The 124,914-nt window shown below is 40.9% G+C and overlaps 1 protein-coding gene across 1 annotated transcript; it reads right to left on the bottom strand.

The window, feature by feature from the left end:
- Positions 1–10,960: 10,960 nt before the first annotated feature.
- LOC137268879 (uncharacterized) lies at positions 10,961–69,832 on the bottom strand. The gene is made up of 2 exons (XM_067803468.1): positions 69,616–69,832; positions 10,961–12,033 (listed from the first exon to the last, which is right to left on the bottom strand). Exons 1-2 carry the CDS (start codon positions 69,673–69,675, stop codon positions 11,398–11,400), a joined length of 696 nt encoding a protein of 231 aa, XP_067659569.1. The 5' UTR covers positions 69,676–69,832; the 3' UTR covers positions 10,961–11,397.
- Positions 69,833–124,914: the final 55,082 nt, after the last annotated feature.

The raw sequence follows: 124,914 nt of genomic DNA, 5'->3' as shown, positions 1-124,914 counted from the left end.
TGGCATGTGCTTTTAGGGATCTGTCACGTAGTGTTGCCGTTGGTTGGTTGGTTGGTTTATTGTTTAACGCCGTTTGCAGCAATATTTCAACCATATGACGTCAGTCTGTAAGTAATGGAGTCTGGACCAAACACTTTTGGTATTTTGTGTCGAGATCTAGAGCTTTACGTTTCCGTGACAAGCCTTCCATGCTGACTTAAGTTTATTTTATTATCCCCTTGATCCCATGTGAGGAAGCCTGTTTGTTTTCACAAGCTAACTGATGACACGTGAGTGGATTCGGATCAGCTGTTCGTTGTAAACACGTGAATCAACGCGTGCAATAGCACAGAGGGACCTGTCTATTTGTTTGTTGTAACAGATAATTCGTACTATCAGTGTTCGGTATATACGGTAGTTAATTCATAACAATATATAGGAAAGCATGTATATGATACTGCATGATACAGCGATGTGCTGCCAGTGTTCCAGTGTCTCAGTAATATTTGGTTGAGTTTAGAAGGACGTCGCTTTTAGCAATATTCCAGCAATATCACGGCGCGAGACACCATAAACGGGCTTCACACACTGTCCCCATGCTTGGAGTCGAACGCGGCGTGTCAACCGCTTTAACCACAAGGCTACCCCGCCGCCCCCAGTGACTCAGTAGACACTTGAGCTCAACCGTCATGCTTTCATGTTTCATGCTTTTTCATGTACCTTTCACGACCCTGTGTTAACATTGATTCTTTGCTACAAAGTTAAATAATCAAATTTTTATTGTGTTCGTTAATATTCTGGCAATCTGATTGGTTAACCGGGAACATGTCTTTTGATTTCATTTCCCACTGAATCTAAAAATATAAACCACGCCCACCGAACCGGACTACTTTCGGACCTGAGGAATGTCGGGGAATACCGTTACAGAGCGAGGGAATTCCATTGTACTCGCGCGCGATCGGGTACCTTAATGAACTTTGGATAAACATTGAAGTGATACATTGTGGTTAACATAAACAAACAACTCAAAATTATCCGTGAACGTTAATAACGCTGTAACGCCTGGACAAGAGCATGCGCACGATGGAACATCAGTTCATGGCCTCTTTCCACTGGCGCAAATACTGTTGCCACTAACAATCTTAGTGCCACTAACTTCATGCAAAGACGTATATTATACAAGATTATATTAATATACGTCTTTGCTTCATGTCATCGGGCTCACTTTTCAAACTGTGTCTTTAAGGTCGCTGGTAGTAATTTAAATGTTTGAACTTGAAACTTTGCCGTTATCGGAACGCGTCACGTTGTGTTCTTCCGCTCTGATTCGCCACCCGATGTTAGCTTGATTGACCGACAGCTGTTTGGGGGTGCTCTATGCTAGATGGCTAATGGTTTGGTAGGCGTGTCATTTTATGTAAATGAGTCACCTGAGTCATGTCACGCCATTAACGAATAGACCGATCTAGTCCGGGTCGATAAGCCCCGCCCACTTCGTTTCTTGACGTTAGGGGGGACAACCTCTGACTAATAACAATGGTGTCACCGCCATCGAAACGTATGAATGGAGTTGATGACTACTGCTTGTGGTACTTTGGTATCCGTCGTTTGTGAATGATATTTAAAGCGGAAAGTTACACGTATTTTATTTTTGATATATCATAACTGACAGACTGTAATTAGCGAGTGAAAATACTTTACATGCCCGATGAAATATCGTCTCGGCCAGTGGCTGCGTGTAGGAAGTGCATTTTCTTTCGAAATGATTAATCTATCTGGCAATTCAAGTCCGTCTAAGATACTATCAGGGAAGTGAAACTGAAGTATGTTGTTTAGGTTTTTTCCCTCTAAATTCCCATCGTAATTTTGTAATAACCGTGAACACTGCCACATGTTCAAGTTGCAGATCATTTCAAATTTAGTTCAATCATTTATGTGAAATCATGGGTCTATACCTTTGATTAACAAAGCAGAAAACTATTTACATACTAGTAGATGTATCTGGACATAGATCTACCCAGAAGCAAATATTCAGCAGCTAATCGTATCAAGTTTTCAATAAAATTTCAATCTTCAAATTACTACACCATCCTAAAATGACACTAAATATATGGAAATATATTCTTTTAATCATTCTCTTCAATTTATTTTTCTGTGTGTACTTTGTTGTGGAATTCTAATTTACAAACTTCCACAATACTGGACTTCATGAACTGCCAGCGTTTATGTTCAGGTATATAACACCACCATAACACAAAGAAGATCCAAGATACACTCTGCACCTGTACACTGACCCATCTTCCAGAAACAGTAGTAATCTCTGAACAGAGGATCCACAGTTACCAAAACAAAAATAACTAGGTTTCTTCAGAGATAATTACTAACGTACATAAGGTGCAAAGAACACCTCCACGTTTCAAAGGGTTGTGTCAATAAAATTACATTTAGACATCATTGCTTCTTAATGATTCTAGAAATCTTTGTTTTATTATATCTGAGACCATATCTATTTCCTTTTCGGGAATACTTAGAAATGTTACCAAAAACACATTCAAGTTGTTTCAAAATGTGGTAAAAGTCAGAACATAACTTCAGGAAAATATCCTAAAGCATTCGCATCCTGCAAACCAGTGTGCAATTTAATATGAAGCTAATTTTCCACGTAACCATGCACCAATAAACCTTGAACAATTTGTCCATCTTAATAAACAACACTTTGGCTCAGTGATGAAACAGTGGTAACCTCCTCAAAAGATGGTGATTTCTAAGAAGCATTACATCAAATCTGGACTAAATGTATGTTTCAATATTCATTCCAGTTACATGAATAGTCAACTAAGATTTTGTAAGTTATTCTGTTTCAAGACTGAATAATGCCAGACCTGGGTGTGGCCAAAACGTAGCATTTGCTAAGTTAGTGCCAAGCTATTGCTCTGCCATGACATGTCTATAGTGTTGCCTAATTATGCCTGGTTCTGCTTTCAAACCACATGAATCTAATATGTCAGTTAGTTAGGAATTATTGTTTATAATTGGTTATATTATTATTAAGGAAATCTGAAAAGGTAAGAACCGATAAAATCCAAAGAGATAGCATGCAAATACCCCTTAAAATAGTGGTTACAGTGTTCCTGAATTTTAAAAAATGACTCGGATTAACAGATTAATCTGTAGCAATGCTATTTGGACAAATCTGGTTTCAGGTACATCAAAGATCTGAATGAACTTTATTTTGCAAATCCTATTCATATTATGGGAAAATTCCTCATCGCATTCATAATAGGTTTTGGGAGCAAGTACTCTCCTCCTGGTCAACATACCTGAACTGCTGGGATAATGGTGAAAACAGATTCAAGTGAAGAAGAAAAGACAGATTTATGGATGTCAACTTCTTCATTGTGAATGACACGACGTTTCGGGGCGTATGCTTGCTTCTTCATCAGGTGAAACGTCGTGTCATTCACAATAAATAACGTGGCATCCATAAATCCTCCTTTTTAAGTGCATTCCACTTCTAAATGCCCTTCAAAGATTGATGTAGTGAAGAGATAATGCCACAATCTATTTAGTACAACAATGCTACAGAGGAACCCGATATCGCTAGGTAGCGTGTAGATCTATGGTTTATGTTTGACCTAAATAGCGATACTGGGTTCCTGTGCAAAGCAATAACGAGTGAAACAGTTTTATATACGTCAATGACATGAAAAGGTGTAACATAGAGACATAATCGATTATGATGGGAAAATATGTGATTATGATAACTGTGTAAAAAGATTTAATCAGTGTCATCTTTTTCATACAACACCAACTCTCGTATTGAATCCAATTTAGACCCATCCTGCCTTATAACATGTTAACAATAACAACCAACAAAGCTGTTCAGTATTTTATATGAATTTTATTTTGCTTTTTTTTTTTTGCTTTTTTTTTCGCTTTTTTTTCTTGTCTTATTCTCCGTTCCAGTAAATATTTATAGAAATATCGTAATACACAAGTATGAGTGATTCCATTCTAAACTTTCAAGGTAATAGGAAGGAGAGTAGATGTGCAATTATATGTAAAGTTGTTTGTATATGGTTTGTCTAACTAATGACGCGTGTAACTAATGGGAAGATACCCTCTAGCGACTCGATCCCAGATAGATACCACCTCCACCACCCCCTTCTCTCTCTCTCTCTCTCTCTCTTTCCCTCTCTCTCTCTCTCTCTCTCTCTCTCTCTCTCTCTCTCTCTCTCTCTCACGCCGCAACATTGAATCGCACGTAAAATATACAATACATCATATGTCTTTGTGTCTTCAAGATAATGTGATCAAATATTCTCGGTGATTTTTCAAATTGTCATTTCAGAGTTATCAGGTGGCACACGGTTGTAAGACGTACGTTGTGTTTGTTTGATTACTTGATGTTGTTCAATCTATGTTTGTCACCGCAATCCAGCTATTTTCCAGCTACGGAGATGGTATATAACTAATCTAGCCTAGACCAGACAATACAGTGATCAACAGCAGGAGCACCGATCTACGCAACTGGTATCCCAAGTCCCAAGAAATGGAAGTGATTGCCGGGTGAGGATCCAAATTTTCGAGTGATTGATGGATGTCAGCGTACCCCAACGGCAGGAGGCGTTCGTCATGGTATCTATTACTCGGTTATTTACAAGCTGTCATCATCTAACTAGAACAGTGGTGACCGTGCCGTTAAACCGCAAAGGGACAGGCTTTGATTGGTCATTTAACCAGCCTGGTAATTGCAGTGCAAACAGTCCGGTGATGGATGACCCTTCAATGGTGGCAAGCAGTCGCATGACCAACAAATATATCACATCGCCTCGCTGTGTCTGATTGTGTATACTATATTGCAATCAATTCAGATAGTGTGGATTATCTTTATTAGCATATGCAATTATCGGTGTTTTATTCTTTGGTATAGTCATATCGTGACAGTAAATTTTGAACCACGTGACCTGATGTTTGATAACAGAGTGGTGCTCTTCTTCGACGTCTGGCACATTTCCAAGTTCAAAATTCATACAAATTTAATTATTCAACCCTAACCACAGGGGGAAAGCCCCGTCCATGCTTAACCGGAAGTTGTCCGTCCTACCATTTCCTTGATAGGCAGTCGGTCTCGGAAGAAAGCGAGTTGCAGACTTTGCAAGATTTTGATATTTCCAAAAAGTAACTGTTTATGAAATCTACTTGTCTTATAAGTTGAATGGTCATGGATTATGACCCCTGTATCATTGGTCATGACACGGTGTATTTTAATTACATTTGAATCATTTCTTGGAACGTCTCTCGGCGCGATCCAGGAGCGCCGTGAAATCGACCACTTACGGCGTCTTTACATGACTGATTGAAAACATTTCAAGCTTTGTTGATTTTTACGAGTAGCTAAATAGTTAAATAGCTATCTATTACGACTGTCAACAGCTGTGACAGTTAGGCATGGTCGTACACTAGGTCCCGTCTTGTAAAGTCATGACATGGTAAACTACGGCATGCTCACGAACAATGGTTCACAATCTCGACAGAAACAGACAGTGCACTGCCTTTTAATTCGCAAAGGAGCCCCGGTGAGAAGTGAGATACAGTGCCTGAAGAAACCGCGGCATTAGCATTGCAGGAAGGATTTTGAAGAAGGGGAAACAATGTGGTTCAGGGAATATGAGTAAGGCTATTCATCACATCACATTTCACGTCACTCTTATCAGCATTGGGGCGATGGGTGTTGTCTAATCGTTGAAACGTCCGCTCATTTCGCCGAAGACCCGGGTTCGATTCCCCACATGGATGCAATTTGTGGAGCCAATTTCTGATGTCTATAGCCATAGTATTACGGAAATATTCCTCTCAGCTGAGGAAAAGCATAGTCATTCATTCTTATCAATATGTCTTTAAATGGACGAGTATTGTTGCATTCATGGGAAAGTGCCCGCTTGCGTCACAATTAAGAATCTATTATCAGGCGTGCGTGAAACTGATTTTCTTTCTGCGCAGTCACGGTTAAGTAATCTAATTTTGAAAAAAACACGGTAACACATAAAAGTGACGTTAAACCGAACCGAAGCGCACTTGCTTGTTCGCCCATTCTCAAGTCTAATCATCTTTGAAATCCAAGCTGTAGTTTCTACAGTTTCAGTGACACACAACATTAGCCGTCTCTATCTTAAATTACAGGATACTTGCAGATTGATTTTCTCAGACGCAATTCTAAATTTTCTTTCAAATTAAACAAATTTTAGAAATATAATTGAAAGTTGATTTTCAAATGTCAACAGAGACGACGCCAGGGTAAGGCTGAAGTCGAAATCAATAAAATTGGATCTAATTTACGACTAAGTCATGTATCTGTAATTTGATTTAAACTTCCATTGTAACGACTGAGGCAGTGGGAAAGAAATGTCGACTGTCTCAAGATATGGCTTTGGGGAGGAATTGCGATTTAACTAGTGGTTGGAACATAGTGATAATATCGTTCTCTGAATGTGATCGATGAATTCCCAGTACCACATCCTCCTGTTACTAAAGTAAAGATTTCTTATAATATCCTGTAATCTAGACTCATACTCAGAGGTTGAATTCACGACCCAAGCCGAGCTGATCTACCATCGACCCAAACCGGACCCAAGTCGCATTCTTCTCCTTCTCCTTCTCCTTCTCCTCCTTCTCCTTCTTCTGTTCTTCTTCTTCTCCTCCACCTCCTCTTCCTCTTCTTCTTCTACTTCTTCTTCTTCTTCAAACCGCGCTGCCCAAGCTAGTACGACAACCCTCTTTGCCCGACCCATGCTGTCCGTCTAGCCCGTAAATATCTTGTACAATTTCAAGCCGAAATCTGCCTTTTTATTCTTCAACGAAGAACATAGATTTAATTGGCTAGTTTTGTGTGCTTTATCTTCTTCTTCATTACTGATATTAAAAATGTTGTCATGCAATATTATATACTCCGATCAGCATATCTTGGGGCGACTGGGTAGCTTAGTGGTTAAAGCGTTCTTCGTCACACCGAAGCCCCGGGTTCGAAACCCCGCTTGGGTACAAAGTATAAAGCTTATTTCTGGTGAAACTGCCGGAACATTGCTAAAAGTGGCATGAAACCTTACCTACTCGTCCACTCACTTATAGCTGCATGTGGGCGATGTCCTCGCTACAGTGATGTTCGACAGGTTATACTACAGAGATGCGCTAAAGTATGGTCCGATTTTAACACTGCTGATGACATCACTAAAACTAGTTTCATTTTATCTTGCGCTGTATTAGCCACATTATGTGCCAAAACATGAAGACCTATTTTAGACAAGCAGGTGGAAACATTGTACAATCCCTAGTTACATATTTAATGTTTTTAATATGTTCTCTATATGTATACAAGCATACGTATACATATATGAGTGTGGATATATATGCATATGTATGTATGTTGTGCCCTTAAATGTACAATGATTTTAAGTGCACAAAAATCATTAATATTCACGAGTGGGCGGAGCTTATGTGATTACCTCACATTCACGGCACTATATCTCCAGGCGAACTAGTGGAGGGAGTGAAGGAACACGCTTCCTCGTCTGTCGTCGCCTCAGACAATATGACAGCTACAGTACGTATGTATATGTAAACATGAGCATGGGTGCCGTGTATTCAATATAATGTGCTTTATCAAAGTTTTGGAACGCAGCTTCTCGAGCGAGAACAACCACATTTCTGTGGAGTTAAGACCATTGTGCATTTAAGGGCACAATAGGCGTATATGGGGGCGGTGGGATAGCCTAGTGGTTAAAGCGCTCGCTCGTCACGCCGAAACCCGGGTTCGATTCCCCACATGGGTACAATGCGTGAGGCCCATTTTCTGGAGTCTCCCGCCGTGATATCACTGGAATATTGCTAAAAGCGGCGTAAAACCAAACTCACTCACTCACTCACATCCGTATATGTGTTGTTGCGTGCATATGTCTGTGTGTGTGTCTGTCTGACTGACTGTCTGTGTTTTAACGTTGTGCATGGTCTTAACAGAGTCTCTGATAACGCCAAATGAAGTGGCTCATATTTGTTCTGTATATCATGTACTATTGTATGTCAATGGGGTAGGACTCTAATAAATATTCTTCCTGTCTGTCTACAACGCTGCTCGGGTCGAACTGTCGACCTTCCTATTCTCAAGTAGGCGTTCTCTCTACCTGACCACTGCCATCCTTTGTCATTGGGAACAATGAGATGAGTAATGACAAACCAATACTACATGGCCTTAGTTATTAAGGTTCTGCTGTGACAGGGGTGTGTAAATCATTTCATTTTGAAACAGAAGCTAATTTTGGTGAGACATTCCACAATCCAAAAGACATTGCTCCTCAAATTGGAAAATTGATGTGCACATTAAGCCAAGGATTTATTAATGAAGAATTATGTCATTAAAAACCCATTCTTGGCCGAACAACAAAAAAATATTGTGGCACTTACATAGCTCTAGCCTCGTACTGCGCACTAAACGAGGCGTTCAGATTCGATTCTAAATATATTACTGAATTAGGTTGGGCAGAAGGTCGTTGTGTTGTTAATAGAACATCGACCACCTACCATTAGGCAATTATAAAAAAACACTGTTTGAAAATAAATTACCTTAAAAAGAGTTTTCCTGTGTGACAGCAAACGTGATGGACTAAAAGAATGTGAAGAATACCGTATTTCCTCCAGTTATTTTGGCCATTCTGTGCACCGTAGGAGTGCTTTGTGTAGCAAGTGTCAAAGTGTATCAAGTGATCTGGATGAGTTACATAATATCTGTTGCTCATGATATCGACCATTGGATGTGAGTGCGTCTAGTTTTACGCTACTTTTATCACAATTTCAGCATTATCATGTACACCAGAAATGGGCATCATACATGTGGGAATCGAACCCAGATCTTCGGCGTGACGAGCAAACGGTTAAGCCAGTGAGTTACCCCACTGCCCAGTCACTATAGACTAATGGAAACTGTATTATAACATGCAACCGTCCAGTAGACGTGGTGAGCAACAAATAAAATGATTTTGAAATAAGACCCAGGGCAGATTGAACTGATCGTTTTACTTTACATGTTTTTGTTCAATGCCTGAAAGTTTCCTCAGCACGTTTGAAATGTTCATCTAGGTGCTACTTCCGTCCAAGACAATAGACGGGTCTTGAGTGATCAGTAGTTGTCCATCTGTAGTGTTGGCCTGTTGACTTGAAGGTTAACACATAGGGACTGTGGCTGTGTTGTCATGGAGCCATGTGGTGACCTCTTTCTTTCTCCTTGTCTATCCTCTGGGAACTGGAAACAGGGGACCTGAGTCCCATAAAACCGGAGGAAAAAAGAGATCCCAAGCAAGCAACGCTCGTCATTACGATGACTTTCTGCCCAAAGACGCATGTCGGAAAACGGTGTTAAGGGATCGGGTGATATGTCATAGAACTGAATCCACGTTACGTTGGTCTATGCTTATTGTGTCAGCATCTGTTCAGGCTCCATATTGTGTCAGCATCTGTCCAGACCCCTTATTGCGTCAGCATCTGTCCAAGCTCCTTATTGTGTCAGCAACTGTCCTCATTGTGTCAGCATCTGCCTTGACTCCATTATTTACGGACCGTCCCGATATTGCTGTGTCCACTACGAAACCTTGGCTCTTTCAGATGTGGATCGTTTATTCACATGCTGAAGACCTTCATTCTCTTTTATCTATCGTTTTATAAACCTACACTAACCCTGTATCCTGGGTCCGTCGATTACATGCATATCGGTTTCATGATGGTATTACCTTCCCATAAAATAAAGACAAAAGGAAGAGAGGAAGAGTAAAGTTGGTAACTCATTGTACCTGGAAAACAAAGCCACCGTATTCCTGGACGTGAACTTAAGATATTCTTTGAAAAAGATTTTCGAGGCATTCCATTGCGAGTCAGCCAGTTTCTCAGTTCTATTTGCTTGTAAATTATATCAGTGTCAGTGGAATAGGCTGCAGCGTTGACGATGTTTGCCAAGTCAGCTTTGAGACTGGTTTGCAGCTGGTATTCCGAGGATAAGTAGCGTAGCCAATCAGATTCGCGAATGGAAATCAAATGCAGGTAATTTGTCATTGCGAGGGTACATCCTAGTTTGTGAAGGTTTACAGAAATGCGAGTTCATCGGCTTCCTATATCGGCTTCCTGGCCTTTTAGCGACCGCGAACAGAAACATCAATCCTATGGGAGAGCACTTCGATCGCTGTCATCCTTGTTCTGTTGTGACGCCAAGGTCGTACAATGCGATTTGTCCTATTGTCAAATTCCACCAAATAATTATCCTTGCTTGTCAGCATGGCCAGTACTATGGCCATTGATACTTTCATCTGTAAAGAGGGACTACGTGTTAGTGGTCTTCAGGATCAGTGCAAGTCCTGACATTCAATCTCAAAGATGACACGTTGTCTGTGTTATCTGCCAAGGAAATGCCTGCTATCTTGATAAGCACCATGACAAACGAGGTAGCAAACGATCAGGTGGGTTTTGAATAGTACATGATCCTGAACTTCCAAAGGGCGCAAGCATTAAACCTCATACCAATATAAAGTCATTTATAAATTTTATCTCCCTACAACGCAGTCACGCACACAGACACACATAGGCCTGTAAAAATCCCCCAAACCGGGTACTCAAAGGCGACATTGTGGTTGGATCGGAAACCTTGCCTGTCGTGTTCCCAAAAGGTATCAGCCTGTTCTAATTTCTTGGTAACGGTACTTGTAAAATTAAAAATTCCTGGAATGTGCGCGTATTACCATTTTGTACACCCTGAAGGTAGTCCCAACATGTATATCAGAAGATGTTCCCTTATTGATACCGGTTTTGTCTGCTTATTCATGCCACAGAAGACACGAACTTACCATTCTGTGCTAAAGCTTCCTACAATCACTATGTGATATTCGCCTTGTCGTCTCTGATACTGGATTCCGTATCCATTTGCACCAACAACACAACGATCTTATGAAAGTAACACTTTAATAATGATATGGATAGCAACATCGACGATGTATTAACAGGTGAAAGCTACTTAAGCCAAATCCAAGAGAAAATAAAGAAACCCACAGTCACAAAAATGAGCCTTGTCATAGCACCAGTAGTTGAAGTAGCAAGAACAAGATGACGTCATCCAAGAGATGAAGCAGAAGACACCAATGTACCATATTTGCTCATGAGAAAGAATCTGGACTATATCATTCGCAAAATCCTTTAAAAAACGTTGAGAGTCCACTCAGATTCACATTGACTGTCAATACAATGTCCCCAGTGCTGTGATAATGTACATTGTAATCACACTATTGTGCAAGTTTACACAACGTTCATGTTTTCGTTTGAGCTGCATTCGTATGATCTGGGTATGTTACAGCAGAATGTTCTTCAGTATATGATTGTGTCTTGACCTCAACCAATGACATACCTTCCTCCGTTCAGAACCAAGAACTGACGGGCACCATATGGCCTAAAGTTTCTTGAGTTCGAGTTCCCGGTTCTCTGATCATTGCCCCACCCATAGGATCTTTTGGAACTCTCCTCCGGGCCGTAGTGCTCAACGAAGTACTGCCACCCATCCGCAAGACGATCCATCACGTTCTGCACTGCCTCTTCTTCAACATCATCCCGGTCCTCTGGCTCGTAGATGACGCTTTTCTTCCCCCTTAGCAACGCCATCAGGTTGCTAGGATACGCCCACCGATCGTTACTAGGCCTCGGTTCCTCCACCCAGCTTCGCTTGGCACCACGTAATATTGCCATCAGGTTGCTAGGATACCGCCATCTCTGGTTGTCGTATCTGGTGGGCATGTACGAGCTGTAGTAATAGCTGGGCCTCTTCTCTGACTCTGCCCATCTTTTGGAACGAGTGGGCCTGGTTTTTGTGGCGCCATTATTATGATGGAAGTCCCATCCATTTACAAATTTGTCAATGACCTCTCGGAGTCTTGATTCATCTGTTACTTTGTCGTATGACGAAGTCCCAGCGGAATGTTCCGTTCGCTGAACTGAAGCTGCATCTTGATTGGATTTTTCACCATTTTCAGTCTGCAACGAAACAGGTATAAGAAATGTAGGTGCATAACAACTTCATGCAAAGTCGTATACAAAACAAAATGCTCTTGAGCGGACTCTGTTATCCGAAATGCCCACGACCATGACCTTCTGCTAGGAAGGCTTCCGTGAATTTGTTTTAGGCCTGCACCACCTCCGCTATGGCCAGGCAAGGTTATTACCTTAAACTACATATCTTAAGGTCAAGGGCACCGTCTCACACAGCTCTCGTAAGCCTAAGATCTCTTAACTTTTCTCATAGCATTCGTACCCCTTATATTGTAACACAGGAGGTGCGAATTCTACAACAGATGTTACGAGATCTTAGGCTTACGACAGTTTTGTGAAACAGGGCCCTGAGGATGCCATTTGCAAATAAATTCATACCATTTCGGTCCTTATTGGAAATGTTAAGATCATGTGAAGAAATATAATGGTGCTTGGTACTGGACTAGATGATTTGATCATTAATGAAATAACTGCTCTAAATACAAGACACTCACATATCTGAGAATATTGCTCACTGAATATCATCGTACATCGCTTGGGACATGATTTGTATCCGCGTCCAAATGTTCATTGGCCATGAAAGGACGCACTTAATACGTCACGTAAACTAAACGTTGACTAAGACATTTTAGATTAAGCAATTTGATGTGTCTCACCTAACCTAAATACAACAGGGTTATAATACATGTACATTTAATATGAATTTTGCGTCATGAAATTAACTATGTAAATATGAAAACAGACAAAATGTGAATAAAGACAAACTAAATTGAAATCATGTCATTTCACACAAAGGTCAGTATCACATCACAAATTGATCACTAATATGATTACTTCGCGTATCCTGGATCCAGTGTGTATAATTTCGCCAGCAGCATTCCGCTGCGTGTGCATTTTTCATTATCTACAGTATTCCTTTCCGTCCTTTAAGACGACAGGACCGTATTAACAATTTTTTACCACGTCACGGTGCCATAATTTACGTCCGAAAATGTCAACAACATGAAAATGCTGCTAATGGAATGCCAAATGGCGCTCTTTTTATGCTTCAGTTTTACACTCGGGTTCCAATTTCCACTGACTTTATTAATCTAGGCACGAAAAGAAAACACCTTATAATCCCTGGCGTTGATTCCGCAGGGATTTCGATATGCATTTTTAAAATTACTTTGGTAACGGTACTATGTAATCTTTTAACATTTATTATGTCCCCTTTCGTCTTCTCCGCACTTTGGAGAAAGAAAGTGTATCAGTATCGTTTTCAAGCGACGCTTTCGCTTATGTAATGGGTGTTTTTCTCTGATGTGAATAGCTAGATGTCAGCCGTCTCCGTTGTGTTATGGAGACATACAGATATTTGTTGCTATACAGCTTGGAGCGCAGACTTTTACTAGGGCTGTGTTCAGTTGTTCAAAACAACCTTAGCTACGATGAGCCTTAAACATTAAGGTTAGAGTTACGATCACCTTAAGGAAAAGATACGGCCGTTGCACAAAACAACTTTAGGAAAACCTTAACTCAGACTTCAACCTTTGCCGTAACCTTAACTAAGGCTGAACTCTTCAGCGCTGGTGTAATGGAAGCGTCCCTAGTTGCCACGTGAAACAGCGGCCATATTCCATTCCCAGCCTTAGATACGCAAATGTAAAGGTGCGTTGGACCAACCATACTTGTCATCCTTAACTTAAGCTTAAACTTAGTTGTTTCGTGCAGCGGGGGTGCCAACCTTAGTAAATCCGTGGCGTTATCCAGGTGTCATCTGGATCAGAGTCAATTAATTTAGTTTTACACAAAGTGCGCAAGATAGAAAACACGCACGCACGTACAGACATTCATGTTATAATTGCTTTTCGGTTTTGTTTGTTTGCTTTGCGCAGCGCTCAGCAATAATCAAACTATTTATATGGCGGCAGACCGAACGGTCGAGTCTGGACCAGACAACCCAATGATGAACGGCATGCGCCTCGATCTGCGCAATCGGGATACAATGACTTGTGTGAAACAAGCCGCCTTTTGCTTCTCCATTTCAGTGCAATGATTTTAAATCATTTTATTGCGACATGTAAAGTCTGTCAATCTTAGAGTTTTTCATTGTGGGATAACACATTTTCTTCAACAAATAATGGTCAGTTACACGCAGTGTTGATGCATCAGCTTTCCAGGCAAAAAAAACACACTTTAAATTATCTTTAGAATCATGGCTTTAACAAGAATAAGTAATGGCCAGTGACAGATTAAAACGTAATGAAACATAACACCGATGTTTCTTATATTGCGCGATGGGCGCAATAAACATTCCGGTGGTATTCCAACTACTGCCTTCAAAATGTTTTTATTTATATATGTTAAGTTATGACTATGTGGATTTGTAAAACTGTACATTTTTAGGTATTTTTACTATTTTACTTGTAGACGTTAATCATGTAATCTTGCATCAAAATCATGTTTTGTGGGATGGAGAAACCGTTTTGAGATGCCTTGATGAAACTCGGGGTATCCTGATTGTCTTTTACAAATTTTATCCATATATATTTGTAATGGCCAGAAACATAATCTGTTAATAACACGATATATGTACGATAAATGCCTGCGTTGATTAACTTGGAATCAGTTTAGACCAATAGTTTCTGATGTCAACAAGGGACGGTAGCCTAGTGGTTAAAGCGTTCGCTTGTTCGAACCGGGTTCGATTCCACACTTGGATATTATGTGTGAAGTCCATTTCTGGTGTCCTCCGCCGTGATACTGCTGGGATATTGCTAAAGGTAGGTACTGAATACTCAATTTTGAAACCCGTGAAGATCTGGGTTCGAACTGGTCCCTAGTAACCCATGCTTGTGGTAAGAGTCGACTTAAGGTATCGGGAGGTCAGGCTCGCTGGCTTTGTTGACACATATATCATTGTATCCCAGTTGCGAAGTCGATGCTCGTGGTACCGATCACATTATTGTCTGGTCAGGACTCAATTGATTTCACACCGCCTTCATACAGCTGGAATTGTGATGAGTGCGGTGTTGAACAATGACCAAACCAAACCTTAACTTTGATGATTCCTTTGATGGCCTGTCAGGGCTCAAAGTAAAACGATTGCTGTCTCATGGTGCGGATTATATACTCGCCATATAATAAAACGACAGGACTCTTTCCCTCTCCGTGACTAATAACAATTAACATAATCTCATTGGCTCTTCGAACTCCCACAAAGAAGTGTGATACCCTTCCCAGCATAACAATCAAATAGTAAATGTAAACGTTACATAGTTGACAGATTGCGCAAACTACCTCCCGAACCCTAATGCAATTGTGTAATTTGTTCCGGGAGCTCTTGACTGTTGAAGAGCACATGTGGCATTAAATTAATTAAGTTGCTTCCGTCAAGCAAATGAAACTGTTATTATTCATTTAATTGTTATGAAGAAATGACGCTGCATTATTAAATTAATTATCATCACATGCGACGATAGGAGAAATGCATAGTGTTGCTAGGATACACAAGGTGATCGATCAGGTCCCCTAGAACTGATCATGTAACTGAGGGAAGAAAGGGTCTTCAAAAAGGATTCCACGAGTGTACACACTATTACTCCACAAGTGACAGGTCATTTTCCCTATGAATGAGGCCTCTCATAAATTATGTTTGCACTTATCGGCGTCCAATATAGTTCTTGTATTAAGGCAATAAACTGAAACCCAAATCCATCGTAATCAGGCACTAAGTGGCGATGGTTAGATTGGACGTTGTCCCGAGCTTAGCAGAGCAAGCATACTGAAGACATGTCATCGGAAATGAAGTCCATCATTTTGATTAATTTGGTCACCCTGAGAGCAACCAGCACTTCTGCCGGTGACTATCGACAGACGTTCCCCATGAGATCTGGAATAGGGACCATGTTATTGTATTGACACAAGCTGAGCTAGTTTGAAAGTAAATATGCGTGAATACTTAGTCAATAGAATGATTGCTTTTCGAGACATTGCGTTCTCCTGCATATTATTTGCCAATTATATCAGTTGGAGGGCTCAATTAAGTCCGACCGATACAATTAAGATTATCGATTTGTACACATTGTATTGCAATGACGTCGAACAGAACCAATCCCTAAGCTAAACGATATTTGTTAATGCCCTATACGCCTTTAAGCAATAGCAGAATGTACTAAGCGATAATTATCAGGGTAACCTCAGTTAATAGGCTTGATTGCAGGTGACAAAACCTCAATCGAATTATCCAAGGTTCAGAGTTGATGATGAGTGAGTGAGTAGGTTAGACGCCTCTTTTAACTCTGACCCGGATTCATCAAGTCGCATTAGTATAATCTCAACGAAAAGCCTCAGGTGCCACACAGTTCGAAGTTGACCATTTTGAACACTTTTGAAGTTCACCATAAGAACACCGCCAACGTATTTTTCCAGCGGTACTGGGTTCAAGATGCACATAGTTTAATGTCAAGACACTTCCATTGTAACATATGGAACGGTTTGGTAGCCCAGTTAGTAAAGCGTTCGCTCGTCACGTCAGGTCTCGGTTCACAACATGGGAACAATCTTTGAAGCCCATTTCATGAGTCCCCCGCTGTGATATTACTGGAATACTGCTCAAAGCGACGTAAAGCCCAACTCACTGTCACTCATTAAAAATGGAAGAGGACGATTGAAGTTCATTTTTAAACTATATTGTAAAATGTTTAAATCTATACTGTTCACTTAAATACTTTCACGGATAAAGTTGCATTGGTAACTCGAGCGACATGAGAGTCAGCACGTTGTAAAGTGATGCTTAAAAGAACTGCCAGATGCAATTCTTGAAGGACTTTCTACCTATCTCCATGGTGAGTGTGTTGGTATCAACGTCTTTGTAAACAGTGTTCCTGTCATATGACGTCATTTCAGATTGATATTGCCAGTTTACGGCAAACTTAAAAAATTGCCAAGGATCCTTTTGAACCACTGAGCAAATCGCAACGCAATTTAAGGCTGAGCCTCTCGGGATCCCAGAACATGCAGGTGTACATAAGGAAATTTGAAAGTATTGTTGTGTAAGTGTGGGTGTGCGAAACGCGCCTCAATGAGTCATAGCAGAAAGCTTGCTATGGAAATTAATGGGCATGAGCATCAAAGACTAGAGATCTGGGAAATTAATGTGCATAAAAGTGACCGCAAACCATCCAGAAGACTAGCATAACGATATCAAATCAGACACATATTGGACAACGCAGACTCTACTATATTTCCTGAAATATAGCTAACAACCATTCTATGGCAGCGATGATCACGGTGGTCTATTGAAGGAAACTTGAATGTCCTGTTTTGTAAGTGTGGTTGAACGAAATATGGCAATTCTTTGGCTCGCTAGACTGGAAAGTGATTGCTGCAGAAAGTTTGTTCTGGAAACTAGTGGACGCGATCAGGGAAACTATTATGGATAATTACGCAAGCCTTCCACAAGACGAACATACAGTGCTCTAGTGTATTCCCTTACATATGGTTAACAAACATTATATGGCTCAGCACCTCTTGATCCTTAAACAAGTAGTATATGAAGTTGAAAGTCCTGTTCTGCACGTGTGGATGGACGAAATATGGCAGCTGTTTGGCTCACTGGAGCTGGAGATGTGTTGTATTTTTTTTACAAAATCATGGACTTATCCGTACAAATACATTCATTACTCATCCACTCAACCACTGAAATGATTCTCACCAACGGCGGGGTTTACGTTGCTTTATTTACAATATACTGGAAACATTAAATGTTAAGCTAAGTCAAGACCTTGCAGAAGAACATTCTCAGTCATGAAAACAAAATTTCCAATCCGAATTCTAAATATGTTGCTCATTTCTTAAATTTGAAGGTGGTAAATACCTACAGAGTTTTATTCATGTAAATGACACTTGTCCACTATTTTACACTTGTTCACTTGACGGGTATCTATTTTTGGTCCTTGTGTTATAAGAGAGTTCATTCCTAAGCTACGTCAATGCCCGGAAGTATTCTGAGGTGGAACTTGTTCCAACTGTTCAATACTTGTCTCTTTAATGCTGTGGTAGCTGGAGGGTTGATAAGATCGTTGACGTCTCCAAACACCGCTTTTCATGGCCCTAACGTCATTATTTACATATGGCCGTAATGGCGTTTGCCTGACTGCTGCAGAAAAGACAAAATCACCTATTTGTTGTGGTCACACATCAAAAGGAACTGAATGAGAACCTATGAAGCACCATTGTTAAATAACAACTGTCGATACAGGGACAGTCAGTCAGATTGATTTCGCCGCTTTTAGTAATATTTCAGTAATACCCCAGCGGGAACAACAAATGAACTACCCTTCTGAAGAGTCGAACTCGGGTGTTCGATGTGGCGAGCGAACGCTTTAACCTATAGCTACCCTACCAGAGAAACAAGCCAGTAATGGCTAATACGTGATAAGCAACATCTATCTGGGATAATTTCTCATTGTATTAAAACATTGTTCTGTACTTAGGGAAAACGCTTTCAACTTAAAAGGTGGGTTTTTTTAGAAACACGTTTTACTGTCTCATATTCTCCAAACAATAGACAATTACACTATTGTTCACAATTTATCCCCTTTCCACTAAGCACATAACCGACGGTACGCGGTGTGGGTAGCCTAGTGGTTAAAGCGTTTGCTCGTCACGCCGAAGATCCGGGTTCCATTCCCCACCTGGGTACAATGTGTGAGGCCCATTTTCTTTTGTGAACCGCCGTGATATTGCTGAAATATTGCTAAAAGCGGCGTAAAACTAAACTCACTCACTCACAAACCGACGCCAACCTTCCAAAGACTGACGTGTTGGATTAGGAATTAGGTTTACGTAGAGTCAATTGTATTAACTGAACCCAAGACTATAAAATGAGCCATCAAATGACGTAATATCTATCCGCTGAAGCTGACAGAAATGGATCTGTTTCACCAACTATGTGCTCTGGGACTTAGAAGACAACGCAACCTCCTTTAGGTGGAATAAACGTTCAGCTCACAACCAATCCTCTTAGTAGCAATATACTTGTAATTATCATCAGCAATCTTCGTTTGCTGTTGGCTGAAGCCTTGAGGGTATGTGACTGTCACCTCGAGACCACTCTTGTAACACCTCATTAGGTATAGCCACATGTAATAGCGTGTCAATGGTGTTAACGCAGATGGTCAGATTACGTTAATGCTGCCCGTAAGGTGACCACGCGCCATCATGTAGCACTTAGTTTACACTGGTTTTACAACAGGCCGTAAAGAACGATTTAGATCAACGCGCCACCGACTTATGTTGAACTTATTTTCATTAACCACTTGCAAATTACTGAAACACAACGCCAGATAACGACTCTGAATTATCCAGAGAAGGAAAAAAGCGGTAAAAGTGTTACGAATGGTTCGCTGAAAAATCAGTGACGACAAAAATGTATGTGAGGTTTCAACACGTATGGAAACTATCAATTCTTTGAAGTTTCAGTGTAATATTATGTTCGAGAAGTTTGCGAAAAAACATACTTTAAAGTGCAGTTATAACCACTGGTTTGTCGATGGATCAGGTGCCTTTTCAAGTAAGATATGACTTATCTGAAGTATGCTTCGCGAACATTTTTATTCCTACAATTTTTCCTTTGATGTTAGGAACTCTTCGATTAACCTTCGTACAGGTTCGTGTTGACCATCCCAAAATTGATGGTTACACTATGTGATCGATTGTTGTCAACAGCACCATAAACATATCAACAGCCACACATTTAAAATCCAGAATTCAGAAACCTCAAGCCAGAAATACTGATATCCGGACACTGAATCGTTAAACAAACATTATAATGGTCTTGGACGCTGTGACGGTTCATTTGTCGTTACGTGGAGACAATGCTTTGTAATTCCTGTAACTATGTCTCTTTGAATTGTTCCAAGATGATCAAAGTAGCACTGTTAACCCTCGAGGTTGCTTAACATATGATTCACATGCATTGTAAGATAAACACGTCTCTCGTGGCAAGCATGTTGCCAAAACACGTCGCTAATCCCTGCATCTTTGATGCAGTTTGATCGAAGTCATCACTGTAACATGAAGGGACGATGACTTGCTTCAGGAAACCATTACTGTGAGATTTCAGAGACCACAATATTTTTTTATGTTATTGTTGATCTTCCGCAAAGAGGTTTGATTGATGTACGTGGAAAGATATTAGCATTACAACAGAGCTAAATGCCTCCGAAGGACATAGTGTTTATCTCACTTAAACTTTTATTGAACTGTGTCGTTTTACGGCCAGTAGCGTTCTAGTGAAGGAAGTAGACTCAGCTGGGGGCTTTACAGTTTTACATATTACTGATTTCTTTTGCTCATTTTAAAGCAAAATTTACAAATACGTCACATTCGTGGTAAAGTAAAGTGAAGACATGGTTTTAAAATAATTATTGACCGATGTAACGATAACGTTTGGTAAAGCATTTGTACTCCGTGGTGAATGAGGGGTGGTGGGCAGAGGTTAAGGCGTTCGCTCGTCACGCTGTAAAACCGGGTTTGATTCCCTACATCGGCTCAATGTGTGAAGCTCATTTCTTGTGTCCCCCACTGTGATATTGCTGGAATATTGCTAAAAGAGGCTAAAACTCACTCACTCTGGCATATGCATGTTGAGACACCATTGTGACGGTATAAACATACATGCGTATGTTGTGACGCTGTGCTCCGATGCAAACATTGTCATACACGAGTACGTTGTGACGCTGTGCTCCGATGCAAACATCGCTACATTTACACGCGTTGAGTAACTGTGGTCAGTTTTAAAGATTATTCTGTAAGTACATGTTCAGACACCGGGCTCGGATTCAAACATTGTCACACATGTACATACTGAGAAACCATTGCTCCAGAGCAAACGCTCTTATGTATGCACAAGTTGAGACACTGTGCTCCGTTTCAAGAAGGTCTGTCCCTGTACATATTGAGAAACTGTGTTACAGCGCAAACATTATTATACATTTTTTATATACATCATCATGTTGAGATACTTTGTTTTACAGAAATGCCATTATGCTCCAGTGAAACACCTTGACAAAGTACCAGCGTGCTTCAGAGAAAACAGTGTTCTACATATTAAGCCACAGCGCGTGAACCTTGTTCTATAACGAGCGCGACCGTGCGTCAGCGAACTGATAACAGTCCAGCCCTTGGCGTCGAACACCCAAATACACTGCCCAGTGGTCAGTTTTAATGGCACCTCCCACATGTTTCCACTAATACAGTCACTAATGCTTTCTGATAACGATCACAATTGTCGCCAGTCTGAGTACCAACCGTATTTCTATGTGACGTATAATCCTATTTTCCCCATTGCACAAGTATGGCTCGAAGCAAATCATACTTACTCAACGGAAACTGACGCTCTTTGCGTTGTGTCGTGACATTTACCCAATAATTGATCATGGGCTTGTTGAAGTAAATACCACTGTGAGTCTGGTAATTCAGTTGTCATAATTGGCCATGTGTAGTGCCACCATGTACACTTCCCGGCGGAGTCATGTGGAGGACATTCGCTAACGCCATGACAAGTTCTTGTGGGGCAGATATGTTGGAAATTACGAAATGTTACGTCGCATTGACCAATGGCCATTAGGGGACGATGAGGACCCTCGTGGTTAAAGCGTTCGATCGTCACACCAAAGAAATGGGTTCGAATCCCCACATGAGTACAATGTGCGAAGCCCATTTGTGGTGTCCCCCGCCGTGATATTGCTGGAATATTGCTAAAAGTGGCGTTAAAATCACACTCACAGCCAGTCGCTGTGCAGAAATACTAATGCATGTATTGATATACCCCTCGCTCTTCAGAAATACTGACAGAGCATATATGGATGACATGCCTCCCTGCACAGAAATACTGGTGTATATATGACAGAGCATATATGGATGGCATGCCTCCCTGCACAGAAATACTGGTGTATATATGACAGAGCATATATGGATGACATGCCTCCCTGCACAGAAATACTGGTGTATATATTAAGGATATCCCTCGCTGTACAGAAATGCTGATGTATATATTGAGGATATCCCTCGCTGTGAAAAAATACTGGTGTATATATTGAGGATATCCCTCGCTGTGAAAAAATACTGGTGTATATATTGAGGATATCCCTCGCTGTAAAGCGTACTAATGCATATATTGATGATGTCCCTCCCTGTACATAAATTCTATTAGTTACACGGCGTTTTGAAAAGGTGTACGTGACTGTAAGATCCTTGTAAATTCCGTATTTCCTTCGGCACAGCGGAATTTACAAAGGTCTTACAGTCGGCCCAGCCGAAGGAAATACTTAGGGGTGGCTTAGTTTATAATAAACATGATCGAATTTGAGGTACATATTTCTTGCATATTGTCATTGACACAAACAAATAACAAATTATGGCAACAATTTTACTGCTATTATCATACTTATGACTATATACGCTGACTCAGCCCTTTTGGTCAAGGTCAGGGTCATTCGTACAATCCGTGTAGTGTGTCACGTGACAGATTTGACGGGGTGTACAGCAAATCCGCCTACATGGTTTCGTATGCTTTGGCTATTCACCAATCAGAATTCGACAAATATATCTTAAGGGTTATGACAGTGTATATTGTATTGAGGATATTTCTCGCTGTAGAGAAATACTGAGAATATATTACAGATATCCCTTGCTGTACAGATATAATAAGCATATATTGCAGATATCCTTCGTTGTACAGATATACTGAACATATATTACAGATATCCCTCGCTGTACAGAAGCACGTTTGCACTATTTAATTTTGGAACCAGTGAAATAGCTTGTATTCACCTGTTGTACTGGAATGGCACAGACGCAAAGTTTCACTACTTGTTCTTGATTATTAATTGCTGAGTGTTCACATTATACAACTGCACCCTGACCGCGTCTGTGCAATGAATATGATTTGAAATTAAGTTACGTGCACGTATAGCCAATATTCACGTGTTGTTAATACCGAAACCGGGATACCAAGCCAAATTTTTAAATGAACTTGAATGACTAATTTGTGACCCGTACTAATTTTCACCGCGATGCGAGGAAAGAACAAGCACCTAAAGGGAGCCGCTCTAGATCTAGATATCTTCCAGAATACTGTGGCTGCCTCGGTGTCAGGAGTATAAGTGCGATTTCGATAGTGACAGTGAAGTTGAGTCTGACGGATACCAGTTTTGAGAAAATATGGCAGTTGCACCAATCATTTGTCATAAATGTCTCTAAAAGAGCCATTACATTTGACAAATCATCAGAAGACTATTTTACCCTTTCACCTATCACCCATCTGCACATCAGTGAACCGATTGGGCACTTCAAAGACAGTTAACGGCTTCGCAATAAACCCATTGTTGAAAGGAGACATTAAATGTTTAGCAATAACATCAATATTACATTCGACCCAGAATGACACGCCCAAACAAGAAGATCACAATAATATTATGAAAATAGAAGAGGAATGGAATTTGTCATTGTATTGCCCGCCAAATGCTAGAGGACAAACAAAATGCCCCTGCACCCCCTCCCCACAAATATTAAATTAATCAGTGAAATAGTGAACAAGGAGTGAGCAATTCTCAGGCAATATCAAGGCGGGGACACCATAAATAGGCATGACACATTGTTACCTTGTCAATAAGATATAGCAAAGGTTAAGGCGAACACACGAGTGAGTGAGTTTAGTTTTACGTCGCTATTAGCAATTTTCAGGCAATATCAAGGCGGGGGACACAAGAAATAGGCTTCACACATTGTGCCCTTGTCACGCTTATACATGTCATGAACACTCACATTATATCCACAGTGTTTTGATCTCTACGCCAAATGAAATTTAGCTGGACTCCGGTCGTTCTTCAGCAATGAGGTCTTACGTTTCCTTGGCAACCGGAACATCAATCAACTAAGTAAGTGATGAAGACATGTGTATGCGCATTTTGGCCAACGTTGCAGGATGACGCTGGTGCAGTACTGATATATATGAACATAGTGTGGTGTGTGGAGTGAGTGAGTGCGGTTTTATGCCGCTTGTAGCAGTATTCCAGCAATTTTAAGACTTTACACTTTGTACCCATATGAAGAACCGAACCCAGGTATTCGGCGTGACAAGCGAACGCGTTAACCACTTGGCTACCTAATTCCTCCCGACAGCAGTTGAAAGGATGCCTATTTTCTCAGCTTGACGTCGGAGAGTTTGAAAAGCCACAGTCTAGCTCTACCACATATACGCCCTTAGAATGACCATCAAAATCGACTGCTCTCCATGAGTGAATGATATGAGGTAATGTGACAGCGTCTCGTGCCCTGCAGGAAGATTGGATACATTTTCCCCAGGGAGTTGAGAATGAAATCGCCTGCACACTGATTCACCGACCTGGGACTAAGTAATGCAATCTAATTGGAACTCGGCGCTATATAAATAGACTGTTGTTACAAGATCTGCAAGCCTAAAAGACTGTGAACCCATTGGTATTGTTCCATATACATGTATTTATTCAATATTATCTATTAGGGATTCAAGTTGTTCTGTTTATGATTACTTTTATCAGTGAGTGAGATTAGTTTTACGCCGTACTCAGCGTGAGCTTCGATCTGTGCAACTGGGAACTGATGATATGTGTCAACCAAGTCAGCGAGCCTAACCACCCCACCACTTTAGTCGCCTCGTACGCCAAACATGGGTTGCTGAAGATCCATTCTAACCCTGATCTATTTTATCACTAGCAGCAGCAGCAGCAACAACAGCAGCAGCAGCAGCAGCAGCAGCAGTAGTAGTAGTAGTAGTAGTTCTCTAAAGATACCGTAAGTTTCCGGAGGAATTTCCAGGTGTTACCCGAAAAAGAAATGACTTCCAAATCTGACAAACAGAAGATACATCAGAAGTGGCATCCTCTAGGAACCATAATGCTTTCAAGGTTTTATCATGCATTTACTATGGACTCTGTGAAAGTTGTTTCCTTCACGATAAAGACAGTGGTAGGAGGTTATAATTAGGGTAGGAATGTTAAATTTCATTTGAGATTTTATTTTTCACTTGGCAACTAAATAGTACCGTCCCTGGCGATTGCAACGAGCACAGGGACGTTAGAAGTTGATTTGTGGACCCCAGTGACTAAGTGTCGATGAACGCATCATTAAATTCACACAGTGACAATTCTGTTCCACGCAAATGATTCCTAACGGCAGCGTGGGTTGTATACTCCTTGGGGAGTTGAGAATGAAACAATGACGCACACCGATCAATTCTGTGTTAAGCCAAATAAAACTGGACAATTAAAATTATCTTATTTTCAGCGAGACCAATGAGTTGTGACTAAATGGGTGAGTGAGTGAGTTTACTTTTCTGCCGCTTTTAGCATTATTCCAGCAGTATCCCGACCGGTGGACGCCAGAAATGGGCTGTGATTTGATGGTTAATATACGAGTTTGGAGTTGTCGGTCTCTTATATAGGTGAACTATTTCTATGACAACGTCAGGATCCTGCTATTGACAAACAAAACGTCAGAAGAGAAAAGCTAAATTGTAATTCATATGATTATATTTGATTTTCAAACAACAATATCAAATGATATCCGACTGAGCGCCTAACCGAACGCAGGCTGCAACTTGCGACATGTCTAAATACCCCTATGCTGTGCACTGATGAGGAGAAGCTTGGCAGCAGGCAATTTAAACGCCAATGATAAACGTTTACGATTACCGATCCCGCTAAGCGGAAGCGACAAAATTGCTTGATGCCAACACAGACGCATGCTATCCTCTGATTTGAGTTGACCCTGGTGCTGGAGGTGATCACGATACAGACAGACAGCCATTTCTTTCCCCAATCACAACACGCACCAAAATTGAGGTCACTGGGTTGTGCTTTCACTCGACCGAGAAATTAGGTTATTTCTATACGAATATACCTTGAAGTCTAAGGTTAATAGAGATGCCATTTGCATGGTTGTTGAAAAGACGTATTAAATCATTTTGTAGTTAAAGCTCATTGAGGGCGTTGAGGTACCCTTGTGATTAAAGCATTCGCTCGTCACGCCGACTATCCAGCTATCCAGACTATCCGTTGATACAAAATTACCCAAACTTGTCAGTGATCTCGATATTGTTTAGATAATGTCCGACGTTGTAGTGTGTATTTATCAAAGCCATCCGATATTTGACAATATGCAAAAGAACGCATATCTATGCGAAATGGACAAAAGGCATCGTGCCGGGGGGAACATCATTGCCATCACGTCCTGTAACTCAGTCTCACACTGATAATATATGATTGAGTCCATATATACATATTAGAACTGTTGGCTGTAGTATAATACGATAACAAGGAATCCCCAGTGCGATCAGTTTACATTGCTGTGCAATAGCAAATGTGCCGTAGATCTCATCACTTGTGCATCCCTGAGGGAAGGGAACGCGTAGGGCGCGATGTTCGAGCGTATTTATGTCACGTGTAAATGCAGGTGTTATGAAAGAATCGTCCCTGCGACCTCGACCAGAACGCGAACAGTCAGCGTTAAGCCCATAAATTGCGATCGAGGTTGAGGCTGTTTTCAGAATTATTGTATCTTATGGCAAGCAATTTGATAAAGTGCCCTACACCGCTCAATACATAATCAAGGTCTCCCAAAGGTGATTATATCCGCTAAGAGACTTACACCAAACAAAAACAGTTAATGTACAGGACTTCGGCATATTGCTTCGCCTGCAGCGCCATATAGCTTAATGATGTCTTGTTAAGGATATCTTTCCGTCAGAAATGATTCCTTGACAAAAAACTGCAGGAACCAGGACTTAAATGGCTTCATTTTAAGCAACTGTGTTGCACATTGAAAAGCTATAATTTGTCCACAAGTAATTATCTATATTATTTCAAATTGCATATTTTGTTAAGTATTGTCCTTTTAATGTTTGAAAGATTTTGCGCACCGGATTTTTTCGGAAAGACATATATTAGACAGTGACGGGATAAGAAACAGTATTGTACACACGTTTGGCATTCGAGGACATTTCTTTAACCAACTCCGAGCGATACTGTGCAATCTAAAAGAAGTATTAAATCATTTTCATGTAGCACAGGCGGCATGTGAACTGAATAGGAACTCCTTCTACAAAATGTAAAATTCGAATGAATTTAAGTGTTCAAAGCCATTTGATTCCTAAAAAATTACAGTTTCTCGTTAGCATATCTGGCGTCAGAGAATATGTCCATCTGTTGATAGCTTTCACACAGAGTACAAAGATCGGTGTTGGTGAAAATAGTACTGTCACCTTCCAAATTAATTTGGCGGCCATCGAGGGTGAAAACATCCTCGATATCTCCAGGATCTACGTTCCGAAAAGTCTCCACTATACCCTGGATGCATCTACGGCTCAGCCCGATAAATTTATTACCTCCCTTGGCTGGCTTTTTATCCAATCAGGTGTCTACGCTGGGAATTTGAGCGAACCAATCACAACTCACTTTCGCTTTTTAAATTCTCTAACCGATTAAACTTGGCAAACAAACCATGCGTAGGTTCTCTGAAAGTATTAGATGGATTTCTTGCATATGTTTTAAAAAAGGTTTCGGACCTATAAAGTTGCATGTATGATTTCCCCAAACTGCGAGTCGCACGGCGAGCAAACCTTCGCAGTTGCAACTGCTACCTTTGTTGACACTGGCAAATTCGGTTATAACGGCGACCACTCTGATTGGCTACTGTGAGAAAGCGGAGTCAGCAAATGGAGGTAATAAAAATATCGGGCCGACCCGTAGATGCTTCCAGGGTAAAAGTGGAGACTTTTCGGAACGTATACCCTGGAGATATCGAGGATGGGGTGAAAAGAGACAGGACTAGCTCAGTTTTCAGCCAGGTGCAATTTCCGGGTGGAGACATTCTTATCATGCATTCGTAAAACAATTACTGGGATCATTTAACTGGTGTATAGCTCATAGCTCTAATTCAGCGAGGTGAAATTTTTGGGTAGCGTAATTCTTATCCTGCATTTGTAAAACAGTGACTGGGAACATTTAACTAGTGTACAGCTAAGCCAACTATAGTTCCAATTCAGCCAGGTGGAATTTCGGGAGAAATTCTTACCTGTAACTTGTCCTTAGCTTAAGCAATAGAAATAGCTCAAGTTTAGTCAGATCGAATTTCAGAGAGATGTTCTTATCCCCAAACGTATGTTTCTAGAGACATTGAAATGGTCTGTATTGTCAACGTCAAACCTGTTACCAAAGAACATCCACTACAAAAATGACTTGGTTTCCAGAAACCTGGAAACCATCCGTAATGTGGGTAATTGCGGAATCCAGTTGGTTTCCATTCCCTGAAACTCACTAACTGAGTTTCCAGCTAGATTCCATTTTGGAATCTGTGATTTTGGAATTCTGTAAATGGAAACCAAAATGAAACTAAGTTCGGGGGTTTCTTGTTGGTTTCCATATCTGGAATTTGCAATTCTCAGATCTCACTAGATGGAAACCAACATAAAAGCAGAAAATGTAGTTTCATGTTGGTTTCCATTGGGCTGTTTTGAACTAAGTAACATAAAATGGGTAATTGTTTGCCATCCTCACATCCAGTTGGTATCCATTCAGTGAAACTGGGTGACCTAGTTTCCAAATAGAATCCATAATGGATACTCTAAGCGCCGGTGATGGAAACTGACACGAAGCTATGATCATGTGTTGGTTTGCATTCCTGACTGAAACTTAGCTTTCACGGGGTGTTATAATTCAATCTGAATGTGCCTGGGGAAGGAATAGCAGATTCGTATCATTGCTTAGATGAACAAGACAACAAAAGTAAATTGTTGACGCATCATTCGGTGGATATCACAATATTAAATGTGGCTTCAAACTAATGATACAAGAACAAACGATACACTTTTTTCCTTCACATTCTTGTTTATTCGTAATGTAGTGAAGCATCATATTCCAACTACCATGCACACAAACTTCACAATAACCATACTAAACATGCAAATGGTGAAAGGACGAATGGCTATAAGTGGCCTTTGTCCAGCTATGTGCGCGAGGCACACTTATTCTGGTTTCTCTAGATTGGGATGAATGAGGCAAGTCCAGGTTTCGGTTGTCTGCTTTGTCAAATTGAGGATCAGACGCTTTCTTTATCTGAAAAAAAATAATAAAACACTGATATCTATATACAAGAATAAAAGGTGAGTTGACTCTGCATAGGAACATTGCTCAAACTTTTATTATATATTAATTATAACTTATTGGATCATTGAGTTGTGTACTGGCTTGTATTCCTTTCAGTAAATATATTGTATAAAAATAAGTAAAATTAAAACCACTTTAGCAATAGCAGTAGTTTAGATATATATTAATAATTAAAAGGTAAATGATGCAATATATAAAAAAGAGGCTATAGACTGCCAACTCCTAGGAATGTGAAAGAGTATAAGCATTTAGGAAGATTAGTATAAGTCATTAAAACAATTGTCAGTTCGGTACTTACATGATGATATTTCTTAATATTCAAAATATACGTGAATTATACAATAAACTGAGGCAGTGCGTAAAGTGTAGCATTAAAAGCATTTATATTTTGACACTGAGTTCAAATACTTGACAATTAATCAGTGTCAGGTCATTAGTGTGTCGGGGTTCGTGTGGCGGCTTCATTGGGGCAGTCCCCACTTAACAGGCTCCTATTATCAAAATTAGCTAGCTGTAAAAACAATGGAACTTACCAGGTGTTGACAGACGAAACCGGAAGTAATGATTTGGTAATCCATGGGCACGGGAACTCGTGACATTTTATAAAAGCAACAGTTTTATGTACTGAAGTGGTCGTTTTCAGTCTTTGTCTTAAAATCACATCCAAATTGGGTCAGAGAAGGATTTCATGCCTGCCAATCGAAAAAGGATCAGGTATTTGTTATTACCCACAATGCCCCTACGCACAGTTGCCGCCATTTTGTCACTTGATCCCAAGTTGTTTTGAGACGACTATTTTGAAAGCAGTTCTCAACCGGTATGTCCTGTAATGACAACAAGGAAGTCAACACAATGCAGTATTCCTACGTTTGCCCGTGTTATCTGATTCAAGAGACTGGCAATGAGATTTACAATAGAAGCTTTAGAGATTCGGATACGTGAAAAATTGAGAACAGCAGCAGTCGTCGATCGCAGGAGAAAAGGAACATTCCACGATCTGGTCAGGTACAGTGTTATTTTCTTGAAATAAGCAATAGCACATGTTATTCGTAATGTTTAACGTAAATAAGTAACTACCACAATACATATGAAAGTTTAGACTTGATGAACCCCTGTAAACAAAAGCGTGTTGAATTCTTAGCAAGAGAGATGGCTTCCTTCACTCAGCACTCTGTTAATTCAAGAACTCAATATTACTGTGATTTGGATCAGCTCACACACGATTAAAATGGTTCATTGTGTTAATGAATGAAAAATTATCTTTGCAAGAAAAAATATAAATCACAAATATCTCTAGTATATTATTGCTAATGTGCTTGTTACGACTCAAAATAACTTCAAACGTATTTATAAATACGAAGATTTATTTAAGAAATCCTTTTCATATTGCTTTTGATATTTGCACCTTTGAAAACAATGTAGTTGGGGATAGTGTGTCATTTTGCATTTATAGGTAAGGGATTCTCTGACCAGATTTGGTGCATTGTTTGAGTGAAATTTCAAAAATGAAATTTCACAATGTTTTCAAACTAATATTGAATATTTTTATATCATTGAGTTATGACATAATAGGTTTGCCATCTGATGTAAGTAGTGTTATGCTTATCATATTAAGATTTAACGAACTCTGAATGAAGAAATGTCGATTGTGTTAGGCCCACAGAAAAGGTTGCGAAGAGTTTTTGATATAAAGAATATATGGGTATGCAATTGTAAAGGCTGGATATTTTGTCTCTGGCCCTTGCACTAGTAACCCAATATCCCTCTCTTTACCAAATATCTGATAAGGTTTGGGGGCTCAAGGCACTGGTGCCATGGGTCCCATAGCAACAGTTTTTTCAGCCAATCCCCAGGGGGTATGTTGTCGCGTGACAGGGGCGAGAGGGAGCGTGGGACCCCCAACCTCGAAATCTTCCTCTTTCTGTCTGTACTGTCTAGGTGACAACAAGCCCTCTGGATTGTGTTTTAGGTAAGAATCCCGGTTTATCTCCAAATTGCTACTATGTCTTCTGTATTAGGTTCCAATGTATAGTTATGCTGTTAACAAGAAAAGTAATTGTGAGCAGTTTCCAAATTAATAAATTATTATTTAATTCTGATAAATCAAAATTTAAAAACAAGTGTTGTGGTCACTGTAATCAATTGTTCTTGTTGTGCCAATGTGGCAAAATGTCACTCATCTGTGACTGTCCAAATGTGCACTCGATGGCAAGAACAAATGACATGTACTCCTTGTAAAACACTTCCCTCAGGGAATTAATTTGAGCAAAGCACGTTGTGTGTTTAGAATTGTACATTGTTTATTTGATCTGCTTGTTAAAATTGCTCTAGCTCATTGCTAAATTCAAAATTCCATTTTATTTAATACTTGTTGCGTTAACAGCAGAACTTTTCAACCATTTTATGCTACAGTAAAAAGCGGCTGTACCATTGTCCCGGTTTCCATTGTTTTCCACTGCGCCCAGTTAAAGTATCACTGTGTCATCTGGAGGTAATTAGTGGCGATCATTATCATGCACTGACCAGTGCTGACCTCTCCACTGAGCAGCAGAGAACTTTGGTAGTGTTCGGCTCTCCTCGGCATTCCTCGGCTCCCTTCCGGCTGCATTACAAAATGGCTGCACCGGATGTAAACAAACCAGGGCCCGTCGTCTGCTTCATGTTTATCTTAACAAAGTAGAAGCCTAGGACAGTCTCATGTAACCTTATCCAGTATATCTGTATATTACTACTGATGTGTAATGGCATATTTGTTACATGATCATTCAGCATCTGAATATTATTGAGTCAAGGTTTCAGCACCATGTGATTTATAGATGCTTTGTGCACTTATCCCTATTTTGAGTTATGGAATCATTTCTCCTCATCTCAAAACTGTGTTTACTTTTCTACACAAGACTATTTTCTCGTTCTCTTCGCGTCTGGCGTTATGCAATCTAATGTTGCCAAAAGCCTTAGCATTAGCTACCAGGCAGCCCTCTCAATTTATTGTGCGAAATACCAATCGCAGATATTTCTTTGGAATTATGTAGTATTTCTACATACCGTTATGTCAGTCATTTTAGGATGTTTCCCCACTTGAGGTGAAAGTGAAGTCACTGTCTATTCAATAATAATATGATGTATCATATTATATGGCCAATAATACACCTGCAAATTGTAGCAATATAAATAATGTAATATCCATTTATTACATCTTATTAATTTATTAATTACAATTAGGTGTTCTTCCTGGGTAACCACCAGTGGCTTACCTACTGGGTGTATCGACGTGCTGTTGGAGCTAGCCTCGTATGGACTAGTTCGATCATCCAACAGGCTGTCATACCCCATCTCCCTTAGCCGCATACATTGTACAGGCCAGGTGTCCTGTCGTGGTTATTGTGACGTACAAATTAAAACCGGTTTATATATATCACAAATGTGTTCGGCATACACATTGCCCCACTTTGTGCATATATATGTATACTTTTATCCTCCCCGTTGGTCCTGTGAATGTGACTTTCATCCCACCTCAGGTGGGGATCCTATGTACATGCTTTATATCTGTATAACTGTTTTGTGGCTCTTTCTGTCTGTACTGTCTAGGTGACAACAAGCCCTCTGGATTGTGTTTTAGGTTTCACCTGGACTGTGCAGTCAGAATTTGCAGATCCGAGCCACGCCTTTGTTTTAATACATGTTATTGCTGTCCTTTTGTGTTGTGTCATCTTTGACTGGAGGACTTAGCGCAGTAGGCACACTTGCCCATCCCTTTTCATCGTGAGACGTAATTGTTACGCAATCAGAGCAATTCACCAGGTCTTACATTGGCGCCCAACGTGGGGCAAAGTGTCGCAGGCGCTCATAGTACTCCTCAGTGGTCAAAGATATACACTCACTGGCACATAGGACATCATTTTGTATCTATACTCCTACCCTTAGTTACCTCAGCCAACTAAGAATTCTCAATACCTCAACCTCATCTCCAGAGCTTCAGTCAACATGTCCTCACTCACAAACGCTGAGCTCGTGGAAACTATGTTGTCAATGAAAATTGACCCCAAGCGGTCAATTGGAATAATTGGGCTCCCGGAGGGAACCAAAGCGGAGTCGGTTGGAGATGAGTTGTCCCCTTGCTATGGGAAGGTGCGGGTTCTCCAGGTGCTTGATTCCATTTATCAGCTGCACCTAGTGGAGTTCACAAGCCCTCAAGTCCCTCTGAAGCTTGGGGACAGTATACTCATCAGAGAGGAGGAGTATCGTATTATGAAGGGTAACCTTGCTCAGGAAGAATCACCTCTAGAAGACGTTGTGGCCAGAGCAGTAGACCAGGCCCTGGACAAGAAGACAATCCTGATGATGGAGGTGATGAAGACGCAGATGCTGGAACAGTTCCAGCTATTACTTAAACAACTACCATCAGCTACAACCAGCATGGGGTCCAGACAACCGGACCCTTTAACTGCCTCACCTGTTCTGGCGGCAAACAAGGTTACTGCTGCTCACTCAGAGCCCCCAGCCGCTAGCAACTCTAATGCTGCAAGCTCGGGTGCTGGGGTTATGGGTAGCGGTAGCACTGTACGCCCAGACCCACAGCAGGTGCTGGTGAATTGGGACCGCCCCTCTTCAAGCTTCTTTAGACTAAAGACCTTCTCTGGTACAAGACCCATCAAAGCCGGAGAGGTATCCTTTGAAGAATGGGCCAAACAAGCCAAGATCATGACGGAAGATAATGCCCTCTCCGAGACTGGGAAGCGACAGAGACTCCTTGGCAGCCTCCAGTCTCCAGCCTTCGACATGGCTTTAGGAATAGGAGAGGACAAGACAGCAGTTGAACTTGTCACTTACTTAGGGAAGCTGTATCTAGGGTACAATGATGGAATGACAACACTGAAAGAGTTCTTTGCCATGACACCCAGGCCTGTAGAGAGACCATCGGAGTATCTAATCCGCCTAGAGCTTGAGCTGCAGAAGGTTTTGGCCCATGGAGGGGTTAGAAGAGAGGATGCTAACAGCACACGCCTCCATCAGTTCCGCTCTACCAACAGGAACCAAAGCGTCTATGGCCTGCTGAACTTGAAGTTTCCGAAAGGATCATCCCCAGACCTCCCAGATCTCATCGATGCTGTCAAAGAGGTCGAGATGGATGATGCCATGTTCACGGCGAGTAAGGTTCGGAGTCATGTCCAGAATGCATCACCTGCTCTGGGCTCCTCAGAATATGAAAGCCTCAAAGGTGAACTCAAGGCATTACAATCCATGATGTCTAAGTCCTGCATAACATCTGACTCGAAGACTTCAAACGTTCCAACCTCAAATCCCAGGGACACACGTGTCAAGGGCGGTAGGAGAAATAAAGTCTGGCGTTTTTGCCATAATTGTGGGGACTACAATCATCAGAGACAGGAATGCCAGAATCCAGCGAACCCTGCTTTGGTTTGGGAACGAATGAAGGCCAGGGACGACGAGAGACACAAACGCTCATCCAGAAAGGGGGATTTAAACTCCACCGGGCCTCTGAAACAGTAAAGGGACCAGAGGCCCAAATGACACCAACTCGTCCCAAGACATCCAATGACCACAAGAGACTTGTTGGGCCTGTATGTCTGCGCCAGAATTGTAAGGTCGAGTTGCTGCCTGAAAAGACTATGGAGCTCAGGGGCAAAAATATTTCCCCATACCTAGGGGAAGTTGAGCTTCAAAAACCTGAACCCCATCAACTACCTGCAAAACTTGACATTATTTCAACAGGAGTGGACAATTCTGGCGGCGTAATTATCAAAATTCATAATCGTGGAAAGAAAATCATAACCATTGGATCAGATCAAGTACTAGCTAGGTGTTACACCCGGGTCAAATCCGACCTTCAGAGTGAAACATCGCATGACCTCATTGGCTCACTCGTTGGCCCCGCTTGTGAGTCAAGACTTAGGGTTGAACGAAAACCTTGTACTGGACTGCTGGACAGTGGGTCTCAAGTAACCACCATTTGCCGGTCCTTTTACAAGAAACATCTGTCCCATCTGCCAGTAGAAAGTTTAAAGGACATTCCACTGAAAGTAGATGGTGCCGGAGGTCAACCTGTTCCATATGATGGTTTTATTCGTCTTGCTATGTCACTGCCAAAGGAAGTCGCTGGTACGAATGAGGAGGTACATACCATCGCCTTGGTGTGTCCAGATACCCCCTTCTCCTCGGAAATCCCCATCGTGGTTGGCACCAACACGTTCCGGAGGATAGCGGAAAAATGCCAGAAGCGAAGACATCAGCCCTATTTATGCACCCTGCCAATAAGGAGTGAAGTGGCACACATCTTCAGCAGTATTGTTTCTGATCCTTCCGGACGCCTAGGAACTGTCCGGCTAACTGGAAGGAAGATCATAAACATACCAGCAGGACAGACTATGGAGATTAATGGCATAGCAAGAAAGGTCAATATTCCAACTACTGCACAAACAGTTCTGATTCAGGAAGGCATCAATCATCAACAGTTGTATGGAGACAGTCTTCAAGTCATGAATGCGGTTGTGTCAGTCACAGGGAGTTCCCCAAGAATAAAAGTATTGGTTCACAATGTCTCACCCTGTGATGTAACCATCTCTCCTCGGAAAGCACTGGCTGACTTGTACCTCCCACATGATGTCACCCCCCTTGACTGGGTGTATAACAGCCTGAAGAAGGGAGACACAGCCAAGTCGCCTGTTCACTGCAGTGCTATCCAGATGTCCACAGAGAAGTCACCACCAGAACTGAACTTCGACTTTGGTGACTCACCTTTGCCAAAGGAAGACAAGCAAAGGATCATCAGGAGGCTACAGGCTATGAGAGATGTGTTTTCCACTCATGATTATGACATTGGGAAGACGGAGCAGGCCACTCATGCCATTAGACTGACAGACGACTCGCCATTCAGGGAGAGAGCCCGCCCAATACGACCTCAGGACTTTGAAGACTGTCGCCGTCACATACAACAGTCAATAGATGCGGACATCATTCAGCCTTCATCAAGTCCCTTTGCGAGTCCGATAGTCCTCATTCGCAAGAAATCAGGAAAGCTAAGGCTATGTGTGGACTACCGGAAGTTGAATTCTAGGACAATTCGGGATTCATATCCTATTCCGAAAGTAGAAGATCTCTTCGCAGCTCTACATGGGTCGGCATGGTTCACCCAGCTGGACGTTAAATCGGCCTTCTATGCTGTCCCGATGGATGAGGAATCAGCAAAGTACACTGCCTTTGTGTGTCCATTTGGACTGTTTGAATACAAGAGAATGAGCATGGGTCTTGTGAACAGCCCCTTGACATTTCAACGCCTGATGGACCGGTGTGTAGGGGACATGAATCTAAAGGAGCTGGTTGTCTATATGGATGATCTCATTGTCTTCGCAGAAGACATCCCCACTCATGAAGATCGACTGTTCCAGACTCTTGCTCGACTTCGTAAGTTTGGCCTCAAGCTGGACCCTGAAAAGTGCAAGTTCTTCCAAACAACTGTCACCCACCTTGGCCATGTATGTTCCAAAGAAGGAATATCACCAGACCCTAACAAAATCAAAGCTGTAAGAGAATGGTCTGTCCCAACCAACATTGGTGAACTGAAAAGCTTCCTTGGATTCGCTGGATACTACCGCCGCTTTGTTGAAGGATTCAGTCGTCTTTGCAAACCATTAAACGCACTGACAGCTGGCTACACTCCAAGGAAGACCATGCTCAACCTCGGAAGAATTCCTGGAAAAAACAACATCACCCTGAAGACTCCTTTCGGGGATAAGTGGACAGGGGAGTGCCAAACAGCTTTTGAGAAGATCAAGGAAAAACTATCCACTCCTCCTGTGTTGGGTTATGCTGACCTGTCTGCCCCTTTTGAACTCCACACTGATGCCAGTGGCACTGGACTTGGAGCTGTCCTCTACCAACAACAGGACGGGAGCCTGAAAGTCATTGCCTATGCAAGCCGAGGTCTTTCCAAAAGTGAGGCAAATTATCCAGCACACAAGCGTGAATTTCTAGCATTGAAGTGGGCCGTTACTGACAAGTTCCATGACTACCTCTATGGCACGGAATTCACAGTTGTAACAGACAATAATCCCCTTACATATGTCCTGAAGTCTGCCAAAGTAGATGCCATGGGATACCGATGGTTAGCAGCCCTAGCAGCCTACAATTTTAACATCAAGTATCGGCCAGGAGCGCAGATGACTGATGCAGATGCTCTAAGCCGCATGCCACAGGAAGCTCAAGAAGAAGATCTGGAGTTTAAACAGGACACTGAAAGAATAGACTGGCTGATTGCTCGGAGCACACCCCTCGATGCTCCAGAACCTGGAGTGGTGGAGTGTTCCTCATGCTCAATCCGGGCCATTCTTCAGTGTCATGGCATTTACACCAATTCAGAGGGTAGGAAGCAAGGGAGTCTCAAGGAAATAACCAGGCAAGAAAAGAAGTGCATGGCATATTCTCAAAATGTTACTGTCTCCAGCACAGAAGAACCTGCTTTAGTGGAAGCACTGTCCTGTTGCAAGAAAGCAGTTCCTGACAGTTTGGCCGAGCCACCTACAGTCCTGGATCGTGCTCAGTCCACAGTGGATTGGAAAAAAGCACAAGGCCTGGATCCAGAAATCAGTCAAATCATATCAGTGATCAAATCAAAGCAGGGACCATGCAGAACAGAGACATCTAAAACCCATCCTGACATGCATGTCTACTTGCGAGAATTTGAGAAGCTCATCATTAAAGATAACATCCTCTATAGAATGGTCACTGATTCCAAGGGTATAGAACGACAACAACTGGTCATCCCCAACCAATATCGCAAAGAGGCAATTCATGGGGTTCATGATCAAGTTGGACATCCCTGCAGCAACAGCACCTTATCCCTTGCTCGCCAGAGGTTCTTCTGGCCATTCATGGCTACCTCCATTCAAACTTATTGTGCAAACTGTGAAAGATGCATCCGGAGGAAAGCCAGGAAGGAAACTGCACCACTGGAAGCCATCTTACCGTCTGTGCCGCTTGAACTAGTCTGCATTGACTACTTATCCATCGAACCAGACAAGGGTGGTTTTGAAAATGTACTGGTGATCACTGATCACTTCACAAAGTATGCGATGGCCATTCCAACAAAGGATCAGAAAGCTACTACTGTAGCCAAAGCTTTATGGGAAAACCTCATTTGTCACTATGGTTATCCCCAGCACTTGCTGTCTGATCAAGGAAGGGACTTTGAGTCAAGAGTCATCAAGAAGTTGTGTGATATGGCAGGCATCAAGAAAATAAGAACATCACCATATAACCCTCGCTGCAATGGTGTAACTGAGAGAATGAATCGTACTCTCTTGGATATGCTCGGCACCCTCAACCTCAGCCAAAAGAAAGACTGGAGAAAATATGTTGGACCTCTGGCCCATGCGTACAATTGCATTGTACACGACACAACAGGCTACTCACCATACTACCTCATGTTTGGCCGTCATGCACGCCTGCCAGTAGACATGGTGTTTGGAACAGATCCTGACAGAAGGACTTCAAAAGGACCTCAACAGTATGTCAAAGATCTGCGGGACCGACTCCAGTTCGCATTCCAAGTGGCCAGGGAAAATGCCCAAAAGTCAGCGATTCATAACAAGGGCTACTACGATAGAAAGGCTCATGCAGCAGCATTGGAACCAGGTGACCGTGTGCTTGTCCGCAACATTGGGGTCAAAGGGAAACATAAGATTGCGGACAGATGGAAGTCAGGTGTCTTCATAGTGGAACGACAACAAAGTGAACTACCCGTCTATGTTGTTCGTCCAGAAAATGGAGATGGACCCTCAAAGACCTACCATCGGAACCTGTTACTTCCTGTTGGTTCATTGCCCCTAGACATGGATGAACCAGATAAAAACCAACTTCAGAGGCGGCCTGTCACCAGATCGAGAGCCCGAGATCAACCACCAGAGGATATCGTGGAATCCTCTGAAGATGAACTTCACGCAGTCAATGTATGGTATCCACAGTCTGAAACCATTAAAGCTGCACCCACAAGCAGCTTGAATCCTGAGGCTCAACCCTTCGAGCCACAAGAGCCGACTGTGCCATACACAAAGCCCATAGAGGACGAGGTCCCTGCTAGCCAAACGGTTCCTTGTGCGCAAAATGAGGTGACCACTGCAGAACCCCTACCCCGGGAAACGACTGCAGTGGAAGCTGAAGCTGCTCCATCACAGTCCATGGAAAGAGAGGGCTCCAGAGAACCACATCACAGAGAAGATGGACTGCCTGAAGATCCGGAAAATGAAGAGACGTCCTTCATCATTCCCTGTGATCTGGTAGAATCATCTGCTGGTGAGCCAAACTTACCTGTGACCTCCGTGAACACTGTGGAAGTAACTCCAACAAGCAGCCCAGTTGCCGCTGATGAGCCACTCCAGTCTCTCCCCAGTGAGGAGACTGTTACTACAACACAGGCAGAACCTCCTCGTCGATCCCAGCGCCAGCGACGAAGTACCAGGTTTTTCTCCTGGGATCCATGGGCGAAGAAATACAGTCAGGTCATACATGTGTAATCTTAACAGAAAAGTATCAATAAGTTTATGAATTAACTGTTTACATTAGTTGAGCATACCAAATCTTTCTCATTAATTATATGTGTTAATGCTTTGCCTCATGGGCCACCTGGTTGTTGTTGCTCTGGTTTCTCTCATTATGTGTTTTCAGTTATCATCATATCATCATGGAATCCAGCCCATCTCTCCTTCAAGAACTTGAAATTGTACGGAGAGAAAGAGACCTCTTCCGCATGCAAAGAGACCAGGCCAGGGCAAGTCTCAAAATGACAGAGGACCTTCTCTCGGATGTCATGGCTTCCCTCAATCGGTCTAGTGCTCCAGACAGCAGCCGTTCACCCAGGGAGTTACCCTCCAATTCAGGCACCGTAGAAAGTGGCAGAATGACATCAGCACCTCGGGAAGACAAACCCCAAAACACAGGACCATTATCCTCAGGTCCACGTGTGGACCCGGAGATGGAACTGTTGTCCAAGGGACGAGTCAGACCCTCAAAGAGGATGCGGATTGTCTCCACAGCCCACCAAGACATAGGATCCCTGATGCAGCTGGGAAAAGAAGTGGGGCTGGATCCAGAACTCCTCATCATGGACCCAACTGATGAGCGTCCAAGAAGAGCGGAACAACGTGGCTGGTTAAATGTCCAGCTGCCCCAGACGTCACCACTTCTAATAGTATCCGACTCGGTATTGCGGATGATGGATCCTGATTTCCACCCAGGAATCAAGGCAGACATCAGGTGTTTTGGTGGGATGGCAACCCAAGACTTGATCCCGATCCTGTTCAAGGCAGCTGTGGAGGGCGTAAAGGTAGATAAGCTTGTCCTGTGTGTTGGCCTCAACAATATCCTGGGAGACCGCTCCAGTACAGAGGCCATCAGACAGGACGTCCAGAAAATTATTGCCCTTGCTCAGCGTCTTACGTCGTCGCTAATCATGACAACAGTCTATGAAGCGGGTTGGCGGCGACACTGTAAAGCCAAGCACAAGAAGTCGGCCATCGACGAAAAGCGGCTCAAGTTCAACTGGGACCTCATGTGTCTTGCCACACAACACAAGTTCTCGGTGCTAGACATGACCAAGATCTTCTTGGACAGGAAGGGAGGAAAATCACCTGGCTGGTACTTGAAGGACACAGTGCATCCAACAGTGAACGGCATCATTGCAACTGAGATTTGCCTGTCTCAGCTGTTGTGTGGATACCCAGTCACACAGCCAGAGATATCTGATCCCAGGCTCTATCACCACAGGTCAGACTCAGAAATGGACACTGAGATCAACCGCCGTAAGGAACTGTGTCAGCACCACCGTCCAGCAACACTAGGTCAGGGGACCGGTGCGTCCTTACGGATCGCAGTGGACAATTCTGACTCTGAAAGAGAAGAGCCTGACACATGGGACGTAAAACGCAGACGCTTTTAACTGACTTGACAGGGTTTTTTATATGCACAATACTTCATGGCTGCCCACTCGTATTCAGATTTTCTAAATTTCACTCCGGGTTATGAAATTTCCTTAAAGGGGGGGAGAGTGTAAAGGCTGGATATTTTGTCTCTGGCCCTTGCACTAGTAACCCAATATCCCTCTCTTTACCAAATATCTGATAAGGTTTGGGGGCTCAAGGCACTGGTGCCATGGGTCCCATAGCAACAGTTTTTTCAGCCAATCCCCAGGGGGTATGTTGTCGCGTGACAGGGGCGAGAGGGAGCGTGGGACCCCCAACCTCGAAATCTTCCTCTTTCTGTCTGTACTGTCTAGGTGACAACAAGCCCTCTGGATTGTGTTTTAGGTAAGAATCCCGGTTTATCTCCAAATTGCTACTATGTCTTCTGTATTAGGTTCCAATGTATAGTTATGCTGTTAACAAGAAAAGTAATTGTGAGCAGTTTCCAAATTAATAAATTATTATTTAATTCTGATAAATCAAAATTTAAAAACAAGTGTTGTGGTCACTGTAATCAATTGTTCTTGTTGTGCCAATGTGGCAAAATGTCACTCATCTGTGACTGTCCAAATGTGCACTCGATGGCAAGAACAAATGACATGTACTCCTTGTAAAACACTTCCCTCAGGGAATTAATTTGAGCAAAGCACGTTGTGTGTTTAGAATTGTACATTGTTTATTTGATCTGCTTGTTAAAATTGCTCTAGCTCATTGCTAAATTCAAAATTCCATTTTATTTAATACTTGTTGCGTTAACAGCAGAACTTTTCAACCATTTTATGCTACAGTAAAAAGCGGCTGTACCATTGTCCCGGTTTCCATTGTTTTCCACTGCGCCCAGTTAAAGTATCACTGTGTCATCTGGAGGTAATTAGTGGCGATCATTATCATGCACTGACCAGTGCTGACCTCTCCACTGAGCAGCAGAGAACTTTGGTAGTGTTCGGCTCTCCTCGGCATTCCTCGGCTCCCTTCCGGCTGCATTACAAAATGGCTGCACCGGATGTAAACAAACCAGGGCCCGTCGTCTGCTTCATGTTTATCTTAACAAAGTAGAAGCCTAGGACAGTCTCATGTAACCTTATCCAGTATATCTGTATATTACTACTGATGTGTAATGGCATATTTGTTACATGATCATTCAGCATCTGAATATTATTGAGTCAAGGTTTCAGCACCATGTGATTTATAGATGCTTTGTGCACTTATCCCTATTTTGAGTTATGGAATCATTTCTCCTCATCTCAAAACTGTGTTTACTTTTCTACACAAGACTATTTTCTCGTTCTCTTCGCGTCTGGCGTTATGCAATCTAATGTTGCCAAAAGCCTTAGCATTAGCTACCAGGCAGCCCTCTCAATTTATTGTGCGAAATACCAATCGCAGATATTTCTTTGGAATTATGTAGTATTTCTACATACCGTTATGTCAGTCATTTTAGGATGTTTCCCCACTTGAGGTGAAAGTGAAGTCACTGTCTATTCAATAATAATATGATGTATCATATTATATGGCCAATAATACACCTGCAAATTGTAGCAATATAAATAATGTAATATCCATTTATTACATCTTATTAATTTATTAATTACAATTAGGTGTTCTTCCTGGGTAACCACCAGTGGCTTACCTACTGGGTGTATCGACGTGCTGTTGGAGCTAGCCTCGTATGGACTAGTTCGATCATCCAACAGGCTGTCATACCCCATCTCCCTTAGCCGCATACATTGTACAGGCCAGGTGTCCTGTCGTGGTTATTGTGACGTACAAATTAAAACCGGTTTATATATATCACAAATGTGTTCGGCATACACATTGCCCCACTTTGTGCATATATATGTATACTTTTATCCTCCCCGTTGGTCCTGTGAATGTGACTTTCATCCCACCTCAGGTGGGGATCCTATGTACATGCTTTATATCTGTATAACTGTTTTGTGGCTCTTTCTGTCTGTACTGTCTAGGTGACAACAAGCCCTCTGGATTGTGTTTTAGGTTTCACCTGGACTGTGCAGTCAGAATTTGCAGATCCGAGCCACGCCTTTGTTTTAATACATGTTATTGCTGTCCTTTTGTGTTGTGTCATCTTTGACTGGAGGACTTAGCGCAGTAGGCACACTTGCCCATCCCTTTTCATCGTGAGACGTAATTGTTACGCAATCAGAGCAATTCACCAGGTCTTCCTCCCCGTTGGTCCTGTGAATGTGACTTTCATCCCACCTCAGGTGGGGATCCTATGTACATGCTTTATATCTGTATAACTGTTTTGTGGCTCTTTCTGTCTGTACTGTCTAGGTGACAACAAGCCCTCTGGATTGTGTTTTAGGTTTCACCTGGACTGTGCAGTCAGAATTTGCAGATCCGAGCCACGCCTTTGTTTTAATACATGTTATTGCTGTCCTTTTGTGTTGTGTCATCTTTGACTGGAGGACTTAGCGCAGTAGGCACACTTGCCCATCCCTTTTCATCGTGAGACGTAATTGTTACGCAATCAGAGCAATTCACCAGGTCTTACACAATGATGGATTGCCAACCCAAAATAGTATATGAATTTGTTGACCTGGATTCTTTTCATCTAGCACAATCTACACTTTGCAAATCGATATTTATTCTTTTTATTCGACACTTTATTGTTATCAAGAGTGCAATATGACAAGTTCCTGTTTTTTAATCGATGCATTTCTACGTTTCCAGCATAAAGGAGGGCAGTGTTGGAAAAACTGAAGAAGGCAGCCAGGACCAACTCATTTTGACATACAAAAGGTATGTATAACCTGAACCGTCCAGTACATAATGTACATACAACATAACCAAATAATGTAAATCCTAGGAATCAGTAAAAATGAACATGATGAATGGCACAGTCACTATTCTTGTAACCTCCATCTGGAAACATGTTTCACTTATAGTTATGCATCATGCACATGTCTCTTTTCAGAAGCTTTTTGATGGGTTTGGATGAACAAGATGGATCACTTAAGAAGGTGTGGAGAAAGCAGAGGCCCACGGCTTGTACGCAAAGAACGGCAAAAAGTTCAGAGTAAGTAAACGTATTCTAGTCATTTTACATCTTGCACAGATTTAAAGGAATCCTTTAAAATATCAAGTTAATTTGGATTCTCTCTATGTACATTCAAGGAATTTCAAAATGAACACTGTTGAAAAAGTGCAATTTATCCTTTGAAATTTACAGCTTAAAAGGTTTTAAATAGCACATATTATGCTGCAGTGTGTGCTTGTGACCCCATAGCTTGCCTGAATGACTGCATATTATTGGTTAAGAAAACATGTCTTTTCACAATAACGGATAAATCGTAGTTCTATACACATCATGTCTATTGTAAGTAACATTCAGAAAATAAATTATGGCTTTCAAAGGCGAATTTCTTCATGTCTCTGCACTCTATCATATATCAATAGGCTGTTCTGGGATTGAAACTTTTCATGTCAAATGCTCATTTTATACTTTTTGAGCTCTTCCCTTATCGCACATGGGGTTCAGTGTATTCCACCTCAAGCAATGCTTGACAGTTTCCTTTTCTCTATCTATGGATATCGTTGACGAATCATTGTTTGTACTGATAGTTTGTTTTTCAAATTTCAGAAGCTGGAAAGCAGGAATGCTGTGAAACGATTGATTGGCCGGAGGAGAAGAAGGACACAGTTCTTCCTCTCTTGGGGAAAGAGCTAACATTTTTCAAACCAGGAAGCCAAGTGATATGGGCTGATCTACATTGATGTGTTCAAGAAAAATATTCTGTACTCACTGCTAATTATTCCCTTGCTTTTGTTTCATTTACTAACTTGAATATTCCGAATATTATTTGTTTACAAACAAATTGTTGAATGTAAATAAACTTTTAATGAATTTGTGTTTTATTCTGTTATTTGCCATCCTGGAGCCTTTTACCATTATGCAATTGTACAAAATACCTGATTTGCTACATGTGAGACATGAAACAACATCTTTTCCGGATGACCCGGTAAAGGGCCGACACGAGCAAGTTTCAGTTCATGGAAACTAGGTATTAAACTAGGTTGGAAACTACAACATGGAAACCGGGTTGAAACCTACAGTAAACTCATACATGGAAACCAGGTTGAAACCTACAATAAACTCATACATGGAAACCAGGTTGAAACCTGTAATAAACTTATACATGGAAACCAGGTTGAAACCTACAATAAACTCGTACATGGAAACCAGGTTGAAACATACAATAAACTCGTACATGGAAACCAACTGGATCCCGCTTGGAGGAGTTTTGGTTTTGCTTGAAATGAAGCCCGGTTTTGTTTGAATGAATAACACTCAGTTTGGAAGTAATGGTTATATTGTTTCAATGAAGGAAACCAACGAAAACCAACAAGCACACATTGCACTAGTTTCAAAATTACAACGTCAGTGTACATTTTATACATTATTGGAAAAGACTGACTTAAGTTATTTGCCAATGGTTGCAGGAAAAACTTTCGTTTTCTGATATACCGAGGAAAACAAGTGTTCCCTTATTTTCCTGACAGTTTCTTCACAGCCTGTGCGAGACATAACTTGTGAAAAAACCTGGAAAAAACATAGGAACACTTTCTCTTAGTATATATACAGAAGCTAGAATGGAACTAGATTCATCATGAATAGTACACCCTTAACGCATTAATGCATTCCGTGAATTTTCTATGACAAGTGTGCCGTGTTTCAATTGCTTACCTCTTACAGCTTCCTATTTCAAGCATTTATTTCGTTTTATTACGTTACATGAAAATAACGAAAACGGAAATATGAAATTGTGAATGACATGTCTAATATGCCTCATGTCGTTTTTGCGTCAATTAGATGCCTGAGGTAAATACCAAAGTATGAAACACCACACGGCAGCTCCCGTGAAGGATGAAATCAATTTTACACATCTTAACCATAGATTTTGTTACCCTGTTTGACTATCTGGCAAAACACGTCAGTTGTTACCGGTGTTAAATTTCTTTTGATGGCTCCTCATACGATAACTGAAATGCTTGACGGTAAATGCATGATAGAACGACAAAAGATTATACACATTTCCTTCATGTTGTCTTTGATCTTCTGTCAAGAATGTAATCTGTATTAGAATTAATAGACTTGTCATCTACCTATCTGAAAAAAAACATCTCGGCATATGTTTACAGTGTACCTTTTGTAAATGTTTTTACATCATTTAGACATTTTAGTCTATGTTTTTCTTCATATTTCTTGTGTCATGATTCCATCACTTGAAATCGAAACCCCCCAATACGAATGTTATGATCGCTAGTTGCCATTTAGGTATGTGTGTACTGCACTTCAGCTTTCAGAGGACTCGGAGTCCACAGACGGTCGATAATGCAAGCCTTTTGTGTCAAAGTCAATAGTGAAGCAAGAAAAGTGCACAGCAACTAAAGTCTAGCGCATCCTGGCACAGCCCTTAATTCTTTTATGGATGGTTAAATCAGATGTAATACGAACAGATAGTTTTATCTCCTTGAAAGGCCTCAAGGCTGAGTTTGTTTCATAACAGCCGCTTGTATTCCTTGCGACCTTTACAGCGCATGTAGAAGAAGTACATTACATGTCTTTGAAAACGTTTTCATATTCCCAGTTGGATATTGTCATTAAAGCATTTTGAAAGCCATCACGAACACAGTCGTATTCCTAAAGTGTCCTGAAATCAATAATAGATTTCGTTGTCTGCGGCCATAGTATCCTGTCGGGATAATTAGACATGACTTTGTAAATATATGGACATATTGCATAACATCCACGAACCATTAACTCTTCTGCATGTGATATAGGGTAATTGATTTTTGTACAGTCGTGTAGAGCCTCGGGTGATTATTACAAATATCAAGATCATATTTTGTTTGTCGTGACGGGTTCCTTTCATGTTGACACACTTTCGGCATTAATTTTATCATATGATAGTTTGAATCTTGTCAAGCGTCAATTTTTGGCATGCTGTTTTCAGAGACCTTGTAGCTCTCACTAACAACACGATACAGTATTGTGTGAGGCCACAATTCACGATCGGTTATTTCTCATTATATTGAACCTCATCACACTCTTCATAAAGAAAGAGTGAGTTTGGTTTTACGCCACTCGTAGAAATGTTCCATCAATGTCACGGCGGAGGACACAGGAAATGGGTTTCACACACTGTACAGATATGGGGAATCGAACTGGGGCCTTCGGCGTGACGAGCGAACGCTTTAACCACAAGGCTACCCACCGTTCCTCATACAGAAAGAACAGTATTTCTAATCTATGACAATCTGTCAAACTTAGCTTTTGACGAAAGCCACACCATGCGTAAGAGGGCTTTGTGAAACACATGTAATGGCAACTAGGTTGTAAGGGGGTGTAGCTGATAGATGGCTCCCTTTCAGCCTGCTTCTGGTATCTGCTATGATTGTCTGTGATCTGTTCTTATCATTGTCACCCTTATTTCTATAATAATGTCCAGTTTCGGCATAAAATTCTGGCAGAATCCTTCGCGTGGAAGTTTCATCCTTTCCTCACACTCTAGCGAAAGGTTAAAGATGGGCATCGAATGGCCGTATAGTAAACTGTTTCTGTGTTGATTTTACGTTTGAAAACCATAGGTCAAAAGGGTATAATGCTTTGTATTTGCGGTTTATTCTGCTGTAATTTTGCTTTGTATTGCTGTTTCCTCATATACATTTAATGAAAATGTTGTACAACACATGTCCGGTTGAATTGGTCTTCAAGAACCATTGCTGGTCGTAAGCGGTGACCTATGAGATCGGGTGGTCAGGCTCGCTGAGTTGGTTTACACAGGTCGTCTTATCTTAGTTGCTTTGATTGATGCTCATGCTGTTGATCACGGGATTGTCTGGTCCACACTTGGGTATTTACATATAGCTGTAATATTCCTGAGTGCGGCGTTAAACAACAAACACACAAACAAAAGTGTTTGACTAAAAGATTACATATTCTTTAAAGTCAAACTGTCTTTCAGATGAAGAGGCTTTATAAACTTATGAATAAAGGAGCCTTTTTTCCTTCTCTACTTTTGGGAGTTTTTTTTTTTTTTTTTTTTTGTTTTGTTTTTCTTTTTTGGGTGTTTGTCCCGTGTATCTTCGAGGGTAGTTGCAGTAGTATTCTGACACCGAGCCAAGTTAAAGTTACCCCACTGATACACGAGAGGTTCGTCTAGTTACAACACGGTTTGTTTGTGTGGCGAAGGCCACGAGGGCGTAGCCCGAGGTACCACTACACCTGTCAATGAAAAGCCAGGACAAATCTTGTTTTAACTAGACGAACCTCGAGTGGTGAAATTTTGGCGGTCTGTTCAAAACAAAATACCAGAAGCCTGGAAAAAATGAGCGCACAATATAACGTCATGAATATCACGTCATATGCGCCATCTCAGGTCGTTAAAGTTTTCTAAAACTATTTCTCAAACATGGAGGACGTGGAAACAACTTTCACGAATGAGTGGAGTAATGGAATTGATGATATTACACTTTCCCAAGTTGGTGAGGCTGTGGAGTTGATTCTAAAGTTTGAGGACCTAACTTTATCCCACTCTTTGAACATTTAGGAAGTGAGAACAGAAGAAAATAGATCTGATCCACCCGCGCAAAATGTGCGATTCGCGAAAATCGTATCAGAAGGCGATATTTTCCAATGCATAGTTGATGCTGAAAGTAAAAACACTCGACATAACACGATGTGGGCGATGCGTGTGGACTACAATTTCGTGGAACTACAGACAAAAGTTACACTAGAGGTTTGGCACAGCGGGCCGTCGAGGAAAAAGTATTGCGCCATCACTACACTGCTGACTTACCACGCTTGTATTAACTGTACCTATTCAAGATGACAACAGTGGGCCGTTTTACAAGACACCTCTTTCGAATAAAGGAAATGACAACATTCGAGTTTCAAGCCAGGTGATAGACGTCAACAAACTGTGCACGTTATAGTGATGAATATGTGCACTTCCGGTTGTATTCCTGGCTACTTCACAAAGCACTCCGGGAAGCGCACGTGTGATATACGTTGGTACGAAGAGTGCGTAGAAGAGCAGGGAATAATGCGAATAACAGGGCACAGAAGCGCTGAGGTAGTGACAAAATAAAAGCGACCGTCACAGTCTATGTTATCAGCCATCGAAAAACAAACTGGATCCACCTCTTGCACCCAAACGAATGACAACGGAGCCCTCAGCCCCTGTAAACGCGGCATCGCAAGTCAGGGAGACGTCGGCATCCACACCATCTATTGTGTATCGAAACTGCATCTTTAACTTCTAATTCCAAACAATCAGACGAACTTGTGAATGGGAACCGTTTCTTTAAAATTCGATTCAAGATTGAAAACAATTTAAAACTTTATTTCTTTGCTCTTTTTGTAGTTTAATACAATGTTTTAAAATGATGTTCATTTTTTCATGAATAAATTTGTCAACGTACTTGTTTTTTATGTTCGACAATGCATCTCAACTTCGAAACCTGTTTGCGATGACGTCATAGTTTCGGTATACGAAAGGGGGCGGAGCAAGCATTATCCAGTGAGAATCAGTATGGCGACCCCATGTAGTAACTAGCAGGTTACAGGCAACACCAAAGAGACCGCCGCAAAGCTACGGCTACTTATAACGCCTCAATTTGGCGCGCCAGCAACAGTGAAACAGTTTTCATGTTTTGGCGTCTTTGAAATGACACAGCCAGGGATCAAACTAACGACCTCCCACCCTCTAGGCAAATGCTCCACCCACTAGACCACGGAGGAGGTCAAATTATTTGAAGAACTAAGGGGATTTAACTGTAAATCAGTATGAAGGACATGGTTGCCTTGATTACAAGTCTGAGTCTTCTCCTGTGGGAGTCGGAGAGTCCCATCACTGTCGCCAAAAAACAGGTAAGAGGAGGACCGCGCTCTACCAATGGAGACCTGAACTAAACCCACGAGACAGTGTGACAAGATACATCAATGTGATTGGATCTGGACCAGTGTGCTCTTACAGTCTGTGTTTACTGACTCGGCTGTATCAAGGGCATAAGTCGATGACACTCGAGCACATATTACAAGCATAATTCATATAATGCATCGGGGGAAGACACTATATTTTGTTTCAGTTCATGTTCGGCCTTACACAAACATAACGATTTAAGGTTCACGACTCGCTGAGAGCGCATTTTTCATGGTCTACCCGCCCTGAAAGGTGTAATGATGATAATAAAAACTAAAAAGATAATATAAAATATTGTTTCATTCGTTTGTTAGTTTGCTACCATGTGGATCCAGAAAATACTTAGTTCTTAAAAACCGTTCATAATTAATGGTTTGGACTGTGATGGTGATTTTAGTGGGGTGGGAGGTTGGGGTGGGTGTGTCATCCATACTGTTCTGGGGGTCATCAACTTTGTACACATGCACTGTGGAGGGGTAGGGGTGCAGTTTTGTACATGCGGATTTTTTTAAATAATGCTTTCAAAGTGGGTTATTCACTGTACATGTTTCACCATAAAAATAATCATCATCCCCCACCCCCTCTCTTGACATACATAATGAACGGTTCCTTACTAACGCTGTCAAGAAACTATATCTTCAAGGCTAATTTCGATTCCACCTTACTTCAAATAATTCATAATGAATCGCAATCGCAGCAGTACCTGTTTCCTATATGTAACAAGAACTTCTATCATGAAACTTCTCGTCGTAGGGGTCGTGCTTCGGAGTACACGCGGTTTTCGCCGGTGGTGTGTATGGGTGTCAAATCTGTCTTTTCAGGGTCTTATAAAGGGTAATCTCAGCAGAAAAACTAAATTAAAAGCAGCATATATGACGAACAGATCACGCAGCATGACACTTAATCACACGGCCAGGCATAAAACCAGCTCCATCCTGCTCTGTCAACGAGGTGGAGTGTTTTTGTGAGACGTTTCACTCCTCAATCATTGTTATGAGTAGCATTCTACTCCACTGGGTTAGTTCACCGCGTAAATCAACGAGGTGCTCACTGTGAGATACCATGGGATCGTTCTCAAAAGGTAAATACCTTTATACAATAATCCGGCAATATTACGGGCGGTGTGAGCATCGAGAATGGGCTTCACACACTATACCCATCTAGTGATTTCTTCATGACGAGCGATCGTTTTAACCATTGAGCCTCCAGTGCGCCTCGACAGCAGTTGGAAGGGTAACCGTCTTGGTAGTCACCAGAGTGTTTCAAAGGTTTTCACTATGCTACCCCGCCAAAGGCTTTCACTATGCTACCCCCTTTCACGCTAGTACATACTATTCCCCAAACTAATCATATATGGGTCCAGTAAAATGCAGTAATCAGTCTTGTATGTTGTATCAAAATAGTTTCCCCAACAGTAAATGAAAGATTGGACAGTTCCACGGATAATTAGGTTTCGGGACGCTTGAGATATATCGAAAGGGATCTCGACTCCAAGGAGTAGCAAAACGCCCACCATTGGCTTCTGTGAAGAGTCTTCCACTAAGCTTATAATGACAGCGATTTCAACACAAACAGTATAAAGTGCTCTCCACTAATGATAGTTGTTGTAACGCAAGCACTACTAAGTGCCTACGGCTAATGAAGGTAGTTGTATGACAAGTAGCATTAGATATCCGATATTCCCTGAGGACATGTTAGTCCGCTTGTCAGTGCTGCGGAAAAACACCCATTGTGAAGAGGTTTCCGAAATAGTCCGCCAGGTCAGATGTGTATCCTATCGCCAAGGTTCTTAAAAATTGCAGAGGAGGGCGGAATTACGAGGGGTGCGAGAGACATAATGTCTTAAAGTTGCCGAAAGGGATCAATACTGTCAAAGAAAGGAGTTGATATGAGACAGCAGAGAGTTATATGCCAAGAATATCCACTGCCCGGAAATATGACATTCGTTCGAAAATTGTGCGACGGTTTGAAGAATATATTCCGTGTTAATATGAAACAAGATATTGACAAGCTCAGCAAATCTTGTGAACGTTGAGATATCAAACGTACAAGAACACAAAACCTCGCAACAATCTCATTATTAAACCTTGGATCGATCGCGTATACATTGTGTGATCATAAGAACCGTCCGCTCCAGTGACAAGAATAATCCATGCGAAATGTGCATCTTGTGCCTAATCAGAGTTCTGTTGCAAAACAAAGCTACTTAAAATCTTCGAGATTGAATGTTTGGAAGATGTTGACTCCAAAACGTATTGGCAGGTGTAACAGGTCTTGCGAACAGCATTCCCTGAAATTACAGGTACAAGTGTATCATACTTTTTCTATAAAATGAATGTCGACTATACCCCACTGATAATGGATTGGTGCCAGATCTCTTCTGACGAACGCGGGGCGGTGGGAAAGCCTAGCGGTCAAAGTGTTTGCTTGTCACGCCGAAGACCCGGGTTCGATTCCCAACATGGGTACAATGTGAGAAATCAATTTCTGGTGTCTCCGGCCATGATGTTCCTGGAATGTTGCTAAAAACGACACCATACTCACTCACTTTTCGCGAACACATTGTGACAGAACTGATTTTCAGCGATCCATGTGTATGACTTTAACAGGGCAGCCTTACATCCAAACAAATCTGTAAAGTAATCGAAACAGAATGGTGTCTGGACTTGACGTTATATTTTATAACTCTTGTTATATATGTCAGGTATAGAGGTTTGTTGCCTTTGTGATCATGACGCCATCCAAGCGTCTGTAGCGTATATCAACTACATGGATGCGTAATTACACTACGAACATGCAGGAATTCCATCAAAACTGTTCACTGGATGGTAGTTGTTGAAGATAATTGTTCAGTTATAACATCACAATTACTTGACAAAATGGGGTGTAGCAACACCCGAAATGTCAACCTCGGTTACAAAGCATTTGACAAACAATATCATAGTAACATCGCTCTGAGGTCGGTAATAAAATGAACTTGGCAAGCCACATCCTGTCCCTTTGGGGACCGTGGATAATTTATGGCTAGGGAGAGACGATGATTATTTTAAGGGGGGTCACCCATTTTCTTCTGGGGAGTTAAGGCGGGGAGGGCATCAATTTTGTACACATGCACTATCGGGGGTCGGCAATTATGTGCATATTAAAATGTTATACGTAAAATAAGGGGGGTTAGAGTGGATTGGGGTGGGGTGGGGGTGTAGGGGGTGTCATTGATTTTGTACATGACACGCAGGGGTTCATTTCGTACGTTTCATATCTATATTTTGTTCAAAATCACACTCTGACGGTAACGCATGTGAAGTGACAGGTCCTGAGCAGCAAAACTATAGCTTCCTGTTTCACTTTTCAGGCCAAACGATGGATGATGGTCGATCGCCTGCTCAAAAAAGTGCGCATAAACCCAGGGAATTCCATTGCCGAAATGGCATTACATTCGGCATGTTCGACAGCCGTTTCCAGAACCATCAACAAAATCAACATTGACTTTCAGTTAATGTCACCATCCTTTAAGCAAGCTGTGAGTGGCCTTGTTTTTATTGTAAGCCTTTGCATGTTTCACAGGCGAGTAGTCAGACAAATAAGAGTGTGCCAACATGCACGATACAATTTTGTCATGACAAGCTTCCTCTGTAATCAAACCACGCCCTCCCATATTCACTGATAAATGTCAAATTAATATGGTTGAGGGTTTAGACAAGGTGATGGCAAGGACTTCCGTTGTAACCAGGATTCGCTCGTCAGTGTGAGTGAGTTTAGTTTTACGCCGGTTGAAGTAAAATTCCAGCAGTTTTACGGCGGAGACCCCAGAAATGAGCTTCACACACTTGGTATGAGTTCGCTGAATTTCAACACTAAAATAATATTGACTTCTTTGCGAGAGTTGAGCTCTGTATTCAACAGTTTACTTAGTGACTGTATATTTATATTATGTCTACATGTCTATATGTCTACATGTCTATCTGTAGTCTGAAGACGTTCTGGAGTTTTTACCTAATTTCCATACCTAGGGTTGTCTGGGCCTAACCTTCAGACGACGTTCCACAGCTCTTCCCACGGGTAAACGGATGTTCCATCTATCTTACAACATTTAATTACGACGACAAAAACTGCAATTGTCGAGCCAGAAAACAATTCACTGTCATGGAAAAGGATTCGACAAGACCAGTCTGCTATTTTCAGTTCACGGTCATCCGTGTGAAGGAGATGAATAACATGTATTTGGGATCTGTGCTGAGGGAGTCCTGGACGATATTCTTCTTTGGTGAATAAAAAGAATTTCGAAGGACGGAGTAATAAACAGAAAAATAAAGGAGAAAAAGAAACATGAAATATTCCTTTTCTATTAAAAATGTTTTAAAGACACCGCCTGCCAGAGAGAATACATTTTAGGATGAGCAGGTCCAGCAATTCATTAAAGACTTGAGTGAAGGAACTAGTCTCTGGTGAAGGTAAATTCCTTCCAGTCCTCTCAAATTCGAACCCTGGGGAACAGAATGATGAGCTTTTCTGAGTGGTTTTCTGTCGGAGGGCAAATACCCTCAGGGATATATCTACCAACAATTCATATCCAATATATGTAACCTTATTTTCTGGCTCGCTTCTGTTCCATGTAACGGATTGGATGTGCAGGATGATTGCAAAGAAGATCTGCAAGACGTCCTGTACATATTTTGCACAACGTATTCAAGCATTTATACAGATGACTGTTTCAGGATCAGCCGAATCACCTTTAAATGGCAGATTATTGTTCAACCTTTGTCCAATCACGAGGAACTCTCCCCGGAGCCATGAGAGAATGGAAACCGTGAAATATTGGTATTTGGACACAAGGGTGCAGTTTCCAATACCAATTTCAAATACCATCATGCCCTGGCGCCGTATTAAATTTGGGTTTTTCATTCCTTTTCGTCGGGTGATCAGGTGTGCTTACCCCCAACACCCACTCCTAACGCCCGTCCCCACGCCCAACCCCAGTCATTTCATTTTGTTTCTTGTTTTACGCCGCTCTCAGCGATATTCCAGCAATATGACGAAGTCGGTAAGTAATAGAATCAGGACCACACAATCCAGCGAACAAATTCATGGACATCGACGTAGGCAATTGGGATACGATAACGTACAGACAAGGTCAGCGAGCCTGACCACTGAACCCGTCAGTCGCCTCATGGAAGCGTGGGTTACTGATGCCGAATTCTAACCCATATCTGTACTGGTAGTAGTAGTAGTAGTAGTAGTAGTAGTAGTAGAAAAAGCAGCAGTAGCAGCAGTAGTAGTAGCAGTAGCAGAAGAGTAACAAAGCTTCGACAAAAATAACCTGCCAGTTGCAGTTGTTTCTTAAAGTTACTTGAAAGTAATTAAATCTGTAAGAAATGACGTTCATATGAAGGATATTAGTTCTGTGTTCTCAGGTTTTAGAGTCACGTTTCTTTGGAAGGTAGGCGTCTCCAGGCGACGTTGTGATCAATTCGCGTGGACGCTGAATGTTCGCTGTGTTTGAATACCGACAGATTACACTGCAAGAATAAGATATTGGCGTACAATTGCTGTATCGCTTTCTAATTCGTACATAACGACTGCGGTTTGGATAACAACCATATAAAATAACCCATGGATCAGAAACATGCAATAACCTGTAGATCAGCAATAGATAATAACCTTGGATCAGAAATATGTAATAACCTTGGATCAGAAATATGTAATAACCTTGGATCAGAAATATGTATAACCTTGGATCAGAAATATGTATAACCTTGGATCAGAAATATGTAATAACCTTGGATCAGAAATATGTAATAACCTTGGATCAGAAATATGTAATAACCTTGGATCAGAAATATGTATAACCTTGGATCAGAAATATGTAATAACCTTGGATCAGAAATATGTATAACCTGTGGGTTAGCAATACAATAATGATAACTCGTGGATCCGCAATATATGATAACCTGTGTCTCAGCAATATAATTACAATAACTCGTGGATCAGCAGTATATGATAACTTGTGAATCGGGTAATGACGACGAAGATCCGGGTTCGATTCCCCACATGGGACAATGTGTGAAGCCTATTTATGGTTTTCCCCACCATGATATTGCTGGAATATTGCTACAAGAGGCATAAAACCATACTCAATCACTCACTCACCCTAACAACACCAGTTCAACATACGATGATGAAGATACGACTTTACTGATGCCATCTTCTTCATTGCACAAATAGACGTTTCAATCTTGTCTAAAGTCGTATTCTTCATTATCGACTTACCAACTTCAAGAATGCCAATCAAGCTATGTACCCTCTAAACACTGTTTGGAAATGCTTAGTTAGCTGAAAGACAAAAATACCAACTTTAGCAATATGTAGACGCGATCCACAAGCATTAGAATTCAGACATTGAATCCATGCAGGGAACTGAACCATGTCCTTCAGCGTAACAATCGAACACTTTAACGACCGAGCTACCCCTCCTACCACACGAAACCTTGCCCACCTTTCATACTCCCCACCTCCACCTCCACCTCCACCTCCACCACCCCCCACCCCCGACTGCCCGCACACCCTGAACCAATTGGAGCTGACGTCATCGTATCCCAATAGCGTAGATCGAAGCTCATGCTGTTGATTCAGATCGGAATATGCTGTGGGGGCGTCAAAGAACAAATAGGCACACTGCAAAATTGTCATACAAAGTTAGTTGGTGCGATAGCAACCATACCAAAGCATGAGTTAAGCTTTACATCACTGTTAGCAATATTCCATCAATATCACTACGGGGAACACCAGAAGTGAGCTTCACACATTGTACCCATGTGGGGGAATAGAACCGGGTCTTCTGCGTGACGTGCGGACGTTTTAACCACTGGGCTACCCAACCGCCTCATAACGTATGTGTGTGGGCTCCAAGATGTTAACAGATGTTGAGGATGTCCAAATTAGTTCTATTTTCAGTTAGAACCTCATTTAACATTTGCCAATGTTATACCTGATACAACAATAACATAGTCTGACATGTTTCCAAAGTAGTTCATCCCTTAATCAAATCAACCGAGTTAGGTTCATGTCAAAGACGCCATGTCGTTCATTACAATCTACGCATTCTGCAATAATATGATCGATTCCGATGACAGTTTCAGGGGATCGGTGCGTCTACCAGTAAATGGTTGTCTGGGTGGAATAAGTGTACAGCATATTATCTTACCTGTCCGTGCACTTACAGGATAATGAAGAGTAACTAAGAATAGATAGTTTTGTAGTTGTATACACAGACCACGCTCCACGTACGTCGAGGGCGTGAAATGTGATATGACAAGAAATTTGTCTCATTTGGAACATCCAAATCATGGGTCTGACAAAAGAAGTCCAGATTTATTAAGTTATATAACATCGACTGGCTCGATTACAGTGAAGTTTGTTAGATACAACTACTAGTGGCCAAACGATGACGTAAATCCTTCTGTGAATCCCCAAGAAGTTGGTCTAACTTTTGTCGCTTGAGGTCTATAGCGTAGTTTTAATTTATACCACAAAACTGTTTGAGAAAATATTTTGGATAAAACTTGGTTTGTTTCATAACTAAATGCATATGTTATACTGAACATTCGGTTTTACTGTCCTTTCCATGCAGACTTTTAATACTACTCAACTTGTTTTCATCGCTTTGTGGCTGCAATATTGCCAATGCGGTGTAAAACTTTAACTCACTAACTCTGGCACAAGATGACAGTGTCACCATTATTTTGTGGTTTCTCGAAACGATAATAAATACTGACCACATTATGTGGATTGTCACCAGGTGTTTAGAGTAAACTAAGAGTATCCTGTCTAACAAGGGCTAGCATCACAAACACATGCAAAGCCATGTCAATTTTTCATCTGAAACGCTGAAAAGTGCATCGGACATAATGTTCCCTCACTTATACGATTTGGAAAATCTTCCATATGTCTACCATAAATCTTTGTAAATACGTCTGAGATTGAGATTGTTTCCGTACCGTTAAATAACGCTGTTTCAAATCTCCGCCGGAATAGCATACTCAGTTCCTTTCTGAAAAGTTCTGAGACGTAGACAGCACAAGTCGGGTCATCTGGATTGTTAACTGGCATTCAGGAACATGTCATACCTTTGAAGTCATGCTCTTGTGGCATAGTCATGAGGAGTGTTTTTGTCACCCTGAATCTTTTGAGAAGCTCGGGATATGAAACAAATGAGTCGCCGGTCTCCATTAATTATATTTAAGCGTAAAAAAATCTGTTGTTTGGTCCTGGGTCATATAACCTTGTTTAGCCAATGTCAGCAGAACGGATCAACAGGAAGAAGTAATATGCAACTCAATGGGTTTTGAATAGTGATTGAGCAAAGATTTCCGATCACATCGGTAGTTTCTGAAGCTGGAATCTGGAATCATTTCGTTTTGTTTATTTATTGTTTAACGCCAGAATTCCAACTAAATGGAGTTGATCTGAAGGTAATCGAATCTGGACCAGTGATCAACATCATGAGTATCGATCTACGCAGTTTGGATACGATGACACGTGTCAGCCAAGAGAGCGAGTCTGACCACCCGATCCCTTCAGTAACCTCAAGCTTGAGCCTAACACGGATCTCCACGGGTCTAACTGGAATCAAGTACAAAAGATGCATTATTGTGGATTTCTGTTGCCCTATCAGCTGACACGGATTCTATGAGGCAAAGGGGGCAAAACAGTGAGTTGGTTCTAGGTCTACGCCGCTTTTAGCGATATCCCAGCGATATCACGGCGAGGGACCCCAGAAATAGGAGCCCCGGGGTTCGTTCCCCAACATAGTTACAAAGTGTGAAGTCCATTGTTGGTGTTTCCGACCGTGATATTGTTGGAATGTTGATAAATGCAGCGTAAAACCATACTGTCACAGTCACTTCGGGTGCGCAAAACATTTATGAACTGATCACTGAAAATAACGGAAGACACCTGGTGTTGTCAAACAGTACACTTAGCCGTTAAGTTTCTAGGTCAGCCCTGACAGTGACAGATCACGATCTATCTTGGCAGGACGCCACGGTGTCAACAAAATGTCATACACGTGCAACAGGTACCACATCATATAAGAGACGAGACGCACTGCCTTCCGATTTCTTCAACCGTTACCACCTATCTAAAGACCAGTATGTGGATACTATACAACAGAAGGATCAAATAGCCTATTCATAAACACGCGATAAAGCATTTGCCGAGAAGAAAGCAGGGCAATAATGGCCAAGTTGATAGCACATCGATAATTGATCTGGTGAAATGCTCAGGCACATGTCCATATTACAGAATGATTGACTAACCAGAAACATGTATGCTCTCTCGCGTGCTAGACGGAAATGCAGGTATTTGTTCGAAAATGTGGTCAATTTGCGACGATAAAATTGGTAAATTCATATCAAATGGACGTGAGGAATTAAGACAGTAAGCGCATTAACTTGTTTACGTGAGAAAGGTGAGAAAAGATAAGCTTGAGTAATGATTATTAATATCTTGTGCGTGACACAAACAAAACAATCGCATATTACATGATGACGTGGTGTACAATTTGCGCCGCTTTTAGACATATTCCAACAATATGGGTTTCACACATTGTATCCACGTGAGGATTTGAACCCGGGTCAAAACGAGCGGACGCTTTAACCCACCTAAATACGATTCTATCAAAAACAATAACATGTTTGAAGATTCTTACGCCTGTAATCGTTTCCACAAGATGACCTTTTGTGCATCTATCAAAGTAAGTTTTTATTTGTTGTAGTGCTTCAAGAAACCGCAGCAACGCGCTTATAATTTCAAACTGTTTAGTATAAGCTATCTCCGTCGTCTTTCCTGCGACGGTACGACAGTCACTTTAACCTCGTAAAACTTCACACGGAAAATCAAAACAAAATTTTAATAGTTTGTTAAGTAATTTTACCATTTTAGAAATAAACGTTATGAAACTTTTTTCAAGAGTTGGTCTGACGTTTTCCTTACATTCTGCGTTGAAAGGAATGTTCGATCATGAACCGACTTGGAGTTATATTTTCGTGATTGATGGATATCATTTTCACCCAAACAGACCGTACAATATTTTACAGTTTGTTTCTAGAACCCAGCATGTACGTGGTCATCAGGACGTTGTATCTACTCCACTACATCATGGCGGTGGTCTCGAATCTCGTTCCGGTTTAGCGTATAGAATCCCGTTCCGGTTTAGCGTATCGAATCCCGTTCCGGTTTAGCGTATAGAATCCCGTTCCGGTTTAGCGAATCGAATCCCGTTCCGGTTTACCGCAGTGAATCCCGTTCAAGTTTAACGTCCCAAATCTCGTTCCCTGTCGTCCAATTCCAAAGCAAGGTAAAACCCTGTAAATCCCTATTTTTATTGAACGCTCGGACTATTTGTTGATATGATTTATGTATCTCCGTATCAGTAGATAGGAACACTGATTACACCCAAGTATACATGCTACAAATCAATGGGAGATAGGGAGTGATAAAATAGTCCAGTGGGAATTCTGTCTTTCCCTTATCACAAATGATATTTGCATTTACCGCAGCTGACCTTTGTCCAAATGTTGTTATTGCTGATTAATGCCCAGCTTGATAATGATCTTTAACCTTTAACTAATGCACACAGAATCCCGATGTGTTTCCTCTTGCACTGGTCAGGTTCAGTCTGGAGTCTAAAAGTTACACCGAAATCTGGATTTCATTACTTTGGCTTGGCTTAGCAGTCGCTTCAGATGACACTGGGCTCTTTGTGAGAAGTTAAGTTCTAGCCACACACCAGCAGTTCAATACCATCAAACACAAAGTTTCAAATATCACTGTTGACCACACTGTATTAAGTACCTCCTGTGCCATAGATTAACCCAACTACTATTTTCAACAGTTACAAGCTAAAGAAGACCATGACTTGGGGCATTGGCGAGTTATTTGTTTTCAATCCTACGCATAACACATTTTTTCAAATCTTTTAGGGACATTAGAAGCGAAATGCATACGAAAAGCAAGATTTATGGATGTCAACTGCTTTATTGTGAATTTCACGACGTTTCTGAATATATGCTTGCTCCTTCATCATCTATATGCTTGCTCCTTCATCATCTAAGTATATCTGATGAAGGAGCAAGCATACATTCCAAAACGTCGTGTTATTCACAATAAAGAAGTTGACATAATCAATCGTGCTCTTTCGTTGCTTTTTGGGGTTTTTTGGGGGGTTTTTTTTGCTTGTTTGTTTGTTTGTTGTGCGTTTTTTGGTTTACCAACAAGAATAGTTTTCAAATCCCTCCGCCTCATGTTAAGAATATTGTGTTAAAACTGACAAGCTGACAGCTGACATTGTACCGACGTGTCTATTTTTTCTTTGAATCGTGTTAAGCAAAACAGCAATGAATGATCACTCCGCTTTAGATGTTCAGTATGGTAGAGACTAACTTACTTTTAAGAAGAAATTCCCCCGAAAAGCATTCTTTCTGTCTTATCGTCGATTCGTATTTATTTATTAGCGTGAGTGAGAGGCTGAAGTTTTACGCCGTACTGAGCAATATTCCACCTAAAGGACGGCGGTCTGTAAATAATCGAGTCTGCATCACACAACCCAATGATCAACTGGGAACTGATGACACATATCATCTAAGTCAGCGAGCGTGACCATCCGATCTCTTTAACCGCCTCTTACCGCAAGCATAGTCGCCTTTTGTGGCAAGCTTGGGCTACTGAAGACCTTTCCTAGCCCGGATCCTCACGGGTCTTATTTATTAGGAATTATGTGGGTGGTCAATGTTTCTTCTTATCATTCACTGCAATGATCTTCAGTTATGATTCAAGGAAGTGTCTACTATCACATCACGTTTGTCTGACATTAAGTCTAAGCTCTCTGGCATTATTATCACAGCATATGTAGTTTCCAGTATCGTCCGCTGTTGTCCATATAAACACATTGTTTTGTTCATAAAGCCATTTATGTCATTATTTTAGCATTACATAGTTGATAACAGACGCAATCCATTCTGGTAAAACCTCAACCTCTAGCATTTCTCGCGTTATATCATCCTTTCAAAAAGTGAGTGAAAACCAAATACATACGCCCCTTCTGTAAATGATATCAAATCCAAAATGTCTTAAATCGTCATTGAGAGAATATCTAACTCAAACGTGATAGGATACTTATCTTACAGCGCCAATGCTCTTACTGTATGTCAATCCCGTCAGTACTGCCATAACTCCCTAACGTAGTCGGTATAGCGCAAAGTGTTTGGGACACTATTTCATGGCCTAATTAATGGAGCATTATGGCTGCAAGGGCAATATTTCGTTCGTCATAAAATGGAAATTCTGAGTAAAGGCTATAAATATCCATTTCACTGAACATAAAATCAGACAATCATAAAGTGGAATATTGGTTTCAGTCTGACGGTGAACCATATTTGTTTACTGATACTATCTCCCCCAATGAATTCCATCTGTGAAATGTGAAGTCTCTTGTGTTATTCGAACTTACGTTCTGTGAGGATTAACCCTGTATGTATCCTTTTGTGAATTTGTATTGCATTTCAGCTCTGGAGGTACCTTGTGCGTTGTTATCTTCGTTGTTGGTCTGTGACGATTAATATCATTTTCAGTCTGCCACCAGGAAACACCTTGAGTTCGTTCCTCTGCCAGTTAACCCTCAACGTTACCATTTATGTTTGTTTGATGCTCTGTCATTCATCAGGTAGCAGCATCAGCGTGTGGTTTTACAGGATGACCGTGACGATTAACCTTGTATGTTGCCATATATTTAATTGATTATGTCCCGCATGCAATCACAGGTATCATGAGAGTGCTTTTTTAAAACGGTCTTTGACGATTAACCCTATATGTTGCCATACATTTGTTTCGTTGCGTCCACCAGTCATCTAGAAGTATCATGATCATGAGGTTTTACAAGAGGTCTCGGATTATTAACCCTCTATGATGCCAGACATTTATTTGGTTATGTCCCACCAGTCATGAAAAAGCATCACGTGAGTGAGCTTTTACTGGAGGCCAGTGATGCACGATTTGCGCGCTGCTGTGAAATAGCTTGTAAATGCTTCACGAAAAGATCCCATCTAGCACACACGAACCGGTACATATTGATCATAAATTTGAATGGATCCGCAATGACTTCTCTTTGGATCAGTCAGAAATATTTAACAGATTAGATGCAGAGTACTTCATATTAAACAACGACGTTGGCAAGGTGTCACATCCATTTGTCTCCTCCAGCGATTAGAAGACAACGACAACTTTAATTAGGCTTCCTAACACTATGATTTCATTATGCAGACAGCTTTCGTGGTGCTGGAACCGTAACAACAGTCACTTTATTTCGTGCCGGATGGCTCCTTTAGTTCTGTTTCTATTTGAAACCAGATGCGTGGAACATGTGCCTGGTCCCTTGGCGTCGAAGCTGCCAGGGAGCTCCTAACTGGAAGAGACATCGCTATGCAAATACGAATCACTGGAGAATAACCAGTCTCAATTATCCGACCAGACAGTTCCAACAGGGCGTTAAGTCAAATTAACTTGGGCTGGTTGAATTGATCTGTAATCGGAAATACCGTCGATGGGAAGAATTATTGATGATTATCGATATGAACATTTTGAACTATTTGTAAATGAACTATTGTAATTAAACATTTTCATAATTTACTCAGAAAATACACAAAGTGTTGATATGTCACCACTCAGCGCTGATTTCCTTCATATTATTTAGTCATTTCTACGCAAAGGTACCTCTCCTATACTCATCGATAATCGACCGATATTCAGTTAGCGATGATCGATATCTACGATGTACATCGATAGCGAGTGCCAAAATTAACAATGAATAATGTAAGAGAATCACTGAAGACACCAGGTGCTATACTCTGTATGTCAATAACACACCACATACAATTCCTACGAATACTGCATGTAACGATAATTGCATCACAGAAAAGGTTAATAGTGTATGGGTTCATGAAAATCCGGATTAGAAGTGATATTCAGGAACAAATGCTTGTTGTAAGAGGCGACTAATGGGATCAGGCTAGCTATTCTCAATACGTTCGTAGCTGTACGAACTTCTTAAGCTCATTCTTAACACATTGGTTACGATGAACGTTAAGAATTCTTAGGACTACGATCGTTTCGAGACTTAGAGCCCAGGTGGTGAAGCTTGCTGACTTGGTTGACACATATCATCTTCCCAGTTGCGTAGATCGATGCTCGTGCTGTTGATCACTGGATTGTCTAGTCCAGACTCGATTATTTACAGACCGCCGCCGGGTAGCTGAAATATTGCTGGGTACAGTGTAAATCCAAACGCATTCACTGACATAATATGAAGGCACTGTCCCAGGGGCAGTCAGCAGTCATAATTATGCTTATTATATCATTCCATCATCACAAGGGTGAAGAAAAACCATATGAATATGATTCATACCATCCCTTTGCAAAGGATATTGAAGCATCGTTTAACTGACGTAACATTTATTAAATAGCATTTAGAGAACAGGATCGTTCAACAATAATTAAAGGCCAGTAAAGGATGAGAAGTCTAACTTTATATTTTCCATTCTAAAAAACACATTTTCATCATTTTTTTATTCGAAGTGATTGACAACTGTTGCAAGATTAGACTGAATGTTTAAGAAATCGTATATATTTTTCTATTGACCAGCGAATAAGCCTGTTCAGGAAAAGAATCCATTTTGCAAATGAGACCCCCAAGGTGAGTCACTTACCACCCTCGTAAACACAATACACATTCCAATTTGTATCGAATCCTTTTTAAAGACGTATTTCTTGGCTTGGTTCTTGATCAATACTATGAAACAACATAATACCGAAACGCTTCAAGGTTGACATGGAATCTTGCTTAATTCTTACAGTTGGGATCTCGTTTCATGTAAGCGTTACTCTTCTTCAAACAGCAGTTATTTGAAATAAAATCAAGGAAAATCTTTGAAACTACTTCAAGGCTTTAATCACGAACAAACGCCCTTAGGGGACGTGATGCCGATGGACTGCTTCGATTTCACAGACGCTGCCCAGGCCAACCGACTCATGTGCATTCACATATAAGGCTCTTATCAGTTAGAAACAGACTTCGAATGGAATTTGGTTAACAGTTCAACTATATCAATATCCTTGGTCTGAGGAAAGAATGGCATATGTTAAGACGTGGTTGTCGTTAGAAAAGGGGTTTGTGCGAACCAGCTGCAGGGGTAGATTTGGTCCTACACCATATATGAATCTGTATCTGTACTTTATAGAGACGGTGGGATAGCCTAGTGGTTAATGCGTTCGCTTGTGCACGCCGTTGACCCGAGTTTGATTCCCCGAATGGATACAATGCGTGAAGCCCATTTCTGCTGTCTCCCGCAGTGATATTGCTGGATTATTGACTTTATTGACTCGCCCACTATGATTTATATCATTATCATTAGGTGAGTTCGGATTCCTTAGAATCAGAAAAATGGCCTTGTCAAACGTTAACAACAGTTTCATACATGTACGGTATCGAACATGAATCCATTCCGCAATGAGCGAACGCTTAGTCTGTTTACCTACACAACTGGGACCTGTTTTTAGATACAGGTGGAATGAAACATTTGAAACACAACATCTGTAAACTGTAAAAAGCTTTTTAGGAGAGAAAGCACACGTTGCAAAACTGATCAATTTGAGGTTTTCAACAAAGGATTATGTCTCCTACTTTCAATCATCATTATATCAATGTATTGTATCGACACCCAAACAAACCTTCAGATCCACGACACGTTAATAGCAATTCACTGTGCTTCATCGAGACTTTAACGGGAATTAAAATAACACATTAACGCCTGTCCTATATATCCAAAGATATTTTTCGGTAATCGACTCATGTCAATCGACACGTCAGATCCTATGAGACCTTGACATTGGTCCACATGGATCCATGAAGACGTAAAGGCAATTTGGTGAGATCCATGAAGACGTAACGATGAGAGATGAGATCCACCAAGACGTAACGATGAAAGCTGAGCTCCACCAAGACCTAACGATGAGAGATGAAATACACATGTCAAGACTCAGGCTTACGTTTGTTTCGAGAAATCAGGACCTACTACAGCAGGACTTATTATATATAGTCAGTCAAACCAGCATTTGAAATACGAGCACCGTCTCGGTGTACAATGACATATTATCACAGAGCTTGACCGCCGATCAGCGAGCCTAGTGACAACTGGAGTCTTTTATTGACCCGGTCTCACATGGGACTAAGTTGCCAAAGATACTGTTCATGTAATGTGAGGAGAAACAGTCCTATAATCTGATATTATACATCACGCATTTGATAAAATTCAGTTTGTACCAGGAGATGACAACTGGTATATTATACAGACCCATTGCTGGGATACTTAATGGAGATGCTACGGTAACCATACCTTCTCAGTAAAAGGCATTATTTTCTCCTATAATGTTTTCACAGAAAAAGTGTTCAACTAAATTTACAGCAGGCATCAGCATCTGAACGAAACAATACGAGAACGTGTTTCATAACTTGATTTTGGAACGAACGTGCACGGTTGCCAGTTTTTATCTTATAATGATGAGAATATTTATGACGCGACTTTTTCAGGCCCAAAGCACACCATCTGATCATTATTACCTCGGATAACCCCGGCTGCCTTTCAGGCACTAGATGGTGAATAGTTTCACGACTGACTTCACCCGACACCGGGTACCCATTTCCTGCTGGGTGAACAGAGGCACCGTACTTGCCTAAGGTGAGACCACATGTATCTTATGCGTTTTGTTGTGGGGAAGGACGAACTCCTAGAAACTTTCAGGAGTCAGATGTTACCAGATGAATCAGATAATGAGTTTGTATCACCCTTTTCAACATTCCAAGAAAAATTACTTGTGCGTGCCCAAACTGTGAAAAGGTGTGGTTGGTGTACGAGTGCGGACGTGCGTGCATACTTGTTTGTTTAACGTTGCACTAGCAATATTCTCAACTCTGAACTACACAATGACACGTCTAATGCAAGTACGAAGAGAGATAAAAATGATGCCAGGAATTTCCTTCAAGACAGAGAACCATTCCAATGATATCATGACCTCAGAAACATTGCAAAGTGAATGCAATTGTACCATCACGCAAATCTGGAATCGCATGATATCTTCTTGTAGTTAACCACTCAGAAAAGATCTTTGCACATAATTCCATTTTGGAATCTAAGCGAAACCAAGAAAGGTAACTCTCTTTAATCCAGGCGCTGACTTCAGGTGTTCGTTGCCCACGCCCAAGACCACACGTTCCACGGCCCACGTTCAATGCCACCACGTCGGACGCCCCACGCTATACGTCCTAGGCCCCACGCATGTCCCTTGGGGTGTGATGACGCACAGTCAAACAAGAAACACCATGACCACCCATCCTTCACAAGATCAACTCATTTCAACAATCATTACACCGTTGTGGTCCCTTGGGATTGATCTTGATTTGTGAGTAAACGGTTGTATGTTCCTCATAATGATAAAGCAACAAAAACATCTTCAGAATCAAAACATATTTCTTAAAAGCATAGTCCATTGTACAGTTGGGGCCACATCACAAGGACGTGTTTAAGAACCACTTTGAAGTAAACACTTGGATCACTGGTTCCATTTAGGAATTCCTTACTTATACAGGAATTGGGTGCTGGAAACCAGTTTTAACCCGAACTCAGAGAGATAGATGTTGTGTAATGCACTCTGCCTGTACAGTAAAAATATGCTCTGTGTATCTCGACATCTACAGCATTTCTCAAGCAGAGATGATTGGACAATGACCGCTATTTGTTCATGTTGTCATATCATATCTTTTGTTCGCGAAAAGATCCATACACTTACCCTGTCTACTTCTTGTGACTGGCGGTTTGTAACGAGGTTTTGACAAAGTAAACCAAAATGACAAGGATTTTTAATCCTTTCTACTTAAGACTTTAGTGGTTTGTAACGAAGTGTTGACAGATAAAACCAAGATGACAAGTACTACACCTTTTAGGGGGACTCCAGATTCGAATGTCTTGCTCCAGACATTCTAACAGGTACATGATCTTGACATTGTAATAACTGCCTCAAGTACAATGGGGATTTGGAAATCGTGAAGATGTTGCAGCAATGCTCACCGTGAATTCTTTGCTTGCAGACACACATATGCCTTAACGCCTGATCCGATTAAGCTATGACTACCAGTTTGTTAGATCCTCCTCCCTATGTCTCTATCATCACATGCTTCATGTAAGTCTGAAAGTAATGACCTAGCGCCGATGACCGAGACTTGTGAAACGGACATCAAACATTGGGTCATGGTATAAAACCGTGGCGAGATCATAAAATCAGTGATCATCAATCATACTGGCATCGAGAGAGTTTCGGATATTGCTTAGTCTGATTGCATTAACATTACGCTCTCTTCTTTGAGAAAAAGAACCCCGCTGATTTATGGGCTCGGGGATATTCTGGCTGCAAACGAGAATGTCTTACATATGCTTTAATACAACGGACGCACGCAAACATGTAATAGAACGATAGTTCATAGGGAACACATATAACTACTTGGAGAACCTTAAATATCCATCTTAGAACACATGGCGACACCGTGACTGGTTTCGTTATTACGCCTGCATGACATGAAGTGGGTGTTTGTCATGAAGCTGCAAAAGGTCTTGGAACTTTTATTCCAATACTTCACTCAGCAAACAGATGAAAGTAACGACTTCTGTACGTATCTTCAGTTGATGTGCTAGGAAATCTCAATTAATAACTATAAATAATTTATAATTTTAAACAGGTCACATTAAAAGCAATCACTATTTTGTTGCCAGATAAAAAACACTTGAGGTCATGATCTGATGCTCTCAAGACGGGATAGTTTGTTTATAACGGTTCATTTGTGGACAAAAAAATAATACACAATTGTAAAACATTGCAAATATTTCTAATTTGTGAGACGATTATTCTTGTTGAAAACATAATGCCAAATGTTTTGTTCATTAAAAGAAGGTTCACTTAGTTAATGAAACGCCACAGAGTTATTTCCACAATTGAAAGAAATCGTGTTTCTGAATAACTACCAATAAGACAAGATACCAGTAGTATGTAAAGGTACATCCTGTCCCACCTGTGACACATACAAATGAAAGTCAGGTGTTCGTTCACCTGAAAGCAGGATGACATTTTTTAAATATGGAATGGCTTCGGATATAATTTTACCCAGAAACCATACTGGCGGCTTGCAAGAGTATTTAATACCGAAACCATCATCATATAAACAAGAATAGTCACAAGAATGTAGTATTTAAAAGTATAAATACTGTCAGCATCATTCGTGTAAAACTAATCACAAGTGACATACGTGTTATACTTACAATCATATAGGTAATAATGAACAGTATGAGAACATACACTCACCTCGGCTATGACTTGTAAAACCGCTAGAAAGACCAACAAAAGAACATGTACCGACGACATGACAGACGAGTATACCGTTTGGTGTTGGAAATGTTCTACAATCCCGAAGAGCAGACGACCACGCGCTGCACGCTCTCGCGCTCTCTGACAGCCTCTCTTGCAATCACAAAGTGTCGTCTGCCTATGAAAGAGCGCAGACGACAGTGTGTGGGACAATAATTATCATCGATGTATTGGAACGTGGGAGACACGTGCGTGTACAGTTGGGTTATTGAACTGCTAAGTTATCCGGTTATTTAGCTACTCACTGAGATTTGCATTTGGGTGTTTGGGAGTGGCTTATTTTCACGTTTGGACGTATTAATTTGAAAACAAACCTTCCTCACTTGTGGATTTTACTACGACTCAGCAGATAGGTGACCATACTCACCATTATTTTGCGTCGCAGCTAAAGTATGAACAGTCCTTCTCCCCCTCAGAATATTCCGGTAATTGTCAAGTTATAATTTCCGGGAGAGTTGTTCAAAAATAGGACCAGCGGTAATCCCAACAATTCTGGAACGAAATTAAGTAAACATTAGATTGCTTGACCTCTGTGGTTCCAGCTCGTATGGGTGTTATTGATCGGTTTAAGGTGTGACCACTCTCCTGATCCTATAACCCCTTTCACTGCAAATATCGGTATTCAAAGAAACATCCTACTTTGTGGTCACATATCATTTTGTTGTCATTTATTGGCTTTTTTTAATTTATTTGTCACACTACCCTTTTGGATTCGCCCGCTCACGTATTCCAAGTCCAGTTTTGAGGCGACACACTAAACCTCGCTTGAGTAAAAAGGGAGGCAAAATTGAGGTTGTCTGGCTACAATGTATAATGGGTTTGAACTTGTGGGGTTAGTGAGGAAGTGAGTTGAACTGTGTTCCGGTGGTGTAATTCCGTGTCAATCTGATGTGATAGTAAGCCCAAAACGGTGCAGTTCTTCACTGTGTATCATTTGGATGAAACTACCTGTGAAGATTCGGGTTAGAATTGGTCTTCATGAACCGACCCGTGAAGATCCGGGGTAGAATTATAGGTCTTTAGCAACCAATGCTTGCCATAAAGGGCGACTATGCTTGTCGTAAGAGGCGACTAACGGTATCGGGTGGTCAGGCTCGCTGCCTTGGTTGACACATGTCATCGGTTCCCAGTTGCGCAAATCGATGCTCATGCTGTTGATCACTGGGGTGTCTGGTCCAGAGTTGATTATTTGCAGACCGTCGCCATATAGCTGGAATATTGCTGAGAGCGACGTAAAACTAAACTCACCCACTCACTTCGGTGAAACACACGAGCATTGGTCTGGAGCAGACAAATCAGGAAACAAACCCGTGATTATGGTTTGCTACGTGCCCAACACGCAGCTCAGTACAGCGATTTCTTGCACTTTTGACGACTTAAGGAGTTGCTATGGGTAAGCAAATTTTGTTTTTGCGTCGTGACCAGCAATATCAAGTCATGTCAAGGAAAGCCATAAACTATCAGGCTTGAATGATATAGATTACCAACCATATATTCTGTCCATATATGCTGTAACCACCTCTTTGGATCATCAGATAATGAGTCTGTCCGGAATTATTCTACGTGTATCAGCCATAATGGTGCTGGTGGCTTCATCAAAGTGGTGAACGGCTGTGATCTGCATGACTTCAGGCTCTCCACCATATCCAGCTTCAAAAACCATCCGATTGATGAAACAGTGTACAAAGGTGCAATAAGCCAATATACACACCCCTTGCCTCTTCATGTATTCTATTCTTAACACAGATAACTTAAATGTAAAGCTACAAAACAATTTCCATAATTTTCTTCTCCAAGTCAAAGAAGGGAGTGCTGCCGTCATTTTTAAACAAAATTATCTACTTCTGTTAAAATATTTTGGGCAGGTTTGTATGTGGTTAAAAATCTGAAAAACGTTAAATATCCACAGTATAAATTGTAATTGTTTTTAATCATCATTATTACGCTTTTTGTTTGTATATTGAATTTGGAATAATAAGGTCTTTATTAGCAATATTTTACAAGATACTTCTCGTAATACCAGACGCAAGAGTTCATGCAGCTTAAGTTAACAACTTCTAGATCAACTTTTTGTAAAGTAGATTTCGGTGCAGAACTGGGTTTTCACACGTAGGAACATGTCTCGCTTTCCAGGAAAATCCATATTTATTATAAATGGTTCTCTTCATATTTGCCTCATCTTTGACTGATGGCGAGACTTGCTATCTACATAAGTGCGTAAGGGATTCGAGTCAACTCTAACCATCGCTTCAAAGTCGACTAACAGGTTGACATTTAGCCCGCTACCCTTATACATCGATAGTTGTCTGTTGATCTTCCGTAACAGGATATGTGTTTGTTCTCCCGTTGTAATTATTGAAACAGTCGTAGGGGAAACAGTACGTACGAGTTCATTGTCTTATCTATAGGCAGCCCATATGGTTTCGACATGTTTTACATGTGTACATGTATCCATTACAACTGCATCATCAGCAAAACCATCAGAGATTCAGCGAACCGGTATTTGAAAGTGATTGGTTTGCTCGGACATGATCACCTCTCGGCTATTCACGAGCTGAAAGAGATATCGCGTGACTGGGTCACGTGGCAATGGTCCAGCGGATATTGAACAAATGGCACGAGGGATTTCAACTCTCAGCACTATATGAAAGGTTTGCCAACTAACGTCCTCGCGATGTTAATCTTTCCTAGATGCTCCTTTCGTTGTACTCGTCTATCATATTAGTCCTAACTTTTTTCTTATCCTTTCTCACCTACTATCGTGTTTAACACTAACACGTATCTGCCTTTGCCGCATACCCTGTCACCTCCCTATCGAAATACTTAGGTCGCGTCGCTTATATTTCGCTATACCATCAACCTCTCATTGTATCAAGGTGTAATCGACTCTTTTTTTTCGCAATTCCACAAATAATTACCTTCATCAAAGGTGCCATAATGGCTCTGTCGTACCGCTACCAACCCTTTATTTCACAAGAGGTGCTGTCACCGTTGTGTTGTAACACCGCCGACCTTTAACTCAATCACAGGTGCTTTCACCACTATGTGATAATACCGACAACCTTTTACTTCACCACACGTGCTATCACCTTTCTATCGCAATACCATGCTACCGTGTCAACATCGTCCTTCTGTAAGCAGTTTATCACGTCAAATGGCAGGTGAAACGGTCGTTTCATGGGACATCCTTCATGGATGGACAAAGGGAAGTGACGAGAAAAAAACAAAAAACTACGTTCTGCTGACTGACTGTAATGCAGCTATGGCCAATATCATTATCTTGTAGACAAACAGACAACATCCACGTCCACAATTTTTATTGGAGAAGTAAATGTTTGGTGCTTGACACAGCGATGTGACGGCAGTCCGTAAACAAATGAAGATATGTTATGCTCCGGAAAGCACTTGTGAATCATTGAACCATTCTGAACTATTTCTTCAAGATGTGAAAGTAATCGCCGCTCAAAGAGGGACGATTTTTTCAAATGTAGTGTCTGAAATGCTGGACTTTCTCATTGATAACGTCTGTGTGAACACTGGTTCAAATTATTTACTACAGAAGAGGGAACCAGTTGTGCTGCTCTCTTGCCTATCTGTTTCCTAGCGCTTATGATTTGGAATATCTGCTCTGATTAACAAACCGCAAAGACGCTTATTTGGCGAGCCGTTCACCTTCTGGTATGTCGATGATCTTCAAGAAGCCAGAAAGAAATGGAAGTGAAGGAAACCAGGGATACCGTCTCATCTATTTGACATTTAGATCTCTGCATGGAGATGGAGATGAGTCTGGGTAACAAAACCAAGAACTCTCCACAAAAGTTGTACGACAAGAGAGATGACTTCAAGTTTCCAATAGTTTACCTCTCTGAAGCTACCTCCCAGCAGGTGCTACCTTTGATTCACATCTTTGATGAAGCATTCGGGATTGCTCCTTCTTCCAGAATTTCAATCTGCGTCATCCCACTCTAAATATTTAATTGAAGTGGTTACAATATTCAAGTCCTCGATAGACCTGTTTCTGATAGACATGTGGAAGATATTTTGAAACTGTACATATCCATGAGAAAAAAATGTTGGTCACTGTAAGACACTAATATGGATTGTACCACATTTGTCATTTGTCTGTTGTGTTTTTATCCCCCGCACGCGTATTAAAATGAGTTCCGTCCGTTCATGCACATTTGTCTTTTCCGGAGCAGGAGCTGCTTTCACGAAGCAACCTTTACTAAGCTTAAGCTTAACTCCTATTCTTGAACATTGCACTTACCTTAATGACTTACGATCACCTTAGTGCTTCATGAAACCAGGCCCAGAACTTTAAAACCGCTCAATATTTCTTCCCACACTTGACACACAGCTAGCTCTGGTAGTTTGGGTATTCTGGCATTTTTGGCGTTTCCATGGCAACAAGTTTGACTGCGCCTGAAATTGGTGGTACTGCTGTTTTCCGGAGCAAAAGTCTGAAACCGTTCACTATTTCTTCACCAAACTTGACGAAGGATTGGTCTGCGGGTGTAGTGGTGCCTTTGGGTAGTTTTAGTTTTCTGAATAATTTTTTTGTGTGTGTTACCATGGCAACAAGTTCGACTTTGAGTGAATTTGGTGATAGTGCTCTTTTCCAGTGCAGCATATTACAACCGTTGTCTATGAATTTTTTTTTTTTTTGCGTTTCTATGGCAACGATTTTGACTTTGACTGAATTTGGCAATAGTCTTCTTTCCGGAGCAGAACTATAAAACTTTTCCATATTTCTTCACCCAACTTGGCACATGGATAATTTTGGTGGTGTGCTGGTGTCTTTTAATAGTTTATGAATTCTGAATAAAATATTTTTTTTGTGTTTCCATAGCAACACGTTTGACTTTGACTGAAATTGGCACTGCTCTTTAGCGGCAGTGGTCCTTTCTGGAGCAGAACTTCAAAAAAAACTTTTAAAGCGCTTCTTCCACTTTGCCATAAACACACCAAAACATTTGACATTATCATAACCATTAGACATATCCATGAAGAGTATTTTGCTTTTGTGGGGGATATTGGTGACTTTGTCTTCTTGTTTATTGTTTCAGATGAACAGTTGACATGCGGTTTGCATCTATTTGAATGGGTATCAAAATAGGGGGAAAATATCCCTATCTTTTCGCATATACCCGGTGCCAAGAGTACATGTACTTGGCAGCAATTTATGAACAAATTCTCATGATGAAGTCGGAGTGGTCAAATCGTGTAGCTTTGGAAAGTGTTTGGTCGATTTGTATGTTGACTTCTAGTTCAGGCCTTAGATTGAAATTTTACAGAAAATCATTTTTTTAATCCACATGTTATGGATTCGACTTGTTCCCGTTCCATTTTCTGAGCTCCTTTACTGTCTTTTCAGGACCAGATAGTTTACCATTAACGTACGCACTATTTTCCCAGCTTGGACCACTGCTGAAAATGTAACTGATGCTTGTGAGAAGAGGCTACACGCTCAGGGCGGTCAGTTTCGGCTGTGTGGTGTGGCATTCTTTCCCATGTACGTCGATCGATCGACTGATCTGGAATTGATAATTTACAGAACAATGTCTACGGCTGTACTTTAGGTATTCTTGTGTTGCGTAACACGCATTATATACACAGGATGAGAACATCAGTCAGTTGAGTTTTAGAAGAAGGATCTTGTGTTCAAAATGTTGGTGTTTGTGCACAAGGCACTTCACAATCAAACTCCAGAATACCAGCCTGAACTAGTGTCATAGTATCGGCCAGCACGAACTCTGAGATAAGTCTCTGCAAAACGAACAGGAACGCCCCTTACCCGCAGGGCGAGTTATGGCTATAGAACGTTTGCCAAGCCAGGTCCTCTACCTGAAAATTAGAAAAAGAACTTGTCAGACATCATTCCATATAAAAGAACTCAAAACAGTTCTCTTCAAAAACCAAATTCGATCAAGCTTCTTTGAGCTAACACTCGAGCTCTATACAAACTTCAGCAGTATTTTTATTATAGTATCAAAAATGAATTTTCGTCATATCATGTGGTGCTGTGGGCCAGGTAAGCTGAAAAGTGGTTCCGCGTAGCGTTTCAGATTTTTTCATTAACGTAGCAATGCTTGCGTGTGTGGGCGTGACTGTGGCTCTGTGTACCTTTCCAGACTTTGGCTTGTTTAATAAAGTCAACTGTGACACCATGCCTGAGTTTAGCATGACTATCCCCTAGACACATTATTTTCTCCCCCAAACGTCCAATCTTTGTTTTATTCCCTTAATTCCAGGCAGGCAAACAATAGTAACTTGTGTAGGAGGAAAATCCAAAGTGATTTATGTTCTTTAAGGCCTATTGCCCTACCACCATCTGAGTAACCACAACTAGCCAAGCCAAGTTGAAGTGATAAGTTAGTGAAGATGGTTCTGTTTGTTGTATTAGAAGGTGATGATATGTGTATAATATTAAGGTGGTGATATATATGTTCTGGAGAGACGATGGTACATGTAACATGACATTATGATATATCTATGACATTATGTAGATGCTATTTGTGTGAAGTTAACATGATATATGTGTGATGTTAAGATGTTAATGTATGTATTCTCAGGATATGATGTATGTATGATGTGTAGGTGATAATATATGTATACTCTGCTACAAAACACACGTAAAATTGATTTTAAGATGCATGTTTTATGTAATGTCATCTGTGTCATGTTACGCCGTGAAACTGCCCTCGACGTGTACTAAGTCTGTTCCTCCGGCATGGACGATGCCATCCCACATCATTTCACCACACCACCCACCCTTCCCTCCCCACTCCACCACCCACCCGTTTGAAATTTACAAATTTTCCATGGTTGTGTGCTTACTACGAAGTGGTGATAATATGTATTATATTCAGATGATTCACCATTTTGTTGGTGTTTGGTGTTAATGGAGGAAGAGTGAATATTGTTTTACACCAAGTCACTATAATTCAAGCTTTATTGCAGATTGATAAGAACGACTGCACTAGACAAACTAGCGGTTGCTGATAGCATATATCTAGATAGGTCACTCAACATAACCACCCAGTCTTCGTCAGAACCCGTGAAAATCTGGGTAGAAATCGGCCTTCAGGGACCCATGATTGTTGTAATGGGCAACTGGGTAGTTGGCTGAACCAGTTGGTCAATCCTCAGACTCGGTGTACCAACAATTGCAAAGGTCGATGCTCATGATGTCAATCACTATTTGGTGCCGGCTATATTATGTCCATGCTTACGTCATACAGCTGAGATGTTGCTGAGCGTGGCGTCAAGCAACAAACAAATCCACCAAAAGTCCGATATGGTTTAAAGCATAATAATTTAGAGTCAGTTGCCCGCTTAACATTCATATACCTTAACGCAGTATATAAACCGCGATTTACGTACACACCGCTCTTCAGTGGACTGTCGAGACAAGGGAAACATTGGCTCCGTAAAATCCTGGAATCCATGTTTCAAAATGACAAAAGAAAAACTGTGCAAGTACAGTGTCAATCATTAGTTTATACCGTGGAATCTGTCAAAACCGGCATCAGTCCCATCCGGCAAGTTGTCAACACCAGCATAAAATCTCAAGCCCATCCGTTGCTTGTACATTTATTATCATCTCTACAATCCAGCATATTGTTTAAACAGGATTATTTCTTCACTCCCAATGAGTGCCAGTTTAGACAGATTCTACTGTATTTATGTATTAAGCATTAACATCATTGTGTCAATGACAGCACAAACACAATACACATTATCGATTCCCCTTTCATGTGAGAGGTAATTAAACGAAGCCCTCTGTGTATGTTTGATTTGTGTACTTGATACAATAGACCAAGTGGTTTGGAAATGTGGGGGCATTAGGGGAATACGTTACATTATAGCTTGTTACACAAACAAAACAGATTAAAAGAGAACCTTTACCCATATAATTCTATCCCACTCGAAAGCTCCTTCATATCCTGCAGAAATGTCACTTTTATGCACACACACACAGATCATGCAACCATGGAAACAGATACATTGTATCCGCCCGTGGGGACCCGACAGAAGCACTGACATCAAGAAGGAAGAATATTCATATGAGCCAACAGTTTTCCTCGGACCATGATTTTCACGAAACTGTATAATTGGAATGGTATTAACTTTCATGTGATCTTTAAGTGGGCGACAGCATGTCGAGTCCTTTGGTGATCGCTTAGCGTTGCACTTGATATTCTTTACAGTGAGGTGACGCTGGTAATGAGACTGAAAGCCGTGACCCAAGACTATTTACACGTGTGTGTGCCTGCTAGTTCCAGCGTTGGCCTCAGTCGCTTGCATAGTGCTGGGGTACGAAGATGTTTCAATTTAACACGGAGACCCATACTTGGACACATTGACTCTTTAATGATCAGTGTCGCAAAACTTTACGTACACAAGTTTCGTAAATCAGCTGCCAAAATCTAGGTAAAATTGCCACACGTCCTAAATGACAGCGTTGTTTTCGGACTTATGAGAAATCTTTGCCTCAGGCTATGATCTATATATTTGCAGCGAGTGTATTTTGGTTCTTATTTAAACCAAGCGTATCATGTATCAACGTTTTTAACAAACACTTAGATAAGTTAAAGCTCGGAGTATAAAACTGGTATTTTCCCTCATTAGAGAAGTAAATACCTGATTTATCAGAAAATAGAACACCTTGAGTGTGCTTAATGTCCAGTCTTAAATATTCCTTCACAACCTTCAGTACTTTCGAGGTGAGTGTTTAAAGTAACTGCATTGACACAAACCTGCATACAAATTTGATTATAGATGATAAAAATAGATTTGATATCGTCCACAGGCAGCAAATATATAGTCCTCCCTTGGTAAACTTAACTGGATCTCAGAATTTGAAATGTGCTCCAAGAAACGTCATTGGTGTTACAGCTTGAGGTGGAACGTCAGTAACTCCGTTTTCTGGAATACACAAAGATATGAATTAAGTGTGACAGTCGTTAACTGTTAGTGGAAGCTGTCAAAACCGGCATCTGCCCAATCCGGCAAGGTGTCAGCACCAGCATGAAATCTCAGTCCCATCTGTGGCTTAAACATTTATCATCAGCTCTACAATCCGGCACGTTGTCTAAACTGGATTATTTCTTCAGTCCCGATGAGTACCGGTTTAGACAGCTTCCACTGTATAAGTGGAGAGAGAGCAAGGCCCTATCTTCATAATTAAGACCAGTTTCATCTTTAGACTTCCACTTCAGTTTTTTTTTTCCAAATCCGCTTTGCAAACTTTGTTTTACTTAACACACAGTAAACTACGTTTATACCTTACATGCTAATTACAAAGTGACAGATGTAATGACCTCCCGGTCACTTTCTTGGTCTTTGGTCAGTAGTTTACAAAACCTGTTCTAAACAGACAAGTGAGCCGCAGTTTCTTCCAACACTATTTCATCTATAACATGGCGGCCTTGGAAGACTCAAAATCTTAGCTCCGTAAGACAGAATAGGTACTATATAAAAATTTAAGGATACATTAAGATGTGTACTCTATTCCCAGTAGTCACTTAACAAATCGCAAGTGACCCCATGGCATTTGGTTGCCTCACTCATAAAGTACGGTAGAATCTGTCTAAACCGGCACTCATCGGGAGTGAAGAAATAATCCGGTGACAATGTGCTGGATTGTAGAGATGATCATAAATGTACGTGTGTTCATGGAATTTTACGCTTCTTCTGGTTCTTTTCCATATGCCAACAATCAAAATGAATACCAAATAACACGCCATAACAGAACCACAATAGTCAATCAAATCCATGTTGAAGAGGAACAGGTTTATAGATAGGAAACGTCTATATTGCAATGTGTTGCCATCTACTCAGGAACGTCTCACTCATTGCACTAAAGAAGTTTTCAACCCATATGACGTGTTCCTCTTCATCAAATCAACTTCAAAATGTCACTAAATTAAAAATCATAAATGTTGTTTGGTGTAATCAGCCTGCCTTTCTTGTAGCGTCAGTTGAGCACAATATATGTACATACGCCCTCAAGTGACACCACATCTCACACAATGGCTAAACTACGAAAGCACATCAAATTCTCGCAATTCCCTGTTCATGGCAGGGACAGCATGTCCAACTCGGAATATCCCTAATCCTTTTGGGGTACAGTTTGACAAACACACGGGGAGATTTAATATTTCATTCCTGGGAGAAGATACCTCCAACCCTTGTGGGATATTAAGAGGACTCAGCGTCGTTATATATCCCTGCGCTGAAGTGCCATCAAGTCGACATTATAGATACTGGTTAGGCTGCACGATAATATCGTAAATTGTTCACGGAATTTAATCCGATCCGATGTCCGGCGGCTTAAAGGTTCAGTTGTGCCAGACTTGGGGTTGATGGAGCCCCGGGGAGGTAATCATATTTGCCTGTTTTTCGGGAGGGAATAATTAAAACAATTTGATAATATTCAAGGCCGATGTTTAGAGATGGTTTGGAAATAACAAATCAAGATGATTCTTTCCATTATTGCATATGTCTATGTCTATTATAAGTTGTTCACTGGCTGCGGCTCGGGGAACATAAACAAACCTCGAGGGTACATGAGCCCATGGACCCCGAGAGACCAGTGAACAACGTATGTATCTTACCGAGCACCTGAGTTTTAATTTTTGGAACTGTTTCAAGCACTGCTGTTGAATGCGAGGCGAATCGCCATTTTGCAGACGACACAAGGTGAACAGATTTAGAGTTATCTCCCTTTCATCGATTTTCAATCGCAAAACATCAGTAATTTCCGAGGCAAAGAAGTACTACCATGAAGCACCAGAGGAGTTCGGAATTCCCAGCGGTGTACATTGAAAATATTACATCTCCTGTAAGCGGGGTACATTGAAAATAATTGAACAGCGCTTAGCCAGTTAGAAAGCGACATTCACGTGTGAGGTAAGATAAATTCCTATGTCTATATTCAAAACTCAGGTTATCTTATTTCAAGGGATTATCTCGAGATCCTAAAAATAGCCAATATAACATTGCCACCATGTATAATGAATGCGCCTAACTGTCATCTGCTTAACCTCATGAAAGTTACGAAACTTTTTCTCTTATTGAATTCCAATCATTGTACCACGACATGAAAAAACAGTTTTAACACAAAAATGATATTATACGGAATGGCTTGATTTTAACCGAATTGTTACCTGAATGAACCTTTTGGGGAAGCAACCATTGTTGTTCCTATTGACGATTCACATCTGTTTCCTTATAATCGTTCAGTCACAATCTTTGTGGGTTTGTTTGCCGTTGGACCATTTCTTGAATAGACGGATGAATTGACACGGATACGTATTAGGATCCTCACCACAGATGTCTGTTCTTATAGCACACCCGCAGTGATCAGTTAAGGCTACCCAGTGGAAGTTTTCAGTTATTTCAAATGCACTTTGTCTGTCTGTCTGTCTGTCTGTCTGTCTGTCTGTCTGTCTGTCTGTCTGTCTGTCTGACTGACTGCCTGCCTGCCTGCCCGTCTGTCTGTCTGTCTGTCAGTCTGGGCGGAATCCGGATAGTGGGTAGATGGTGTCCCAAGAGAGCTGAAATTCGGTTGTTCGATTTAAGCTTTAGAATAACAGACCAATGATGGTACGATTGGCTGTTAAACTAACGCTCAGTCTATGAATGTGTGTTATTTTGAAAGAAACATATATTTCCGCTGAAATATAATTTGAGCCCAAGTGTAAGATTCAAACCCTGATGGAAATCTAGCCTGCTTCACTAAGGGAATTCTGTATTGCAGAAAGGGCTTGCCGTTAGGGGAAAGTAACGTGGCGTTCGACACTAGCAGTCAAACAAGTCAAACAAGTGTCTACTATACATTCTAGAGTTTGTCAGTGATAAATCTATTTATCTTACAAGTGATAGTGTTCTCGGAAGGATAAAGGCAACGGATATATTTGGAATCCGTTGGGGTCATATACCGATATCGATGCAAATGAGAGAGGTCATATGCAAATTTTAGGGACTACTTTCATAGTGTAAACAAACATGGCGTCACGGTCGGAGGTCGTGTCGGGATGAACGACTGTAGCTACTGTACTGTCAGTGCTTTGATCTCAGAAAATGCCTGTTTATGACAGATGGAGTAGATTACAAAGCGAAGATGGAAATCCATTGTCTTTCGAAGATACCAACAGCAGTTCCCCGACCGACTATCAGTGTTGTCGAGAGATCGGCACAGGAATCCTGGTGCACAATCTCATACGATCATCAAAGTGTATTTGTTCTTCAAAGGGCTAATTGGAATTTCCTTAAATTCTACGCGAGTTTTTTTTTTTGGTTATTGTTCAAACGTAAACTGAGATCTGTTGACAGGCAACACTCTCTTTAACAAAAAGCTTACTGGGAACTAGATGACGTAACGCAGTCAAATGAGTGATCAGTAGAAAATTGCGTCACCGAACTTGTGACGTAAGGTATCACACATTTGTGACGTCACAGATATAGTCACATCCCACGACGTCTAGTGACATGATCTGTAGCTAACGAAATCGCATTTTCTAAATTATAAAATAAGAATGACACTGTATGAAAATAGGTTATCACACTGGTGTGTTTTGGATGGTTAATGTGCTGCATTATAATACACACTAATTATTTCGCTCGCCAAGGCTTGCTAAACACAATGTTTATTCCTGATGCAGGATATAAACCATCACAAACACGCCTTTTATATCTCAGTAAGTTCGTGGAAAACCCGCATGAGCCCAGGACCCGATTTCTCGAAACAAACTTAAGTTTTTATTCAAATCTCAAACTGAGTTTCACAATTTGAAATAGCTGAATTTTTAACTCAACTGCATTTTTGAAATATAAAAGCCCAAACAACTTAGTAATCTAGCCACCAAACTCAACCTGTCTCCTATAGTTTGAGTTTTATGCCCATTTCAGTTCATTCTGTGAAATGCGTTTTTGTCAAATTTGAGTAAAACCTCAGACTTAAGTCAAAACTCAGACTTAAGTTTGTTTCGAGAAATCGGGGTCAGGAGTGAGCTAGTGGACAGCCAGATTGAAGAACCCACGCACGCATGCTAACACGTAGACAGACACACACACATGTATGTCGTTGTATAAGTGCAAACACGGAAAGCGTTAAACCTTTTTAACCTCCCCTGATAATAATCTAGCAGTTTATGGTTTCCCATTTACACGGTGTCAGTGTCAGATAAGATACTTTTCACTCATGCATTGGCTGCACCTTGACAAAAAAACTAAGCTCTCAGATTATGGTGCATAGCTCCTTTATGAAGAAGAGTCGGATTTCGGTGGTATTGTGCATTGTCTGTGCCTGTAAGCATCGCGTAATTGAACATTAGCCATTCCGACGAAAATGCCACGCTTGGGGTCAGTTACAAGAAAATCAACCCCACCAAAGCCGATGTCTTTTTCTAATGATAGAAAGTAAGCCGTCCGGCGAAGTTACAAATGGATCGATCACTTCCGGTCATGCGTCACAGTGTTTCTGTGTGAGACTACTACACAATGGCCTTGGAACAATTCTACAACCTATATTCGTCATCATAACATATTGGAGTATAATATTTCTAACAAACTTGCAGAAAATTAAAAACGATCTGGTATTTGGTATTTGGTATCTCATGCATAATGGTATCGGATAATATCATGCACATTACTTCCATTCTAGGTATTGAATGACTTCATGTAGTAATCAATTGTCAAAAATTTGGATTGATTGAATTAGGTTTAGGCGGGATCTGTTCTTAAAGGACAACGCCATTTTGGTCTTTCAGAGACATTGTGTCCAGATATTCAAGATGACACAGTTTACAATATATTGAGAGCTGACGCTTGTGTGACCAGCCAATAAGTGAAAGGGATAAGTTATGTCCTCGTGATTACGTCATCTGATAAGGTTGTGTCTGCAAAACAAGTACTTTCAGTAAACATTACTAAACAAGCGGATTGTAGTTTCAAATTAAGCCCTTTAATACCTAAGTTTCATTCCCGCTTACTTCAACTTATCTCACACACACAGGATTTTCCTAGCATATTTTATTTCCTAAAGTTCGTGATGCAGTCGCCACAGATTTTGCGGTTTGTTTGTTACCACGATAAGAAGTCAAACAAAGTGGGTATTATGAGGCTTGAACATAGCAAAACCATTTGCTTGATAATAAAACGCTATGATCCAAAAAACAACACCAGTTCATTTTTTCCCGGACCTATGAAGATCCGGGATAGAATAGGTCATCAGCAAAACATGCTTGCCATAAAAGGCGACGATGCTTGTCGTAAGAGGCGACTAACGGGATTGGGTGGTCAGGCTTGCTGACTTGGTTGACACATGTCATCGGTCCCCAATCGCAGGTTGATGATCATGTTGTTGGTCACTGGATTATCTGGCCCAGGCGCGCTTGTTTACAGACCGCTGCCACATAGATGGAATATTGCTGAATGCGGCGTAAAACTAAACTCAATCACTAATTCCCATTTCAGAGACGCCATAAAGCATTGTAATGATAACATTCTTAATGGCAAACGGTGGAATTAGGATCTGTTTGTGGTCAATTCATGTTTACAAAACGATTCCAGCAGCTTAATCACATGTTGGAGTTTAATAGTTAATATAACACTGCATAGGGCAATGTAGATAAACATGACACATTACCCATTCATATCAGTAATTGGAACCGTGGTTTCACAGGTCAGCATTATTCACGTCGTGCATAAATCATTATCAACGTTACAACCACTGCGATATTGTTGACATTGTCCATGTCGTTCAGCGGTCGTCATATGTGTGTGACGTCACTGTTGACATAACGCAAACATTAGATATTACTGTGTCAATGAATTTGGTTGGTTAATCGACTGATCAGTTTCTATTGGAATCGTTTCATATGTTCCAACATTGTTGCAGTAATACAATCTATGCATTGCCTGAAAATACAAGAAATGAGGTTCTCTGGATATGACGTATATAACAGTGTTTAATACACACTTCATTATCTAAGTAATGTTATGTAACAGACCGTCCTGTCATTTATGAGTAACCAAGAATCTATGTAACCAGGTCAGCGACCGTTTTAGTCGCTTGTTGCGATGAATATAGGTTTCAACCAAGGTCTTCACGAGTTTAATGAAATACAGGAAAATGGCGATATGTAATGACCTGATGAACCCCCTCATAACATAAAGTCATTCAACACGCGTGCGTTTGGCATTAATCCAAAAATGTCAAGGCGGGGCAAAACAGATATTGGCTTCACACATTCTATCCATGCTGGCAATAGAATCTGTGTCGAGAGAACACTTTAACCTCTAGGCTGTCCCATCCGTCTTTATGCAAATGAAACAGGAGTAATTACATATGTCTCATGTCCGGTTGTATCAATGTTTTGAAACATGGCCAACAGTTTTCCCCAGGAAGGGAGATTGCCTTCTCAAGAAGGACTTAAAGGTCACATGCAACCAAAAAATCAAACATAATTAAAACACGTTTATCACTTATTCATGACATATGATATACACTGCTGCTTTTAAAAAAACAAATAAACACAATTATAAGCGTACAATCGCGATTCAAAAGTGCAATATTTTGTACCTGGGCTTACTTCCCCCGAAACGAAGCCCTCGGGAGACCGAACCCAGCCACAGCGGGTGGATATGCACTCAAGTGAAACGACGGCTTCCGATTGGCTGTTTCATTTGCTGATATGCTAGGTTTCATTGTGTGTACAGAAAGATGATCTGTCTGATGGGCATTTTAGAAGTATAGCCAGTCACCAGAAAGTAAAATTCTTTATGGATAACAACTTCTTTTAGTGTACTTGATCCGTCGTTTCAGTATGGATTCATATACTGTTGTCAAACTAAATTATATACACTAAAAGAAGTTGTTATCCATGAAGAATGTATATAGAGATGTTGGGTTTGGAAAATACATATTCTCTGAATTTGCGCTCGATCCAATAAAAAAAATCATGTCAGTAGAGATAGTAAAATACTGCGCGGCTGGAATCTGTCATTCGTCCAAGTACAAAGCAGGACTTGAAACTGACAAGAGTTTGCACCAGTTTCCGTGAGATCCAGTCATCCGAAAAAAATGGATGTAGTTTGTTTGCAACCCACAGACATAAAAACATGTCATGTGTATCACACGTGCCTAATTACATAATGTGGCAGACACGGGACTCGGGTGCACGAGTAATAAATCAGCTTATTTTCTTTAAGTCGTATAGTCTGATAGGTGTTAAGTTCAAATCGCACGTGGTCAATGATTGAAGCTGTGTATTGCATGTTGTCTTTAGCAGACAGGCAGGCAGACATATAGGTGTGAATAAACCAGACACTGAGCTTTCTCTGTGACAGAGACTGCTCACCATAATCAACATGTTTTTTTTACGTAACGAGCAGATTATTTACTTGTTTGTGTACACAACCAAGATTAGACTACTGCTCACGACCTCAGTATGCATACTGTTTCAAGCTCCGCGAATCTATTCACTGCGCATGCGTTATGGACGCAGCGCAGCACAGTTTCCCCCCCCCCCCCCCCCCCCCCCAGCGCTGGAGGGAATTTAGTGAAACGTTTGAACTCCGATTTCGCGGGCTTTTTTTTCATCGCGTTTTTTTCAACTTTATAGATTGAATTGGCATTTTTTATGATTTGTTTCGGTAATTGCATACCAAAAGGTACCAGAATCTGCAAAGTTGTGTTTTACGTTGCATGTGACCTTTAAGTTAACATATATTTTTTAATTATGGATATCACATAAATTTCATAATTTAAGTCATGAACCATCCCGAATGTTTAGAGGTGAAAGTTATATTTGATAGGGTTATTGATCCGCTGGTAAAACCTCTCCAGGTCTGACAACCTCAGTCACACAACGCTTTGACATGTTTCCCTGCCAAAATTCATTAAAGGGAAATAGGTTACGGTATCGGTGGCATTCCGCTGGTATGCCATGGCTTTGTAACTGGACAGTAATTGACATGGTCCAGATGTCTAGGTCAGATAACGTTGTCACTGACAAAGTGTATGGTTACCATTTCAGGAGGAGAATCTAGGAAGGCTGTCCAGAAGCCAGACAGAACATGACCTCATCAGAATACGTTTAGATGTCAGTGCAGTACAGTATGGTGAACAGGGTAACCTGTCGATTTGGTATTCATCATAATACTACTGGGCTAAAATAAACCATCCACTAACAAAACCTTTTCACTATTTTAGTTTTATGGGGAAATAAAGTTTGAGACCAGGTTCCATATCTATTACAGGGTAAAAATCACACTAGTGATTCTGAAGAGATTGGAAAACCGGAAAAGTACAAACAAAACATCAACACATTTATATTAGATTATTTTTCATTATTTTTACCTTATTTCCCTAAATCCAAAATAATAACTGAAATTCTGTCTATTCCTAAACGCACAAAGTACTAATACCTGTAAAGAAAATCTATATTTTTGTAAATTCGCACCATTTTTGAGCCTAATTGAGTCTGCTTCCAATGAAATGAGCGAATGTAGTGTATACATTCTTATGAAAAGAATCTTTGACACAATGTGGGTACTGAAAAACGATGCATCTACAAGATGTCACTACATCTGCAGAGGTTGTGTTTACCTCCGAGTAAAACAAGACGATGAGTAGCAAGTGTGTCGGGAGTGTTGCATTAATTATTGAGTGTAGCTATGCCTGGCCACAGGACGGAAGCGGAAATGATAAGAAATGGCATGTTCTTGCAATTTACATACCCTTGAATACGCTCATGACGGATGTGGAATCAAAAAGGGTCACTAGTGCTTGAGTCGCCTCTTTCTTTGTTATCACGTCATCTTTGTGGAGATAAATATTGATGTTCATGGTCTTGATCACCGGGCTGTCGGGTCCAAACTTTATTATTTACAGACCGCTGTCATATAGCTTGACAATTCATGATTGTGGCGTTAAACAATAAACAAGAGGTACATTGGACACATCCCAATTGCAACAAGGGAGAGAACTGAGTGAAAAAACAACAGTATTATATTTGCATACATTATTGTCTGCTTGAATACATATTCATATTTTAAGCATCACTGTCATTCTCATAATGACAAAGCAACCAGATTTTAACATACCTTTTCATGGGATATTTTAAAGATATCCTTGTTATACTGGGCCTAGACTTTCGAAGCACTCTTAGCTCTACGATAGTCGTAAATGCCATGCATTCACAGTAACTTACGACTATCTTAACGCTAGCAGAGCTTTGAAGATCTAGACCCTGGACCATTTGGTTTAGAAATTGGTTTGGGGCATTAGAGGAGTATTTTACCGTACACCTTGTTACACAAACAAAATGCATTAAAAGATAACCTTTACCTATATAATTCGATCCCACTCGAAAGCCCATTCATATCCTGCAGAAATGTCACTTTTATTGCTAAGATGCAGGGATCATGCAGCTTCATCTGAGTCGGCAACCATGAAAACCGATACATTGTATCCGCCCGTAGGGACCCGACAGAAGCATTGACATCAAGAAGGAAGAATATTCGACTGTTTTCCTCGGACCATGGTTGTCACGAAACTATATCATTGGAATGGTATTAACTTGTATGTAATCTTTTAGTGAGCGACACCATATCGTGACCTCTGGCGATCGCGAATTGTAGGATATGATTTTCGATAACGTTAGATGAGGATGGATGGGGGGTGTTGAAAGTCGAGACCAAGAATATCTGCATGTGCATTCACTAGCGTTGAGCTTAGACGCCTCAAACTAGCTCCGATCTGAAGTCACTAAAGTTTATGTCGACAAGTCTCGGAAAACGCTGCCAAACGTGTCAGAAAACTGGAAACAGGTCTTCATATCTTTAATGACAACGGGAAACAAGACCTTGTATTTTGGCCTATGATATTCATGCAACGTCTTATCTTTCCACCGGTCTGTGATCTATGTGCATGTAGCGAGTGTATTTTGGTTCTCACTTAAAACATGTGCTTCATTTTTCAAAAACGGTTTTAACATACACTCAGATAACTTTGACTGTAAAACTGGAGCCGATATTTTCACACTATAGAGAAGTAAATACCTGATTTATAGGAAAATAGAATCTCTTTCCACGGGTAGTAAATATACTGAGAGCCGTTAAAACTGGACTTTCTACAGTCTGTTTTAGAGATGTGGTTGTTTCCCAAACTACAATATGGTGAAAACATATGGTTACGACATGCTTGGTTCTAAGGTTCAGGTTCGAATTCCACGTTTTCAAATCACGTGACATCTCAAACGCACCCAACAGCATTCCTGATGACGATGCAGTTGGATGAACAGAAAATGATGGTGCACGTGCAATGTGCACCCCCGTCTCTAGTGAAGACACATGTTGTGAAATGGCTATCATTCACACTGACGATGCCACGGTTAAGCAACACCCAAGGGACCCACTGGACTGGTGCATGCTGGCCAAACACAGAAAGATGTTAATCACTTCCACGACCACCAGACGACCATTCCTAGGCTGCAGCGACATCACAGGGCAACAGGAAATGTGCAAGACCATCCACGTGCGGGAGCGCCTCGTGTGACGTCACAAAGGCAGGATCGGTACATCGTCGTCAGCCACCAGCCAGCGGAATCACGTCAAGTTGTGTTCATCAATGCCTGGCAGACTCCAGGCCTGCGCGGCACACCAAGGAGGACACACACGGTATTCAGATGTGTCATTTGACAGCTGTGTGATTTAATATCACTTGTTTTGGAGATGCACGCAAAGACAATGCTGCATCCATAATCCTCTGTAAACACTGCAGTACTGTTAACAAGTCATAATAATACCACTTCCTATACGGTCACATGTAATATTTGGACAAATGAGAAATATATCTGACGCTTATTCTTAATAGGCGTTTGTATTGCCTCTCAGTGTATACAATCATCCTTTAAGAACTTAATGTGCCACAGAAATGAAAATATGTGACAAGAAACGTCATTATTGTTACAACCACTCTGAGGAGTTCGGTATGGCTGATTTCTGGAATACCCCTTTGTTGGGGTGATGAGTTGAACGGGACTGTCAACAGAATCAGGAAGTACCAGTTTCATTAAGGGAGTAAGACCATCTCGACGTAATTAAGACCAGGGCCGTGTTTCACAAAACTCTCGTAAGCCTAGGATCTCGTAACTTTCCTCGTAGCACTTGTACCTCCTATGTTACAGTATGCCAGGTGCAAGTGCTACGAGAAAAGTGGCACCCGTGGCGAGCCACCTCCTCGTGGTGGGTGCTGGGTAACGCCAAGAGCTCGCCAACACCCCCGTAGTGGACCCGGGGGGATATTTGGTCCACCAACCCGTTTGCCGTGGGTTGCGGCCCTGTGTCGGCGGAGGAGGGGATCCTGGTGGTTGAGGGCAATAGGGGCCTGCAATCGTGCTCCTGTTGCTCAATACACCACTTTGGCCCTGACTTCGCCTAGACGGGTGGTTGAATGGGCCCGGTTCAACCAATCGGCTGGTCATGCCAAGCCCATGTGCATTGTATTTGATATTGCACACTTTTCATTTAAATAAATGATCCTGATAAAGGTATTGATCAAATACTTCACTAAATTTCTATTGATTTAAAGCTTTAACAAATACATATTTTGCCTAGAGTCTTAATGCCCAGAAGGCGGTGGCTCATGGGCCAATCTGGTAGATCAATTATTTATAATTCTTCTGCTGGAGTATATCATCTGAGTATCCTTGGTGCTGCAAGTCGGAGGCCCACTTGTTTTTAGCATTGTCTTTGTGATACTCCGTGGTGGGTGGGGAGCTCAGATGATGAACCATATTAAACTAACTATGGCTTACACAACCCCCATTAAAAGAAACAAGCGTCAACTTGACAATGATGATGATGAACTACGACCGTCCAGTCCGACCGTGGAATACTGGCCACGATTCCTAGTGATCGAGACACTTGACAAGTCACCTATCAAATTAAACCCGTTTGCGGTATCTAAAGGTATACATGGTATCGCAGGCGAGGTACGAAATATCAGACGACTGCGTTCAGGTTCCCTACTTGTAGAATGTAGCAGGAAACAGCAATCAACCAACCTGTTGTCAACTGAGCTGTTTGTTGGAGTTCAGGTCGCAGTTACTCCACACAGGACTCTGAATACGAGCAAAGGGATTGTCAGAGACCGAGATCAATTGTTCGCTGATATGACTGAATTTGATATCGTATCAGAAATGAAAGATCAAGGGGTTACTTTCGTTAAAAGATTTACAACCCGGATAAACTCAGAAACAAAACCAACTAACACATATCTCTTCCACTTCGCTTCTCCAAGTATTCCAAAATCAGTAAGAGCAGGATATTGTAATATCAGTGTTGATACTTACATTCCCAATCCACTGCGATGCTTCAAATGCCAAAGGTACGGGCACGGTGTCACTAACTGTACTAACTCAGTAACATGCGCTCATTGTAGTGAGAAAACTCATGTTACTGAGGACTGCAATAACACTCTTAAAAAATGCGTCAACTGCTCTGGGACACATTCTGCTTTTTCTAAACAATGTCCGATCTGGAAGCAACAAATGGAGACGAACAAAATTAAATTTACACAGAATATCACTTTTGCTGAAGCTAAGAAACTTGTTTCCACACCAGACGCTGTTGCGTGTTATGCCTCAATTACGAGAGCACCCTCCACTATCAGCCACAAAACAGCCGTGTCCACTTCATCAACACTGTGTCAAACTGATCTGACATGGGTGGATACAGAAAAACCTGAAGTATACTCACCAAATCAGTCCACTCAGACTGCTGAGTCCCTTCACATTACTGAATCCCTTCCAAAAACACTAGTTCAAGTTAAGTCACGGTCATCTCAGGAACCGTCATCGTCATCATCATCACGATCCATAGCGAAACATGAATCTCAAAATAGAGGGAAACATCTTACGAAAACTAAAATCAAAACCAGAAATGACTTACAAAAATGTCAAAGTAGCAGAGCCTCAAAGGGTTCGAATGACAAAGTCCAACTTTATAATAAGTTCGGATCTTTAGAGGACATGGATGTGTCTGAAAACATCCAAATTAGGGCACATAGCTTGTCGCCCTCAAGGAAAACAAGGGGCAGATCCCCAATAAACCCTCCGAAGAAATAATTTCTTCACATATTATTCAATGGAACTGCAGAGGCCTGAAGACAAATCTGAATGAACTACACCTGTTAGTCCAAGACTTTAAACCTGCAGCATTCTGCTTGCAAGAAACATATTTAAAACAGATGGATAATTTTAATCTTCGTCACTATAATGCGTCTCATTCTTTTTCTCCACCAGGCGATAAAGCCACAGGAGGATCGTCAATCCTTGTAAGGCATGATGTTATCCATAGCCCTGTGACTCTCAAAACTAATCTTCAAGCAGTTGCAGTGCGAATTACTTTGCACGTTACTCTTACTTTGTGTTCATTGTACATTCCACCTTCATCGACTCTTCTCCAGGCTGATCTACAAACTCTCTATGATCAATTACCCAAACCATGTATACTCATGGGTGGTTTAAATGGGCACAATCCTCTTTGGGGTGGTGTGACCACAAACACAAAAGGTCAGGTTCTGGAAGATTTCATTTCGAATAATAATGTATGTATATACAATGATGGTACAAATACATATTTACATCCTGGCACAGGAACATATACAGCTCTTGATTTGTCACTAACTGACTCCAACTTATTAAACGAATTTGAATGGTCAGTCCACAATGACCTGTGTGGAAGTGACCATTTTCCTACTATACTAAAATCTACAACACCATCTGATGTGCCCCCATCAACAAGATGGAATTTTAAAAAGGCTGATTGGCCTTTATATGAAACGCTGTGTGCTGCGAAGCTTCAACCTGAATATTTTATTACTGTTCCTGACGCTATCAAATGCTTTTCTGATGAACTGAAATCTATAGCTGATGAATGTATACCGAAGTCCTCTGCAGTTCCACATATTCGAAAACCATGGTTCAGAGATGAATGCAAACAAGCTAGGAAGGCAAGGAAAAAAGCAGAACATTATTTCCGTCGACATCCTATGGTGCATAATTTAAATAAATTTAAGATTTTAAATGCTAAAGCACGGCGTACTTTTAAACAGAACAAACGCCAATCTTGGCAAAATTATGTATCTAAAATAAATTCTCGGACACCCATGTCCAAGGTATGGAACATGATCCAGAAAATTAAAGGTAAAGGTACTAAATCTACTGTCCATCATCTTAAACATGGAGATCAGTTACTTACTGATAAAAAAGATATCGCAAATAAACTGGGCGAAACTCTCGCTAAACATTCTTCCTCTTCTAATTATATACCTAAATTTCAGCAATATCAAAAACAACAAGAAAAGAAAACTATTAATTTCAATTCTGATAATGGGGAAGATTATAATGAAACGTTTTCTATTCATGAACTCCATACTGCTGTTGATCAGGCTCATGACACTGCTACTGGAGCTGATAACATACATTATCAGCTCCTGAAGCACTTACCAGAATCCTGCCTAGAAACTCTCCTAAATATTTTTGATGATATTTGGACATCGGGTAACTTTCCTCCTTCATGGCGTGACGCCATAGTAGTACCAATACCTAAACCTGGACGTGATCATACGGATCCATCCAATTATCGTCCGATTTCATTAACAAGCTGTGTTTGCAAGACCATGGAACGCATGATAAATAATCAACTTGTTTGGTACTTGGAAACTAATAACCTTATCACAAATATACAATGTGGGTTCCGGAAAAACAGTAGTACTGTCGATCACTTAGTGCGTTTAGAATCATTTGTAAAAAACGCACTGATTAACAAACAACACGCTGTGTCTATCTTTTTTGATCTTGAAAAAGCATATGACACTACTTGGAAATATGGCATTTTACGAGATTTACATGACTTCGGGTTGCGAGGTCGTTTGCCTGAATTTATAGCCAAGTTTTTAAATAACAGACAATTCCAGGTCCGTGTGGGCTCTACCCTGTCTGATCATTACAATCAGGATCAGGCTGTTCCACAAGGCAGTATTTTGTCAGTCACACTTTTTAGTATAAAGATAAACAGTTTATCAAAAGTTTTAAACGATTCAATTGATGGATCGTTATTTGTGGATGATTTTAATATTTCTTGTCGTGGTAAAAATATGAATACCATTGAACGACAACTACAGTTGTGTTTAAACAAGATTAATAAATGGTGTCTTGAAAACGGCTTTAAATTTTCTAAATCGAAAACTAACTGTATACATTTTTGTCGTAAATATAAACCACATAAAGACCCTGAACTATCTCTAGATGGCACACCAATTAAAGTTGTGCAGGAAGCTAAGTTCTTGGGTCTCATTTTTGACTCACACTTAACGTTTTTACCACATATTAAATCACTTAAAACTAAATGCCTGAAAGCACTTGACTTGTTGAAAGTGGTTTCAAATTCAAAATGGGGAGGGGATCAAGCTACCCTTCTCCATCTATATCGATCTCTCAATGGCCGATCTTGCTGCCAAGGCAGCACTCAACAAATCTGTGACACCACTTCTTATTCCATACTCTGATTATAAAGCCAGCATTAGAACTTACATCCGTGATCTGATGCAGAAGAAGTGGGACACCCAAGTGGGCATAACTAAATTACATGCAATAAAACCCTATATCGGTTACACCTACTTGGGTTGTCAGTCCAGATTTGAAGAGGTCATCATGCGGCGATGTCGTATTGGCCACACCAGATATACACATGAATACCTTTTGAAAGGTGAGGATCCTCCGTTCTGCATCCCTTGTGATGAAAGAATCACAGTCAAGCATATCTTGCTTGACTGTGTTGAGTATTCCATCACAAGGGATCAGTATTTTAATTCACATACTATGAAGGATCTTTTTAGCAGTGTTAGTCCTCATTTAATTATTGCATTTTTAAAGAAATTAAATTTGTTAACCGCACTGTAAATAGATAAATATTTTAAAATTGGAAGATTAAATTAGTAACTCAAATCGTTAGTGGCTGTACCCTCAAAGGGGGTTGAAGTACCGTGAAATAATTGTCCTCCTGAGAGGGTACGTAAGTCCAAAAACATTTGACGTAAATTTCAGTTTTCCAGCTTTTTAATCGTAGAATAAGTGTGTTTTTACTTTATAGCTAGATTTGTCTAATTGCTAACAGCTGAAGGAATGATGTAAATCCAGCTAGGGTCCATGCAGGAAGCAAATGTACTGTAAGTCCCCATGGTCCTTAGTATGGTGATCTACCTTCAGTTGTTGGCAACTTATAGCTCATTTTTATATTGTACTGTCCTCTTTGATACATTGTTTTAGGTCTATTCACTAGTTTTATATTCTATTCTGTGATATTCTAGTCAGTTTTACTGTCCTTCGTTGACAGGGTTTTACAATGTCCGTGCTAGTAATTCATTTGTATTTCTATAATTAATCGTTCTCGTCACGATATGGCTGCAATACTGCCGATGTGACGTTAAATACTAACTCACTCACTCACTCACGAGAAAAGTTACGAGATCTTAAGCTTACGACAGTTTTGTAAAACGGGCCCCAGTCCCATTTTTGGCCTTCCACGTAATCCTTTCCCCGCAAATCCGTTCTTAATCTTTGTTTGGATTCCCCTATCAGACAGTGAACTACCTTTATTACGAACTCGCCTATGACGAACTGATGGATACAATGAACTGGTATATTTCTCCCGGTCACTTACTGTGCCTTTTGTCAGTAGTTACAGTTCATAAATCTGTTGTAAACGGGCTAGTTCGCAGCATTTCTCTAGTACTGTTCCACCTGCAACGTGACGACCTTAGAAGAGTCGAATCTCAGTTCAGTGAAAATGTGCAGATAAATGAACAGACGCATTAAGAGTATATTCTATTCTAAGTAGTCTCTGAACCAGTCGCATGACCCCATGACCTTTGATTAGCTGACCACTAAAGCATTGTTTTCATTTATGTTTCCAGGAACATAAAATGTTTATATATCAAAAAACGTATAAAAAATCCCCGAATAGTTCATCTCAAGAACCACATTAGTCAATAACATTGATGTTGAAGAGGAACAGGTTTTATAGATTGACAACTTCTTCATTGCAATGGATGCAACATTACAGTATAGTACTTGATAATGTTGTTAGATTCTTCACAGAAATGTCCCGTCCATTACAATAAAGTTGTCAATCCATACAGATTGTTCCTCTTCTTCATACCAACCTCTACATGCCACGTACAGAGGAAAGCATACAGCGTGCATTTGTTGAAGCAACAGTTGAACATAATATGTACTTACGCCCTTCAGAGAAATCACATCTCACATAATCGATGAACTACAAAAGGACACATTTATTTCTCCCAATCCTCCGCACGACCAGCATGTCCAGCTCGGATTATTCCTAATCTTTTCTGGGTGCAGTTTGAATCTCCTATGGCCCACGGAGCCATTTCATTCATGGAAGAAGATATCTCTAACCCAAGTCGAGACATTATAAATATTGGTTTGGCTACATGATTATGTCGTAAACGGTGGACGGACATTTAGTCCGATCCAGTGACATCTTTTGGGTTGAATTGTGCCAGACTCGGTGCCAGACTCAGTGTTAATGAAGCTCTGGGGAGGTATATTGTTTGCAGCTTCACTACATTTCCGTTCAACCAAGTGTGGACAACAATTATCAAACAAAGTTGCAGAGTTTGAAACACTGTTTGTAGAACTCTCCTGTTCCATAATCTGCATCAATCTTACAGACCTTCCAAATTCTGGACTCTGGAGGGTCAGAAGCCTCATCTACAATGTTCACACAAAGCTGTTGTGAATGTCATTGTTACCCATCTCTTCTTTCAAAACTTAGTTTTGATAGAAACATAAAATTCCGTTCCTTTTGAATTGGATGCTAAATTAGATGGGGGGTTTAAATGAGGGAAATTGAGACGGAAGGGAAATCAATGTGCTTCACGGACTATCAGCTTCAGGGAAAGAACAGTCAACTGGACATCTTTGATTCAGTACACTGTATCGTAATGAGATATTCATGTTACATCTACCGCATGATGTCTCTGTGAGACTCTTGATAACCAGCACTGACTATAGTCCGGACTGATTCAAGCACTCAAGCATGTATTAGCACACGCAGATACACGTATATGTCTCTCGCCACAGGGCCAGTCCCACCTGTCCGGATTGTTTCATGTGCTGACAGATAATCCCGGATGGGCAGTAACGTTTTATCTTTGATGTACCATCTAGAGTCTGCATTGGAAAGTTACCGGGCAAGTAGGAGCAACATATATTAAGTTATATCTTTATAAGGGTTAACAGGTTAAAACGATAACACATTTTAACAACATTTTAACACTGCATTTAATGTTTCATAACAAGACATTCTGACATTCATGACAATATAAATACACTATGAGGATACATATAAATGATAATCAATAGCCAGTAAGATGTGACACAGCATCGAGGTACTCCACAGAAAATTGTCTCTTATACATGTCCAGTTGACGCTATTTTCGTTTTTTCAACTGACGTGTGCCACCAGCTTAAAGTTACACGATAATTATCTCGAGAAAAGACTCAGCTTACTGTGCCAGTCTTCCACATGGTTTGTAGTGCGAGGTCCAGCAGTCTCAAAGTGGTTCCAGGTCTCGGGACTGTGCTCCAGGGCATACTACCACAGGTCACTGACCAGTTCCACTGGCACATGTGGAAGGACTATGGCACGTCTGACAAGCGTAGGCACCCTCGGATCTTCTTTGAAAGCAGACTTCAAATTGCACTTCTGGACGTTCAAAGTTGGTGAAAATACTGGTCGGCGATAGGCTGAGATGTAGAGTTTCAGCATGGGATTTCACAATTCTTAAAAAGCATTCATATCGTGAAGATGAGTATCTTGTCTCGGTCCCCGTCTGATGCCAGGAGGAAGTTGTCGCCGGCCGTAGTCTTGGTGTAGATCTCTGGAAGTGCAATGTCAGGGCGATGACGTGGAAGAGCACGTCTTGTCTTGGCCCTTGCTCGGTACAAAGAAGATTTTATTGCGGGATAGGTTGGGATCTGACTGATGACAACGTCTTCATCTCCATCTCCTCGCAGACCTAAATGAAAACAAGCATCAGTATTAGATTTGTACAATATACTTGCACATACATTCATGTAAGAAAATTGAAAATTAATTTTAAATTTAATCTTGATGTGTATGAAACAAGTAATTATCTGTTGTTTCTTCTATGTACATGCTCGGCATTGATTTTGACGACTTCTGACCAAGATTCTTCAGATGAATTCGTCGATCTGGATCCTGTCGTTGTCATCTGGGTGGTTGTGAGAATTGTTGTAGGTTGTCACGAGGTTCTGTGTGTTGATCGTGCAACGACAAAGTCTTCTGACATTCCTAGACTTAATACAAAATTTGTACCCAAAGTAACCTAAATATTGACCTCCACGACCGTTAGGAATGAAATGAGGAACTTGTGCATTTGCCATAACTGCAATGACATAAAGCATATCCATTTCTTATTTATACCCATCCAGTGAATTCGTTCCCTTTTGGAAAATACCACCTGGTCACTGAAAACTCACTGAAACTTATCATAACGAGCCAGCAACCCAAGCGCAAGACTTAATCCGTTTACTCTGGATTACCTGACCAAATAAGTGGGACGACCCCTCGCCACAAACGTGCAATAATGTAAAACGTTATACATATTTAACCTCGTATATCAGTCTGTCCGTTCGTGATTCCCCAGTTGCACGGTGTCAAATGGGATCGTTGTCACTAATTACATTGGCTGGACCTTGACCGAAGATTGAGTCTCAGGTCATAGAGCATAGCTCTCCTTAAGATAAAAGTCATTTCAGACTTCAGATTTCAGCTCTCTTTTAGGTAACAGTCACTTCAGGTCTGTACTGTATATTGTCTGTGCCTGTAAGCAGCACGTAACTCATCATTAGCCATTCCGACAAAAAATACCACGCTTGGGGTGAATTACACGAAACGCAACCCCAACAAAACCGATGTCCTTCTCTAATCATAGAACGTACGCCGGCCGGCAAAGTTACAAATAGATTGATCACTTCCGGTCATTCGCCACAGTGTCTGTGTGTGTGATAACTACACAGTAACCTTGGTACAATTCTGCGGCCAACGGCGTCCTTGTAATTGGAGGATGCTGACGTGATGAAAGCCTTGGATCAGCTGCCAGGATCAGCGTCATGACAGCATACGTACACACTGCCACGAACTACGTACACTTTGCTTTTTCCCTTACAGTAGGTTGTTAGATGTCTGGCAGTCGGCATACTCAGTCGTCTGTTACACTCATGGTGAACTTTATCTGGATACAATGAAATCAGTTAAATATTAAAGGCACAAGAAAGACGCTTCCACTTCTTGCCCTAAGAAAAGCTCGACAATACGCGCTTTCCCTCACTGTCTCTCTTTCGCTCACACTCTCATTCTCTCCCTCAACATACGCACACACACACGCACACGCAAACACATACACAAACACAAATATAACGAACATGGCAACATGCACTGACACCACTCACATGAAGTCACACGCTATTGTGCAGTGTAGGTAGTCTTTACAGTGAAATAGTCTCGTAGTGATTTTCATCCAAAAGAGACCACAATAGCAGCAAATGTATAATCATGGCGTCTGAGTGTTTTGACGACTGTGCTGATAGGCAACGTGATCAGGAAATGAACGCTTCTTTCTCATTTCCCCATCCTCACATAACTGCCCTTTCCAGAGACCACAGAAAGCATTGTACTGTAATGATAACACTCTTAATGGCAAACTGTGGAATTAGGTTCTGTATATGGTTAAGCCATATTTTCAAAGACATTCCAGCAACCTGATCACATATTGGATTTCACAAAGGTTATGTAGCATTGCATATGAGAAACGTTGATAAAGTAACGCATCACATGGATTTCTTTGGGTTTCCAGTTTCAAATTGCTCTTTATACTCTGAAATCTAAGTTTCATTTCAACACACACGTTTCCTAAAGGTCGTGATGTAGTTATTGCAGATTTTGCGAGGGTGGGGAGGGGGTGGGGGCGGAGAGGTTCCTGTTTTGATGATAGATTTAGAATAGGCCTTCAGCAACATATACTTGAAGCGGAAGGTGACTATGCTTTTCGTAGGCCGAAATGGGATGATCAGGCTAGTCCAAACTCGAGTATTTACAGACCACGGGAATATTGCTGAGTGTGGCGTAAAACCTAACTCACTCACTCACTAACTGCATTAGCCTTGTGTCTAAAACTGAATAAGGTTTTCGTAACAACAACTTCACATTAAAGATATCATTCCTTTTCACCACGTGGTTTTAGATAGCACTGAAAACAACCAATCTATTTCGGTAGAGCTGCTTTTATCTCGATTCTACGTCCTGTCACGTAAGGTCCAATGTGTGTTCAATATGATACTGAGAAAGTCTCTGTGTAATTTGAGCTATCAATTGAGACGCAGTACTGAGACTTAAGTTTAAAAAAAATGTTTAATTATATGATTCAAACATGCCACGGAGGCGAAATGAGAAGAATCTGTTCTCAAAATCGTTATGAAAAAATTGAGGCAATTTTCGAGTTAAGCTTGAGTTTAATAAGATAAAGAGAAGCAGGTGTATCGGGGATGTCACGCTAGTTATCAAGCATAGCTGTTCTTGACCACAGAACGGTAAACAGAAACGATAGGAAATATGTTCCAGAAATTGGCATGCCCCCGAAAAGGGTCGCATGGATACTGATGTTGAATCAGACAGGGTCAGTAGTGCCCCGTTTCCCTCGTCATCATGCCATGTTTGTGGACTCACAAGTTGATGCCCATGCTGTTGATCACCAGATTGTCTGATCCAAATTCGGTTATTTACAGGCTGCTGAAATACAGCTGAAATATTGCTGAGGGCAGTGTTAATCAATAGACAACAACACTTCGGTGGGGAATTGACACAAGGGAAACATTGAACCTGTTATATCCGGAAATCCTAATCGCCGACAATAGAAGGTACCGTGTCACAAAAACAGTTTTCACATTTGGACACACAATTTCCTGACTTATACATATTCGCCATGCTTAAGCACAATCACCATGCAGGTATTAGCTTGCCCTTTCATGTCAGAGATAAGTAAACGAAGCCCCCAAAATGTTTGATTCGAATACTTGATATTCCAGAACAACCGGGAAATAGGGGAATATAGTATCGTATTTCTCGTAACACAAACTAACTGAATTAAAACATAACCTTTACCCATATAATTCGATCCCACTCGGAAGTCCATTCATGTCCTGCAGAAATGTCACTTTTATACAAAGACGCAGGGATCATGAAACTTCATCTCAGCAATTGGCAGCCATGAAAACCGATACATTGTATCCGCCCGTGGGGACCCGACAGAAGCTCTGACATCAAGAGGGAAGAGCCTACAGTTTTCCTCGGACCATGATTCTCACGAAACTGTATAAATGAAATGGTATTAAGTTGCATATGGTCTGAAGTGAGAGACACCACGTCGAGTCTCCTGGCAACTTCTTTATTGCAGTGTTTCGGTGCAGTGCTAGGAAACGGTGTTAGCATCCTCCCAGAAACGTGGACATCCATTGCAATAAAGAACACTCCATATAACCTCTTCCTCTACATCATAGTAACTTCTAAGTGTCACTTTAAAAACTAAAACAAAACTATAACCACAGTTGAGCATACTAAATGTACTTACGCCCTTAAGAGCCACCACATCCCACACAATTTTCTCAATCCTTTGTTTTTGGCACGGCAAGCCCGTCCAATTCGGATTATTCCAATGCTTTCTGGGTACAGTTTGAATCCTCAGCGGTGCCATTTCATTCATTGGAGAAAATGTCTTCAACCTAAGTGAGATATAAAGAATTATCAGAGTCCTCATATATACCTGCTTTGTTTGCCAACAAGTCGAGACATTATAAGTATTCGTTGGGCTGAATGATGGTATCGTGAAGTGTTCACAGAATTTAATTAGATCCGGTGTCTGCTAACTTAAGGGTTGAGTTCCGCTAACCCAAACAGGGTTAATTGGACACTGGGGAGGTATTGCATATGCGAAACGTTGATAAACTAACACGTCAGAGGTTTATTTGTTCATATAGCATATCACTACTGGCACATTTCACAAATTGGGAATTGTGTCCCTAACAGCTTACCATACTGATAAGCTGACTGCCAGCAGCTACATCCCGGGCTCTGGCACACGCTGCTCCTGCAGTCTGTGCACTCAAGTGATACAAAGACTGCATGTGTCATATGCCTGACACACACCATGCTGGCAATGGTCGATACATGTACTTTCTGTAATTACAGGTATGCAAGTTTGTTTAAATGAATTGTTCATATTAATACAGTTTCTGCAGTTAATGTATGAAATGTCTGTTAAACAAAGTTCGGCCTAACTACAGTTCCAGTGGTAGGCAGATAAGGAACGTAGAAAAAGGACTTTACTGAGGAGAGATTAGTGAAGAAATGAGCAATGCTGTTTTTCAAGTCCACATCGATTTATTTGGAACAGACCATGACTTTATGCAAATTAGTGTGCGATAATATTGTATTCTAAATGACTTTTGAAATGCCCATTCTAAAATTAAACTCAGCTTCATTATAAACCACCAAGGCGTCTCACTTTCACAAAATGCGGAAACAGGAAAGAGAAGTCGTCTCATGTGTCAGCACAAAAAATACTAATATTTACAAAGAAATTTTTATGAGTAGGTTTGCATCATCCTTGTGTCTAAAAACTGAACAAGGATTTTGTTACAACAACTTGACATTAAAGATATCTCTCCTTCTTACAAATATATCAATACTTTTCACCACGTGCTTTTAGATAGCACTGAAAACAACCAGACTCCAATCTATTTCCGTAGAGCTGCTTTTATCTCTCTTCTACTTCCAGTAAAGTTAGGTCCCAATGTGTATTTTGTATGATACTGAGAATGTGTCTTTTGTAATTGGAGATATCCTTTGAGACGCAGTATTGAGATTTAATTTGCAAAGAGCTGTTACTTTAATGACATGATTCAAACATAACATGGAAGCAAGATAAGGAGAAAATGTTATCCACATTGTTATGAAAAGAATATTTGAGACAAAAATGTCGGTGTTGAGCTCGAGTATAACAAAACAAAGAGAAGTATGTGTGTCGAGGGATGTCACACACTTTGCTGTGCTTGACCATGGAACGGCAAGCAGAAACGATAGGAAATAAGTTCCACCTATTGGCATGCCCTTGAATATGGTCACATGGATACTGATGTTGAATCAGACAGGGTCAGTAGTGCCCCGTTTGCTGCGTCATCATGCCATGTTTGTGGAGCTGATGCCCATGCTGTTGATCACCAGATTGACCGGTCCAAATTCGGTTATTTACAGGCTGCTGAAATACAGCTGAAATATTGCTGAGGACAGTGTTAATCAATAGACAACAACTCTTCGGTGGACAACTGACACAAGGGAAACATTTGACCCGTGATATCCGGAAATCCCAATCGCCGACAAGAGAAAGCACCGTGTACATGTAGGTACCGTGTCACAAAAACAGTTTCCCATTTGGACACACAATTGCCTGACTTATACATCTTCGTCATGCTTAAGCACAATCACCATGCTGATTTTAGCTTGTCCTTTCATGTCAGAGATAATCAAACGAAATGCCTTTGTACATGTTTGATTCAAACACTTGGCACTACAGAACAATGGGGAATTAGGGGAATATAATATCGCATTTCTTGTGACATAAACGAACTACCCGTGAAGGTCCCGGGGTAGAATAGGCCTTCAGCAACCCATGCTTGCCATAAAAGGCGACTCAGCTTGTCGTAAGAGGCGACTAACGGGATCGGGTGGTCAGACTAGCTGACTTGCTTGACACATGTCATCGGTTCCCCATTGCGCAGATCGATGTTCATGTTGTTGATCACTGGATTGTCTGGTCCAGACTCGATTATTTACAGACCGTCGCCATATAGCTGGAATATTGCTGAGTGCGACGTAAAACTAAACTCACTCACTCACTCACTCATAAACGAACTGAATTTAAAGATAACCTTTACCCGTACAATTCGATCACTCGTCAAATCCCATTCACATCCTGCAGAAATGTCACTTCCGTGCAAAGACGCAGGGATTATGCAACTTTATCATCTCTGAATCGTCTTTATCAGCAACCATGAAAACCGATACATTGTATCCGCCCGTGGGGACACGACAGAAACCTTGACATCAAGAAGGAAGAATATTTATATGCGCCAACTGTTTTCCACGGACCATGATTGTCACGAAACTGTATAAATGGAATGATATCAACTTTCATATGATCTTCAAGTGAGTTTTGACAAGTGCCCGCTTGCACCAACGTTGGCCTTAGTCGACTTTATTGTTCTGTTCTACTGAAATATCGTCTCTCTTTAACATGGACACCCCCACTTGGACACATTACCAACTCTTTAATGATGTCGCAAAACTTTATGAAGGCAAGTTTACCAAAACAGCTACCCAAATCTGGATAGAGCTATTACACGTCTTTAATGACAACGTGAAGCCAGACCTTGTTAATGCGAAATCTTCTCTACATATTAGCAGCGAGTTCATTTGGGTTCTAACTTAAACGATGTATATATTTGCGGCGGGTATATTAACAATACTTGGTTCTTATCAGATATCAAATGCAGTTTTTAACAAATACTCAGATAACGTAAACCTCGGAGCATAAACATGGTATTAGTTTGTCTATTAACCCACATTTTTACACTTTAAAGGAGAAAATACACTATTTATGGGACACCTTAACCTTGTTTAAAATCTTGTCTGAAGTATTCCTTGAAAACATTCACTACTTAAAGATGAGTTTTCGAAGCAACTAAATGCATGCCAAAGTGCATTATGCATTTAATTATGAATGATGAAACTAAACTGATATTTTCCAGAGACAGTAGATATAGAACCCCCTGGTGAACTAAAGTCTCTCCCAGAAATTGAAAAGTGTCACAAAAAATATTGCTTCAACTTCTGCTGGAAGTTCGGTGAAACTGATTTCTGTAATACTCTGATGTGTGAGCGAGTATTGTTTTACCCCACTTTTAGGAATACTAAAGTTGAAATTTGAATAGGAGTTTGAAATGTGTGACAACAAGCGAAATGGGTGTTACAACTTCCGATAGAGTTTAAGTGCACCCGACTTCTGAAATAACCCGTCAAGGGATTATTCATTAACTATAAGCTTCATTAAAGGAGAGGGGGCTTGTCGTCGTAATTGAAATCAGTCCCACCTTTGACCTACCACTTCCTTTTTATTTGGCTTCACTATAATGACCTGCTAATCACAAAGTGACGGATAGAATGAACTTGTATATTTCTCCCAGTCACGAGTGAGCCTCAGTTTATTCCAGCACCATTCCATCTGCAATATGGCGGCTTTGGGAGACCCTTATCTTACTTCCTTAAAATGAATAGATACTATTGAAAATTGAACGATACATTCAGATTCACTCTATTCTCAGTAGTCACTTAACAACCATGATCCCATCCCATTTGGCTGGCTGACGAATAAATTCAGAACAGAATCACAATTGTCAGTAACATGCATGTTTGGCAACTTCTTTAGTGCAGTTTTTTCGGTGCATTGCAAGGAAACGATGTTAGCATCTACCCAGAGCCGTCGCTACCATTGCAATAATGAAGTTGTCACTCCATATAACCTCTCCCTCTTCATCATAGTAACTTCTAAATGTCACTTTTAAAAAATAAAACAAAACCATGGCTATAGTTGAGCATCTTCTACAGCATCTACGTACAGAGGAAAGCATACAGCGTACATTTGTTGAAGCAACGGTTGAACATAATTATGTACTTACGCCCTAAAGAGCCACTACATCCCACACAATTGATAAACTACACGAAGGCAAATCACATTCTCTCAATACTTTGCTCGTGGCACGACCAGCACGTTCACCTCAGATTATTCCTAATCCTTTCTGGGTACAATTTGAATCTTCAGTGGTGCCATTTCATTCTTTGGTGAAAATATCTTCAACCCAAGTGAGACATAAAGAATTATCACAGTCCTCATAAATGCCTGCCTTGTGTGCCAACAAGTCGAGACATTACAAGTATTGGTGGTACTGCATGATAATATCGTAAAGCATACACAGAATGTAACCCGATCCGGTGTCAGGCAACTTAAGGGTCGAGTTGCGACAACCCAAACAGGGTTAACTGACACTGGGGAGGTGTACATATTGGCCTGTTATTATGGGAGGGAAAAATTAAAACATTTTGGCAATATTTATGACTGATTTAAGAGGTGGATTATCATCGTAACTGATTGAATTATGAGAGGTCCTTGTATGTATGTGCAATGTCAGGTTATATTACTTCACACTAGGGATTATCTCGAGATGGGCAGCATGTCAGTGTCTCTTTATTGACCCATGTAACAGGACAGCAATGACACAAACATTGAGTGCTTCTAACGTTTATCTAGTGAAGCCCATCAAGAAAGGAAACCTTTTTCTCTTACATTCTAATCATCTCACTACCACATCTCTCAAACATACATTCTCAAATGATATTTTATCATACGGCATTGTTTGTGTGATTTTGAATTGAGATTTTACCTGGATATATGAAATCTTTTGAGATAACGACGTTTATTGCATATCAACGTCTCCGGACTGCCTCCATATACAATATGTTATGTAAACTACAACATCCATCAGTGAAGCGGACCAGTTTCATCTATGGGATTTCATTTCACCTTGGACCTTGAATAGCATTTCTTTGCATTTGTTTGACAGATATATTTATATTGGCTGTTCATGGGGTCCGAACCCTCCAATTGCTGTCATCAGTTAAAGGGAGGCTACACCCAAACCATATTTCAGGGTGAGTGCACAGAGTATGGTCAAAGAGAACTGGTGTTCTGTATTTCGATCCTTTCATGAAGAATTACGTTTCATGTTTGAGTCTGGCTGTCAGACAAGCGCTTTGTCTCTGAAAACATTCTATTTGAATAGAACAATAACATCATGGGAAACAACCATCTTTAAATGTAGTATACAGTCAGTGGAATATCCCGTGTATGTACGCTGCTATATTAAAGCAATAACCTAAAACCTCACACCTATTTAACCTAACTTTCTATCAGTCTGGTATCTCATGATCTCCTGATTACACAGTCATTATGATACTTGTCACTGATTGCATTGGCTGGAACTTGACCGAACATTGAGTCTCAGGTCATGGTGCATAGCTCTCATTTAGGCGAAAGTCACTTCTGGTTTGCACTGTACGCTGTCTGTGCCTGTCAGCATCACGTAACTGGTCATTAGCCAATCCGACAGAAACAATAACACGCATCGGGTTCATTGCACGTAAAGCAACTCCAACAAAACCGATGTCCTTCTCTAATGATAGAACACGGTCGGCAAAGTAACAAATAGATCGATCACTTCCGGTCATGCGCCACAGTATCGTATGTGAGTCTACTACACAATGACCTTGGAACAATTCTGCCGCCAGCGGCGTCCTTGTAATTGGGGGATGCTGACGTGATGAAGGCAATGAAAGTCGTGCCAGGATCAGCGTCATAACCGCACACAAGAAAATGTCACGAACAAAGGACACTTGCTTTTTTCCCTCTCTATTGGTTGTCTGACTTCTGTCATTCCTCGCGTTCAGTGGGACCTACCTTTCCATTGATCGAGGTCTACTTTACCCTGAAAGAAAAATTATTAAAATCAATGAAATATTCAAGGCATAAGAAAAAATCTTGGGATTGCTGAGGTATCGTAATTACCAATCCACATAAGGTCAACCCTACCCTTCCCAATACCTTTCTTCTATCTCTCCTAACATAATTAATGATGCTTTATTGCACAATGCGATTCATGCTTGTGTGGGGGCATTTATATTTCTCTAACCAGATCGCTGTTGTCATAATCCCTGCAAATAATGACTCCTACTGTTTTTACCAGAATGGAACAGTAAAAGCAAATGCAAATTTAATGACAGATAAGTGTTTTGGGGAATATGCCAATAGGCAACACGAACAGGAAATGAAAATTTCTTTTTCATTTCCCGTGCTCAAGTAGCTACCCATTTCAGAGACGCCATAAAGCATTGCACTGAAAAGATAAAATTGTTTATGGCAAACGGTGAAATTAGATTCTATATATGGTTAATTCATTTTTAAAGGGAATTCTAGCAGCTTAATCACATGTTGAATTTTAATAGCTTATGTAACACTACATTGGACAGTGTAGATAAACATGACGTATTACCCATTTATGTCAGTAATTAGGGTCGTGGTTTCACAGGTCAACCGTATTGACGTCGTGCATAAATCAGTATCAACGTTACAACCACTGCGGTATTGTTGACGTCACACATAGAACATTGTTCGTGAAGTTCAGAGCTCGTGATGTGTGACGTCACACATACATCACTGTTGACGTAACTCAAACAGTAGACAACTCGGTCTTGCTGAAGCTGTTTGGCTGGTTAATCGACTGATTGTTTTCTGGTGCTTGTGTTTCATATGTTCCAACACTGCTGCAGTAATACAAACTATCCTTTGTCTGCAAATACAAGAAATAATGTTTTCTGGATGTCACTTACATAATAGTGTTTTAATATATACCTCACTATGGAAGCTTTTGAGAGGTATTCTAATGAAAAACGTTATGGATCTAACTTTTTTATTGTCTGCACGACGTTTCTGGGTTACCCCTTGCCCCTTCGTCAGGTGGATTCTAACTAAGATAGTCTAGCGATATACAAAAGTTGGGATAAGATACTAAAGGTTGGGATGGTGCTGTAACTGTGGAAATAACAGGTGATTAGTGAAGTCTTGCGTCTAATTAGACCCTAGTTTCTTCGAAGTATAATTGGCAAAACTACCAGACCATCCAGTCACTGATATAATGGCCAGGAATATGTGTTAATAAGGCAGCGACCGTTTTAGTCGCCTTTTGCAATAATCAGGTTTCTGATTACCATCTGATCTGTGACACCTGACATTGCCTAACAGCGTCCCCTCGTTTGTCTTCATTGACCACGGAATGATACAGAAGCAAGACGATCATTAAAAGACTCTACATGAGGAAACCTCTCATTTGTAGTCAGTACAGACTGCTTTTTCAAGGACTTAAGGACAATAAACATCTTATATTAGGGAATGTCATAATGTGTTTACGGGTGACAGTTATATTTGATAGGGTTATGGGTCCGCTGGTGAAACCTTTCCACGTTCTGACAATCTCAAATACAAAGTTTGGACATATTTCCCTGCCAACAATCATTAAGAGAAGAGGTGACGGTATCGGTGGCATTTCGGTGTTATGTCATGGCTATGCAGTTGGACAGTAATTGACCAATAGTGACCCAGGTGTCTAGGATAGATAACGTTGTCACTGACAGAATGTCTTGTTGCCATTTCAGGAGAACTGGGGAAGGCTGCCTAGACGCCAGACATGGAATGACTCCATCAGAATGCGTGTATATGTCGATTTGGTATCCATTAAAGTGATGGACTCAAACAAACCATCAAGGAAACAAAACTGTTTAACTTTACAAAGTCACTATTTTAGACTTTTATGAAACGAGGTCTTGAGATCAGGTTGATTACTATATATATATTCTGATGCCAGAAAGGAAGTCTGTCGTTCCCAATATATGGGGAATGCACGAAGGCAAGAGACGTCAAGACAAATTCATTAATTTGAGACTTTCTGCAACATGTACTGTATTGAAAAATATAGTTTTACTGTATATCCCTTGATCCAAAATCGTAACATAAATTTCTGGGGTTTTTTCATCTTAAACACAAAATGTTCTACAAGAACGAAAATATGTTTGTGGATTCGCAACATCTTTAGATCTCAGAAACGTGAAGAAGGATTTTTGTTAGAGCAACTTGACATTTAACATTTTTCCTTCTTTTTGCACATCAAAGCTTTTCACCACCTATTCTAAAATAGAACCGAAAACAACCAGGCTCCGATTCCTCGTAAGTCGGATTGCCATTTGAGACGTAGAACTAAAACATATTTCTCAAAATGCTGATGTATTAATGGCGTGATTCAAGCATGCCGTGGAAGCAAGATGAGAAGAATCTGCTCCCAACAATATTAAAAAAATGTGAGACAATTTCGGTAATGAAAAACGGTGCATCTACAAAATGTTGTGAATACATGTACAGAGCTTGTGTTGAACTGCCAGTACAACAACACAAATAGAAGCAGGTGTGTCAGGGTTGTCACACTAATTACTGAGCGTAGGTGCGTTTGGCCGCTGACCGGTAAGCGGAAATGATAGGTAATAATAGCTCCTAGCAATCTACAAACTCAACGAGGAATGTTATTGAATATACAACTTCTCTATCATAAATCTGTGCGCCATTTCTACGAAGTTCCTTACACGGCCATCAAGCAAGTGTTAAGAGCTACACTGGAACGTTGCTCTAAAGAAATCTCCTTATCCAAAACATTAGCTTCTAAATGCTTCTCAAAGAAATTTATTGACGTACCTTTGAATAAGGTCATATGAAAATGATGTAGAGGTAGAAAAGAACAGTTGTGTTTCACTTCTTATGTCATGTTCGCGGAGCTACATTACTGCTGGCGATATTGGTCAACATACGCTGTAATCAGCACTACACACCTACTGTGCCCATTGATGTGCGCTGCATGGCTTTCAGTCACGATATATGTACGAATCTGATATAATCTTCATGATCAAGCACAAATGGGGGCATGGTGGGCGAGATGTCTAAGGCACCAGGCTAGTGATCCAGCGAGGTTGAGGTGTCGAGATCGAGCCCACCTTTGACCGGGTGTACAAACCTTGGAGTCAGCTTTGTGTGCAGACTCTTTCAGTGTTGTCACAACCCCTAGTGTACAGTACACAATCCTGTGCACTTAAAAGAACCCACGAATCCGTTGGTATATGACCAGATGGTGGCCACATGAACACGTGCATACACCTAGTTGCGGGTACAGCAACGTGCAGTAAACTTAGACAAAGTGCTGTGACTATGTGTCCCAGTCCACCCAACTGTCAATTGGCTACCTCGTTAGGATGAGAGCCACAATAAACTCGGTGCGCCTGGTGGCAGCAAGAGTTGTATACTCCCCAGGGAGTTGAGATTGAAATACGATGTGCTGTTGAGATTGACATCCAGTGATCGAGGGGAAAATACCAGCGCCTTGAACATGCACTTGTGCGTGGATATGTGCGCTATATAAATATCCTATCTATCTAATAAAAGTATCTATCTAAATGTACCTCACTCCAGCAATATATGTATACTTCTTTGATATAATCAACATTTTTACGGACGCGATCCATGTACCTCTCTAGTATAATCTGCATAATTTTCATCAACATTTCTGATGAAATCTGCATAATTCCCTTCATACATGCACCTCTCTAACATAATCTGCACAATTGCCATCTGCATGCACACACAATATCATATATCAATACACAAGATACAATATCATATAGGTGCAAAACAAGAGCGATCAATTTCGTACGTGGTTATTCTTTTAGTGAGTGACACCATGTCGTGACCTCTGGCGATCGCGAATTGTAGGATATGATATTCGTTAACGTTAGATGAGGGTGGTTGGGGGATGTTGAAAGTCGAGACTAAGAATATCTGCATTTGCATTCACTAGCGTTGAGCTTAGACGCCTCAAACTAACTCCGATCTGAAGTCACTAAAGTTTATGTTGACAAGTCTCGGAAAAAGCTACCAAACGTGTCACAAAACAGGAAACATGTCTACATATGTTTAATGACAACGGGAAACAAGACCTTGTATTTTGGCCTATGATATCCATGCAAAGTCTTATCTTTCCACCGGTCTGTGATCTATATGTTTGCAGCGACTATATATTGGTTCTCATATTTCAAAAACAGTTTTAACATACACTGAGAAAACTTAAACCTTTTGACTATAAAACTGGAGTTAGGGTAAGGTAGGTTTGCACTTTAGAGAAGTAAGTACCTGATTTATAGGAAAATCGAACCTCTTTCCACGGGTAGTAAATATACTGAGAGCCGTTAAAATTGGACTTTCTACAGTCTGTTTTACAGATGTGGTTGTTTCCCAAACTACAAAATGGTGAAAACATATGGTTACGACATGCACGGTTCTGAGGTTCAGGTTCGAATTCCACCTTTTCAAATCACGTGACATCTCAAACGCACCCAACAGCATTCCTCATGACGATACAGTTGGATGAACAGAAAATGATGGTGCACGTGCAATGTGCACCCCCGTCTCTAGTGAAGACACATGTTGTGAAATGGCTATCATTCACACTAACGATGCCACGGTTAAGCAACACCCAAGGGAACCACTGGACTGGTGCATGCTGGCCAAACACAGAAAGATGTTAATCACTTCCACGACCACCAGACGAACGTTCCTAGGCTGCAGCGACATCACAGGGCAACAGGAAATGTGCAAGACCATCCACGTGCGGGAGCGCCTCGTGTGACGTCACAAAGGCAGGATCGGTACATCGTCGTCAGCCACCAGCCAGCGGAATCACTTCAGGTTGTGTTCATCAATGCCTGGCAGACTCCAGGCTTTCGTGGCACTCCAAGGAGGACACACACGGTATTCAGATGTGTCATTTGACAGCTTTGTGATTTAATATCACTTGTTTTGGAGATGCACGCAAAGACAATGCTGCATCCATAATCCTCTGTAAACACTGCAGTACTGTTAACAAGTCATCATAATAACATTTCCTGTACGGTCACATGTAATATTTGGACAAATGAGAAATATATCTGACGCTTATTCTTAATAGGCGTTTGTATTGCCTCTCAGTGTATACAATCATCCTTTAAGAACTTAATGTGCCACAGAAATGAAAATATGTGACAAGAAACGTCATTATTGTTACAACCACTGTGAGGAGCTCGGTATGGCTGATTTCTGGAATACCCCTTTGTTGGGGTGATGAGTTGAACGGGACTGTCAACAGAATCAGGAAGTACCAGTTTCATTAAGGGAGTAAGACCATCTCGACGTAATTAAGACCAGGGCCCTGTTTCACAAAACTCTCGTAAGCCTAGGATCTCCTAACTTTCCTCGTAGCACTTGCACCTTCTATGTTACAGTATGCCAGGTGCAAGTGCTACGAGAAAAGTTACGAGATCTTAAGCTTACGAGAGTTTTGTGAAACGGGCCCCAGTCCCATTTTTGGCCTTCCACGTAATCCTTTCCCCGCAAATCCGTTCTTAATCTTTGTTTGGATTCCCCTAACAGACAGCAAACTACCTTTATTACGAACTCGCCTATGACGAACTGATGGATATAATGAACTGGTTTCTCCCGGTCACTTCCTGTGTCTTTTGTCAGTAGTTACAGTTCATAAATCTGTTGTAAACGGGCTAGTTCGCAGCATTTCTCTAGTACTATTCCACCTGCAACGTGACGACCTTAGAGGAGTCGAATCTCAGTTCAGTGAAAATGTGTGGATAAATGAACAGACGCATTAAGAGTATATTCTATTCTAAGTAGTCTCTGAACCAGTCGCATGACCCGATGACCTTTGATTAGCTGACCACTAAAGCATTGTTTTCATTTATGTTTCCAGGAACATAAAATGTTTATATATCAAAAAACGTATAAAAAATCCCCGAATAGTTTATCTCAAGAACCACATTAGTCAATAACATTGATGTTGAAGAGGAACGGGTTTTATAGATTGACAACTTCTTCATTGCAATGGATGCAACATTACAGTATAGTACTTGATAATGTTGTTAGATTCTTCACAGAAATGTCCCGTCCATTACAATAAAGTTGTCAATCCATACAGATTGTTCCTCTTCTTCATACCAACCTCTACATGCCACGTACAGAGGAAAGCATACAGCGTGCATTTGTTGAAGCAACAGTTGAACATAATATGTACTTACGCCCTTCAGAGAAATCACATCTCACATAATCGATAAACTACAAAAGGACACATTTTTTTCTCCCAATCCTCCGCACGACCAGCATGTCCAGCTCGGATTATTCCTAATCTTTTCTGGGTGCAGTTTGAATCCCCCATGGCCCACGGAGCCATTTCATTCATGGAAGAAGATATCTCGAACCCAAGTCGAGACATTATAAATATTGGTTTGGCTACATGATAATGTCGTAAACGGTGAACGGACATTTAGTCCGATCCAGTGACATCTTTTGTGTTGAATTGTGCCAGACTCGGTGCCGGACTCAGTGTTAATGAAGCTCTGGGGAGGTATATTGTTTGCAGCTTAACTACATTTCCGTTCAACCAAGTGTGGACAACAATTATGAAACAAAGTTACAGAGTTTGAAACACTGTTTGTACAACTCTCCTGTTCCATAATCTGCATCAATCTTACAGACCTTCCACACTCTGGACTCTGGAAGGTCAGAAGCCTCATCTACAATGTTCACACAAAGGTGTTGTGAATGTCATTGTTACCCATCTCTTCTTACAAAACTTAATTTTGATAGAAACATAAAATTCCATTCCTTTTGAATTGGATGCTAAATTAGATGGGGGGTTTAAATGAGGAAAATTAAGACGGAAGGGAAATCAATGTACTTCACGGACTATCAGCTTCAGGGAAACAACAGTCAACTGGACATCTTTGATTCAGTACACTGTATCTTAATGAGATATTCATGTTACATCTACCGCATGATGTCTCTGTGAGACTCTTGATAACCAGCACTGACTATAGTCCGGACTGATTCAAGCACTCATGCATGTATTAGCACACGCAGATACACGTATATGTCTGTCGCCACAGGGCTAGTCCCACCTGTCCGGATTGTTTCATGTGCTGACAGATAATCCCGGATGGGGGATTAACGTTTTATCTTTGATGTACCATCTAGAGTCTGTATTGGAAAGTTACCGGGCAAGTAGGAGCAACATATATTAAGTTATATCTTTATAAGGGTTAACAGGTTAAAACGATAACACATTTTAACAACATTTTAACACTGCATTTAATTAACAGTGCTCCATAACAAGACATTCTGACATTCATGACAATATAAATACACTATGAGGATACATATAAATGCACATCAATAGCCAGTAGGATGTGACACAGCATCGAGTTACTGCACAGAAGATTTGTGTCCGCCTAAAAATTGTCTCTTATACATGCCCAGTGCCTCCACCATTTGACGCTATTTTCGTTTCTTCAACTGACGTGTGCCACCAGCCTGAAGTTACAAGATAGTTATCTCGAGAAAAGACTCAGCTTTCTGTGCCCGCCTTCCACATGGTTTGTAGTGTGATGTCCAGCAGTCTCAAAGTGGTTCCGGGTCTCGGGACTGTGCTCCAGGGCATACTACCACAGGTCACTGACCAGTTCCACTGGCACATGTGGAAGGGCTATGGCACGTCTGACAAGCGTAGTCACCCTCGGATCTTCTTTGAAAGCAGACTTCAAATTGCACTTCTGGACGTTCAAAGTTGGTGAAAATGCTGGTCGGCGATAGGCTGAGATGAAGAGTTTCAGCACGGTAGTTCACAATTCTTAAAAAGCGTTCATATGTCCTCTCCGTCTTATTTGGTAATAGCCTAAACACAAGCGGACACATTTTACCCTTCACAACAGCATGAGTGGTGTACTTCTGAGTAAATACACCAGGACACTTATCACATGTCCCATCGCAATACACCATATCGGCTGCAGACAGAAATCTCAGGTTGGAGTCGGTCGTGAAGATGAGTATCTTGTCTCGGTCCCCGTCTGATGCCAGGAGGAAGTTGTCGCCGGCCGTAGTCTTGGTGTACATCTCTGGAAGTGCAATGTCAGGGCGATGACGTGGAAGAGCACGTCTTGTCTTGGCCCTCGCTCAGTACAAAGAAGATTTTATTGCGGGATAGGTTGGGATCTGACTGATGACAGCGTCTTCATCTCCATCTCCTCGCAGACCTAAATGAAAACAAGCATCAGTGTTAGATTTGTACAATATACTTGCACATACATTCATGTAAGAAAATTGAAAATTAATTTTAAATTTAATCTTGATGTGTATGAAACAAGTAATTATCTGTTATTTCTTCTATGTACATGCTCGGCATTGATTTTGACGACTTCTGACCAAGATTCTTCAGATGAATTCGTCGATCTGGATCCTGTCGTTGTCATCTGGGTGGTTGTGAGAATTGTTGTAGGTTGTCACGAGGTTCTGTGTGTTGATCGTGCAACGACAAAGTCTTCTGACATTTCTAGTGAATTCCTAGACTTAATACAAAATTTGTACCCAAAGTAACCTAAATATTGACCTCCACGACCGTTAGGAATGAAATGAGGAACTTGTGCATTTGCCATAACTGCAATGACATAAAGCATATCCATTTCTTATTTATACCCCATCTAGTGAATTCGTTCCCTTTTGGAAAATACCACCTGGTCACTGAAAACTCACTGAAACTTATCATAACGAGCCAGCAACCAAAGCGCAAGACTTAATCCGTTTACTCTGGATTACCTGACCAGCTAAGTGGGACGACCCCTCGCCACAAACGTGCAATAATGTAAAACGTTATACATATTTAACCTCGTATATCAGTCTGTCAGTCCGTGATTCCCCAGTTGCACGGTGTCAAATGGGATCGTTGTCACTAATTACATTGGCTGGACCTTGACCGAAGATTGAGTCTCAGGTCATAGAGCATAGCTCTCCTTAAGATAAAAGTCATTTCAGGCTTCAGATTTCAGCTCTCTTTTAGGTAACAGTCACTTCAGGTCTGTACTGTATATTGTCTGTGCCTGTAAGCAGCACGTAACTCATCATTAGCCATTCCGACAAGAAATACCACGCTTGGGGTGAATTACACGAAACGCAACCCCAACAAAACCGATGTCCTTCTCTAATCATAGAACGTACGCCGGCCGGCAAAGTTACAAATAGATTGATCACTTCCGGTCATTCGCCACAGTGTCTGTGTGTGTGATAACTACACAGTAACCTTGGTACAATTCTGCGGCCAACGGCGTCCTTGTAATTGGAGGATGCTGACGTGATGAAAGCCTTGGATCAGCTGCCAGGATCAGCGTCATGACAGCATACGTACACACTGCCACGAACTACGTACACTTTGCTTTTTCCCTTACAGTAGGTTGTTAGATGTCTGGCAGTCGGCATACTCAGTCGTCTGTTACACTCATGGTGAACTTTATCTGGATACAATGAAATCAGTTAAATATTAAAGGCACAAGAAAGACGCTTCCACTTCTTGCCATAAGAAAAGCTCGACAAAACGCGCTTTCCCTCACTGTCTCTCTTTCGCTCACACTCTCATTCTCTCTCTCAACATGCGCACACACACACGCACACGCAAACACACACACAAACACACAAATATAACAAACACGGCAACATGCACTGACACCACTCATATGAAGTCATACGTTATTGTGCAGTATAGGTAGTCTTAACAGTGAAATAGTCTCCTAGTGATTTTCATCCAAAAGAGACCACAATAGCAGCAAATGTATAGTCATGGCGTCTGAGTGTTTTGACGACTGTGCTGATAGGCAACGTGATCAGGAAATGAAACACTTCTTTCTCATTTCCCCATCCTCACATAACTGCCCTTTCCAGAGACCACAGAAAGCATTGTACTGTAATGATAACACTCTTAATGGCAAACTGTGGAATTAGGTTCTGTATATGGTTAAGCCATATTTTCAAAGACATTCCAGCAACCTGATCACATATTGGATTTCACAAAGGTTATGTAGCATTGCATATGAGAAACGTTGATAGAGTAACGCATCACATGGATTTCTTTGGGTTTCCAGTTTCAAATTGCTCTTTATACTCTGAAATCTAAGTTTCATTTCAACACACACGTTTCCTAAAGGTCGTGATGTAGTTATTGCAGATTTTGCGAGGGTGGGGAGGGGGGTGGGGGCGGAGAGGTTGCTGTTTTGATGATAGATTTAGAATAGGCCTTCAGCAACATATACTTGAAGCGGAAGGTGACTATGCTTTTCGTAGGCCGAAATCGGATGATCAGGCTAGTCCAAACTCGAGTATTTACAGACCACGGGAATATTGCTGAGTGTGGCGTAAAACCTAACTCACTCACTCACTAACTGCATTAGCCTTGTGTCTAAAACTGAATAAGGATTTTCGTAACAACAACTTCACATTAAAGATATTATTCCTTTTTACCACGTGGTTTTAGATAGCACTGAAAACAACCAATCTATTTCGGTAGAGCTGCTTTTATCTCGATTCTACGTCCAGTCACGTAAGGTCCAATGTGTGTTCAATATGATACTGAGAAAGTCTCTGTGTAATTTGAGCTATCAATTGAGACGCAGTACTGAGACTTAAGTTTTAAAAAAATGTTTAATTATATGATTCAAACATGCCACGGAGGCGAAATGAGAAGAATCTGTTCTCAAAATCGTTATGAAAAAATTGAGGCAATTTTCGAGTTAAGCTTGAGTTTAATAAGATAAAGAGAAGCAGGTGTATCGGGGATGTCACGCTAGTTATCAAGCATAGCTGTTCTTGACCACAGAACGGTAAACAGAAACGATAGGAAATATGTTCCAGAAATTGGCATGCCCTTGAAAAGGGTCGCATGGATACTGATGTTGAATCAGACAGGGTCAGTAGTGCCCTGTTTGCTGCGTCATCATGCCATGTTTGTGGAGTCACAAGTTGATGCCCATGCTGTTGATCACCAGATTGTCCGGTCCAAATTCGGTTATTTACAGGCCGCTGAAATACAGCTGAAATATTGCTGAGGGCAGTGTTAATCAATAGACAACAACTCTTCGGTGGGGAATTGACACAAGGGAAACATTGAACCTGTTATATTCGGAAATCCTAATCGCCGACAATAGAAGGTACCGTGTCACAAAAACAGTTTTCACATTTGGACACACAATTTCCTGACTTATACATATTCGTCATGCTTAAGCACAGTCACCATGCAGGTATTAGCTTGCCCTTTCATGTCAGAGATAAGTAAACGAAGCCCCCAATGTACATGTTTGATTCGAATACTTGATATTACAGAACAGCCGGGAAATAGGGGAATATAGTATCGTATTTCTCGTAACACAAACTAACTGAATTAAAACATAACCTTTACCCATATAATTCGATCCCACTCGAAAGTCCATTTATGTCCTGCAGAAATGTCACTTTTATACAAAGACGCAGGGATCATGAAACTTCATCTCAGCAATTGGCAACCATGAAAACCGATACATTGTATACGCCCGTGGGGACCCGACAGAAGCACTGACATCTAGAGGGAAGAGTCAACAGTTTTCCTAGGACCATGATTCTCACGAAACTGTATAAATGGAATGGTATTAAGTTGCATGTGGTCTGAAGTGAGTGACACCACGTCGAGTCTCCTGGCAACTTCTTTATTGCAGTGCTTCGGTGCAGTGCTAGGAAACGGTGTTAGCATCCTCCTAGAAACATGGACCTCCATTGCAATAAAGAACACTCCATATAACCTCTTCCTCTACATCGTAGTAACTTCTAAGTGTCACTTTAAAAAACAAAACAAAACTATAACTACAGTTGAGCATACTAAATGTACTTACGCCCTTAAGAGCCACCACGTCCCACACAATCGATAAACTACAAGAAGACAAATCAAATTTTCTCAATCCTTTGTTTCTGGCACGGCAAGCCCGTCCAATTCGGATTATTCCAGTGTTTTCTGGGTACAGTTTGAATCCTCAGCGGTGCCATTTCATTCATTGGAGAAAATGTCTTCAACCTAAGTGAGATATAAAGAATTATCAGAGTCCTCTTATATACCTGCCTTGTTTGCCAACAAGTCGAGACATTATAAGTATTGGTTTGGCTGAATGATGATATCGTGAAGTGTTCACAGAATTTAATTAGATCCGGTGTCTGGTAACTTAAGGGTTGAGTTCCGCTAACCCAAACAGGGTTAACTGAACACTGGGGAGGTATCCAGGTTGTCCTGTTATTATGGGACGGAACAATTAAAACATTTTGGTAATATTTTTGACCGATTTAAGAGGTGGATTAAAAGTAAGATATCATAGTAACTGTTTGAATTATGTAATGTCCGTTTATATATATGCAAAGTCAGGTTATATTACTTGACACAAGGGGTTATCTCGAGATGGGCAGCATGTCAATGTCTGTTTATTGTAACAGGACCGCAATGACACAAATATTGAGTGCGTCTAACGTTTATCTAGTGAAGCCCATCAAGAAACGAAATTCTAATCATTGCACTACCACATCTCTCAAACATACATTCTCAAATGATATTTAATCATATAGCATTGTTTGAGTGATTTTGAATGGAGATTTTACCAGGATGCATTAAGTCGTTTGGAATAACAACGTTTATTGTTTATCAACGTCTCAGGACTGCCTCCATATACAATATGTTAGGTAAACTGCGACATCCATCTGTGACGTGGTCCAATTTCATGATTGCCGTCACAATCTATGGGATTTCATTTCCTCCTGGACCTAGAACAGCATTTCTTTGCATTTGTTTGACAGATAGATTTATATTGGTTGTTCATGGGGTCCGAACCCTGCATTTCTATACGTTGATCCAATGGCTGTGATCAGTTAAAGGGAGGCTACCCCCAATTTTCAGGGTGAGTACACAGAGTATATTCAAAGAGAACTGAAATTCTGTATTTCGATCCTTTCATGAAAAGTTATATGCATGTTTGCATCTGGCCGTTCGACAATCGGTTTGTCTCTAAAGATATTATTATTTGGATCAAACAATAACATCTTGAGAAACAGTCATCTTTGAGTGTAGTATACAGTCAGTGGAATATCCCAGGTATGTACCTGCTATATTAAGACAATAACCTAAAACCTTACACCTATTTAACCTCACTTTCTATGATTCTGGTATCTCATGATCTCCCGATTTCACAGAGTCATTGAGATACTTGTCACTAATTACATTGGCTGTACCTTGACCGAACTTTGATTCTCAGATCCTGGAGCATAGCTCTCTTTAAGATAAAAGTCATTTCAGGTTTAGTCCGTACTGTATATTGTCTGTGCCTGTAAGCAGCACGTAACTCATCATTAGCCATTCCGACAAAAATACCACGCTTCGGGTGAATTACACGTAAGGCAACCCCAACAAAACCGATGTCCTTCTCTAATGATAGAACGTACGCCGGTCGCCAAAGTTACAAACAGATTGATCACTTCCGGTCATACGTCACAGTGTCTGTGTGTGTGATAACTACACAATGACCTTGGAACAATTCTGCGGCCAACGGCGTCCTTGTAATTGGGGGATGCTGACGCGATAAAGGCGTTTGAAAGTCAGCGTCATAACAGCAGACATGCACTCTGCCACGAACAACGTACATATTCCTCTTTCCTTACAGTTGGAGGTTAGATGCCTTACAACCTGTGTGCTCAGTCGACTCTTACAACCATATAGAACTTTACCATGAGACAATGAAATCAATTAGATATTCAAGGCTCTTGTTGCCCTAAAAAAGGTCGACTATACACGCCTTCCCTCAGTGTCTCACTCTCACTCTCACTCTCACTCTCACTCTCCAGACCCCGACATACACACCCCAACACACACACGCGCGCACAAACATACACACATAACGAACAAGGCAAAATACACTTACTCCATTCATACTAAGGCATATGTTATTATGCAATATCGTGTGAAACTGTGTGAAACTGATGTATTATTCTAACTCTATCGCTAATGTCACAGTAGCAGCAAATATATAACCATGGGGTCTGGGTCTTTTTGACGACTGTGCTGATAGGCAACGTGATCAGGAAATGAACGCTTCTTTCTCATCTCCCCATCCTCACACAGCCGCCCTTTCCAGAGACCACAGAAAGCATTGTTCTGTAATGATAACACTCTTAATGGCAAACTGTGGAATTAAGTTCTGTATATGGTTCATCCATATTTTCAAAGACATTCCAGCAACCTGATCACATACTGGATTTCACAAAGGTTATGTAGCGTTGCATATGCGAAACGTTGATAAACTAACACGTTAGAGGTTTATTTCTTCATATAGCATATCACTACTGGCACATTTCACAAATTGGGAATTGTGTCCCTAACAGCTTACCATACTGATAAGCTGACTGCCAGCAGCTACATCCGGGGCTCTGGCACACGCTGCTCCTGCAGTCTGTGCACTCAAGTGATACAAAGACTGCATGTGTCATATGCCTGACACACACCATGCTGGCAATGGTCATACATGTACTTTCTGTAATAACAGGTATGCAAGTTTGTTTAAATGAATTGTTCATATTAATACAGTTTCTGCAGTTAATCTATGAAATGTCTGTTAAACAAAGTTCGGCCTAACTACAGTTCCAGTGGTAGGCAGATAGGGAACGTAGAAAAAGGACTTTACTGTGGAGAGATTAGTGAAGAAATGAGCAATGCTGTTTTTCAAGTCCACATCGATTTATTTGGAACAGGCCATGACTTTATGCAAATTAGTGTGCGATAATATTGTATTATAAATGACTTTTGAAATGCCCATTCTAAAATTAAACTCAGCTTCATTATAAACCACCAAGGCGTCTCACTTTCACAAAATGAGGAAACAGGTAAGAGAAGTCGTCTCATGTGTCAGTACAAAAAATACTAATATTTACAAAGAAATTTTTATGAGTAGGTTTGCATCATCCTTGTGTCTAAAAACTGAACAAGGATTTTGTTACAACAACTTGACATTAAAGATATCTCTCCTTCTTACAAATATATCAATACTTTTCACCACGTGTTTTTAGATAGCACTGAAAACAACCAGACTCCAATCTATTTCCGTAGAGCTGCTTTTATCTCTATTCTACTTCCAGTAAAGTTAGGTCCCAATGTGTATTTTGTATGATACTGAGAATGTGTCTTTTGTAATTGGAGATATCATTTGAGACGCAGTATTGAGATTTAATTTGCAAAGAGCTGTTACTTTAATGGCATGATTCAAACATAACATGGAAGCAAGATAAGGAGAAATTGTTATCCACATTGTTATGAAAAAGAATATTTCAGACAAAAATGTCGGTGTTGAGCTCGAGTATAACAAAACAAAGAGAAGTATGGGTGTCTGGGGATGTCACACACTTTGCTGTGCTTGACCATGGAACGGTAAGCAGAAAGTATAGGAAATAAGTTCCACAAATTGGCATGCCCTTGAATATGGTCACATGGATACTGATGTTGAATCAGACAGGGTCAGTAGTGCCCCGTTTGCTGCGTCATCATGCCATGTTTGTAGAGCTGATGCCCATGCTGTTGATCACCAGATTGACCGGGCCAAATTCGGTTATTTATAGGCTGCTGAAATACAGCTGAAATATTGCTGAGGGCAGTGTTAATCAATAGACAACAACTCTTCGGTGGATAACTGACACAAGGGAAACATTTGACCCGTGATATCCGGAAATCCCAATCGCCGACAAGAGAAAGCACCGTGTACATGTAGGTATCGTGTCACAAAAACAGTTTCCCATTTGGACACACAATTGCCTGACTTATACATCTTCGTCATGCTTAAGCACAATCACCATGCTGATTTTAGCTTGTCCTTTCATGTCAGAGATAATCAAACGAAATGCCTTTGTAATGTTTGATTCAAACACTTAATACTACAGAACAATTGGGGAATATAATATCGCATTTCTTGTGACATAAACGAACTGAATTTAAAGATAACCTTTACCCGTACAATTCGATCACTCGTCAAATCCCATTCACATCCTGCAGAAATGTCACTTCCGTGCAAAGACGCAGGGATTATGCAACTTTATCATCTCTGAATCGTCTTTATCAGCAACCATGAAAACCGATACATTGTATCCGCCCGTGGGGACACGACAGAAACCTTGCCATCAAGAAGGAAGAATATTTATATGCGCCAACTGTTTTCCTCGGACCATGATTGTCACGAAACTGTATAAATGGAATGATATCAACTTTCATATGATCTTTAAGTGAGTTTTGACAAGTGCCCGCTTGCACCAACGTTGGCCTTAGTCTTTAGACTTTATTGTTCTGTTCTACTGAAATATCGTCTCTCTTTAACATGGACACCCCCACTTGGACACATTACCAACTCTGTAATGATGTCGCAAAACTTTATGAAGACAGGTTTACCAAAACAGCTACCCAAATCTGGATAGAGCTATTACACGTCTTTAATGACAACGTGAAACCAGACCTTGTTAATGCGAAATCTTCTCCACATATTAGCAGCGAGTTCATTTGGGTTCTAACGTAAACGATGTATATATTTGCAGCGGGTATATTAACAATACTTGGTTCTTATCAGATATCAAATGCAGTTTTTAACAAATACTCAGATAACGTAAACCTCGGAGCATAAACATGGTATTAGTTTGTCTATTAACCCACATTTTTACACTTTAAAGGAGAAAATACACTATTTATGGGACACCTTAACCTTGTTTAAAATCTTGTCTGAAGTATTCCTTGAAAACATTCACTACTTAAAGATGAGTTTTCGAAGCAACTAAATGCATGCCAAAGTGCATTATGCATTTAATTATGAATGATGAAATTAAACTGATATTTTCCAGAGACAGTAGATATAGAACCCCCCTGGTGAACTAAAGTCTCTCCCAGAAATTGAAAAGTGTCACAAAAAATATTGCTTCAACTTCTGCTGGAAATTCGGTGAAACTGATTTCTGTAATACTCTGATATGTGAGCGAGTATTGTTTTACGCCACTTTTAGGAATACTAATGTTGAAATTTGAAGAGGAGTTTGAAATGTGCGACAACAACAAGCGACATGGGTGTTACAACTTCCGATAGAGTTTAAGTGCACCCGACTTCTGAAATAACCCGTCAAGGGATTATGAGTTGAACGGGACAGTCAGCACATTCATTAACTATAAGCTTCATTAAAGGAGAGGGGCCTTGTCGTCGTAATTGAAATCAGTCCCACCTTTGACCTACCACTTCCTTTTTATTTGGCTTCACTATAATGACCTGCTAATCACAAAGTGACGGATAGAATGAACTTGTATATTTCTCCCAGTCACTTGCTATGTTATTTCTGAGTAGTTTACACTACATCTTTCTGTTTTAAGCAGACGAGTGAGCCTCAGTTTATTCCAGCACCATTCCATCTGCA

This window comes from Haliotis asinina, chromosome 16, assembly GCF_037392515.1.
Source record: "Haliotis asinina isolate JCU_RB_2024 chromosome 16, JCU_Hal_asi_v2, whole genome shotgun sequence".
Lineage (NCBI taxonomy): Eukaryota > Metazoa > Mollusca > Gastropoda > Lepetellida > Haliotidae > Haliotis > Haliotis asinina.
This window is presented reverse-complemented; position numbering and strand designations above follow the sequence as displayed.

Excerpts from the sequence above, each read along its gene's own strand:
- LOC137268879 (XM_067803468.1), bottom strand. The coding sequence starts at position 69,675 with ATGTCGTCGGTACATGTTCTTTTGTTGGTCTTTCTAGCGGTTTTACAA. Across the intron at positions 12,034-69,615 it reads TTTTACAAGTCATAGCCGAG|ACTGAAAATGGTGAAAAATC; the intron begins GTGAGTGTATGT and ends GTTTCGTTGCAG.